Here is a 103,526-nt window from a genome sequence, read left to right on the forward strand (position 1 = left end):
AAAACTATTTCATTTTACATGGAGCAGGTTGCCTCATGGAGGCGGCCTTTTTGAAATCACATGCCCAGATAAATACGTCATGCGTTATCTCTGTAACCCCATGCTATTAGACAATTTCTGTCACAAAATAATCAGATTGTGACTGACTGTGCATTAATTTCTTAAATGACTGCTACATTCAGGCCACCGGGTGTCATCAAGTATAGGCCTCATTAAGTCCAAGACAAACACTCCACTGGCCAGCACAACAGCAACTAAAAAATAAATGAGAGTTTAAGCCAACTAGAAATATCAGATGGACTCAGTCACTGAATGTTTTTTAGTTGGAGAGATCTTATTTTTTTAGTAATGTAGGCCTACTTTATATGCACAGCCATGTATCATATGAGAGGTCATGCAATCCTGTGCACTTAAGGATAAACACTTTGACTGAGGTTCTTCTCCACAACAGTTGTGAATGGAGAGTAACAGTAAGCTGAGTTCAAACCACAAGATGGTGTTTACAGAATGAATGAATGAAACCCCCCAGTGTCTTGAGATGGCTATGTAAAGTAATACAGTGGGGTTTGTGCTGATGCCTCACTGCGTGTCTGAGAGAGTCTGATGCTGTGGGCTGACCTTCTCTCTCTCCTTGCTCTGCATTGGGCAGCACTTAGATTCATTGTACCTCTGCCAACTTGTTCTTCTTTGGAGCCGTCTGCCTGCCTGTCTCTGCCAACCCACTGACCACGAAAAAAAGGCTCTCCAGAGGGACAAAGTCTGACAGTGTTATCTGTCTGGCTCGACCTGCCAAGCCTGCTGACAATGGGATGGTGGTCCTTGCCTCATTCAGGGACTATATCAAATGATCTGAGAGAGGATTTTATGTTGGCCCTGAACCATTTGGATGGTTTAGACACGATATTATGTTGCTTCATGTTGGTACCATGGTGTAGTGGGTGCTTGCAACAATTAAGCATCATAAGCTCAAGCAGAAGCAGGTTCAAGACTGTCTTGCATCTAATCAAGATCCTACTTTTAATTAACAAAATGCACTTTTTAAATGTTACATTTTCATTTTTTCATTCAAATCATGATTAATGGCTGTGATGTAACCTTTGTAGCCCTTTAAAATGCCACACCCTAACCTCCTGTTTAAACAGGAAATAAATCCATGTTGGACAATATGATTAATATATAAATCATTATATAGTTATATATATTTTTTATGAAGTGTAAAACATACAGGTTGCAAAATGTCATATTTGGTTACATAATGCCTAAAATGTCACAGGTGAAATTTCACTCAGTCGCAGTTGCAACAGATTAACCTTTTTTAAAGGTACATATGGACATAAATAATACAATTGTTTAAAAAAAAAATGATTTAGAATCCACAAATTGATAATTAAATGGATGCTTCCTGTAATATCTATGAAATGTCTTTCCTGGCATCCACACACACACACACACACACACACACACACACACACACACAAAAGGCCTTTCTGATTAAGTAACCCAATACAATCCACCTCCATAGTGCACTGACATTTGTGGAAATGTGGTCCTTCATTTAGCATGCAAGACAAGGACTGCAATCATTCTGTCAGCTACCATTAATAATGCCTGGACACAATGCTTCCTGCTGGAATTTCATAAACTGGATACTGTACACCTCTAAGTGGATGAGACAGACAGAAAGAGAGTCTATGTGCTGTATGTGAAATCACATGTGTTTGTTCACTCTGTCAAGATGTGTTATCAAACTGACATCAGTGAAATGTTGTTTCGCAGAGTGTTGCTATGCAGTATCAAGTTTTGCGTCTGTTTAAACATTCTCCTCTGATTGACATTCACGTTGGGTGTAAGTGAAATCAAAGGTTTATGGGAAATCCCTCAGCATTATTTTATACATCAAGAACAAAGCGATGGTGGGTCCCGCTTATATGTATCATAATTTAATATATCCTGATATTGAAACATATTTAAATATTTTGTTTTATATTATTGATATTTCAATGCTACATTTTTGAAACTTAATGTCCAGTGAGAACTATTGCTGTACAGTATCTTCTAATTTTCATGCTAATTAAGGCTAAAAGAAGGAACAAGCCATTATGACAAACCCATGCCAGCTTGTAAGGTGCAATGAAAGTACAAAATCCTCCATCCACTGTAAGTTTCAGCTTTCAGCATTCCCAAATTCTTGCCCTTTATCAGATGAGTAGATGCTCAGTGAACCTGCGAACAGGGAAGCCTCTCCTGTAAATGAAGATGAGGCAGGGTTGGGGATGTTCTCCCCTCTTGCTGACACAGGGGATTGGGTGGGGTGCCTCTCTACCCGCTGCCTGGCACTGGGCATTTCCAGGAGCGCGTCTTTGCCAGGCCTCAATTACGGGGGAGTCATCCAGAACATATTGAAGCAATTACAGCTCCATATAAATCAATATGCTTCTGCTTAAGAAAGTGATCTGATCCCAGCAAGCTCTGGATCCAGTCTCCCTCAGGTCCATTTTGATTTCTCTCCCCTTTTCTCAAGGCAAGAGCATTATTTCACAGGAGTGATTTAGGTCACTCGCCCCAGCTCTGGTTGGGACTGACATTCAGTCAGTTTCACATTTTTGCATGTATGTAACCATTAACCTGAGCCTTATCAAGGCATGTTGGGGGTTAGTGGGGGCTATAAATATGAGTCAAGTTTATTGGCAAACAAGAATTGGTCTTAATTTCTTAATTATTTCTAAAACAAAAATGAAATGTTTAATTCTTATTTTGTTTTCACTTTTACAGTGCATGTTGGATTTTTTTTTTTTTTCTGAATTATATATAGGTCTATGTATGTATGTATATGTGTGCCTCCAGTGCATAAAAAAAGGATTGTAGTGATTCAGATCTCAGTGATTCAAATCCATTTCCCTTTACATCTTTTGTTATATTTCGCCATCTTGTGTGAAAAGGTGGTACTGAATTTTTCTTATTTCTATTCATTATATGTAACCTGTATTAAATTATTAAGAACACAACGAAAGCTTTATTATATTACAAAGAGAACAAAAAACAAAGAGAAACCACTATTACCAAAGTTGTTCGATACTAATAGTGTCTAAAGGAGAGCTAGGAAGACGAACAAACTTACTGTCTTTTTTTATTTAAGTGAGGGATGGCATATTAATTTACTAGTGGACATTTTCATGTTGTGTGTACAATGTGTTTGGAAGAGAGGTATGAATGAATTAATGATATCTAAAGTAAGTAGTTAATGATTTTTTTTTATTTGTTTAAACAGGTGTTCCACTCAATGACAGCAAATAAACATTTATTATAATTTTTTTTTTACTAAATTAAGTTATTAATATTATACATGAATGAAATAGTATCAGGTATATTAAGTAGAAGAATGAATGAATGAAGAAAGCAAACATGATACATTGTTTTATTAAATGTATTTATTTATGATATCACGTCACAAAATACTCAGTACACCATTAAAATACTTTGGCAATTAACAATACCTACAGTATATAACATTTTTTAAATCTATATTATTTGATTTATTTGTGCTTTTTTAACTGTTAAAATCTTATCCCTAGCGGCAAAGGTCTACAATAAATGACGGATCAGTTCAATCATACAAACATCTTTAAATAAATATACGGTGGATTTTAAGGTTCCCTTTGGGTGCAAAAAGGATCTTCATCAAATATATATCCTTTAGAGTTTGTGTGCTTGGAATGGAAGAATTAAAAAAATTATATGTTACTACTAATTATTATTATCAGCTAAGATTAAACATTACAACATTAACATTATTTTTTAGATGTTAAACAGTTAAACATTTAAAAAATTTAAATGTTATAACAGTAAAATCCAAAAATACAAAAGTTTTTAAAAATACTTTTTTTCCACAATAACATAGTACTTTAAATATCTATAAATGTCTTTCATAATTGAAAGAGCTTGTGCAATAATACAGTAATTGCATATTACTAACAGCATCAATAGTGAAGTACATTTATAGTTTCACTGAATGTTGAATCTCATTATACAGTGTGGAAATACCTCAAATGACACCAATATCTTGGTATATTAGTTTTAACAAAGCAGATGGCCACCAAGTCTGATTTGCTGGTTACTGATGATTCGAATAAATGTGGCTATGAGGAGGCATCTGAGTGGTTTGATATGCTAATGAACAACATATTATTGCTTGACTAGGTTTAAGTTAGCTTTTAAACTTTGTACAAAACAAAAAAAACATACATGAACGTGGCAAGTAATTATTCCATTTACCCACAAATAAAGCTTTTTTTTTGTACGATGTGCATGTTTTAAATGTCTTGGAAGAGTTTGTGTACATGAACATCAGTGAGGTTCCTTTAAATGATGCAAGACCAGTCACTGGGGGTCCGTCCATACTGCAAGAGAGCAAAAAGATTTTAAAAATATATTTTTTTGTTCTGATTGTTCTATTTGTCCAATGTGTGTTGGGAGGGAAAGGTGGAGGTTAAATGGTTTTTGTTCTTGTTGAAAAGTTGCCAGAATACAATTATTTTATTGTAACCACTCTACAACAAATAATATAAAAATTGAAAGACCAAAGATATCCTAATTCTTCAATTTCACCAGATGAGGTCGCAACAACCCAATTTTTAGGCCCCATTTTTTTGGTTTCCTTCACCACATAATTGAACAAGTATCTCTCTAATCTCACTTAAACAAGTGTTCCACCATGCCAACAAATAAAATAAATATGCAAATAATAATATAACAAAATGTTATATATTTTATGAAATAAAATTATATTAATTAAACATTAAAAGGTAGATTTAGCAGAATGAATGAATGAATGAAGAAACTGCAAACTACAGAAAAAAAAAACTAACCAAACTTTCCCATGACAGTAAAAATTCCTGAAACATATTTAAGACACAATTTCAAAACTAACAAAATTTGAATTAATTTGTTTGCCATTTAGCAAATTACTGAATGACACCCTGTCTATTTTGCTTTATTTATAATTTGCCAATTAAATTTTTCTAAGTGCATTTAAATGGACATTCAATGAAACCACTATTAGCGAAGTTAAAGAAAGCATTATCAACCAGCTCAAGACATTAACAGAAAAGAGTTTTGCATAAATTGTTTTAACAGCATCATGAAATATTAATTACATTCTAAAAACTTACAAATAACACTAACATACATTATACAGGGCTATAAAATATGTCATGCAGTGTGTGTATTGTCTTACCTGAATATCTGTGAGCTCCTTTAGCAGTCTGGAGGCAAGTGGAGGAAAGACTCCTTCACATGGAATATGCAGATTCTATAATGGCAGGAAATTAGTTTAAGAAAAACATTGTTACGCTGCAAAAATTGGCCAAGATGTTGACCCAGAGGTAGATCTCTGTTGGTTTGCCAGTATGTTTTGATACTGAATCAGTGTGCAATGCTCTAACCATCCCAAATAAACTAAACTCACCTCTCCCTTATACAAGATCCTGCCAACTGGACTAACAACACAGGCAGTTCCAGAACCAAACATCTCCCTCACTCGGTTTTCCTCCAGAGCGTGACGCAGGTCGGCCATGGTCAAATAGCGCTCTGATACTTTGAACTCACCCTGTTAGATAAAATGAAGCTTCGAATCAAAACCTACAAAAAAAAAGAAAAAAAAAAAAACTGGGGCAGTGTTCTACCTTATTTACCCCTAAGGTTCAAAGTAGTATCTTAAAGGGACAGTCCCCCAAAAAATGAAAATTCTGTAACAATTTACTCAGGTCACTCGAAATCTGTATGACCCTCTTTCTTCGGTGGAACACAAAAGAAGCTAATTTGAAGAATGTTAGTATCTAAACATTGTCAGTTCCAATTTGACTTGGAGACAAAGAATACAATGGAAGTCAATGGGACCTGAAGATGTTAAGAACATTCTTCGAAATATCTTCTACTGTGTTCCACAAAAGAAAGTCAGGTTTGGAGCAAAATCAGGGTTAAATTGACATGCTGTTGTACCTCAAAAGATAAATTTTAGCACTTTTTTTTTTCCTGACAGTAAGGTTTCGACCGGTTTTACCCATTTGCGAGCAAGTTCTAAGATGCTTTGCCGTGTAACGCCTGGCAGAATAATGCCATCTAGAGGTGGTGTTGCAAGCTCCTCCTCTGAAAAAACAAAACAAAACAAAAAACAGGTTTTTCATCTTAAACGTTTATTCAAATATTATGTCTATAATGAAGAAATTAGAATTAGTCATTTTCTTTTAGACCACTATAGAGGGCTTTAATAGAGAAGCTTAGGTACGCCATAGAATAAAAAAAAGAGATGATAATAAAAAGGTGACTGTGACTTTATATCTCAGGATTGTGATTTTTTTTCTTGCAATTAAGAATTGTGAGCTATAAACTTGGAACTGCGAGATATAAACTCAGAATTGTAATATAAATGTGTAACTGCAATATAGAAAATTGCATTTCTGACTTCTGAAAAAAAAAATCTGACTTTGTCGAAAAGTTTTTACATGAATTTTAACTCTCAGTTCTGAGTTGATATCTTATAATTCACAGAACTGTGAGATAAGAAATGTCACAATTACGTATATCTTTAGCAGAAATAAGCTTCCATGAGAATCAAAATCATTGCTTGTGGCTTTTTAAAGGTCCAGCATATTTACTTTGACCTCCATATACTTTGACTTCCACATACGCTGTATTTTCTGTTAAAGTAAATATACATAACCAAAATACTTTGTCTATCAAAACAGAGAGTGAAAGAGTAGTGTTTTACAAATGTGAACAGCCATCACCTTCTTTTTCATTGATCCAGAAGAGGAAAAGGTTCATGGTGCCGACCTCAGTGATCTGTTGGTCATCCCCGTACAGCCACAGAACCTGCTGACAGCCGTAATTCACTGCCTCATACTGAGCATAGATAGAGGCGCCATAGTTCCTAGAAAAAATTAGGTTTCATGTTCACAAACAAAGATCTGTCTGAGCCCTGAAAAGCCCTATTTTCTAGTGCCGTTATCACTCCTTCAGCAGTTGATAGTGTACATACAGCACTGGTTGCTTTGCTGAAATGCTCTGCACAGATTTAAAACATGGCTTATAGCATGCTGCACAAAATCCAAAGTCTACTATGTGGCTGTCATTAAACCAAGCGTGCACATATTTGGATCAGGAAGAATGTGCCAGTAAGCTTGCAAAAATGCTCCTTATTCACTTAGTGTTTTTATGTAGATATTCAGGCACAATGAAATCTCTCTCATTCACTCACCCTCCCATCTTGCAGTCACCTGTCCCTCCCCTCCAGGCTCTGATGTATTTGGAGTCGGCCCACAGAGACACTGGTTTAGCTCCCGTGCTGAAGTACGATCCCACAGGACTGAGGATGACGAACAGCAATGCCTTGGAGGGCTTCTTAACACCAAGGGTGGGCTGCTCACACAGGCATATGTAAAGAAAATATGGGTTACAAGAGTTCATGTCTTCATTTATATGCACAAATATGTGACCGTGGAACAAAAAAAACAATCTTAAGTCGCTGGGGTATATTTTTAGCAATAGCCAAAAAAAAAAAAAAAAAAAAAAAAAACATTGTACTGTATGTGTCAAAATTATCGATTTTTCTTTTATGCCAAAAATCATTAGGATATTAAGTAAAGATCATGTTCCATGAAGAGATTTTGTACATTTTCTACTGTAAATATATCAAAACTTTTACAAATTAATAACAAATTAAAAGGCCATTTTCTCAGGATTTAGATTTTTTTTTGTACCCTCAGATTCCAGATTTTCAAATAGTTGTATCTCAGCCAAATATTTGTCAGATCCTAATAAACCATACAACAAAGTAAAGCTCAATCATTCAGCTTTCAGTGTTAATCTCAATTTAAAAAAATGACACTTAAAACCGGTTTTGTGGTCCAGGGTCACATATGCTTTTGTGAATGGCAAGATATGGAAAGCTGAAAATAGTCCAAATGAGGGTTTTGTGTAGCTCTAACCTCTGTGCCCAGGAAGGTGGGACGGATGTACAAACTGGCAGAGTCTGAGTGAGGGACCCAATCCTGATCCACTTCCACCAACTTCCTGATGCACTCCGACAACTCTTCACCATCAAAACTCTACAGAATCAGACATGCAGTTTTGTATCTCTAACATGATTAAAACTGAATGTGGATGCAGTAGAGAGGGGAGGGAAGTTAATCTTACAGGCAGACAGGCCCTGTGGGCAGACTTCAGCATCCGCTTCATGTTTATCAAGGGTCTGAAGAGACGCACTTTGTTATCTGGACCCCGGTATGCCTTCATACCCTCAAAAAGCTGCATGCAATAAGTATTTACATTCAAACATTTATTTTTTATTTTTTTTTATTATAATTATTTGCTGTGACATGATTTTATATGATGTCTAGCCACTAGAACTCCAGATGGCCAGGACAGACCTGTACAGAGTAATGCAGGGCAGAGCAGCCTGGATGTATGGAGAGGTTCCCAAAAGGCTGGATGTGTGGCTTCTGCCAACCTTCCTCGAGAATCCACTCAATGGTCAGCATGTGGTCAGTGAAGACCGTCCCAAACACCAGGCCATTTGGGTCAGGTTTTGGCTTCTGGGTCTGTGCTAACTGTATCACTGTGTCTGCGGCCTAGACAAGAACGCAGCCAAAAATAAACAGCATCAGATGACATAATACACCAGCCAAGAGCTTTTTATAGACACAGAATCGGGTCAGTCTGTGAAATCCATCTCTCTATGGAGAACTCTCCCTGACAGAAATGCACTCAAACACTGAGATTACACACTGTCACAGATTACGTGTTCCTTCAAAAGCCCTCTGTAATCTCAGATTATGGTGGAAAGGTGAGCAACGCACTGCCTCAGCATTTATTAGCAAAGGTTTGTTTAACTGCAGCACAGGCATATATGTATATACACACATTTATGTATTTAACAGATGCTTTTATCCAAAACGATTTACAATGCATTCATGTTTTACCAGTATGTGTGTTCCCTGGGAATCAAACCCACAACATTTTGCGCTGCAAACACAACGTTCTACCCCTCAGTCACAGGAACACTTGTTCTAAAACTTTCTGCACAAAGTCTTCTAAAATTTTCTGCAGATATCATATTGTCCTACTGTACCTCAGCCCATCTGTCTAATTTATGGATTGTCAATTAAACCAATATCAGCTCTGAGACATTGTATTTGTTTTTTGTTTTTCAGACGCTCACTTATAAAGCAGCATGAATCTAAGGACTATGCTGTCTCATAGCTCAGTTCACAGGTTCTTTGTGAGTAACTGGCTATAAATATACTAGATCTAACAGAACTGCCTGTAATCTCTGTTTAGTCTCGAGAGCAATCGTGTTGGCAGATTTAGGGTGGTGTTCAATAGGACTGCTATTATTGTTGTTGATGATGGTGTATTCAGTTCTTTACTTAGCATGCTAATTAGTACTTTAACATAGTATAACGTATGATTAGACACAGAGCTTTCTTAGAAAGCTGTCATTTTGTTGAGGTTTCATTGCAATGAGAGGTGCTTTGTGGCCATCAAGTCATTGCCGTGTGTGACCTCCTACAGTTCCTTCAAGACGCTTAAATGTGATTATCCTCATCAATAGACAAACAATGCTCTGCACGCTGCCATGATGAACCCAAAAATAAACACCTATGCAAAAAGCCACGTTTGTGCCATCTGATATGAGATTTCATGTATGATGTTAGAATGTATGTTGGAAGTCCATTACCAGATTGAAGCTTTTTTTTTCTGTTTGATGATATGTCATGTTCACTGATACACTACTAATGCTAGTATGTGCTCTAAAAAACGATTTCTTAGAATATTTATGATAAGGAATTAAAACCTTTTCCTATGTTAGTGGTCCAGTCTTGTCTTTGCAAGTTGCATTGTATCTGTACTTTATGTGGATTATTGTGTGGATCTTTATTAAACTTCTTCGGCCATTTCTGCAATGAGTGTGACAAGCCCCAGAGAGGACATGGTGATAGAATAATATTTTGAGGGAATAAGGGACTGGAGCAAGGATGTAGTATCACACATTTAAACTAACAAACTAATTTAAAATCACATTTAAAATAACAAAGGCCTGATTTGTGAATGAATCTTTATTTTTATTGGAATAATTTCAATGAATCAGTTGATCAGAATTAAATAGTGTTTTATTTGTAGGTCTTTCTCTCATCAATACACTACTGTATATAAATGCTCTATTTTTGTAAGCAGCTAGCAACCTAAGGCATGATTGCTGATATCTGTCTATAATACTATGTTTAGTTTATGGCAATGGTGTGATTTAGCCTGTGTTGAAAAGAACTCAAGCTTAATCACTCCCTGAGTCAGAGAAAGGTAGAGAGAGACAGAGAGCATGCCCAAAGCCAAGCCAAGCTTGATTGACAGGGCTTACAGTGATCTGAGAGACTGGATTCTCTTTTCAGCACGGGATCTTGGAAGAGCTAGGACCTTTTCATAACTTCCAAAAAGACGGGTCCAAGGTCACATTTTGAAGCCATGGAGGGCAAAATATGCTATGGAACAAGGAGTCTACCATGAGTCACTAAGACTCAACTAAGACTGTATAGCCACTCAAAAAGCTCTTTCATTATGCTATGAACTTTACAAACAGTATCTGGACACAGAGACAGTCATAAGACCATAAGAAAAGTGGATTTATCAGAGAAAGAATCAAGTTTTGACTGAAGAGGAGAGTTTCCAATTGTCTGGTGTATCTATCAAACATCAAAATGATGCTATTGGACATTTCGCTAAAGGCAAGTGGTGTTTATTACACTAAACTGTAATATATGTATATGATATGCCTTACCTTAAAGCTAGAGGCATTGCCAGCCATAGCATTAATCAAAAGCTTCTAAAAAGGAAAAGAAAATACAACATATAATATGAGGATAAACATATTTGAAACTGGAATATGCAAACACATTTCATTTGATACATTTTCAAAGTACTTTGGCACTTTAAGTACCTTAAAATGTGAAGGAACGTTACTTCAGATTGCTGATGCCCTTCACTGATTTCAGTTAACATTCATTACTGCTTCTCTAAAAGAATAAGCAATCTTGGTCTTACATTTCCATGCTCTTAACAATGTCTTCACTTACAAAATATCTAGTATATTACTTAATTAACTGTAATAAAAAAAATTCAAGTAGCTGATCAAAAACATACATACTTGAGTGAAAGTAAAACCCTTTAGAAACCCACTGAAGAAATCCAAAGAAAAGAAAGTCCTGACTGTCTACAGAACAACCTCTATCCCGAAACTGAGAGAACTTTATATTTACAGTAGTTTATATGAGTGATCACCAACCAAGTGTCTGCATTTTCTTCTACAGCAACAGCTAGAATTATATATATATATATATATATATAAAAAATAAGGTCAAACAATGTGCTGTGGTGAACGATAAGGCGTTTCCTCACAAGGACGATTGAGTATAGTTTTATCTAAATAGAATTGAGTCAGACTCAAGTAAAGTCATGATGACCTTCGAAAGATAGACTTTGTACTTCGGAGGTCTAAAATGAAGGAGTTAAAAAGTATCGGTTTAGCCTTAGAAATTTAACTGAGTAAGAGTCTAAGCTTATTTCAATAACACTCAAGAAATGTGCAAAACTATCCAAAATAATGCTTAAAAGGAATTAGTATATGACAACCTTTTTTACTTTGGAGGTCTACAGAATTGTAATTTTCAATTGCTATAGACCCCTGCTCCAGTAAAAAATAAAAGAAAAAAAATAAAGAAAAAAATCTTATTAGGCCAAGTATAGCAAATAAGTAGGCTACTTTACACCCATGATGAACCCGCCCCTTTAAACATCATCATGCTCGATTACGCAATGGACTTGAAGTGGCTTGAAATATGAAATGATATGGGAGTGAGTTTTTAGTGACCAATCAGCTGGGTTGAATTAAAGGTGCACCTTTATGCAGTGACCTTCATAGCTCTTGCAATGTTTACAGAAGATTTGTTGCCTAATGGTCTGAAAACAAGGTTAAAAATAATAACCAAAGAACAATTAGTAATAAACGCCTTTTTTGTAGCTATTATATATTAAGCACAGTAAAAATTGTGGGAAAACCTTATCAGATTTTAAATTAAAGAATATTAATATATAAAACAATAATTAACAATAATATAAATACAAAATATGAACGGCGTATGGTAGTATTACACCACGTGCCTTTAACCTGGAAAGAATGTAAACATAAAATGTAACTTGAACTTTATTTTATCATTGAATAAGGAAAGAAAAAAAAAACTGACAGTGGACTTTGCCTCCTTATTTCATTAGTTTAGTGACGTATGTGTATCAATAACCTACATTCATGATGCGCGTAAACACAACGTCAGTCTGACGAACGCACAACGCGTACTTACATGAACTTTGGAGATACACGTTATATTACATCTAATTTAATACAATGTTGAGTTGTTGTCCATTTCAATTAAATAAAGAAAAATTAGTTACAAAAAAAAAATGAAAACCTTTGTATCACGAGTCAGAGATTTCGTTAGTCTCTGTTTTAACGCATGCAGACGACTGGCAATAGAGCGCGCACATGCCGACATACGCGGTTTTAGGACCAAATATGACTGGGTTTAACTACATTTATCAAACACATGAAGGTTGAAAACATAGAAATGTGTTTATATTTATGCGACGCGCGCCTTTACCTCTTTAGATGATGGTGCGTTCGTGGCTGATGCAACGCTCGTCATGATGAAATATGCGCTCTCTGTAAACCTCCTACAGATTACACCATATAAAAGCCAACGTGCTAAAACAAGCAAAGCATGTGTGGCGCGGGAAGTCGTTGGGGACTGAAAATGTTACGTCACGGGGGAGCGACTTACAATAATAAATATAACCAGACTACGCCACGATGGGAATTTCACCCAAAGATTTTAATCAAACCACCTTTTAAAAGGGCAAACAGGTTCGTATCACCAATTAAATACGAGTCAGAGACAGAGGTAACAATATAAAAATAATCTTTTTATTGACCGTTAAAACCAATATTAAAATAGGCAATGGAGCATTTGGTTATTCAGCCCAATGGGCCACCAAGAGAAATTTGATACAACGCCAAAAGGCAAGGGGCTGGAGCTTACCACAGGACAGCGGCTGACCAGACCACACCACCTATAAGTGAATCATGGTGTGCACACACACACACACACACACTTGAAGACGCTCCACGACACACGGTGAGAAATCACTGCACACTGTGACGGGGGTGCCACCACCTAAAATAAGCTGGTCCTCTGCCCTGGTGCCCAGACCCTGCAAAGACAAATATTTAGATTTATATGAAGAAACAAAACAATATAAACCTACCACAGAAATAAACAAATAAATGGAAACAGGAACAAATTCAACAAGATATAAGAATAAGACAGAAACGAGGTCAAGCAATTAGGACTTTGTCGTAAAACAATTCAAATATCAAAAATAATAGCAAAGAATGCAACTGATGCAGGTAGACAAAATCAATGAAAAACCAGAGCAACAATATTGAAAAAAACAAGAAAAAAAATAATATTTGAAAACAAGAAGATAATATTAGAAACCCGAAGGATTGTTTGGGGAAAAAAGGAAAATAATAATAAAAAATAGTTTCTGGAAACAGGACAGCAATGCAGCTGTAAAAGGACACGAGTGCCTCAAATGAAAAGCATCTACTGGCTTCTCCAAACCTATACACAAAAACGAGACTCTGTTAGATTGGTTCTCTCCCATCCCAATACGGGAACAGATCAAAAATATCTTACCAATCGTCAAGGAAATTTGAATAGCACACACGACAGGACTCTTACAACCAAGGCCAGGGTAGGAATTAACAAAATTACAGCGACTGCATTGGGTATCACAGCCGCGACAGGGGCAAGTTATCGTTCTCAACTTTCAGTTGCTATAATATGTGCGTCATGAATAAATACACAAAGCATTCTTCCTACCGTCGTTAAAGTCTACGCACGGCTTGTTTACATAGCCGCACGGCAGCAATCAATGAATCGAAACCGATGCTCCAAATTAATTGCAACCTATAAACACACATGAAAACTGTATTAACCAAATAACGGAGCCACAGCCAACACACTAGAAGCGCTTTCTGCTTACCTTGATGTTTGCTAGCGCCAGGGAATGACGGAAACGCGTTACCGACGCAACAATTCAACAGGTGACGTATCTCAGGTAGCACATCATTTACCTTTTTATAGCCTGTGAGCGCCCTCAATTGGCTAAACACAGCAGGTGACGTAACAACTGCCACACATGCTTGAGAGAACTATAACGGAAATGCACGTTTTTGTGCAATCATTAGAAATGCTTGATGATGTGAATGGAGAAAAAACCTTGGTACAGAAATGATGGGATGGACATCATTGGTAGGTAGTGATGGGATTTATGGCTCTTTGAGGGGATCCGGATCTTCGCGATCCGTTCCTTTCAAAGAGCCGTTCAAAAGAATGGCTCTTTTGGCTCTTTTTAAATATTTAGTCAGTTTTAAGAAGCCAGCTTGGGAGCATCTCAGTTTATCCTGGAAATAATCACTGGGAGGTATTATGAGGGGAGGTATTATTGTAGTCAAATAATTAAAGCTCAGATATCACACACCAATATCTGAGTTTGAATTATTCTGAAATATTGATTATTACCTCATTTCTCATGTGTCGACTATATTCCATAGGGTTGCACAAATCCCTCTGCTTAGACAGTGACATCATTATTTTGATTTACCTTTAGTAGCCTACAAAGTGTGTGTGTGTGTGTGTGTGTGTGTGTGTGTGTGTGTGTGTAAAACTACGTTGACTTATGTTATTCATACAATACCTACTCACAAATAAACATAAAAAACAAAGCCGGCTGCAATGAATTTCTGTGCAAAACAGCTTTTACTACAAACACTTCCACACAAGAACATTGTTATCACACAAGAACATTTTGATAGAAAACTAATTTTTTTTTTTAAGTAGATAAAATTAGAATAAATAAAATGGAAATGTCTACATACTACATACTATTACTACTGTAAACTTTGCAAATAGGACATCAGCCCCTTCAAGTCAATGAACAATAACAAAGTGGGCTGCAATGAATGTCTGTGGAAAACAGCTTTTAGTCAAACATTTCTATACAAGTACAGTATCACAAAAGAACATTTTTAATGATTTTAAAATAAGTTTTAAATGAACACAAAATGCAATGTAAATGCATGCACAGCTAATAACTAATATCATCACGCTATAAAGGGTTGGCCTGCGCTGGGTGCGCCCCTCCCCCTATAACTGTTCTGTCTCCTGGCGGAGCTCATTTGTATGAACACGCATAGGAAAAAAGAACGATAGAAAGAACGGCTCCTCTCCAGTCGCGACTCGGCTCCCATCGTTCATGTTTATGAGCCGTTCAAAAGAATCGGTTCGTTCGCGAACGTCACAACTCTATTGGTAGGCTTCTTGGCATGGAACATCATAGTATAAATATAAGGCATATGATAAGGTGCAGCTAAAGCCCCCCCGATAAAGGGCCCTTTTTGTTTTCTTTTCTCCCAAGACACTAAATTGCAACTACAGCAATTTCTATACATCTCTTTGTTACTATGCATAGCACTGGCAGTGAAGGGAATTGCAGAATGCTTGTTGAACTGCAATAAATAGGTTTCCATAGACCTTTATTTATTTATATAAAATATATGCACGTGGTCATAAAAGTTATTATTTAGTTCCTTATTTTTGCTCTTTATATAGCATATTTTAAATGTGCATATATACAGTATATATATATATATATATATTGAGCGAAAATATGAGGAATCAATAAATCATACAGTGGTGGATGAAGTAACTGAAATAATAGTATAGATATCTTACCAGAAAAATAATTTGGTAGAAGGAATATTAGACTATTACTTGAGGTAAAGTTTCATAGTAGGCTACTGTATGTGTTATTTATTGTACGAAAGTATGAACATCTCTTTTTTACGTTAAATATTAAACATACTTAAGTACTGAAAGTAAAATCCGGTATTAGTCAATTTAATTCTAACATAAGAAATAATTTCTGGAATCTGCATGTGAAATGGCATTTCGATATATTTACACAGTTTAATGTAGCTCAAAGGGGATATGGATGCATTTAACCTGCAGTCATAAATGCATAAATACTGCTTTGTTTTAAAAATAAATCTTTGACTGCTGATATTTGAAATTATTTAAAACATGAGATAAAAAAGAAAAAAAAAAGAAAAGTTGAAATGTGAAATTAAAACCGCCAGTAGGTGGAAGCAAGTCCATATTAAAGATTGAGTCTTTGAGATTCAATCGATTCATTTAAACTGCTGATTCATTCAAGAACGAAGCTTTTGACTGTGTTAATGAGTGAGTCACTGAATCATTCATTCAAGCGAGAAGCTGATTCATTCAATAAGGAAACACTTGTTGCACATGAGCAAAGGTATTTTTTTTAGCTGGAAGAGCCAGACCACTGGTTCGTCAAATATGCATTCTTGCAGTCACGTACTTCGGGGAAATATATCTGACACTGATTAACCCCCCTCCAAAATTCTTTAGTACTGTTACGAAGTATTATTAGTTACATTGCAGCACTGGAATCATTCTAGTTGGCCCTCTGTCAGTTGCAGTTCCATCAGTGGACGCACGGTGTCACTGCGCCACAGGTTTTAATACGGCCTTCGATCAGCTGTTTGGCGCTTCACACTCTGGTGTTTGTGAACAGACTGCAGTGGAAACATTTGAGCTAATTCAGGTGTGTTTGTTTTTCCCAACCTTGGAGTATCAATATTTGGTTGTCCCTTATAAATATTATCTAAAGATAACAGACACGCCACATGAAACTGAAGGGGGACGTTTTACGTCTGTCAGTTAGTGTTTATGTGTTTATTTTAAGTTTATGTTTGATTCGCCATTAGTCGGATTTTGACAGGTTGGTTTGCTTTTTTTCTTGTATGGTTGTATGTATATATGAGATGAGACTTTGAGAATATATTTATTCATATTAAAGGTGTGAGGTTTTCACTCTTACTTTTACACTATATGTAATTAAGCAAATAATACATTGACCGACCGTTTAAACGTGTAACTTTTGGGCTTTTATATTGCATAGCATGTTATCGGTTTTCTAATATTTTTTTAATAAGCATAATTCGATAGTGTAAAGCATATCAACTGTATCTAAACTATTTATTAATTATACGTTATATATATATATATATAAAATACATAGACTTCCGTTCAATAGTTTTGGGATCAGTAAGATTTGTAATGTATTTTATTTTATTTTAATCTTAATTTTATTATATAATCCTGAAAAAGAAGTATCACAATATATAAAAAAACAAACAAAAAAAACATCATATTAGAATAATTTCTGAAGGACCATATTACACTGAAGACTGGAGTAATGATGATGAAAAATCAGCTTTACATCACAGAAATAAATTCTATTTTAAAGTATATTAAAATAGAAAACCATTATTTTAAATGTTAATAATATTTTACAATATTACAGTGTTTTTTATGTCAAATACATGCAGCATAATGAACAGAAGATAACTATTTTCTTTAAATCTTTAATAATTTTAGGGTCATATGACCTGCCAATAAATATTCACTCTGTCTTAGATTTTAAATAAATTAATTCACATTTCTCCTGTAGATCGAGGCTTTACCTCTTTGTTCGCGCCATCATGGATGTCGGAGTGACCCCGAGACGGCACGGCCCAGTGGACAGCATCTGCCGCAAGCTTCAGACCATCCAGCGGCAAGATCAAGAGGTTAACTCGCCCTTTCAGATCCCAAAATTACACTCTAGCAGCTACGAGAGCCCTCACTCGGGTCTCCGCGTTAACCTGGAGACCATCCTGAAGAAGCATACTGTCTGTACTGACGAAGACGCTGAGCACAATTCCTCTGCGAGCATGTTGACCCCCACAGCTTCCCCAGGACCGGGGTCTGTCCCCAACACCCCTCGTGCTCCCATCACACCTGGCAATGTCACCTATACCATTACCAGCACGCAGGGCACGTTAGGGGAGAGGACAAATGCAACAACATACAGTCGGCCATTTCGGCATAACTGCTCCACTCCAGCAGCCCAGACTGGGGACAATTACTTTAACTTTACCCCACGCTGCTCCACACAAAACCTGCTGGAGCGGCCCGACACAGAGGTGAAGACCTCACAGATCCCAGCTCCTGGCTTGTTTTCGTATAACCTGAACTTCTCCTCCGATATTTCTAACATGGACAGTGAACTCACCTACCCGGCCCTCGTGGTCAAGAGACTTTCACTGGCCGAGGGTAATGAATCACTTCTTTTAAGTTATCTTTTTAGAAATGTTTTGCTAATACTAGTGACTATATGTTTTTGTTTTTCTTGCATTTTGAACAGGATCTCCGATTCCCTCCGAGCCCAAGAAGGAGAGCATGGCGGAGGTCAGTCTGATTTGTGAGGAAGACCTGTTAAATACTATTTTTCAGGCCTGTGACACACAGTGCAGAGGTACGTATGTCACTCCCTCACTGCTTGTATGTTTGTATGTTGTTCAGTAATAGTGCATTTAAAAAAAAAATTGTCTAACCCCACATGTAAAACTTGCTTATCTTAGTGATCACTCTGGACCATTTGTGATATAGATATGAATAAAAGTATGGTTTCATTTATTATTAGGTGAATTTCACAGCAAAATCGAGTCATTTCCACAGGAATTTGCATGATGGTGAATTTCGAAGATGAGAGATTTTCCTATGCAGATTTTGTTCTGGGTTCAAGTTGGTCACACAAATATGAAGCAGAAAAAGCTGCTTGGTTTGTTAGTGACTTCTGCCTGAACTGTGCTTTATACATTACAAAAGACAGTGGAAAACTATGATGCACACCTGCAGGACTGAAAAGACGGGGTTCTGGATTATTTATTTATTATTATTTTAAAATAATAGCTAAGTTTATTTTTTAAATGTTTTCTAGTATTACTCCACAAATTCCAACTTTAGGTTATTTACATATTATGTGAAATCAATAAAAACGTAAAATCATTTTGGAGTTAACTTTTTTTTTTTTCTTTAAAGGTTTATAAAGACAAGCCATTTTTTCTTTATAGAATAACATGTAATAATAAAGCAAAGCCAGTCACATTTACCTTTGTTGTGCCAATATTATTTTTATTTTTTTTACAGCTCTTTTCAGCCCATAAACTTTCACTAAAGAGACTGCACCTTAAAACCGGGAATATGCAATTGTGCAAAAAAAAAAAAAAGTTTTTTTTATACCTTGCAGAGTTGATCTGCTGCTTTCCCCCTAAAATCGCATGTTATTCCTCAGGAGGTTGGGAGGCTGACTGATATTACAATATTTGTGTTTTCGTTTGGTTACACTAAAGTAACCTCTAAGAGCATCTGAGAACATTGACTCATTCAGACCAAGCAGCAGAGATGCTTCAAACCTAGAGGCTTACAGGAGACAAAAGCTGCTATATATATCTATGCTCAGACACACAGTCACGGTGATTCAGAACAAGTAGGTGTTATTTTGCAAACTATCCGATAGAGTTTCTATGTGGGATGGGATCTGACAAGACCCAGGTCCTCTGTGAGTGTAGCCACTGTAGCCATTGTAACGTAGAGCCCTCTTTTGCAGGTAAAGTTTATGTATCGCACATTGTGGACTTTTTGAGACACACCGCTTGCCACAGTTCAGAGGACAGCGGCCTAGAGGAACTCTGCAATATGCTCGACCCAGAGCACAAGGACATCTCCATAGACCTGGACACTTACCAAGCCATCATGAAGGAGTGGATTGATGATTGCCGCAGCCAGGGGTATGAAGACACAAATAGAGTGCTTTAGAACAGTGATTGCCATTGATTTACTTTAATAAAGGCTTTACTTTAAAAAAAATTTAGATTGGAAAATATTGCACAGGACAAAAAAAACTGAAGACATCTCCTGGTTCATTTTGCTAAAGGCTATGGTCAGTTAATAGGAAGCAGTTGTTTTTGCGATCAACTCTGTGTGTAGTACATTATGTATTTGTTTCCAACCCAACCAAAGACACATTGCAGATTTTCATTAGTCTGCTATCAATCCACAATCAGTTTTGATCACAAGCCCTTTCTTTTCAAAGCTTCCCTCATGACAAGTTTTTTTGATTAATATCCATCTCCAATTTCCCGTTTTCCCTTAGGAAGGACTCCAAGAATGACACCCAACAGGAATCATTCAAACTATGGGAGAGTTTATCAGGTGAGATCTTCTTTGGAGTATGTCAGATTGCTCGAAAGCTCAATGATTTGTATATGTTGTTTATATTTTCCTTGTTGTTATAATTTTGTATCAATCCCCTCTTGTTTCCTTAAGAAAGAAGATCCGCTCTACTAAATATGACCTCCGGTAGTCTTGAAGCATTCGGAGGGGAAGCCTCCAAAGCTGACTTGTAAGTGTAGGAGTATGAGTTGTTTGTTTGCGATAGATAAAGAGCTATCCATTGTGCACATCTGGTTGATGAGATGGTGTCAACTGTTTCTATCTATCACAATTTTGGACACAGTTGACTCCCATTTCTTATGATCTTAAAAACCTTTTGATCTAAAGGTTTATGCTTGGAAGCTTTCTGAAAAGGTAATAATTTGTGCCATTGTATGAATTTTTAAGCATCTAAAAATAAAGAAAAGAACAAAAAAAAGTTGCAATTAATATATTACTGCAAAATATATATTATATGTAATATATACATTTTTGGTCAGTACATAATTCCCATTCCAGACATTTGAGATGCATTCAGATCAGTTATTTAATTTGTGTATGTGTCTGTACAGGGAGACGCCAGATCTGGTCTTCTGTGTGGCAGATCTGCGGCAAAATAACCAAAAGCTGCAGGAGGAAGTACGTAAACTGAAGCAGGCGGTGGAAAACATGGAAGAAACCAACCAGAAACTCATCGAGGAAAATGAAGCACAAGCTAAAATGTACAGACCTATTACTTTCTGTCTGACCTGTCGTCGTCTTAACCTCTGAAGCCTTAAATCCCTTAATCATCATTAATTCTCTCGTGCATAACATGCCTTAAGACTCCCTTCCCTCACCTGCAGGGGGCAGCAGTTATTACAGAAGGAGAAAATGCTTAAAGAGGAAGTTGAGGAGATGAAACTGAGCCTGAACTCCTCAGAAGAGAGTCGAGCTCAGGTTTCAGCTCAAAGAAAGCAGATGGTGAGGCACAACTTTTATTGATGGTTTTTCCGATGGTAATAAGCCATATTATGAGACTCCTAGGTGTCATAAACTAATGCAAACAGATAATATGCAGTATATTCATAATTAGATGGAAAGTGATATTATATAAACCAAGGATATGCAAACATCCAGAGTAAACAAATCTGGATGCTGGGTAAACACAAACACGCTGGTGTTTATTGACCACACATTGACGTTGAAGTATATTATTAGAACAAATAAGAACTGTTTTAGAACCTCTTTCTCTTGGTTCCTACAGGAACGAGAAAACCAGAGTCTCATATCCAAAATTGCAGCTCTACAAGAGGAGGTATGGCTCTACCCATTTTCAGATCCATTCACCTACAGTACGTGTCAGACTCGTAGTTCACTGAATGGTTCTCATTCATCACTTTTTCTATTTTCTTTATCCTCCTTCCTCCACATTTCTTCTTCATTATATATTAAGAACATGAAAGTCACAATGGAGGCAGATGAGCTTCAGAAAAAGATCAGTGACCTCTGTGACCTTAATGCTGATCTTCAGGTAGGCCTTCATTTAATTTACTCACTCATGATTAGTTTTCTATCCAAAATAATGATAATAATAATAATTTAACCTTGTCATTGGTGAATGTTTTCTTGCACACATTTAGGTCCAAGTTCATTCATTTGATGCCATCTTGGTTGACAAGGAGGCGCTAATTCAGGAGGTAAGTGCATCTTGCATATCACCAAGACAATGATTTGAAATGAAAACTTTAACAAATAAAGACAAGTTGTTTATAAAACTTTACAGAAGAATTGAGCTTTAGTCATTAATAAAATCATTGTGTTATCATTATTCATTTGGTAAGTTTATACAATCTGCAATAATGTTAAATTATATTTGTCCTGTATCATAACAGAACTGCCTTTTTTTTCCTCCAGAAAAATAAACAGATAGATGAACTGAAGGTGGCCATTGTGGAGTATTCCTCAGTTACAGAGGTGACCTCCAAATCTGTCATTAATACACAGCACAGTTTAAATCTACTTTTCTAAAACTGCTTGGCTATTAAGTAGTTCCAGGGTGACCTCATTTTATTTAGATATCATATGCCATGTTTGTCCAAATTGTTAGTTTCACATAAACGGATCTTAAAGAGCCATACAGCGTACTACAGATTAACTCAACAGGCCACTATGCATGATTTCATAGAAGTATAATCAATTTTTATTTAAAATCGTATTTATAATTCCTGTTTAAAATCCAATTTAAGTTTACAAGGCATAAAAATGGATGTAGTGTACTTGGTTAGTGAAATTAATACAGTATATTAGAATGATTTCTGAATAGTCATGTAACACTGAAAACTGGAGTAAAATATATTAAAATACTTTCAAGTCAGTAATTTTAAATTGCAATGATATTTCTCGATTTTACTGTTTGAAGCGTTGAAATTGTATAGTTTTAGGAAAACATTACAAAATTCTTACGACTCCAGACTTTTGCACAGTAGTGTGTATATATACGAATGAAATATGAATATGGTGACAGTCCATGAGAAAATACCATAGAAATGTGTAATAATGTGACAAATCATGTATTAGGTTGAGAGGCACAGTAGACACAGTTTTGCTCTCTCACTCACTCAGAACGCTAAATAAGTGGTGTAAGAAAGTAGTTCTACGTGCAAAGGTTTTAGAGACTAAAACCTAATAAAAATATTGTATATAAGCAAATTTGATAACCACTGAGTAAGTAAAATAGTTTACTACAGGGTTGAATTATTGTGACTATTAGTTTTGGATTATTGAGTTAATTTTGGACCCATGCTGTGCTTGCTTCAGCTGTTGAAAGCGGACAAGAACAAACTGGAGAGTCAAATGCAGGTGATGCAGCCTGATATGACAATGTAAGAGCTCTATGTAATGCATCTAACAAACAGCAATTAAAATATTAGCTGATTAATTGACCTTATTAATGGCAAGCATAATACTTTCACAAACATCATACATTTCTTAATGTTCTCCTAACTGTGTTTGCAGCCCAGGTCTCTCTCTTTCTATGGCCTACAGACTAAATCAGATGGGTTCAGGCTCTCTGCAGACAGAGTTGGCACTGGCACAGGTTTGCAGTGTGTTTTGTGGTTGAAATTCCTGTGTATGTCTCTGTCCCGGCCATGATTTGGAGTGTCTCTTAGTCTCCACTCCCACCAGCACTCGTGCTGTTTTCTGTTCGCCCACTCTCTCTCCCACTTCACTGCCATAGAGTGCACTTAGTAATCCACACCCTTTCTGTATTTTACACCAAACTTTAGGCATTACAATGAGTCTGACTACATGTGCTTTATTTAACTTTTTTTGCTGAGGGAGATTCCATTATTCTAGATAATTATTATAGCGTTTAGCCTATATATGTATATACTCACTGGACACTTAGGTATACCTTGCTAGTACTAGGTTGGACCAGCTTTTGCCTTCTAAACTGTCTTAATTCTTCATGGCATAGATTATGAAGTGAAGTGATATACAGCCAAGTATTGTGACCCATACTCAGAATCCGTGCTCTGCATTTAACCCATCCAAAGTGCACACACACACACAGCAGTGAACAAGTACACACCATGAACACACACCCAGAGCAGTGGGCAGCCATTTATGCTGCGGCACCCGGGGAGCAGTTGGGGGTTCGGTGCCTTGCTCAAGGGCACCTAAGTTATGGTATTGGTATATTATGGTATATATATATAATGTTACAATGTGTTATTTTGTTGTAGTAAAATATTGATAGAAGTTCATTTTACATTGCTTATATATTATTATAGATTGTCCATGTCGGTGTATTTTTAGGGTTTGGATCATCTATCCTCCTCTGTTTGTTTTGCTCCTTCTCTGGATGAGACTATAGACCGTGAGGTCCTTCTGCTCCTCCAAGGCCCGTCTCCAGAGCAGCTGTCTCTGGAGTATAAGACTCTGATCAGCAGACTGGTAACCAACTAACCAGCCATCACACTCACAGTTTTTTAAGCAAACTTCATCTGTACAGTTAGTCTGATTTTAATTTAGCTAGCTTTCCATCTTTAGACACCTGAATGCTGGTTTAGTATGATGCTGGTGTTTTGGAGTGTTCACAGTGTGTCAATCATGAATTGTTGCAGAAAAGGGAGTTTAAGGAAGACAGCATGACCTGTCTCCCTGCATTCAGAGGCCTTACGGAGCACACTGAAACTCAGGAGGTCAGCACTGAACTCAAGATACAGGTATGATGATTTCTTCATCTAAGTCAAATTGGAAAGTATCCAGAAAACAGTTATGCAAATTTTGGCACAAATGTAATTAAAGTAATCATGATAGCAGTAAATGGAGATACAGATGGGCATTTAAAAATTATACAAGAACACCTCTCCCCTTATCTGAACTTCTCTACCACATTGCATAACTGCCTGGCTGGACACGGTCACTTTATTGTGTGTGTTCAGTGGACCACAGTAGTACAGTATGTGTGGTCTTCTCCGATGGTCGACTTTACAGGCCAATGATGCACAGGGGCAGTGTGTCGGGTCAGAGGAACTCTTGGACTCTTCTTAAGATGCTCTTTGATTAAACTTTTTGATCTTATTACCGCATTCAGTAAGATTTAGCTGGTATTAATGATTGAGCGAACCTCATTGTTGATTTTGTGAACTCCTGCAGGCCCTTGAGGTGCAGCTCAAACAGAGGAGGAGTGACTGGACCCGCAGTCTGGAGCAGTTGGACCAGTACACAGACTCTCTGGAGAGGAAGCTTCTGAAGATGGCTAGCAACATGCAACGTTCTCATACTGAGATCCTGCACCTGTCTGTCAAGTGAGTGGACTGAGTTGGTAGCAGAGATCTTTTAGCTACTTTATTATAATGGAATATTTCCAATTTTGTGTGTTGCTTGCAAAACAATTTTTTTTTATTTCATCAGATTTTTGTATGCCTCTCAATGGAGATAAGATTCTTCTGGCCAGCTGGGTCTTGTGCCACTGGGATGAAACCTTGTGTTTTCATGATTATTTCTGTGATATTCGTTCATTCAGATACTTGTGGTATTCCATAGGTGACATTTAGACATAGTAACTTAATTTAGAGTCTGATCTTAGTAGTAGATATCAGTAATACACAAACATGGCCATGCAGTTAACTGAGACCATGGAAGCCTTGAGATTGCAAACTGCAATCATTTTAATGAATAGATAAGTGGACAGTATATTCATTTTGAAACATCACCCTTTTCATAGGAGTGGAAGGATTATGGGGCAAGGCCTTACCAATTTAGTCCATGTCTGTGTGAATGTCTTTTGAAGCTTTTGTCAAGGGGCTGTTCCGTTTGACCTACTCATGCTGTTTTTGGTTCACTGAAGAGGTGTTGCTAATCTGACATTACACGGTTTTCAAGGCTATGGTACTCCGTGTACTTTGGATAAAAGGCAAAGGCTTTTGAGAGAAGTCAGGGAAGTTAAGGAGTTGCTCTGTCCAGTGGTGCTCTAAGATTGGGGTTAAGGAGCAATGGGACATTGCTTGGGCCTGCGGATTGGGTATAGTATATCCTGCTTTTGTAGCATTTGTGAACAGTTCAGACCTCTGCTGAGGATGTATGAGGGACTATTTTTGTTAGAATGTGTTTTCTGGGTAACGAGAATCTTTAGGTTCCTCACTAATAGGTTTTGATTGAAGAATTCATGATTCTATTCTGTATGTATTTCAAATTTTGATAAAAAATTACAGGGACGTTGTCTCGCATGTAATGGGTTCAGGATTCATCAAAGAGATTTTCATTCACTTTTTTCAGGAGTTGTATTATAGTGAGCTTTCGCAAAAGGTTTAGTCAAAGCGAGATGGTCTTTTTGGAGTTTTGTGAATTCAGTGGGTTTTGTGTGAATTTTTAGGGTACAAGAGCAGGAGAATCAGAAGCAGCAGTTGCAAGAGGAACTTGACCGACTAAAGGCTCCGCTGGACAACAGAGAGGCCAGCAGCCAAACACCGGATCACCTACAGCAGGTATTGAACCTCACTGAACACGTGTTTTACTGCTTGCACATGCTTCAGCGTATGTGGGCTTTAAAACTCACGACCGATTTAGATTCTGCCCTGGGCAAAACAGAAATAAAGATTTTTGCGTGCTTCTGTAGATCACAGATGGATACTTCTACGGCCTCATTACAAGATTCTGAGAGCTGTGTGTGTAGGAGGCAAGTGTGGTTTGTGAGCCAGTTTGAAACTTGACTACTACCTCAACTCATCTCAAGAGATTAGACGCTGTTGACCGATTACCCCACATTGTTCTTATGTTCAGATTCTGGCTCATGTCTTAGTTTGATTCACTTTTATTATTTTCCATTTCAATTTATTTGTATATATTGCTATGCTTAGTCTTCCAAAATCTCTTAAAGCTTGCCAAGAGTCAGCTGGGGAAGCCCATATACTTTTAATATAGTGTTGTGTTTGTTGACGTGTGACTGGTGTGAATGTGTACTTTCAGGTTGTGGAAGAGCTGGATGGCCCCTCGCTTGAATGGGATGAGGAATATGTGTTGTCTCCACCTTTACAAGAGCTCAGGCCTGACCAGGAGATGCTTCAGGAGCTCTGCTGTGATGAGGAGGAACTACAGGCCCTGAAACAGGAGGAAGAGGAGGAGGTCGAACACTCAGAGACTGTGGAGAACAAGGGGAAGATCACGGAAAGGGCTGAGGTAGAAGGTGAACCAAGACAGGATTCTGGAGTAGAGACCGAGGAGCTACAGAGAGACTCCACTGTCTCTCAGACGCCTCTACCAGATGACACCCCTGATGGAGCATCACAAGGTAGAAAATGAATTGATTAGTAAGGCGTATTTTTCTGTAGTGGGATTCAGTTTAGATGGCAAACAAGATTCTGAAGAGGTTTAAAAGTTAGTATCAGAAATTGCAAAATGGAGAAGGTTTTATACTCAAATGGTGTGTTTTTCTTCTTTAATGATGAACCTTTTTGGATGTGAATGAATGTGTGATTTGAGATGAAGTTGTCTGGTGTACATGGTCACACCTAGTGGACAACCGGTCTGTGTCAGATTCCTCGGGCCATATAATCCCTTATAATTGCTCTTTAGTGGCACAGGGCAGGAAGCCATCCCTGGAGCTTAAACACAAGCTGGAAAAGCAGGGTCACTCTAGCTCCAGACCTTTTTTGGCTTTCCTTCTACCATTGTCCTGCCATTTTTGGTCAGTATGTAAAGTTAAACCTTTATTGTCTGTCACCCATCCTTGACCACATGAGTGCTGAATAACAGAAGCTTGTCACTTTATAATCCCCATTATGTGACCATAAAAACTAAACATGACATTAAAGCATTACAAAATTTAAAATGTGAAGTATAAATAGGCTGATTTTCATACCTCTAAAACGTTTTTTAAATAGCAATGTTTTGTTTTATAAATACTTCTAATCCAGTTGCTATTGTGCTGAAAAATGTTTATGTACTTTGTAATCTTTCCTGAAAATGTAACAATTATTTCTGCTTCTGAAATGTTTTGTTACCAATCCCTAGGCCAAGATATTAAGGCTTTTGTTTTAGATTTACAATTAACATATTGTTTATGGGACGCGCAGTTACCATATTGGTTATTGGCTGAAATGTAATTTAAAATCTCGAAATGAATAGCAGTTGTTTGTACTGTACATGTTAACATTGTGATGCCTAAATTTCATATGGAAAACAATTGATTTAAATTTGAATGTTTTATTTTTAATTTAATTTCTGAAGATATTTAATATTAGTTAAACCTTATGGATGAATCCCTTTCTTGTGCTCATTTAATATACTGCTTTGCTAGGAAATATGTCAAATGTAGATAAAATGTGTTATTATGAATGCCATTTCATTACTTTACCCTTTTTCAGAAACTCTCTTTGTGGGTGAGAGAGGAATGCAGAGGCCTTTCACATCTCTGAAGGTATATATGTTTCTCTCAACTTAATTTCCCATGAACCCTTTCTACAAACTATCATCAAACAAATCAATTAATAGTTGTGTAAATGTTATAATTTTTGTGGTCCGTCTTATGATGCATATCTTATTTTTGGACTTTTTAAATCTTTTACTCTCACCCGCTCAGTCAACTCCTCTTCATGAGAAACAGAACCAAAAACCAAATTTTGGTGGGGTTTTGAGGTTACTAAATGCTAAAAGTTACTAAAACCATTAGTAAACTGAGAATTAGGATAAAAACGGGAACACAGAACAGTGTTGTTAGACCGACATAAAGCGCCGTTGCGATTCAGCCACCCCGAGTTCGAGTCCCGTCTCACAGACTTTTGCCGATCCAGTCCCCCTCTCTTTTTCCCACTTCGTTTCCTGTCCACTTACTGTCCTATCATAATAAAGGCATAAAACACCAAAAATAAAATCGTTCCAAAAAAAAAAAAAAAAGTTGCTGCTGATGAGAACTTTGACAAATTGACAAATCCGGCATGGCCTGCAAAGTTCTTGCAAATGTGAGAACTTTGTCGGCGCTGAGAAAGGCAGCGCCTGAGCGCACACAGTGCTCACACTCTCTCTCTTATTTAATGTCGTTGTTGACAATTCCGTCTAACATGGATAGAAGTCTGTCTAATAATCAGATAGAACGGTTAAACAAATGAATTCAAATATATACAAGAAGTATTATAATGATTGATTTAACATTATTAGTAATAGAAAGACAGACATTTTACTATTTTCTTGTTTGCAGTCAGCATTAAGCAAATACGCATTTATATCATTTAAACAAATTTAGTTGTGAGATCCAGCTGTGAGATCTTGTGAAGGATGCATTTTTATCCAGCATGATCGCGTGTCCTCTGTGTGACGGTCAGTCCGTGTGAATTTCAAATTATGCTGTGCTTTATGCATTTGCCCTCTGTCATATTCATGTCATTTTCACTGTGTGCTGTGTGTGAAATGAGCATTCATGAGTATTGTGGAAATATGATATATATTGGGAAATATGATTCCCAATGAACACAAACTTCCCAGAATACTGATTGCCCTGTTGGTTACAGTGTTTACTTCCTTTTTAATTATATTTTTATTAAATATTTATTTATTTGTGAAAACACACCCAGAACAGTGGGCCGCCGTGTGCTCCAGCGACCGGGGAGCAACTGGGGGTTCGGTATCTTGCTCAAGGGCCTGTCGTCGTCATTATCTGGTTACAATTCTGACTCTCTAACCATTAGGCCACACCTGCCCTACTTCTAGTGGAGAAACAAAGGGGCAGTTGTGGTCTAATGGTTAGAGAGTCATCTGATATAAAAACAGTTAAAAGTTTATCAGTGAACACAACTAATATTAAAAATCAGAACTTGAAGTACCTGTTGATAAAAAAAAAAAAGATACGCATACCCTAAATGACAAATTATCTGGATGGCATTTTGCATGCATTACATACAAATGAGGGGGTAAGATGTTTCCAATAAAAACGATTTACCCCCAATAAGAGCCACCCCAATGATGCAGTGACACAAAAGCAACGGTTTTTTAATAATTAATATAGTTAAGTTTAAAGCATTTCATACCTTTTAAATACAAGCTTTCAGAGTGGCTGACACATTTTTTTGTGACCTTGTCATGTGTTAGGCATGTCAAACCACATTGTGTTTTTTTTTTTTTTTTGTTTTTTTTTTTTTTTTTGCTATGAAAGTTTAATGTTTGGCATGGTCGGTGGATTCGCTGCCTCTGGGTTGATAATTTTACTAGAGAATGCCACTTCCTGAATGCTAGCTGGAAATTGGATGAGAACTAGCGAACACACAAAAACACACTTTGAGAGGGTATTGCACATGACACCTTAATGAACTTGCCCCAATTTGCATTGCAAATGTCTGAAGTGTGAATTTGCACCCAGTCATCATTCAAAAGTAGCCAATATGTCATCTTTTGGGAGATGTCTTCAATGCAGGCCTTCTGATTCTTTTCCTGATCACTGCAGGAGGAAGACAGACTCCCAGAGTGCACTGGGCCTGAGGACGCCCACGAGCAGGCTGCTCCTCTGCCTCACACCCACAGTCAGTGTGCTGGTAAAAGCTCTTCCTCTCACAGTACTTCTCTGCTTAATGTTCTCTATCATTTTGATAACTTACAGTACTAGACCAAAATACATTCCATTTGTCATTTGAATGTTAAATAATTTTAATAACACAAAATTAAAGTGTTAATGTTCCTGTTATGACTATTTTTAATTCAATGTGAATTGATTTAATCTCTTTTTGTGTGTCATACCCATACACTTACTCACTCACTCTCCAGATGATACATTTGTGAGCTCTGAGACGCCCCAAGAACAAGTGACCTCAGTCCATGGCCTTATTTCTTCTACTGAACCTTCCTCCCTTCTTGTGACCTCTGAGATGGTGTCTCCTTTATTGGTCCAGCCTGAAGTTGGTGATTCTAATACAGCAGGGTACAATTTCCAACTATCAGCATTTGCTTGTGGATTTTCTCTTGTTCACTGATATAAAGTGCTAATTAATGATTCAACAAAAAGAAATTATGGTCTGCTTTCATTCGAAATGCCTACCACACACCCAAACATCACATTTGCTAGTCAAATGTGTGTCATCTCTTCCGATGCTGGGCTGTTTTGTGTAGACATATTAAGGAGTTATTATTACAGACAGAGCCTCGCTTTGCATGTTACCATGCACCTGTGTGGCCAGGCTCGGACAGGCGCCCCATCCATGCTCTCCTTGAGCACACAAACCATCATTGCACTTACAGAGAGCAGCTGCATCCTGAAAGATCGGAAAAAGAAACCGACGATATAGTGACAAACTTTCTCTTTCCTCCCGGGTCAGGACCCAGCAGCCCACTGCCATAAACCAAGGTTCTGAGGGAGAGCGTGCAGCCGCCACAGCCGACATGAGTGACTCGCAGGTCAGTTTGAGGAAGCTGAGGAAACCAAGGGGAAGCTTGTTGTGTTTGTAGCGCCACTTGCCATCTCTTCCTCTTCCCCTTTTGTGTTTCTGTTTCTTTCTAGTTTTGCCTTTCTCTCTTGTCATGTTCCTTTGCAAAAAAAACTTCCTGTTTGGTGGTCCGGTGTAGTTAGAGAGTAGCTACCTTTTCCGTTGTGCCATAAAGGGGAGCCTGCAGTTGGCCAATTGAGAGAGTTCTGGATGGCGGTAAGCAAGAATGGCTGCTCGTGAGAGGATGTGATGTGCCAGGGCTTTCGGTGTTGTTTAGAATGGCTTTGTGTGAGCTACTTTTCAAATTAATACAAGCATCTGACAACCTGGTTTCGTAACTTTAATTTGCCCATTTGTTTGTCCAGAATCAGATATCAACTATTTTATTGTAATCTGCAAAGTTAAGCATTATTCTGACATGTGAAGTGAGCGAATTGCCCCATTGCTGACTCTGTCAAGAACGTTGTTAATTTATAATGATAAGATGGGAGATATTCAGGTGAACTTGGAGTGCAACCAAAATAAACCGCACTTCATTTGAGGGCTTCTCTGTACTTCAGTTCATCGGGAGTGGGTAGTGTCAAACATCTATTAATACAGCATGCAGCATGTTACTAGAAATCAATGTAAGTAGGGGATAATTCAGCATGTATTGGTTTAAAAGAAATGCTTCATATTCGGGTCTAGCCTGAATGCATAAAAGCTAGTTTACGCTGACATTCAAAAGTTTTATATTTAAAAATAAATAATAATAATTAATTTTATTAAGCAAGGATGCATTCAGTTGAGTAAAAGTGGCAGTAAATGTATATATAATTATATTTATGATTTCTGTTTCAAAATGAATGTTGTTCATTTAAACTTATTCATCAAAGATATTTATATAAAATATTGAGATGCACAATGTTTTAATTATTGATAATAATCATAATAAATGTGTTTTGATCACCAAATCAGCATATTAAAATGATTTCTAGGATTATGTAACACTGAAGACTGGAGTAATGGCTGCTGAAAAGTCAACATTAATAAATACATTTTCAAATGTTCAAATAGAAAAAATGTCTAATTTTGATATTTCGTGATATTGCTGTTTGTGCTTTATTTTTGATCAAATAAATGTAGCTTTGGTGAGCGTTAAACGTGATTTGTTTCAAAAACGTGAAAAATCTTAACAAACCTTAACTGGTTTCTTAAACAGGTTTTGCTTTAGTACCCATATTTTGTATCGGGCATCAAGTGCAATAAATGTTGCAATCTGCCTAATTTGGCTAGCTTCTATCAAATGACAGATTGGGCCCTTAGCCTTTGACAAAATATGGGAAGCTTTTCATAAGCCTATTTACTTTGCTATCCTAACTTTGCAAAGTGTAACTAACCAATTAAGCTTGCATTTGTTTCTTCCCTGGTGACTGTGTCTCAATGGGAACAGACCTGCAACTGTTTTTTGGTGTTATAAGTTGGTTGTTTAATTGTTATAAAAATTCCCTGTGTTTTTCGAACTTGAGGATAAAATATGTTGCTAAGGCTGTGTGTGTGGTGTTTCACCAGTATGTTTGGAATAAGTATAGCACTTTTTTACTCCCACTTCAATGAACTCTGCCAGTACAAGTACTCTCCCCCTCCAGCCCTCCCCTTCTCTTTCTGTCACTCCCTCTCTCTCTCTTCCTGTCTTTACCATCCTCTCTCTCTCTCTGCCAGCTGTAGAGCTCTCACACACATTATGTAAGTATCTAGCACTTCTCGCTCTGTAAAGCAGAGTGTAGCTCTTCTATTTCATCTGCCATGTCATGGGACAGGTATGGAAATGCATGCATGTGTGATGTTTATTTGTGATGTTTAGTTTACACAAATGTGTATGCATTGTTGTTCAAAGTGTGTCACTGAGTCATAATGCCATTCTGTTGTCACCTATAGAGACTGAGTGAGGGACAGCTTTCTAAAGTGTCTGCAAAATCGGACAAGTGGGTATACTTTCCTGTGCAATTGATTATTTGAATATATTTAGTACACAGGGGCTGCTGGACTGAGTATGTTAGTGTTGTAATGTGTGCACCTTAAAGATTTGCTGTACATTTAATGTTAATAATTTGTTTAGGAGTCTCTTGCTGCCAGTAGCAGAGGAAGAGGAGGCCATGCTAGAGGCGGCAGAGGTGATGTCAGCTGGGGTGAACTCACCAGGTAGGATGAAAATCACCTGTGGATGTGTTCCCTGTTGACCTTTGAAATAGGGATGTCAAATGTACAGCTTCTGACGACTGCTTTTGCAGCAGTTGAATACACTTGTTGTTCAAAATGAGGTTGATTAATGGAAACACAGAGTTGCCAATGTCTATTTTTATGTTAAAATTGATCTGTGAACATTATTGACTAGAAAAAGAGAAAATCAGGAACTGTTGTTAATTTATTTGTTTTCATTTCTGACTGATTACTTTTAGTAACATAAGAAAACTAAAGCAACCTGTTCATAATTGACATACTTGAAGCCTGCATGCCATTGTTCTAATTTAATTTGTTCATATTTATATCCATGTTTTGCTTTTTAAATGGTTTTTAAATGAAAATTGGCTTTTGCTATGGTTTTTAAATTGATAGTGAGAATTAGAGATAAATATAAGATAAATGGAAAAAAAAACATACAAATGCATAATATACAAAAACGTTATAAAATTACTCAAATGTAAAATATACAAATAAAATATAACACTAGTAAGTTGCATTGCTATCTGCCACATACATGGAAAATCATAACTGATTCATAACACCACCTTTGGTGCTCAATTTGTGCATCATACCAGTATCAGTGCATGAGAGTTCAGTCAATTTGTTTATTAGCATGCTGCTAAAGATAACTGTGCAATGCTTCGAAAAATTCATACAAACACTGATATTAAGGGGAATCCATTTTAATTTATTATACAATACTATTTTTTTGTGAATAAAACAGTTTATCATTATTGAATTAAATCTATGTTAACATTACTTGGCTGCTCACTAGGTTATGGATCTGAGCTTCTCTTTAAGTGTCTCTTCTTTCTTTGTTTTTCTTATTAGACAAAGACAAGTCAGACAGCAAAAGGACAGAGGTCACATCTGATTCAAACTCAGCCGCCTCCGCTGACTCATTGAAGGATCCTCCTGAAAAAGCGAAGGACATGACCTTTGACCCCACAGTCAGTGAGAGTAGTCTTCCAACAGTCCCTGCTGTGCAAGGCTCCAAAAAAGACCCTCTGACTCTGGGGAACAAGCTCAAGAAGGTAAGAGAAGTTCTCAATAAAATCTATGAACTAAGCAAAATGCAACAAAAGCCTGAAGAATATGGTCCTACCTGCTTAGCCAAATATATTCATTGTAATTACACGCAATTGTGTTCTTAATAAATTTAACATGCCCCCTGATGCCCAGTGTTAACTATATTCTGTAGTCAACGTGCCTGGGTTGAAGATTTAAAATGAAATGGTCCTCTTACAGGATATTAGCAGTATGGAAGCCATAGAGAAGCAAAAAGCTCAGGACGGTGAGCCTTCAGTGGCCACAGAAAAAGAAGGTAGAGAAAAAGTCTCTCTCCATCTGCCTCTTTCTCGTATAGTTCTGCTTGTGTTTCTTCAATGTCAGTCTCCTCTACCTCCCTCAGGTGACAAATCTGTCATCTCTGAAAATGCCAGCGATTCCACCAAAGATGACAAGAACAGGTTATAATGCTTTGAGTACTGAATTTATATCCATCAATTTTAATCTGATTCACGGATGACTTCACATGATTCACTTGACATATTCATGTTCTCGTTAATCTGAAATGTGCATTTCTTCTGCAGCCCGTCGCCAAGTGACAAAGAGATAGAGGTGATTTTAGATTTTTTTTTTTTTTTATTCGGGTTCATTTTAATGTAGTGTGTATGTATGCTTTTTGTAACTATATTTTAAAATGTTAAAACTATACACATACATATATGCATATATATGTGTATAGATGTGTTATACAGACCTGAATTAGATTCTGAACAAGTGAATAAACTGAAATATATTTTGTCAGTGACATTTCTAAAGTGTTGACAATGTGCTCTACTGCCAGGCGGAGTTCCACCGACTCTCTCTAGGCTTCAAATGTGACATGTTCACCCTGGAGAAGAGGCTACGGCTGGAGGAACGCTCACGAGACCTTGCTGAGGAGAACGTCCAGAAGGAAGTGAACAGTTGTAAAGGTCTGCTGCAGGTCTGTGTCATTTTGGGCATTTGTTGCTGGTATGGAATCAGAAAAATGTTTGATCATGTATTGTCAATGCAAGTAGTACTTTGCTCTAGACAATGTTTTTTTATATTTATATTTGAGAAAATTCATTCTGAAAATTTCGTCGCAAAATCTGACCTGAATTCCTGCGAACAAGTAGCTTGAACATAACACTGTTTTGTTATATAGGCCCTGATTCCACGGTGTGAGGAAGATAACCAGTCCATGGAGATCATCGATCGTTTGCAGAAGAACCTGGAAGTCCTCATCCAATCCATGACCAGAGTGTCCAGCCGTTCAGAGATGCTCGGGGCCATTCATCAGGTTTGTGTGTTTACTCAGGCCCTTCAGAAATAGCCCTCTAAAGCCAAAGTTAACGAAGATGCTTGCTTGTTTACATCTACATTTCCTTGACTGTGTAGGAGACCAGAGTGGGTAAAACAGTGGAGGTGATGATTCAACATGTGGAGAACTTGAAGAGGATGTATACCAAGGAGCACGCAGAGCTGTTGGAGCTCAGGGAGAACCTCACGCCGAATGAGAGGTCCTTTGTATCCAACACTGAGAGGCGTAAGTTGATATTATTCTTATTAAAAACACTCTTGTAAAAAAAAAAAGAAGGTAATATCAGTCCCTTTTTTGTCGATATCACATGGGTTTCCTCTAGTTACTGGAGATAATTTCAGAAACAAGAAGCCGTCAACCGTAAACATTTTCAAAGTGAGTAAAGGCACAAAACACACCACTTCAAGATTGTGAATTGTGCTTGCAGAGTTAATTTTTACAGATTTTTATGTGTTCTGTCCTTAGACCACTAGCAAACGCATCAGTATAGCTATTCCCCGCATCAGTGGAGGAAAGCCCCATTTTGACATGGTGAGGAGTCCAGTTTCTTCTTACAGAGATGCTTTTGGTAGAAAAGAAGTGGAACATCTGTATAAACAGTGGTTTCTAATACACAGCCCAAAGACACGGCAGAAACCGAGTTAGAGAGACTCTCCCGCCGATCACCAAGGTAAGTGTTCTGATGCTGTTTTGAGATTGCATAATCCATAAAACACGACTGGATCCCTGCCTGTCAGCATCAGTCCACCAAAAAATGGGTTTGTGTGACCCAAAACGTATCAGAACAAGATTTATTCAGTAGGCTGACACTTTTATTCAAACAATTTCAAATTATAAACCTGTCAGTAGGTTCTCTGGAAATGGAATCCTTGACTTTGGCGTTGTTAGAGCCATGCTTTATTGGAGTCGCATGCCAGTTGGGTTTATAATACTATGTGCACGTCTTTGCACGAGAGAAAGGATGTCATGGTTATGTGTCGACCGCTTTACAGGAACATGGCAGTCAAGAGACCACCACTAAAGCGCTTCATTAGCACTTGTACTTGGGCCGACATAGATGTGCCCACTCTGATGAATAGGTAAGGTCTCGTGTGAAGATCTGTTGTGCACCTTTCGTCTTTCGCTCTGATTTCATGTCAAAACCATAACCCTCATGTGCCATCAAAAGGTCATGTCATGGTGATGGTGGACATTCAGTGCACTGTGAATTTGCACAGGTATGGATATGACACAGACTCTCACTCAGAGGAGGAGAAGAAAAAGGAACCAGAGAAAAGGAGGAGTAGCTTAACAGAACTAGGCATTAAAATCACCTCCTACATAATGCCAAATAAGACGTTAGTGTACCATACCTCCCGCCTCCATTATTCTCTGCTACAGCATTCAGCCATTTTCTACCACAAATTGAGGGCTTTCTGTCAAAAATGTCACTGCTTTTTGCTCCTCCAGCTAAGCTAAGAAAACCTTTAATTACGGACACCCACAAAGTTCATCAGCTTTGCTTTCTCTTCAGTGGAAAAATGAAACCAGTGCTACTGACACACTGCATGTCTCCTGCTTCGGGTTTACAGCAAATGAGCTAAGCAGCCCATCTATGGTTTCAGAGAGAAGACAAAGTTCTTAAATCTGTTTTTCCCCCACATTGGTGGACAGTTGTGGGCATTTGGAAATGTACTCTGATCCCAGAGTTGTGTGCTGTGCTGATGTTCCCTGTGGAATTTTCTTAAATGGGGGGAAATTGGTAGACCGATAAATAAAGAGCAGGACAGAGATATGTGGAGAGATATGTTTAAAAGTTTGGAGTCAAGCGAAGCAAAAATGACATTTAAATATTTAGAATGTTATTCACAATTTTCTTTTTATTTAAAGAATCCAAAAAATTGTTCCACAAAAAAATGAAAATAATAAATGTTGGATGAGCAAGTCAGCATATTAGAATGGTTCCTAGAGGATTTTGTAACACCGAAAACTGAAAATTCAGCTTTGTCATCACAGGAATAAATGACGTTTTAAATTTTTTAAAATAGAAATAACTGTATTTACAGTGTTTTGTTTTTATCAAATATATGTAGCATTGAAGAGCATAATTAAAAAAATAAAGTTAAAAATCTTACAGACTCAAAGCTTTTGAATGGTGGTGCGTTGTGTGTATATAATCAAAAATTGAAGGGCAGTTAAATTGGCAGACTGGCTACATCTGTTAATCAGCCAAACAAAATGTTCAAGTATTGGCCAACTACTCTGTCTGACCAATGTATATCAGTCTATCACAGAACTCCTGTTTGTCTTGAAACATCGAAACATTCCTGTTTGTCTTGGTCATCATGTACATGTGCTTTCAGCAACAGCTGTCTTCTTTCACATAGCTTTGAATGTTCAGTGTTTTCTCTTCAGGTCGCCTCAGCCGTCTCACCTATTCAGATAATATTCTAATAAAAATAGGGCCCGAAATATACTCTACACAAGTATGTGTATGCCAGTGCTTCTAGCTATGTAAAATTGATTTTGAAATTGTGTTATTGATTGCATGCTAAATATGTATAATGAAACCACACTGTTGTGTTTACCTGCTTGGACGGAGTATGTTTCTGGGCTAAGGATATATAAAGTGCTCATTACAATCACATTAACATTTTACTTGCTCCTTCCAGATTTAGCATAAGAGAAGCTGGTATGCCGTTGCACTTTCCTGTTTAAATGTTTCTTTCACTCTCCATCCCAGCCCCAGCCCAACAGATCAAGCTCCTCCCAGTCTGACAGAGGGCAGGCCTGCAGTGTCCAGAGGCACCAGGGGTATCTGGATTTGGGTGGCCATGCTTGTAGTTCTAGCTGTTCTACTGGCTCTGTTGGCGAGCCTGATATTACAGCCCGCAGTAGATGCAGCACCTGTGGGCACCGGCGACTCCTGGATGACCATCCAGCAGCTTCTGTGGCCCTATACTGGACTGAGACACAACGGCCAGCCCCCTGTGTGACACCAAGGGTTACAGCAAGGCTGTAGTGGCCGGTCCTGACATTCAGAAAAAACTCTTGCTACAAGAGCTGTGATGCAACACTGCTGCCAGTCTTTGTTAACAGAACACTTTGTGACCATTTCTTACCGAAGGTAAAAAGAAAAGTGGGTGTCTCGGGAGAGATGTGCTGAAAAATGCAGACGGCTTGGATGCTGTGTACACAAACTGTAGTGTTGGCAATCTATGTAATAAGCACTTTTATGGGACCGTCAGTGCCAGCCAGTCACAAGGTGGATATTTGAATTGGAGTGAGATGAACAGACTTCAACATTGTGAATGTCAGACATCATATATTGGCTGCCTTTTTAAACATTTTGAAATTGATCAGTGTATTTATTTGGGCAGTTTGAAAGAGTATTGAGATGACTTTTTTTTTTAAATATATTTTTTCTTTTAGTTAACTTATTATTTTACAGTTGTATGCAGTAGAGTTTTTTCAATATTATGAATTGTTACAAACACATGGTTTTTAATTATCATGAAGCTGTTGGTTTGGTGTTCATATACTTTTGTATGTTCCAAAGAGGGGAGAGGGAAACTTTGCACAATAAAAGAAACTGATCCATGTAATCTCACACTTTACTTTGCAAAACAAGATAAATTGTCCTTGAAGCTTCAGTCAGTTTGTGTGTTTAATACTCATGTTTGGGTGTGTTCTCATTTAAGTCATTCATCCAAAGCTGGTGGTATAAAATGAAGTTAAATGAATTATTTCCAAATTGCACCTAATTCAACATGAGTATAATAATCTATAAATCAAAGAGAATCTCACCAAACATGTCTGGGTTATATGGCAGCCCCCAAAATAATATATTATTTATAGAATATATATATTTTTTTTTTTTTAATGAGACACAAATGCCGGTTTCTGTAATAAGGAATAATTTTATAATGAAAGATCTATCTACTGTGTGTATACAGTATATACTGTGTATTTATTACTTATGTTATAAATCATTCAAGAGTAGCATTTGAGTCCACCTGCCTATAAAATGTGTTATTACATCCCAGCATATCAAGAGGTTGCAATGACGGTTCAAAACCGATATCCGATGCTTTAGATATTAGTGTGTGTGCATGTAGTCTGTCTGGATGCTTTCTTTTCTCAGGAATATGTGAGGACACGTGTTGCACACAGAAGCCTCTGTACGGTGTCTGTGTAGAGATAGTGAGACTGACGGACTCTGGCTTGGCCCTCGGTGCTCATGTCCTGTCTGAGCATGTGCAGAAAGGTGGAGTGGAACTCGCTGCCCTCGGTCAGCTCAGGAGAGAAGCTATCGTCATGCTCCTTCATCTTCAGATGCTGGTTCCTCTGAGCACCCAGCAGGTAAAGAGACCATTCCTCCTCGGCCACAGGCCCCGCCTCCAACTGTTCACATGCCTACAGAGTCAAAACATTAAAGGGGAAAGGTACTGCCTGCTTACAAAGAACGTCTGTACAGTAGCTTAATAGTGCTTCAGTCAGTCTGTCAGTGTATGACGTACCTGAAGAACAAGGTGCTCTTGTCCGCATTGTGTGTTCCAGCGGCTCCAGGAAAAAGCCACTGCTGAGGACATTAGTGCCATTTGTTCATACACTGTGTGCTCTATTAATGGGTCCTAGAAATGAAAAGAAACATGGCTAAAAATATATTTAGGTAAGCTCAGAGTTATGATGTCATGGGTTTCTATGACTGGTCCAATTAAAAAGGAATTAGTGACAGAAATCTAAACTCTGACAAAAGAAGGGTTCCACATCAATGCCATAGAAGAACCACTTTTTGCTTCATGTTAGAAGCATTTTAATAATCTAAAGAACCTTTTGAAGACCGCTTTGTGCAATACACTATTTCATAATACACGTTCTTCATGGAACCATCAATGCTGATACAGAAAATGTTTTTAAGACCGTAAGGCAATATACAGCCCTCTTGGTTACCTTCGGGTTGATGCTGACGTACTTGTCTGAATACTCATTCACAAATACATTGATTCCAGCTCTCTGCATGGCCTTCTGCAGTTCTGAGGGGCTCATCCACTTCCCTAGAAGATGATCTAGGTTCTTTGTTTCCTCCATGTGCAGCATACATTGCTTACCCTGAGAAACAAAAAGCTATCGATCAGTAGTGCTGATGCACACAGAGAGAAGCCTTCGGTATGTATCGAAAACAGCCTGGGCTTGAACTGATGGCATACTGTTGGTCTTAGATAAATTAAATGGCTCAATGACGGGATGCTGTTTTTGCATCCATTAATTTATTTAAAAATATATTAAAGATGTAATTCAAACATCTTTTCATACTTATTTGTCAATTAAGTGCATTTTTGTACAGGGCCTCTCTTGCCTTGACGGTGATGCTGACTTCAATAAGAGCTCCAGTGATTGTGAACAAAGCTGAGTCTTGGCCGAGAGGCCTCAGCTCCCATGACTGGAAAGGCATGTTAGCATATGATTCCTGCAGTAATGTGAAGGCAGAGAATGTGTTCATCTTAAAGGTGATGCTGTGGGTCTCTTCATCATAGGATGCCTCAGAAATGCAGTCTGCCCGCCAGTGCTGACCTGAACAAAACAATGGCCAATAACAGGCAAGAGGTAAAATACTAAGATGTGAATATAACAGGGAGGCTTTAAAGAAGAGACAGATGACAAAATCTGATGCTACATATATGTAGTGTTAACTGTTAACCGATTGGATCCCAATGTGCCACATGTGGATCCTCCAGAAACAATACGGAGTCAGGCAGAGCTACAGTGACCCCTACAGGCGATGAGGCAACAGTGCTACTGTTTTCATCCAGTTTCACTGAGGTAGAGCTCTGAACGCGGGTCTGCTCTGTGGGATAGGGGAAGATCTGGAGACCGGTTTCTAACAGCTATGATGAAGCACAACAGTAAATGACAATTAACGCACATTATTCGTTTTTTTTTTTTTTTTTCAGACTGTTCTAGATTACACCCAATGATGTACCTCTCTCATTTCCCAGCCCTTCACTATGTGAGACTGGGGCGGAAGATGGAAAACATCAAAGTAGAAGACTACACCAAGGGGTGTGAACTGCTGTAGATCCACTATATGTGCGTCAGCACTGTCAGTCACTGGTTCAGCTGGTGATGAGTCGGAACCATTTTGATCTAGAGACAATTTAATAAAGCAGTAGTTTACAAGAACTTAGCCATTACAGTGGTATTACTAGTGATGCACAATATATCACTTGATACTCATTATATTTTTTTATGTGTTGCCATTATTACCCAAAACTATTCAAACTCGTTTTCATTCATTCAAATAAAGCTGACAATATAAATATTTGATGAAAAGCTTAGGAAAAATAAATACATAAATCAAATAAAAATGTTGCCTTGGCAACTAACAGAAATTTAAGTTAAAGTAAAATTATTTTAGTAAAATGCAAATAAAATATTAATCTTTAGCAGATTTCTAAAATATATTTCATTCTTTCAGTTATAATGTAATGCCTAAATTCACTTGCAGTGTGTATTTTTTTTACATTCATAGTAGTATAGAATTTGATTATCCCTGATTTATTAATTATCAGCCTAAAATCAAAATTTTCATCTGAATTTTTTGATATATGTATATATGGTCATACAGTATATCATCATAGTTAACTATAGTGATGCAAAAAAAAGAAAATTCTGTACCGAAACTGAAATTCAGGATGTACTTGGCTAAAAGCACAAACATAAAATAATTATGTAAGACTTTTTTAAAGTAAATTATTTTAATGATAATAAATTTAAAAAATACAAGCCCAAAAAAATAATCATTAAGTAAAACATTCAAATTGGAAAATATATTACTATTAAACATCAATATATTATTTTTAGGGATGCACTGAAATTTTGTCTGCCGAAAATGTCTGCATTTTTGGGTTTTGGCCAAAAGGGAAAAACAGCCAAAAATAAGACAAAGAAATAAATAAATGTGGAAAATCAGGAAGTGAAATAGGAAAAGTCCAAACCAGCTTCTAATGCTGTTGTGATTTCCTCCATCTGACTTTCTCCTTCCTCTAACGGCTTGACTGAAGAGCTCTTCCTCCCCACTTTAGATGAGATCACACTTACAGCACTCTGACACATGGAAACACACTGATATTAACAGAAGCAACTAGAAAATAAGAACATACTGTACACATGATCAAAGCCTCACTCACCTGCTTTCTGCTCTCTGATCTGACCGAACGACTGTCTTCCTCCACTTGCTTTGAGCTTTCTCCCTCATCCCCTTCGCCCTCCATCTTTCTATCCTGCACCGCTGCAGTGTTTTCAGTTGGTGGAGTGAGAATGGCTTCCATCATGGATCTCCTTCTCTGGACCTGTTTTTGCTGGCTGTGGTGGGACAGGTGATCGTATCGTGTGTGAAGGATCCGAACAGCAATGTCATGCACAGCAAGTGGCTTTGGCAGCTCAAAGCCCAGACCCACCTCCTCAAAATGGAAACCTTTAAACCTGGAAACATGGATAGTCAAGTTTTTCCTTTATCCCATAATAGGCCCTTAAATTCATAATGGAGATCCACAAACCTTGGGTTTTTGTTGAGGTTCGCCCACAGACAAAGAGTGACATTTTCATCCTGGACTACAGTCTGCATGTTCCCGGTCTCAATGTCGGAATGAGAATTTGCAGACTGGATGGAGAGCAAAAGACACACATCTGATTTTTCTTGAAATAAAAGTAAGCTACACAGGAACATCTCGGTTTAGCTCTTACCTTCAGTAGCTCCTCAGTGGCCTGGTCGAGTTTGATGTGGATGAGACTCTGCAGACACAGGAGTGTTTCTCGATACTGCTGAGCAACACAGGGATTGGGACCCTCGCTCAAGAGAAAGTCCAGTTCGTTTGTCAACTGTCCATGAGAAATAGTTAAGGTCCATTCACACCAAGAACAATATTTGCATCCAAATCAATGGCCGATAAATTTCTTTTTATCATAGGCATATACTGCAGTTTTAGTTTAAATGCTCAAGCTCAAAGTCACTTGATTCTAATTGGCTGTCAATGTTTTTCAGCTGAAAACAAAAATTTAAAAAGTTTTTCCAAAAATATTGTTCCTCTTTGTCATTACATGTACCTAAAATTTAGAATGATTACTAAAATGTTACAAAAACAGCCTTAATTCAGTGACATTTTATACATGTTTATATCATTCATCAGACAGAGATAAAAATTTGGATCCTTAATAAAGAGCATAATTTGAGGTATGGACCTCAAATGGAGTTATGTGCCAATGTTTAATACTAAAAGTATTATGAGCAGCAATCATAGTGATCCTTGACTTATCTGGATCATCTCAGTAATCAATAACTGACTTGAATAAACCAAAAACAGCAGATCCAGAGTATTGGTCTTACCTGAAGAGCCAGAGCACAGTTCTCCAAGACCAGCTGAATCTGGGTTTCTGAGTCTTCTCTCCACAAACTGACGAAGGAGTTGATTTCCGGTTGCACCGATGGATCTGGACTGCCGTCGCAACGCATGTAACGCTCCCACTATAAAGACCACAGACTGATTTATCTTATAATGCACCCGAGATGTCTTTATAGAGCTAAATGTGTCTTGTACCTTAGCTTTGTCCCTGCATTCAGATTCCCACGCAGTGACTGCAGAGTGATTCTCATCAAGAATATGCCGCAGTTCATTCAGCTCGTCCTCTCTGCGCTCTCTGTCCTGTGGAATCATCACATTAAAACTTGTCACATGCAATCCATCAGTACAGAGAGTTGCATATGCACTAAGTACAGCAGCGATGTCTGCAACACAATTGTGAATGTTCAAATGGAAGTTCATCAGACTTTTAACTCGAGTAGTTCTTGTTTCTCTTGTTCTATTCGCTCCCTCTCCAGCCGTTCAATCTCCTCACGCTCAGCAATGACACGAGCTTCTTCTGCAGAAACACAGTATATAGGTTTATCAGCAATTTAAAAATTCATTTACAATTAGATGAATTAATATTGCAGGTGTACCTTCCTCTCTCCGTCTTTGTTCCTCTGCCTCTCTTTGCAGTCTCTCCCTCTCAGCCTTGCTGATGTTTCCCTCTTTCTTTTTTGCAGACTGGATGCAAAATGCAAATAAATTATATTGCGAAAACTAAGATAATAATAATCATAATTATGATTATTATTATTATTTTATGTCTTTTAAAGCTTGTTTTAAAGTTTGGAGATATTGTGAAAATATGCTACAAAATGTAATTGTTTGTGGAAAAATTAAGAGATGTTCTTTAAAACTTAATTTTACTGAAAAAAGAATTGAATTTATTTTTAAGTTCAAAGCTGACCTACAAACATTTATAATTTGAATACAATTAAAGGTCATTTTAAATTGAAAGCTGTTTGCAAACATATTTACTCCAAACAAACAACAAACCTTTCCATCCTTTGGTGGCTGTTAAATGAGACATAAAAAATAAACAAATTTAAAGAAAAAGTAAATAATAAATCAGACAAACATTGCAAACAAATACTAGGACAGTAACGTTAAACATGCATGACATTTTGGCTCGAGACTTTCGCTTTTGCAGCTCATGTTTAATTAAATATAAATACAGAAGTCATATGAAGAAAGATTAATTGCATATATACGCAGATATTTTGGTAATTTCACTGACATTTTTCTTTAAAACGTTATTAAAACTTGACTCACCATGTTTACGTGCTCTCAGGCAGTTTGCGTGCGTCCTGTAACTATGGCGACGACGCACGCGAAATAGAAAACAATCGGCTCCAAAGATGATCAGCTCTAAGCGGTTGAAGAAATAACAAGCAACCATTAAAATTGTACTCAACGGCTTGATACAGTAGTCCAGTGGAGTTTTGTTGAGTTTGTAAAATAGAAGCTTGTATTGTATTAAAGGTTAAATATTTCCTACTCTTGGTCACGCTTAATAACGCTTTTACTGTTGACGCAATATTGTGTTTTTACACAAGATGGCGCAAAAGATGAGTAGTCTTCGTCTTCTCAGCACGAAGTGCTTTTTTTTATCTTCACTCCAAATGCTTCACTGTTTGGGTTTAAAATGAGTTAAACTAAAACGCATTTATTCCGTGGTGAGTCAGCTAACGTTACCCTCATTCCAACCGCAAATTGGACGTGCAGAGTGAAATCATTTTGAAATGCAGTATATTTAGCTTCTTTTCTCATACTATTTCTGCTCGCATCACACTAGACTAGATTATTTATAAAAAGCATGACACATTCTAGTCATAATTAAGTTTTCAGAGTTATATATACTAATATTAACAGTTATTTCTGTGACTTTGTTAAAATAATATTGAACTGGATCTTCATTCTCTTCCCAGTGGCACCTCAAGGTGATCTCATGTTCTGCAACACCGCAGCAGTCTCCCTAAATTGTTGCTTATTATTCCTGGCCTTGCCCCATTGCAAAGTGAGTAAACCTTTGGGGGTGATTATGTTATTAAGAGGGTAAAGTCATTGCATTAAAATAAACTGCTGATCAAATGTGTGGGACAGTACTCGCCCATCTTAAAGTCTTAAAGAAGGCAGGCAGAAGCAGCACATCCAGCCTTTTGGGAACCTGTCCACACACCCAGACTGTTCTTCCCTTCATTACGCTGCACAGGTCTGTCCTCGCCATCTGGAGCGTCATCTGTGTGCTTTTACACACCACATGTCTATCCAGACACTGAAACGGGAGCGTGACATTGTCATGACAAATGCAGCCGCGTGTTACACAGACACACAATCACATCATTGATATTGTTTGATAATATGGTTATCTATCTATCTGTCTGTCTGTCTGTCTATACGTCTGTCTGCGTATTTAAGGCTTTATAATAATTCAGTTGTCCAGTATTTTTGAGCAAACTAACAAACATTAATATACTTTTTTGCTCTATACATTATACAGATCTTCTCTCCAGACTGCCAAAGCAGCTTGCAGATATTCAGGTGCAGCACAGGAGTTGTCACACGCTCATTGACACACAGCATGGAGTGTATAAAAGCACTAAATCAGGTAAGTGACTGGGGTATTTATAAAGCTAATCGAAAAAGGTGTTTTCTTTTCGAAACGAAAGAAAAAAAGAAAGAGCTGTTTACCATACGCTTCCTTGAACTTTAAGCTTGAGCTGAACAACAGCAAACCACATATTGCTGGTTTAGGCATGTGTGAGGCCAATCTTTCGCTTTATAGTTCTCTGGTAGAGTCACATCATTACAGAAGCCTTTATTTGCATCACTACTAACATTTAGCCTGGATGGATGACTTTTTCCTCTCTCATTCATACTCTTGTTTAGGGTCTGCTGTATTGCAGGCGGCCTACTGACAGGATCTAAACCTCAGTGTTTCACGCAGAAGCTGGATGCGATCGCCCTACATGATATCATATTCAGCATATGTGTGTGACCTGATCGGGGTCATCTGATCATACCATCTTTCTCAACGCCGTCATTTAGAGTGACAGTCCAGGGTTAATGTGGGATTAATGGTTATCCGGAGAGAGGCAGTGAGCAGATGAGGCCAGGCATTTCCCTTCAACTCTTTCATTATGCTCAGTTCGTAATTACACTAAACCTAATTATTGTCCCGGGCTTTTGTGATCTTCAAAGCCAAGATGTGACAAATAAAGCCGTTTGAGCGCAAGCAACGCAAAGAAAAAACGCATAATGAACAATAAAATCGACAAAATGCTCCAGAAAAAAGCGAGATTGGAGCCGATGTTGAATCTGTTGACATTTAATTTGCTGGCGAAACGGAAAACACGCTTCCCTCTAAAAGACAACATTTGGGCACAAACAAATGTGCCGGCTATGAGGAGAGGAGAAGGATGAAAGATGGGTTTACTAATGTGTCTCTTCGTCTCTCTTTCATGTTAATTAGAAATCACATCCCTTTGTTTCCTTTTGCAGGCACTTATTTATTTTCCTATTCCATCCATTAGAACAAATTTGCAACATGAGACACAAATAATTGGATTTGTCTTCATGGCCGTCGTGGACGCGGGATGTTTTGTTTTTGGTTGTTTTGGTTTTTTTCCTTTTCCTGTAGTTGAGTTTGCAGATTTGCCTTTGGACGTTTTGTCCTTTTGCAGTCATGAAGAGAACGCTGCAAGGTTTCTGATGACCTCTGAGTGACCTTATCCTCAGCTCAGTGACAACATTCCATCCCCCACTTTTCTCCATTTTATCATCTTGGGTTCAGATGGGTGGAATTTGTTTTATTGGGTTTGTTTTGAAGTGTAGAGAGACCTGAATTGTTTCTGTTGAAGTAGCGTTTCATCCGTTCAAAAGATTTGTATTTATTTGATCACATATACAGTAAAAAACAGTAGTATAGTAAGATGTTATTACAATCTGTAACGACTGTTTTCTATATTTTTAAATGACATTTATTCCTGTGCTGACAGGCAAAGCTGCATTTTCAGCAGCCATTACTCCTGTTTTCAGTGTCACATGATCCTTCAGAAATCATTCTAACATGCTGATTTGGTGCTGAAGCTGCTTTTATTATTATTATTATTATTATTATTATTATTATAATTATTATTATTATTATTATCAGTAATGAAAACAGTTGTGTTAGGTAATAATTTTCTGTGGTTAAAATTTCTTGTCAAAATTCTTCTATTAAACTAAAATATACCTCTAAAATGGTTTTGTTTTGCATTTTTGGACATTGCAGAGAAAAGAGCACCCTGGGACAATCTGCTCAACTTTAATTTTTCCTGTTCCAGGGAAGAAAGAAGTCCTACAGGCTTGGAACGACGTGTTGGGTGAGTATATGACGTCATTTGTGATTGAACTGTCCATTTATGTTTTGTGATGCTTCAGTTTCCAGCCTATAGCATTCTCAAACATCTTGTAGAGAATGTGCGTGTATGCTGAAGGTGGAGCGAGAGCACATAGGAATGAGGGAGAGGAGTGCTGGGACTGTGTATCGTGATGATATATGAGAGGGTTTGTTGGAGAGCGTCTCTTAGAGTTTAGAAGCTGCAGGGCTGAAGCTGAGCTCCGCTCGCTCACTTACTTCCTGCTCCGCTGTCCTATGAATACACTTTACACACATTCATCATTATAACATGCCCTACTTACTTTAGACATCATTAATTCATTCATGCCTCTCTTCTAAACACACGCACACACATACATGTGTAGGAACCAAGGAAGGAAGAGAAGCCCACCTTCTCTTTCTTAAATTTCCAGAGACAAAAGAGTTCTCTGGCATGCTCGAGGAGAGAACGTGAACTAGAATTGGTGTGAACAACCTGCTTTTGGACTCGTGTCAGGTGTGACTGAGTGACAGAGTGTCGGTATGCTCACCAGCGCAGGTGATGGAGTCGGTTGCCAGCTCACTGTGTGAGTGTGAAGCCACTGATGGCTCTGGAAACGAGTCAACCTCATCAGCATAATAGATCAGATTAAAGCTGCAAACGCCTGACAGCGCCAAACCAGCGGGCAGTCGCCGTCTAAACGTTCCTGTAAATCTCGGCTTAAACAATGTAACATGGAAAGCATCCAGAAACTTGGGTTTAGTTGTTGTCCTCACTCTTTTTGCAATGTATTCCAAATGTATTTGGTTACTTTAAGTCACCTTAACAAATAAACTATAATACTATAAATAAATAAAAAACTAAAATATGCACTGTGCACATCAGTGCATATTATAGTAAAATGAAAGAAATGGAGCTCAAATACAGTTTCTAAGGTTTCAAATGACAAAAAAAGAAAAAAAAAAAATATATATATATATATATATATATATATATATATATGTATGTGTGTGTGTGTGTGTGTGTGTGTTCAAAATGGCAACAAAAAGTATTTGGTTGTCAAACGTTAGTGGAAATTTCATAGTTAATCCATTTTCGCCTTTACTGTATTAAAAAACCTGGCATTTGTGAGTTTAAAATAAGAAATCAAGTCACATTCTGAGATATAAAGTCGAATTACAACATATAGAGAAATTATAAGAACAGAGGTATGTGAAAAAGTAATATATTATTAATGATGCAAGATATAAGTCACATTTTGAGATATAAAGTCATAGGTGTGATAAATTCACTTAATATAACATTGTGACATATAAAGTCAAAATTGGGAGATATAATCTTATAGAAATGTAACGTTACAGAAATGATTTCACAAATACTTTATACAATTTAATTTCTTTAACCAGAAATGGGCTTCCATCTGCCTTGACACGAGAAAAGCTCAGAATAGTTTCAGCATCCATTGGCTTGCAGATCCCTCTTGCTTTGATATTTTGCTATTTCATTTAATGACATTCTCCGTTTTTTAAATGCTCAAATACTTTCTGTAGTCTCTGTAATACAGATATTATATGTTTATGTGCTTATCTTGTGCTAAGGTCACTGGGAACTGTATTTTTTCTCTGCAAAGGTGCAACAGCGATAAGCATCGACTTGATGCCCCTTTGTTCTCATCCTGTCCAGTCGATGACCTCTGTTCTACTTTAAAGAGTTTGGATAAATCCGAAAGGGATCCTTCACTGGCTGTGCTTGGAAACCTTGGTCCCTGTAGGGTGGGGGTCTGGATCTTTGTGCCCTCACTGAGGCCAGGCTAGTTTGGCTTGATCTCTCTCAGTGCTGCAGCTGTCTACTGACTGACCTGGTATCCTGCCCGAACAACCTCTCTTTCTCTACTGTGTCCCACACACAGAGTCAAATCCATATCAAAGCAGTGTTGTGTTTTTGCCAGGAAATGTATATTTACATTAATGCATCCAGATTGCTTTAATCAAAAATGACTTATATGTGAGAATAATGAAAGCAGAAGCAATTCATCCAAAGTACAACACAATATAGCTAGTTGTGAGAAGTACATTGCTAAAGCAGAAGTCGACATGCAAAAAAGTGCTCCCAGAAAGAGGTTTTTAATGATTTTGGTTCCAGTACTAGTTTCAGTGATTCCATTATTGATTCTTTTAGAAGTTGAGAAAATATTTTTGGAGAAAATAAATTATTATTTTTAATAGTAAATTTAAAACAATTCTCGCAAAAGGTATGTTTACACAGACATTTCAATGACTTACTAATCTCTATATTTTAAGGTCCCATAAATTAACTAATATAAATATAAATAAATAAATATATATATATATATATATATATATATATATATATATATATATATATATATATATATATATATATATATATTAGTTAATTGTGTGTGTGTGTATAAATATGGCAACATTACATTGATTCATTTCTTTTTTTATAAAATATAACTACTGACAAAGATTCTATCTTTAAATGTTGTCATATGAACCAGCATTATTTTAGGTTAATTAGTGTTCTTTAATATTTAGCTTTTATTTTTTATATTTTTAGTTTTAGTAATTGTATGTGCTTTTGCCATTTGTATTTATTTTTATTTAGCTTCAATTGATATATTTATGTGCCCTCTAGAAGCTTGCGTTCTGCGAGTGAACGTCGCTTGATTGAAGAAGAAGCACAAAGTCACTTCTACGGACTTTTAAATTAAATGTTCCCTTCTGGTGGAATGACCTCCCCAACTCAATCCGAGCAGCTGAGTCCCCATACGAAAGGAAAATATATTTACCAATATATTTCTTAAAATATATTGTAATATATTATTTTCCCTTTTTATTTCCTAATTATTTTATATTTGAATACATTTAAAAATATATTAATGAAACATATATTATATAATATATTGCAAAATATACAAATGATTGCCACTTTCAATATATTGCAATATAATGAAAAAAATAAATATATATAAGAATATATGCCTAATATATTACATGATATTTTCCAATATACTGCAATATATTTTTGTTTCATAAGGGTCCTTAGCCATCTTCAAGAATCGGCTTAAAACACATCTCTTCCATCTTTATTTGACCCTCTAACTTTATCACTCACTATTCTAATTCTATTCTTTAAAAAAAATCAAACTACCTTTCTAATCTTTTTGTATTCTATTTTCTTTTAATGTATTATGCAATTGTGTGTGTGTGTGTGTGTGGGTGTGTGTGTAAAGACCTCTAACACTAGCTTACTCTATTCTTTTTTTATTCTATCTGTTTTATTTTTATTTATTCTATTATTTAAAAGCCCATGCTACGTGTACTGTGTTAACCTAACTGAGACTTGTTATAGCACTTATATATCATTGCTCTTTTTGATTGCTTCCACTGTCAATATTTGTAAGGCGCTTGTAGTAATTGTAGTAACTTTAGTACTTAAACTTATTTTGTTCCAGTTTCAGTACTTGCCAATGCACCATGGCTATTTTTTGTTTCTTAAATGAATGTTTTTTTTTTTATCTAATATTTACTGTATATTTATCAAGTTCAAGTTCAATTAACAAAAATATATTTTTAGTAGTTGTTGCAGCACTGATATGAACAACCAATCAGTAACTACACAGGTTTAAATCTCAGCTGTTAATGAACTGTTCATACATATAATGAACTGAGTCATTAGTTTGGCAATCAAACATCTTCATCATCTTGTGCTATTATCGAGGGCTGCTGAATATTAATACAGACAACACTGTAAGTGTATTTTAGGACAGTGTTACATCCACAGGCATTAATGAAACGATAGTTCTTTGTTTTACTCTTGATCCCAACCCTTTTGACTGATGGAAGATGTGCTTTGTGGAATTGGCTTGACTCAGCTAAACCTTTGAGATCGTCTTTCTCACTCTCTTTTTATTTACCCCACAGCATCTGATGTAGCACAGTCAATCTAGCCCTTCACATTCTCCCTCCTTTGCATTAAAGACACATTTTCAGCCCTCTCTCTTTCTTCACCGACCCTCCTGTTTCCTAAGTGCGTGTGTTACTCTGTCTTACCCACTGGTGCTGGGTCTGCGGACAGCCATCAACACTTTAACCCCTGATTCCATGGCCTGGGGCCAGATCAGACTGTGGCCTCTCACCTCGCTAGCTCCGGCCCCGTGGTGAACGGCTCTCCGCCAGCCTTGCCAGCATGTCTTGATTTGGAGTGCCTTAAGAGAATGTTTTAATTGTCACTTCTCATTTAGGGGGAGAGTGACATCTCAGGGCGGACATGCGGGAAAAAGGCGGTCCGCAGTAATCAGAGGCGATGAAGACATCTTGCATGCTGCAGTAATCGCGCACATACTTATACGCGCATTACACACACAGTCCCCAAGAAAGCTGTTTGCGATGAGCTGTTCCTGCTTTTAGCTCCAAGCACCGGGAGGTTCTCCGCTCTGCTAGGCCATGATCTGATTTGACAAGCACGCTGCTGTCATCTCAAGTTTGTCCGATTTGAAATTCGAATTAATGAACTAGCAGCCACTTTTGTGTTTTTTTTCCTTTTGCATTTGTCCCCAACCCCCCCATTTGCCCAAGTTGCTGTTTATTTGCTTTTGCAGAATTTGTCTTTTCCTTATCCTTTTAAGTCTCCTTTGTTCTCTTGACTAATTGACTCCTGGGCCCCATTGTGTTTGAGCATGTGACCGTTCCCTCCACATGGCTGATGTTATCAGGAACAGCAGAAAAGAGGGTTACACTTTTGTAATTAAACCTTGCATAAGCCAAAGCGTAGTGACTTGAGATAATTGAAGTTGACGGATTCGAAGCATCGAAGGTTTAACCATTTAATAATAGTACCCTCACTTCTTCAACACTTTGTGGCCTTATTTTGATTATTCGGGCAGTGCAAGAGCCTGTGTTTGGTTGTTCCTAATCCAGATGACCTTCTTTCTTCAATGGAGAACGAATTAGAATCTTCACACAGGCTTTCAGACAAAAAAGAAAAAGGTTTGGCTACAGTCAGAAAATCTTAAAACAGCACCATAAAAGCAATCCATTTGACAAATCTGCTATAAACTTTATTTTTAAAATAAGAGGTCATTTTAAATGTTGGATGTTTGAGGCTTCTGGTGTTAGCTCCCGGATGTTGCAATCTGACATTTTGTTGTCATATAATTTTAATTTATTATTATTATGATCATAAACACACTGGTTTGAGCACATAGTTCAACAATTTACTGTACTTTAATATTCTTCTATTTTTTTTTTTTTTTACTACTGAATAGCAGCTACTGAACTGGAAGTTCCACACCTTCACAGGAAATAGCTTACTTCCCAGTTGAAAAAACAAACAAACAGTTGATGTTGTTGTCACCACCAGCAGGTGGCGGTAGTTCTCTTACTGGCACTCTTCAGGTCACTTGTGCTCCATCTGTCACAGCACGCCACCTTCTTCATATTTCTGTCTCTGAGCTTTTTGGGTCTCTGCCAGTCAGAGTGAAAATGGATGTAGAACTAATCTATTTCCACGGACATCTTAATCCCCTAATACAGTGATGGAATCATTAAATCGCAAATCATCATCATCTCACGCCTCTCCCCTCCACTGTTCTGTTAAATGTTTAAATAACAGGGTTTGATGAAGAGTGGCTTTGGGCCCTTGATGCGTTTTTGTGCTGCATAGTTGTGACTTTAGATCTGCATTTATCCGCTCTTCTCGTATTATTTTAGCTCATTTTATTCACACTCAAAGGATTAACACAGCCTTGTGGTTATGTAGGAAAAGAATCATGCCTCACTCATTTTCCATAAACTCTTGTCAGGGACAGCAACGTCCCCTGTCACATTTAAGGATTTTCCTCCACCCTTTTCACTATTTTCCTCCGTCCATACACAAAATTACCTTGAATACTTTTTGGATTGCAGATCATAAATTGGTCTGAAAGCATCCGTCAGTGCTGCTTGGCTACTTGGAAGTGTTTACAAACATAAATTCACCATCGCAACTTGTTCCTTGGGTTTTCTAAACCATTTAAGCCACCCACTGGTACCATAATTACATATACGTCATTACACAAGGCTTTTTTCTTAAACGCACTGTATAGTGAATTTCCAACACCCTCCCTATGCTTCTTTTCTACTGGAAAGTAGTGTCTTGAAAAAGTAGGGCTTCTTATGGGGCATAGAGACCTCAATCTGTGACCCGCATGACTCTTTAATAATAGGCCTCGTTGCTCGATTGCTAACAGATGACTTGGTTGCGGCTCTGCATCCCTGGCCTTTCCTGAGAGTCTGGCGGTTTCACTGTCTTTCCAATCAACTCCATCAACAGGGGCCTTGTCTGAGCATGGGGGGCCCGATACGGTTCAGGAACAGAGGAGAGAAGAGGTGGGGCTCTGCCTGAGATCTGGCTGAATGAATGAGAGAGAAGTCTCACTGGTGAGTAAGTCTGTTCGGGGCTTTGGCGTAGCCATATTTGCTGCAGGTTAGCGTGTAAGCAGCAGGCGTGTGTGTTGGTCTCTCTTTTTTTGTGTGACTCAGATTGGCCGTCTCTGTGCCAGCTCAGCCATCCAGCAAACCATCGCTATGTCAGTCAAGGAGCCGTGGGGCATTTCAACCAACGGGCATTATCGTGCGCCAGGACATGCCAGCGCAGAAGCAAGATCCCATTCTCTCATTGTGCGGAAGAGCTAATGATCATTCTGCTCGCTAGTGCTAATAGTTAATGCTGAGCTCTAGAGCTGCACCATGACACTGAATAGTCACACTCTAAAATTAGATTTGAAAGAGAGTAGTTGTAGTTGAACAAATGCACATTGTCTATTGCGGTGAACCATTCAGACAGGTTTGTTTTTGGAGGGAAATGAGAGAATAAGAACCTCAGTTTCACATTACGGCGATTTTAGTGCCTACCAGTCACAGAGGGTGCCGTCAGTAGGTTTCTCTCTAGATTTTCAGTACAGTTCACCTGAGAAGAAACTGGCTTATACTGTAGCTAACAAAGTTAATGCTTCCAAAGTGCCAAATACACATAAAAATGGGCATTGGCGAGTCAATAAATCTTTTTCCCTAGTATGTGATGTACTAAATGAGGGACATCTGACCATTCAATGACATTGCATCCTAAATGGACAACAACATGGAGTTGTTCCCTCCTTTAGAGTTACAACAGCTTCCACTCTTCAGGGAAAAAGATTTCGGAGTGTTTTGAGATGAGACGTTCTGGCTCTCAATCTCCATTCTAGTTCATCCCAAAGGTCTTGGATGGGGTTGAAGTCAGGGTTCTGCATGGGCCAAGTTCTTCCACATCCAACCATGTCTTTATGCACCTTGCTTTTTGCATTGGGGCACAGTCATTCTGGAATAGAAAAGGGCCTTCCCCAAACTGTTCTCACAAAGGTGGAAGCATAGCATTGTTCAAAATGTCTTGGTATGCTGAAGCATTAAGCTTTTCCATCACTGGATGTAAGGGGCCTTGTCCAAGCCCTGAAAAACAGCCTCATACCACTTATCCCTCCTTCGCCAAACTTAATATTTGGCACAATGTAGTCAAACGGGGAACATTCTCCCTGCATACGCCAAACCCAGACTCACCCATCAGATTGCCAAACAGAGAAACATGTTTCAGCACTTCACAGAACATGTTTCCACTGCTCCAGAGTCCAGTGACGGCATGCTTTACACCACTCCATCCATATTTATCCCCCCTCTCATCCCTTCCAGCTGATCGGTCATGGAAGCCTATTCCATGAAGCTCTCATCATATAGTTTTTGTGCTTACAGTTTATTAATACCAGCAGATATTTGGAAATCTTCAGCAATAGAATCAGCAGAAGAGCACTGGTGACTTTAACCAAAGCCTATAAAATACCCAAGATGTGTCAATTGTACAGTTTTGAATGGGAAAAATGCAACGCTCTATTAAACGAAGATCCGCCTTCTGAGTTAAAGAGCCAATCACTAATCTTTAAAGTCAGTGCATCACTGCAGCTGCTGTTAGAAGTCCTGTTTTCTATAGAAACAGAATAGCCTATTTTTTATTTTCTCTATTGGTTTTGTTCCACAGACACAGAATTATGGGAAAAATTTCCAAAGCTGTCTTGCTCTTAGCAGAGAACATGATTTGATCAAGTCCACTGTTTCAAGTCTACCATAAATCAGACAGAAAAACAGAAAGAGATACTGGAAAAGTGAGAAAGTGATGTATTTCCCAGTTGAAAACACTATCAGCATATGTTGTGCTGTGGATGCTGGTGTACTTGTTTTCCCTTCAGGCTTTTAGACTAGCTTAACCAACAATATTTCCCTGCGCAGCCAGCTTCACCAGTTATGTTAAAGGGATAATTCATCCAAAAATAACAATTTCTTGTCATTTACTCATTTTTGTGTTGTTTCAAACCAAATGACTTTCATTCATCCGTACAACACAAAAGGAAATGTTTTGTTCACTTTTATTGCATCATTTATTCCCCATACAAAAGCAAATGGTGACTTAAGTTTTCAGAACATAATGTGTCCTGTGTGAATGGAGTCATGTTTGTTAGCCACTTGGTGTATGCATTAATTAATTTATGCAGAGGCAAAAAAAACTTAAGTTTGTTTTGAAATTTTTAGTTCTGGCTTTCTTCACAGTGCATTTTTACTTATAAAGGTTAGAGAGGGAGAAGCATAGAGGTCTGAGATTGGAGTCTCAGGTGCTCTGTGTGTGTGTGTGTGTGTGTGTGTGTGTGTGTGTGTGTGTGTTTGTGTGTGTGTGAGGTCTCTCATCCCCTCCATCAATTTTGCACAATGCCCCGAGGCAGCCATGGGACTTTGTGTTGCCTTCCTCCTCCTCTCCCTCGATCCCACCTTTTTTCTTCTCCCCTCTTCAATTTGCTCATCCACCATTCATTCTCCCTCTTGTTTCCATATTAAAGACTTCATCTCAAAACTTTTTCCACCCTCATTGCTTTGCCTTTTTTCTCTTTTTTTCAAAGAAAAATAACTCTTGTAGAGGAAAATGACTCCTTTCTTTCATAGGTTGAATTGAGTAATTGCCTGTTTATCCTGGTGCCAAAATATTTTGATTTGAAGTTTTTCAGTCGGACAATAGCAGCAGTTTCTAAAGAATCAGTATATGTGACTCTAATATATAGCGAATGCTTCTGTAATTGGCATTTCTTTAAAATGAATGAGACAAAAAAGCACTTAATTGCTTGAAGAATGACCCGCATAACCCTGTTTCAGAAAGCCTACGCTCATGCAGCCTGTGTTCCTGGGTCCTATTCATTTGGTAAAGAAGAGAATTGTGAAGCTGTCGTGCACATAGACAGTGAACACATAGGGGAACAGGTCAAGGTCACGGCTAGGACAGAGTTGTTTTTTTTTTTTTTTCAATCCCTAGACCCTGTCTGTATGATGCAGGGTTGCTTCACACATAGATCTGCCGCTTTTGTGAAATCCAGTGCGGACTCATTCAAGGATGTCAAGGGGATTCTTTTGGTGAATTTTGAAGCTCTTCCTTTTGAACATTTTCATTGTTGATCTTTGAGCATCTTCTGTTTAGTGCTGTTTTCAATGGCATATCACAAATCTGTTGTCCTTCCTACACCAACCATGAACAAGGTCTCTTCTCCATTAGCAACGTTAGTATATATATTTAATCAAAATACAAGACTAATTAAGGCTAATTATTACATTTGCTTATTTATTTGTTTAGTTTTTGCAAGAAACATGACCCTATCTATCTCAAATTTGGGATCTGTAACACTTATAATATTAAATAAATCCATCAGAATACATTTATATTTTTCTTTATGTATTTATTATTTAGCATTCAAACACATGAGGTTGGTAGGATTTATTAATGTTCCTGAAAGAAATCTCTCATGATCAAGGCAGAATTTATTTAATCAAAAATACAGTGAAAACCTTTATACTGTAAAATAGTGTTGCAATTTAAAACCTTTTCTATTTTAATAAAGTTTACATTTCATTTATTCTACCGTTTGCATAACTGCATTTTCAGCAGCCATTGCTCTAGTGTTCAGTGTTGCATGATTCTTTATCATTCACATGTGCTGATTACTTATGATCAATGTTGAAAAACGTTTTCGAATAACTTTCCAGTATTTTTAGAATAGTGTTGTTACAATATCTGCCAGCAGGGGCTAAAGTTATGTTCATTTTAAACCAATCAGTAAACGCTTGACCAGTCTCTCTTTAAGCTCGTGAGGGGCGTCTGTGTGTTTGTGAGTGGGTGGATATAGGTTTTAAACCCTCCCTAGTGTTCCCTGATGTTTAAATTAAGACTGCATACCTGTCTTCCACGACACTAAAACAACACCCTGTCATCATGGTTGGATTTATGAAAAGCAGGCTCGAATGAAAGAGACGGGGAAGTGAAGAAAGAGAAAAGGAGCTTGAGAAGGACATACACAAGCCATTGTGTGTCTGTGTTTTGCTAAACTGTAGCTGCCGGGTTAACGGTTTCGCTCTTTCTTTCTCTCCATCCCCCTCTCCATGTGTTAAGTTTGATTAGGTGACCACAGTTACATATTCCCCATAGGAGACAAAAAAGGGCAGCCGTTTCCTGTGAAAATAAAACGGGATACAAAGAGCTCTTTCAGGGCCTGGGCGGCCCACTGCAGAAGCTCTTCCATGCCCCCAACACCAGCCTGCCTGACTCACAGAGACCCAGCTAGAGACTGACACAGGCCAAAACACACAATATTTCCACATCCTCCCAGCTTCTTACGCTCACTGAAACCAACTTTTAATACACTGAGGCAAAATACATTGCTCATTCAGAACAGATGAGTGGCAAAACATAATATGCAACACAGGCATATAATTTGTCCCGTCCTGTTTCTGTGTTGCATGTGCTACCAATGTAGATGCTACATCAGAAACGGTGTAGTTTTGGGGCCTTTTTCTCAAATCAAACTATTTGGGCAGACCGTAAAATGAGCGGTGAAAGACCCAGATCCAAATCTAGGGACCAGAATACAATTGTGCTCACAAGTTTAAATGCTCCTTTCAGGTTTGTGTGATGCATTTGTAATATGTGTCTGTTTTCTTTCTTTCTTTTAATAAAAGAAAAAATATAAATAACTATAGTAGTAAACTATAGTTTTTTTTATTTAATATATTGATGCCCTGAAGAATCTGCATAACAGATCTTGTACAGAACTGTTCGCCCCATTTGTCTATAAACATCTTTATTCTCAGTCAGTCAATAACCACATCTTGTCTTTTTTTTATTTGTTTTGGTCAGAATTTCTTAGACCATGAATGCTAAGGCTTTTTTTTTTTTTTACTTAGACACAGTTGCAACCAACCAAGTTGAAGCCGTATAAATCTTTGTGAAGAGTTTCATCTCTTTAAACAAATGCTCAACACCATTCAGAGACTTCAGTTTAGAAATCTCAGTGTTTATGAGTAGAAAACCCAAGCAAATCATGCTTATTAGCTTGATTAAGTCTCTCCTTAATGAATCACACCCATTGTATGTTAATACTGAATTACTGTGACAGCAGCCAGCCATATTTAGTTCCCTGTGCTTGGCAGTTGTCCCAAAGGGAGAAGAAGGACGGTCTGCCTCATAAGAGCTCTCCCCCATTTAGACTAGAGGTATGAAAAACAAACCCGGTGGATGTTTACGCTAGGAAACGTCAGATGCAATACTATATATAGTCAAAGCTGAGTGACTCACGACTAATCAACAGATGTGGATGTTTTTGACCGATAAATATTCCGTTCTTTGTGTCCAATTAATCAACTGAATGGGTATGTTTCATCAGTGGATGGTGACTGTGGGGTAAAATGTTTCCCACATAAGGCCTTTGCCAGACTAACACATCTGATTCCTCTCATTAAGATTGCGCTCTTATCAAGAACAAACGGTCATCAATATGGCCACACTCGAGCGTCAGATCTCCTGCGCTGAGTATCAGTCGGTCTGGTGAGCCGATTCTGGGTTGGAGGAGTTTTAAAGGGACGAGGAACGTTTGAGTGGTGTATAAAAGCTCCCTCTCTCCCTTTCTTTCTCTCGCCTTGATCTCTTACTGTAACACACCATCTGCACATCTGTCGCACGACGCTAACACTGCTCACCAACACAGTCTGTTTGTCCTTTTATCTATCTCCTCTTCCATTCTTTAAAGGTTAATAGAAAAATGCTTGCCACAAAAGGTGCTGTTGTGTAGAACCGGACCCCACTGTGGGAATGAGTAAATATGTCTCCGGGCCTTTCGGGGTGGCTTTGGACAGGGGGGTTATTGCAGAAAATTCCTAGGCATTTGTTCGCGAGTGGATCTGCCGAACAACCGCATGTTGCAGCTAATGTGGGTGTGAAAGCTGCAATCTGCCAACAAAAACCAGCTTTTGTAAGTTAAAGCCTTTCGGAATTCGAGAACTCACTTTAGCGGTTAAAGGGTCTCGTTGGTGAGGAATGTTGCATTATTATGGGAGCAAATGTTGTTACATTTCTTTGAAAGGAATGATGAAAGTTTTCATATATAGCGAAAGAAAACATGAATCTAGAAGTGTCAACAGGCTGACCTTAACAGTGACATATACAAATACTATATGTAGGTCTATATAAAATGATGCTGGATGTTTTCATGTTTGTGTTTTTGTTTGCCTCTGTCTGATTGTGATCTAGGAGATTACATTGGTTTAGATGGGACTGTATTCATCAGCTCTATATTAAGGTTGTGGGACTGGGCCAATTTGGTGGAAAACACGCGTTCCCGAGGGAGCGACGTTACCATGAGATCCCACCTGGAACAATGTGATAGGCCACGGGGCTGCCGGGCTGCCTCTCCGCCCCCGTCCAACCCTAGGTATCAGCCGCAGGAAGTCCCACACAGCCACTTCCTGTTGAGCGCACAAACAATGGCCATTGTCGCTGGCTGATATGGTGTGACCTCAGCTCCGTCTGCCATGCCTAGCTTAACCATAAATCGTCCACCTTTAAACAGCTTGAATGGTGAAAGATTGACGAAACCGTGGCGCCGAGGAGCGCAAACAAAAACAGAACAGGACAAAAAGCCCAGCTCGCTCAGAGCGTGTCCAGGTCGTAAACAGAGTTGTTTACCCGGCGGTTTTCACTTTATCACGCGGGGTGGAAGTTATCAGATGTCTACAGAATCACAATGCGTTTCAGCTGTTCTATTGTCATGTGCAATTTCGTTTCAAAGCTTGGGTTTGGGGGATTTTACTTTGAGAGATGATAGACTCGATTGGGCCCGAAACATTTTGAATCACAGCATGTAAGTGAGAGGGTAACAGCGGTACGGTCCAGTACATTGTGTAGCAACTCTAGGGTCAAGGCAAGATCACATAACATACAGTAGGTTCTAAAATCCTGAAATCACATCGCAAATCGATTTTAACATTTAATCTAAACCTGGAAGCAGGAGGTTTCAGGATTTAGAAAAATGTACAATTTTCACAAGCATAAGAATAGCTGTAATAAAATAGCTTAAAATCATTCTTACTATTATTCACATTATTTGCAACAGGACTGGATGCTGGAGAAGAGTGTGTTTCTCTGTGACTGTGAACCCCCACCACCAAGTCCCTCTTTCTGTACACGGCAGCTGCTGCCTTGATGCTTATGGGGATTAGACACAACTCTCACACAGTCTGTCTCTCTGTCTCTGCTGCTCCCTAATGCAGCACACAGGGTTGTGCGGCTGCTGTTTTACCTGGAGAGGTGAGGTATCATTTTAGTGGTGGCATTCCCTTTTCACACAGCATTATTAGCTCATACCTAAGCCATTTCTGACAGTCGTGGCGAACTATCGGACACTGCATGAGAAAATGTGGGATTTTTGTGGCTCGGTTTGTGTGGGATCACCTTAAGTTTGCATACGCTTGTGTGTGTTGCATGTGTGCGTGAGTACTTTTATCTGAGGGAAGACGGTTTAGGTTGATTGAGTTTTATCCCACCGCTAGCAAGAATATGTCACATTTTGACTTCTTTGTTGTGAAGTCAGAGCAGTCTTGTCACTTGCCCCGTGCGTGTGCGTGTTTGCGTGAAAGCTCGTTTTTGCACTCGCTGTCGGCTTTGGTTATAAGTCATTCGCTCTATCAAGAGATGCTTTCTCCCCCCTCCAAATAATTCTTTAGTAATAAAGCTTTAATCAGACAACTGTAAGCCGGAGACCAAATACACCCATATATTAAACATCTCCCAGGCTGTTTGATATGGGCTGATGAGAGACTGTCTGCATTTGTATCCTCCTCTCTAAATCCCTTCAGCATTAATCACTGTGCCTATAACACAGATAGGCTATTTAGATATAGAAGGAAAGCAGACTGGAGGATTACCAAATTCCCATCTTATCCTCTGTGAAGACAAATAGGGGTCCCAAAACTCGCAAAACTTTATACCACAACAAATATTATGGATAATCCAATAATGAACCCCCAAAATGAACACTGCAGCAAGAGCATTTATAACAATGTGAGACAAATATTGTTTATTTCCTGAATTCACCTACTAGGAGAAACTGAAATGGCTGTCTTTGAGCTGGGATGGTTGTTTAATTTTAATAAAGCCATTCAGTTACACCATGAGCAGATTTATTATGAAAAAATATCATCAAATAGATACCGTAGTTGGAATTCCATGAACTGATCACCTACAATGTAACATTTTACTGTACAATGCTTACAAATAATTAAAAAAATTCTTGTTTATAATAAAAATTTACCAGAACTTCACACTTAAAAAATGTTCCAAGCATTATAGGGTGACATTTTGTTGTCTTTATGTTAATGTACCAACCTATTTGAGCTACTACTGTTATGTAACCACTAGTAATTAATTAGGCAATTCATAATTTTTACTCTCGAAATTTGAACAATATTTTACTGTACAAGTATACACAGTAGAGTTAACTTTTTTTGAGTAATGTTTGAAAATCTTTTATAAAAATTACTAATAATTTTGTATAAGGCTCACATTTATCACTTATTATATATTCATATCATATTTTATATATTCATATGGGCCTCACTCTCAGAAAAAAACAAAAGCTTTTTTTTTTACACTTTTGTACCCCATTTACATCTAAGGGTGCATATTAGTACCTTCTGAAAGGGTTCTTCCCTAGTGACAGCTTTTGCATCAGTTTTTATTTATTTTTCTGAAAGCAAGAACTTCGTTTGCATAAATAGACTTACACAAAACTGGAGAAGAAATATTGTTTTCTCTAAACATTTAAGATCATATTTTTATTATTCATATGGCTTTTATCTTAATTTGTTTTACGTATTTTCTAGTTTTTTTTTTTTTTTTTTTTTAATAACACCATACTTATTTTGTTTTATTTTATTTAGTTATTGTTTAAGTCAAGTCGGTCACATGAGAGAGTATAATGAATCCAAATAATTAATTGAGGGTGTCAGCGACTGTAAGAAATTGAAGGATTAGTTCTGGACAGTTTCTCGGATGGAAAGCGCTGATATGGTTCAGCTTGAACAGGACGCAGGATGCATAACTTTGCGTGTCTTTTAAAACTGCTTCCTTCATTCTTTTGCTTGGAATGGAACAGAAGGATCCGTGCTTCCGACGTGGCAATGAGCTATACATGACTGTGTGTGTGTGTGTGTGTGTGTGTGTGAGAGAGAGAGAGAGAGGCAGTCCTGCAGTTTGACCATCAATGAACAATTCTTTACCTGCCTGCATTAAAACATATCCACCGCTAGAGGTCAGTTATGACTATTTGTGAGTACTGGAGTTTGTGTAAAAATATCCTCCCAAGCCGCTCGATCTGATTTACATGCTGTACCTACATTTTAATATATGCAGTAGATTAGATTCAGACAAAATTCAAAATTATATAAATGACTACTTTATAGTAGTTTTTTTTTATTTAAATTTTGTATTATTCTACCATAATTTAACCTGTAAACGGTGAGCTTTTCCTTTTGACTTGTGCTGTTTTTAACTTAACTGCTCGTAACTGATTTGCCTAGAAGAAGGCTATCATCATTCTTGTTTTGTAAAGCGTAACGAAAATCCCCCAGTTATGTTTGCTCTCTTTTTTTAAACCTTGACTTTCCTGATCGTCTAACAACATGGGACAATAACATCAATGCTTTTTCATTTATTCTTAGGGTTCAAGTTCACTATTTAAAGAATTTGAGGGTCATTTGTTTTCAAAGAACACCTTTCAATTGGGCTACAGCAAACTACGTAAACTAAGCTACGTATGTATTATCAGTTAAATAAAAAGAGTTGTAATTGTCTGACAAATAGTAATTGACTGATATATTTACCTATATTATGTATTTATTGCTGAAAAGTCTATTCACACCTTTGCTGCTTTAGGACTGCGTCACACGATCGGTGGCACGCGCAGTGGAACCCCAAAACGCGTGCACGCGCACGTGAGCCAGCCAGACTTCGAATAAAATATGATAACGTACTTCAAACAGATTTGTAGGAGTCTAATTGACACACTCGTACAGGTAAGCAGTTAAAAGTCAGTCACAACGGGCGAAAATCCCATTGTTAATTCCTCAAATAAGAATATGAAGTAAAACACTTAATAAACCTGAGCAAAAGCTCCATGAAATGTGATGTTACACTCAAATAATAAATTGCATTAAACGCAGACCTTATTAAATAATCCACGGATGTTTGTTTGGATAGATGAAATCAAACCGGTAGCAAATTTCATTTTAGGAATCTAACGTGCAGATTTGTAATCAAATGCTTCTTTTGTTTTTATTGGCATGTGGCAAACTGTTTCATGATTCAAAAAATGTTATGAATACTTTAGCCTATTAAATCAATTAGTATCAGTAATTATAAATATAAATACCTGAATAAACCAATTTTAAGTACAGCTGAAAATATGAGCCTACGCAAGCCTGTAGCAGAGATGCTCGTAGGTGAATTCAAACAAACAGGGCGCGTGTGGGAAACTGGCACGAGCTCATTACGGTCGCGCGGTGAACACCTGTGCGCACCGGCACACAGGTATAAAACATTTCCCCATTTCCCGACAGTAATTTCAGCCAGTTTTATAGAGATTCACGGACAGGCAATTATGGCAAGCCACTGCCGCACGCGAGAGAATATGACATGACGGTTTTTGACGTTTTTAAAGCGCTCGCGCGGCACATGCGCCTTAATATAAAGCACTTGGAGGGGCTCGCTTTGATTAGACCCCCAGTAAAGAAGGGTTAAAGTGCCAAAACTGACCTACACTCTCACTCATACTTAGACATCCCAAATGCAGTTTTCGAGTGCGGGATATGACTTACAGTCTGTGTTTAGACGGAAATATCTGACATTACCTGAAAGAGAAACTCGATACGAGAATGATATTCGGAAAGCTCTTGAAGTAGCTACAAACGTCACGTCGCCTGTAGCTCGCGATGCGCCTCATGTAGCGCTTCAGCCAAGCACAGTGTTTTGGATTTAAATGGTCCAATTTTGACACACGTGCTTTGCTCAACCGAGTATCGGCGCTAAGGTAGCCACTCTTGGCTCAGAGCCTGTTGTTTAGAGCACGAAACAAATTGACTTCTCCTCCCCCAAGTCTTTGCCTTTTGTAATTTGCTCTGGCGTTGTTGTTTGTGTGTGACCAGCCCCATGATTTCACCTCGTCCTTGAGAGACCAGCGCAAGTCAACCCAAATAAAACATCCCGACCCTGTTCACCTCTCCCGGAGGGTCGTTTTCCTTCGAGACACGTGGACGAAGCCGTACACAGCATTAGGTGAGTGAATTGAGACCGCATTGAACTTTAAACTTGTGATATGTGCGTGTGTTTTGGTGGTCGGTGTGAGCGCGCTCGGAGACGCGGCTGTTGTTGAGCGACGTTAACGGGCAGGGACGATCTTTCTCCCTTTCCATAGTCCTAGTAATCCAGCTGGGATTAGAGCGCGTTTCTCTCTGTTCATCAGCAACTCGATCACTCCTGTCTCAAACCACTGCAGATCTCAATCCATAAGGAGTCATTTAAACCATTCTCATCAGCTCAGAATTGATTACTTTTAATTTAGGTACATTTGGCTATATGTGCACACGTGTATTTATTAAACTAATATACTAGATGCCTTTCCTCCAAATTCAGATTTGTCACTTTGAAGAGTTTATGAAATGTTTTCTGCAAGCCCAGGGGCTATTCATTATTTTGGAAACAATATAAAGTAGAACAAACACTCAGAATTAAGATAACATTATCTTACATTGTTGTAATTAAAAAATAAGTTATAGGATACAGTAAAAAACTTTATTGCTCTGTTGAAAAATTAAACTGCCTAATATGAACAGAAGGCAGATGTGCAATGGTGACTAGCACATATGATAAATTATGTATTCCCATAGTGTTAAACAAAGTGGATTTTATTTATTTGTAGTGAACTTACATTTTGAAAAATAAGTTGATGGTTATCCTGCTGATTAGAGGAAAGCTATTATATCAGCAAATGCATCTTTGAATTGTTGGATTGAAAATCACTTAATTTGGGGAAACGTAATTTGAATCTAAAAGGCTTTGTGACATTTAAATAAGACATGAATATTATTTGACTTATAAAATGAAACTTTATGGAAACTTTCGAAACAGGACTTTGTGATATGCATTTTCAAATTAAGTTACACCAATCATCATTTTATAATTTTAGACATGTACTGTATAATCTATCAATCTATGTACAGTTTTTTTTTTTTTTTTTGCACTTACAAATTTGACTTTCGCATAAAAGGTATGATTTAAAAAAATATTTGAATAGTTCTTAATGGTGTAAAACAGATCGCAGTGAACTCCATAAATTCTAGCTGCTGAGTTCCCACATAAATCTAATGAAAAATTAACGCTGTCTTGTGTTGAGGGGAGAGAAGTAATTTGCTCGAGTAAGTCATATATTACTGTGTTGGCTCTAATACGTTGATTGATTTCAGTGTCCACAAATTCATAAACGTTGTGATAAAGTAGTCAGATAATCAACTGGTGTGATTTTTATAATTTATTATAGGAATTAAATGTAATGTAATAGGAAGACAAGGGCTCAACAAGCAAAAGAGAAATAAAGTTCCTATGAATTCTAATGGAAATACACCATGATATTTGTTGTTTTGTCAATTAATCTAGCTTTTCTTTTTAATGGGGTCATGATGAATGCACCGAGGCTGTTCCTTTTTTGGCAAATGTTTATTAACACTGTACATGAAGTGAGTTTTGGCTATTACCCACAAAGCATTGCCTCATAATTCCATCATAATTTGCATAAAGACTCTCATTTTTTTTTTCTTTTTTCTCCTTTCTCAGGCACTTCTAAGAGTCTCTTTTAAGAGGGAATTTGTGTTTCTTGATTTAAAGCCCATTTACTTTGTTCTGAATGAATTCTTCTCTAAGTACATAACCAGACATTTGATCTTGGATGTTGCTGGTTTTAAAACCAGTACTCAAATAGAACTATTTGAAAAAAAAAAAAAAAAACCTTGAACATATCATGCTGTAATAGTTATTTTAAGCTGTGTTAGTCGCAGAGTTTCTCCATATCTCCATGCAGTATCAGGGATTGGTTTCCGATTGCAGGGAGGGAGAGAAAAATCACTGTGCATGCTCTCTCTCTCTCTCTCTCTCTCTCTCTCTCTCTCTCTCTCTCTCTCTCTCTCTCTCATTCACTCCTTTCATTCAGATGGATAAATTCACACTGGACTTCAGATTATCACTTAACTGGTTCTGTGAATACATCACTCAGACACAGCAGTATTATAGACCAGGTATGTTCCTTATCCCTAAGGCCACATCTGAACTGACACTCAAAACAAAAATCATGGCTGTTTAACTGAGTGTAACTCAATAATAAAAAGTAAAACAGACAGACCAAGAAAATTTTCTGAGTGCTTCCTAGGGGGAATTTCTAAGAGCCAGGACTTCATTTTCTGTTTTGTTTTTGCAATCACTCACCGTCATTTAGTTTCAAACCGCATGTGAATCTGAAAAAGAGAAGTTTTGAAGAACGTGCCAGCTGCTCTTTTCCATGCCATTATAATGGGCACTGAAAACTTGTTCGACTGCCATGTTTGCATCTTTTTCAGTTCCTCACAAACTCATGTCATTCTAAAAACACAGCCTTTAGGTTACAAAAGAAGTTAAACTCTTAGGAAAATCCTTTCATTTCTTTAGTTCCAGTGCCTCATGTCTTAAATAACCCATAAATGTGACTCGTATTCTGAAGTAATTTCATAGCATTGTTGAAAAATATTTCCTTTTTATGTCACATAGATAGAACAGAAGAATAGATCAGAATCATTTTCACCCGCCACATCCCTTCTGTTGTCCATTTGAACTGTGTGTTGATCACAGGACAGGAAACGGTAAACAAATTCTTCAACATGTGGCGGCCTGCTAGAGCATTCTTTTCCTTTTCCATTTCTCTCTCTCTCTCTCTCTCTCTCTCTCTCTTTAGCATGAGCGAAAAGCTTGCACTTCCTCCCACCTTTCTTACTTACTCTCTTTCCCTCTCTCTCCCACTCCAGTAAGCCAGCAGGAAGCAGATCCTGGACTACGCTGAATAGCATTTGCCAAGACATATGAATTATAAGGCTAATGGGCTTAAAAGGCTTGTCTTAACATTGTCTCTACTTAACCATGCAGAAGCTGGCTTATAGAACAGCAGAAATAGATTGGGAACCATAATACCCCAATTTTGAGGACCGGATTAGAACGGATGAAAGACACTAAGTTTCTTTACGAAACCATAAAATATTCAATTGTTGGCAAATTGAGAGATATCTCTACCCGTTGCTCTCCTCTGGCGAGCCGTCTGCCAAGTGCATTGTGATTGTGTTTTGACAAACAATTGATGTGATTCTTCTCATAACCACAGAATCTGGGACAGGTCGTCATTATCATGAGGGCTGAAAAAAAAAAAAAAAAGAGAACAAAGTAACTGAGTTTCTGGGCTGGGATTGTGCAGGCAGCCCGGCAGTGAATCACTGGCCATGTGTTCAGGCCGTCACTCTGGTGGCTTTGGGCCGGACGTCTGTACTGCTGCGTGTGACCCATGATGCTCTCACTCCCTGTCCCAGTTCAGGGCTTGTATGGGTCTCTGATTGGATACGCGTGCATCTGTGCTGTGTGCTTATTGGATTTAAGTGCTTGCTGAACTCTAGTGGGGTCCAGTGTTTGAGTTTAGTTGGATGGGATCTGAGGATAATTCCTGGCAGTTCCAGTTGTGTGGCAGGTCAGCTGCATGCCCCCCTCCCCTGCCCTCTCTCTGCACTTCTGAATAAATGAGCTATTCTGGGACATGCAAATATCCAGAAAGCTGGAGAAGTCTGTGGAATATGTTCACTGAAAGTTTTTTATTTTTTTTATGACGAGTTTGGGTCTCTTTTATTAACCTTGTGTGTGAATGGATTTGTTCATTAAGTTTGTGGAGATGTTTTAATGAATCACCAGTAAGTTTGCACTTTAATTTTTTTCTTCTTCTAAATTTAGGATAAACTTTGGTCCACAGTGTGTCAGTGGGTGTCATCCCGTCTGCAAAAGTGAAAATGTTGATGAATATACGCATGTATGTATTGAATTTTGACCAGAGGTCCAACTTTTCCAACTCATCCCTTTGACGCATCTCAATGTGGAGCATTTTTTTTCTCTGAAATAAAAAGTTTTTCTTTTTTTTTAGAACTCTTAGCCTAGAGGACAACTAACAAAGCTGTTAAAAGTAATATTAATAGAATAATAGAATGACAGACTCTTGGTCACCTTAGAAACATGAAAAGTGTTAAGTAACAAAATTGATGTACATTTTTTATTTATTTTTGCATGTATGCATGTTTTGAATAATAAAGAAAGTGTGAAAACCTTTTCTGCCCACATACTGTACAGTAAAAAACACACAATTATCAGTTATTAATGAATAACACCTACTCTCTCATAAACTGTTATGTTTTGTAATTTTTTAAGTATTTGAGGACATACGTCATTTTTACTATTTTTCTGGTGTGTTTATATTTGTGTATTCTATTTTGGATAACAATTTAAACTATTGCACACAAAACAAACTATGGTTAATTGCTTTACATGTCAGTCAGATGGTCTCATCCTGTCTAAGCGAATGCCCAGAATAAACAGGAATGTGGACCAGAATTTATGTACTTTAAAGGTACAATTTGTAAGATATTTGCAGTAAAATATTCAAAAACCACTAGGCTAGTGTTATATATTTTGTCCAGCTGATTACTAACAATCTCTAATGTTTTCAACTACTTGTAAATCATGAAAAAAATTCCCATTCTAAACAGTGACACGGGGCAGTGCAGTCACCTGTCAATGATGTTAGTTACCCTTTGTTACCGTCTTTACTGACACCGAAACCACATGACAACAGTGTCGTGGACAAATGCGGAAGTAGCTTCGCGACAAACTTAAACTAGAAAAAGAGATGCCGATCTCGCTTGTGTTTTACTGGACAGTTGAGTTGTTTTGATTCATATCTTTACAAAAAACGTATGCTATTAGAACAATCAACAAGATTAGTATTATGGGGCATACACGCCAAACGCTGGGCATCGCATCTCTAGACCTGCGCGAGGACGTGTCTGATCGCGTCTTTGCATTGACTTTGTATGTAATCTACTCGCGCATCTTTCCGTCTGATTGATGGCCGTCAGCAGTTGGGTAGAAGACAACAAATCCCATCATTTCACGCTCCTTCTTAGCATCATCAAACCACGTGATTGTTATTGTTTTGATAGTGCGCCCTCTCGTGACAGGTTCTACAACCTGTACCTTTAATCTGGCAATGTGAGACTGTTTATCACTTTATTGGGCATCAATAATAAACTCCAAGCTCTGTGTGAGTCTGTAGATGGTAGAGGATGAAAGCTAAATGTTTGCTATGGATAGTTTGGTGACAGTGCTCATCTATCACGCAGAAACACTTGACCGGTCCTCTGTTGAAAGTGAAAGTGTGTGAGGGCTGGGTTGCCTTGACACTTTTACCAATCAAGAATAAATGAGAGGGCATGCTTTTGTCACACTGAATAATAATGACGAGCATTTGTCGTTTGAAAGCAAGAAGAAAGTGTTCCTGAATGCACGTCAAGAGTTGATGCCCTTCATCACAAAGGCCAGGAACATTTGTAAAATTTCACAAAGACTTTGTTAACTTAATTGAGCTATTCGTTTATTTATTTCACCTGCATTCTGTGGTGTCAGATTTGCAATGCTCGAGCGTTCGCTCAAAAGAGTTAGCGGCACATCACATTGTGCCTTTTCAAAACCGTTTGTTCTTGTGGGATTTCAAGGTTTCTGCGATCCTCCTCTAATCTCTGTCCTCAACCAGTGCACTCAGAGTCATCTTGCTGCATAACTCGACTATTTCGTTTAGGGAATTTAGTACATTCAAGCCGACCCTGTCTTTCATCGTTTGCCGTGTTGCATATTTAAGTCTGTTCCTGGGCTTATCTTCCTAATTGGTTGCCTGTACTTGCTCAACACCGATTGCCTTTGATCATTTTAGATCATTACATTTACCTCATTAATTTGCTCAATCCAGTTTTTTTCCCCCTCCCCAGTTGAGCCAAATTTAAGGGCCCATGTAAAAACTGGATTAATAATACATTTTAAGAGCCGAGAGAAAAATCAGCTCCCTTTTGTGGTCTCTTTTCTTTCTTCTTCCTCGCTGATTGTGTTTCCCTATTGTCAAAGACACAAGCCAAACAATGCCTGATGAAAGGACACTATGCATTTGTTGCTGTTGACCTGAATCTAGTTTGAAAGGAAGCCACGGACAGGGCGGAGAGGAATGAAGATAGAGGGAGGAACGGTGTGACGCTGTTTGCTGCGAATGGTTGAGAATGTTGCTGATTAGATCCCTAGTGCTGGTGGCGTCCACCACTGTGATCATGGTTAACTGTGAGTGGGAAACACTTTGTGATCTGTCTGACCCTGGGCTTCAAACCCTCTCTCCAGCTCTGTGTGGATATCTGTCTTAAATGGATGTGTTGAGTTTATAGTCAACATCAAAACATTTGACACTATTTACTTCCACACATTCTAGGTCAAATTGTGCACAATTCGTGTGCACTTTATCCTGAAAGGTTCGAAGGCTACATTGATATCCGATTTCTAGCTGCTATTCCAAAGCAGTAAGTTATCTAAAAACAGGGGAAATCTAAAAATATCTAAATCCCCAAAAATAAGGGAAAAGGAGCATGCACAATTAAATATCCAAAACAATTTTGTTTTATGAATCTCTTATGCTCAGCAAGGCTGCATTTATTCAGTCAAAAACATGAATATTGTGAAATATTACAATTTAACACTTCTGTTTTTTTTTTTTTTAATCTAATTAATTTTTTTGATTGCAAAGCTGAATATTCCATAACAATTACTCCCGTCTTCAGTGTTACCTGATCCTCCAGAAATCATTGACAATAAAAAGAAATCTGTCTTGGCCACCAAATCAGCATTTTCAATGTTATAGAACAGCATTTATCTGAAATAATTATTTAATTTATAAATGCTTTGCTGTCAATGAGAAAAATGTATATTTTTGCATCTTTATGTTCCTTTTTTAAGTGTAGCTGACAGTCCCTTTATTTTCCAGTGCTCTTCTCCAAAAACCTTTGCGCCATCCTGTTTTATAATGCCAACTTTCTTGATGAATAAAATGAATTTTCACCCTTGTTGGAAATGCCATTTCATGAATTTAAACAAGCAGAGTTTGAAAAAAACGTTGTACCAATAAGTTTGATATTTCATCACTCTCTGTCTTTGTCTACCACCTCTTCATCTTTATCTCCTCTTATCCTCTTTTTTTTTTGTGTGTGTGTAGTCTCTTTCTTCATTTTAGTCTTCTATCCGTGTTCTCTTGTCTTGAAATGTGTGCATTTGCCTCCCACACTTCTACCTTAAAAAGCCTCGGGCCTAACACTTTTGACAAAGATACATGTAGACTTTAAAAGCAAAGAAATTCATCATATTTATTGTATGGCTGCCAAATAGGGCACAAATAATCCACTCCAATTAGGTGTTTGTTGCATGAAAATTGGATTTTCTCTCTCTTATGAAAACGCATATTCCAGAACACCATTGTTGATTTTGAATTCCAGCGATGACAAGAGAACAACATGCCAGGTTGATTTCACACAACCATCTGCATATAGAGGCCGTAGGTAAATATAGATTTGAATCTACAGTACACACTTTGTTTTTACTGTATCGAGGCGGTTATTCTCCTTCCCATGTGGCCATATATATATATATATATATCAATGTGACTGAATCTCACAATCCAAGAACTGATGTATCAGCCAGCGTACAAAGGAGAACGGCTGTCTTTGTTGAGAGGAGTTTATTGTCTTCCAACCCAGAACAAGCAAACAAAGTCGTGAGGCGTCTATTGAGCAGATTGCAGTGCACATGATTTAGTCTCAAGGCTTTGGGCTTTTATGTCCACATGATTGTGTGCATCTTCATATTATTTGGTTTCAGACATCTTCCATTATCATATAGATAACTGAACATTTTTACTTGGATGTGAGAAGCTGCAGCTAATGTAATGTCATCTCTTTGCGTGCAAGTCACTTTTTCCTCGCTTTTATGATCCTGTCTTTCTACTTTATGAGAAGATTGGAGACCAGAGAAGGGGGGGGGGTATACTATAGATTTTTGCACTCAATACATCAATGACCTACTTTGGTGTTTTGTGAAACCTTGCTTATTTTTCACATGCCCATGAGGGTCATTCTGTTTGTTTTGCTCTGTGTGTTTCTGTGAGTGTGAATGCCGTTCAGGTCTCAAGAGAGCGTTTCGGATCTATACTCATTGGCCTGTTGCTGCGGTCGAGCTGGAGTTCAGATCTGATAGCGAGTGTCTCCTGACCACTGATCTGAGACCATCGCTGCTGTTGATGTTAAATCATTTCCTTCAGGATTTAGACTTTGCACTGGTCTTAGGTCAGTGTAACAGGATGACCTATAGTTTACCCCGAAAGTTCTCCAAGTATGCAAAAGCACTCACTGTTCCCACTTTGCACAGTGTTTGGTAACCATTTTGCTCTCTGAACCCAGTGCATGCAAAAACAATAGCAAAGGGGTCAATGAGATGATGCTTTTCTCTTTGCATCAATTACTGGATCTGTTCATTTAAATTGTTAATTAAAAAAATACAACTGCAGAGCATACCTATGAATATTGTTTTCCTGAGTTTGATAGTCAATAATATCAAGATGATATAGTTGTCCTGAAGAAAACACCCTCATTAAAATAATAATGTCCTTTTTTTTATTTTTTTTTTACGTTTAATAATTTGACCTTTTACAGTTAAGGCTGTAAAATGGTGTGAATACTTTTTATTTTTTATGCAGTTTATTTTATATATATTTATTATAGAAAATAATTCATGAGCTTTTAAAAATACTTGGAAAGTAGATTTATATGATTATAAATATTACAAATATGTAAATATATTTATATTATTACAACTAATACATGTAATACTAATGAATAAATTGTTGTTATTAATGTATATTTATATTATTAAAATATACGAATAAATGTAAAATATATTATAATAAATGTAAAATTAGTAGAAAATATTTTGAAGTAGTTTTTTAACTACATAAAAATAAGTAAATAAATAATTTACTGTGGACACTATTTGTTATTGACCCAAAGACTTACTTTAAAACTGAGGAGTGTAAATTTTGTCCCACTTGCATCATTAAAAAAAATTTTTTAACTGGATTTTCCTATCTCTCCCCCCATCAGCGTTTACCAAACCTATACCAAACTCACACCATTAGTTTTACCATTGTTGCTGTTTTAGGATTGGTCAGGATGCTCACACAGAGAAATGCTATGATATCAACCTCCTCCTTTTTTTTCTCTTTTTTTTATTTATCTGCATATTAAGCTGCATATATTGGAGGATGTATTTTAATATTGCAAAAACAAATATTAATAGAATCAAGGCTTTGCTTCGTGGTACAGTAGAAAGGTGAAACCCCTTGTTTTATCTTGCACTGTTAGGGAATTATCAGCTTATGGAGCACATACTGTTCCATTCCATAGAGTTTGATCATACGTTCTTTTAACTGATACCATACATGTGTGTATTGTGCATGCTCTTCTTCCGTGGCTTTATAAAGCTGGTATGTGTGTGTGCACAAAAGCCCCTCTGCCTGAGAGCGTCCCTCTGATCTTCCCTGTGCGTTCTCTCACTTTCAACATCTTCCCTTTCTTATGGAAAAGAGCCAATTAGAGTTGTGTCTGTTTGTTTAAAAACAAAATGGCTTTTAATTAGTCTGATCAAAACCTCCCTTCTGTAGGCCCCGGGATCCACTTTGTAGTTCCCCTCTAGATTGCAGGTGGGTTTGATGCTGGCTGATAGGACAGGAAGACAATCTGATAGCTTTTAATGAATGCTCTTACTTTTGTCTGCTTGTACCTTTCTTTTTTTCCCTTTTTCTTTCTGGCTCTTTTGTTGTATTGTTCCCATAGCCCCCCCCCCACCAACCAAATCCCGCCCACCCTGCGTTCTGTCGTTTTCAGAAAGGCCCACTGCTCATCGCTCTCCCACTCGGTGTCCTGCTGCTGGGGATTATGGGTAAATGTGGATGTGACCTCATCCTCAGGTGATGCCTTTGGAGCCTGCTGCTCCTTACAGTCCTGCTCTTCTGTCCTCAAGAGACTTCATGCAGACATAATACAGGCTTTCATTTAAGGGCGGTTGGGCCAAGGGCGAATCTGCTTCTCTGAGGCTTCTGTCAAAGGAACCTTATCTATTATGAGTGAGTCTTTATCTTACGTATTTCTCTGGTGCCCTCTGTACTGTTTGAGTGGAACAAAAGAGCTCTTTGCCTAAGAAAGTGAATTTATTTCTGACATTGTGGTCACTGAACTCAGCCCTCTGTGAATTAAATTGCCCTGTTTGTGCTCGAGGGATCTTCTGAGTGTTAAATGTTGTCTCGTCACCAACTGGGATGTTAATTGTATTAAATTGTGTCTAGTGTACAAACCAGTACAAATTGGTCATTTTGATATCATCAAACAAATGCAGCAAATTCATACAAGCAAAGTGAAACTTTCAGTACTTTTGAAATAAATGCAATGTAGCCTATCAAATTAGATGACTAATAAAGTATACCAGAAGAAAAATAAGTTGTTCATCAATTGTACAACATATAACAATTTTGTTTGTTTCATTAATTTCTTATTTCATTTCATTTTGGGATAGTGCACACAAAATGTCCTAACTACCTGAAAGATTAGATTATGTGTAATGTAGAGTGTAATGGATAATTAACGATTTCTGTTTGTTCTATTATTTTCCGGACTAAATATTTGTTTTTGTGTGGTTGTTTTGTTTTGTGCTCACAAAATGTTCCATCTAAAACTCAAAGTAATGGAGATTGAACCATTAGTTAAAAAAAAAAAAATATATATATATATATATATATATATATATATATATATATATATATATATATATATATATATATATTGCAGTTTTGTATGTTTTTCATTAGCCGTCTTTTTTGTGTTTTGTTAAGGATAACAGAGGAAAAAAACTAAAAAAAAAAAAATATATATATATATATATATATATATATATATATATATATATATATATATATATATATATAATATACAGTGTATAGTATATTATCTATACTTATATACATACACACACACACACACACACACACACACACACACACACACACACATATATATATATATATATATATATATATATATATATATAATACAAAATGTAATTTGATTTATTTTTAATTAATTTAATTACATTTTACTTACTTTTTTTGCACATACAAAACGTCTCTACTACCTAAAATATATAACTTAAATGTGTGTCAGTTTGAGCATTCAGGTTTGCTGACTTCGATTTGGAGGCCAGGGGATTAAGAGAGTGTCTGCAGTTAAATTTAGCAAAACAGCTGAAAAAGTTTACAGCTATTATAACACTTATACATACAGTATATATCCTATCGACCACCACCATGTTCTCTAGGTATCAATATCAGCAAAACTGAATTACCCACAATGGTTGACCACTAGAACAAGCTACAGATTGTACTTGATGGATGTTGTTTGCTTAGGACAGGTGTGTTATCTCTTCAGAAGTAGGGTTTGGATCAAACTGACATTCAGGGTGCAAACATCAGGCATCTAATCAGTCTTCCTCAGATCGTACTGGGCTTCTAATTGGCATGCCGCACGTGTGTGTGTGTAAAGAATCCAAGACGGGGTACACTGACATCTGTCAGGTACGAAATCGGATGCGCAGTTCTTGTTACCTTGGAATGCAGACATATGTATGTGCAGCAGCTTTGCTTACCTACATCTCCACTCTTTCACTCACTACACTCTCCTGTCTCTCTGCAATTGGATGCAGTGGGATTTCTTTAGCAGTGAGAGACACTGAAGGAAGTTTGACATGCATTCCTTCAAAGCGAGACACTCTTTCCTTAGCACGAGTTTGGGCCTGAGGGTCTGGTACCCTTGAGCCGGACTTTCAGACTACTTCTGCTTCTGTTCATGCAACTTGTTCGTTTTCTCTTGTAGCTCACTAGGAGCATCTGTTAATGTTTTTTCGATCCCATTTGGTGTGTCAGTATTTGGTCTGACAGGCCGTTTTCAATCAGGCAAATTGAAATGGAGTCAGACTTTTACAGGCTGCTTTCATCCCGTCGTATGTGATTTATTTTACGAGTCTGACCTGACCCAGTGATCTTTTTTTATGCCCATGAGACCGAGACACGGAACAATCAGAATGTTTGATAGCACTCTTTTATACGCTTTATGAATATTTCATGCATTTTGGCCCTGCATGTGGATTTTGAAGTGAGACACAAAGAAAAACAGTGTGAAAAAGAGAACATCTCTTGTTCTATCTGTGTGTGTGTGTGTGTGTGTGTGTGTGTGTGTGAGAGAGAGTGAGAGATAGAGAGAAGGCGAACACATGCTCAATTCTGCAGTTCCTCAGTGCTTGTTTAAAATCACCTTTGCTTTTCCCCCTTCATGTTTTACAGCATGTTCAGTCACATCTATGGGCTCAGTGTTACACTATAGCTGTCGAATATGGTTGTCAGTCCTGCATTAGAGCACAAAGTAAATTTATATTAAAGGGGGGTGAAATGCTATTTCATGCATATGAGTTTTTTACACTGTTAACGAGTTGGATTCCCATGCTAAACATGGACAAAGTTTCAAAAATTAATTTGTACGTTTGAAGGAGTATTTTTGTTCCAAAAATACTCCTTCCGGTTTGTCACAAGTTTCGGAAAGTTTTTTTCGAGTATGGGTCTCTGTGACGTTAGATGGAGCAGAATTTCCTTATATGGGTCCTAAGGACACTTCTGCCGGAAGAGCGCACGCTCCCGTATAGCAGAATACTGAGAGCACAACAGACGTTCACTGATCAGAGCGAGAGCGTCGGGAAATGTCACAAAAGAAGTGTGTTTTTGGTTGCCAGGGCAAGACAACCCTCCACAGATTACCAAAAAAAAAAAACAGCATTAAGGGACCAGTGGATGGAGTTTATTTTTACAGAGAATCAACGGAGTTGTGCAAGTGTTTGTGTTTGTTCCCTGCATTTCGAAGATGCTTGTTTTACAAACAAGGCCCAGTTTGACGACGGATTTGCACATTGTTTATTTCTTAAGGATAATGCAGTCCCAACGAAAAAGGGTCACGATCGTGTGTTGGAACCGCAGGCGGTGAGTAAAACTGCTTCAAATATCTCTGTGTTGTTAACTTAGCTATCAGAGCGTGAGCACATCAAGTAAACAACATGCAATGTTGTCATCAAACTGCACTTTCCACATGTACAGCTTAAAAAAAAAAAAAGACGACATAAAGTGGAACTTAGTCATTTTCCAAAACCGCTAAGCAAATATATACAGTTTCAGTACATACCACATAGAGACGTCGTTGCTGATGCTGCTCTTGTTCAATTTCAGCCTCAGGATCTGATTCTGGATCATAAATAAACGGCTGTATCTGACTGTTAGCCATGGTTTGTTTTGGATGATGTTTTTTTTTTTCTCACGGTAATGTCACAGTTTCCACATGCCTACTGGCGCTCGTGATTCTTTAGCTCCGCCCACACGTCACGCCTTTAGCCGGTCGTGTTTTTCTGGGAAAAAAATGGTACAGACTATCTTTCTCTTATGAATATAATAAAACTAAAGACTTTTTGGAGTTATGAAGGATGCAGTACTACTCTATAGGTACTCAAGATTAACAGGATATTGAGTGAAAATGAGCATCCCCCCCCCCCCTTAAAGAGGGTGAGAAATAAGCCTAGAATCTGTTATAATCTATATACATGAAGATTATAAGTATTTTTTACAGTAACCATCTATATCACAATGTAGTTATTTTGCTTGAAATGCTACCCCATAAAGAGTTATGTTATGTAGTTAAGGAGTAATGTATTTTTTTTTTGTTTTCTGATATTCTATTGACTGTAATATGTTTTCAATGTTAAAACTAAGTATTTTTTTATATATAAAGTAAATACTTAAAATATCAAATACTTTTTTTTCAGTCGTGTGTGTGTGTGTATGTATGTGTGTGTGTGTATCTATATCATGCATTTTTTTTTTATATATTACAAATTATTTTTACTGGACTAAAACTACTATATTGTAGTTGTAATGTAAAAATTATAAGGACAGTTTCTTGTTCATGTTTTTGTTTGCCATCTCTCCTGCAGATTTCATTCTTTGTCATCGTACATCCCGGGTCAGTGAGCGTCTAACTGTGAGACACATTCTCTAGTACAGGGTCCCGTAAATGGGTGGCCAGCCAACATGTGTGCGATGAGTCTTGTGTGTCTGACCTGTGTTAATACGGGACACTTAATGCAGTCCTGCCGTTTGCCTTCATTTCCGCCTAATTTGATTTGGCCCTAAATGTCACTTCCATTGCATTGATTAAACCTCAGCCCTGCCACCGAGCCAGCCCAGGAAGGTTAAGGAAACAGGGTGGAAGCTGTCACAGGAGCACAGCTGACCCATCAATAGAGACACACATGCACACAAACACGTATGGCTAAACACTGATCCCAGCATGCTCTGGACAGTATTATTATCTCAGAGCAATACAGCAAATATGTCTGTCTTTCTGTTCGTCCTGTCTAGCAACTCCTACAGATGCCCACAGAGTCTATGTCCAAATACGTTTACAGTATACTGCGTTTCCTGTGGTGGCCAATGGTTTTTCCCAAACATTTTACTCAACAAGAGCAAAATTAGATTTAACATTGCCTATGAACCATACAGAGCCAACATTTAACACATTACCCTTCTATTAATTACCTATTGATGACTCATTCATGAGAAATCAATTACTCATTAAGGTAACCTCATTAAGGGTAACCAGCGCTGTCATCCACATTAGCTTTTGAGGGTGTGGGGGTGTGTTGTGTTTGTGTGTTATTTATTAGCGAGAGGGGACTGCAGCCAGTATTATATTGCTGACAGATGAAGCTGGTGTGAGCCAGCCACTTTGGCTGAGCCCCCCTCTGTTGCTCTTGCTAACCTGTGTGGTTTAGTGACAGAATCGGAGCAGTCTGACTTAGACTCCTGTTTTCCTGGATCACTGAAATTTTTCTTCTAATTTATGATTTGCTGTAACACAGCCGACGAGTTATAGGAGCAGCAGGCGAATCTGGCCTATATAAGGTGTTGAGTGTGTTTTCATGCGATTCATGAGCTGTACCAGAGCTTTGGATGAAACACATTGTCTTGCATATTATTCCTCTTGTATTGCTATAATATTTCTTTCTCTCCCTCTGTTTATCTCTTCCTTTTTCACAAACCAAATTTTCCTTCAGTGGACCAAATATCCATGCCCACCTGGCAAAGGCTGTACAGTGCAGAAATGTGAAGAATGTCAGTAATTTTATATGCAGTGAAATTCTAATTTAACAAAATGTTTAATTACAAATTCTATTATCAGCATAACCATTTGAGTTTCATAAAATTCATTTCAGGAGATCACACGACAAGTGTCACTAATTTACTTTTATTTGTGGTCTAGTGCATTATTTGAAATAGCATACATTTTCTTTAACATTATTATCATTATTATTTTCAACATGCTTTATGTTTTCTACAGGTTAGAGAAAACGGACTGTGCAAGCCATTACGGGTGTTTAACCCTAAAATAATATGAAAAATCTATTGTTTACTTTCCCTCACATCATTGTAAACATCTTCGATGGCAAACAAAATGAGATGTTCATGCAAGTTATTATACAGCAAATTCTGATGCTTTTGCTAATAGATTATGCAATATACTGTAGAACACAAATCATATGGACAAATTTCATGGTGTATTTATTATATTTTTTACCTTTTTGGAGGTTGACAGACACTGACTTTGTTATATCGAAAAGAGCAGTTTAAACATTCTTCTAATGTAACTCACGCAAACCTTGTTCTCACTATCATCTCTGCAGTTTAAAGGGATAGTTCAACCAATTCTGTCATCATTTACTCACCGTCATGTCATTCCAAACCTGTATGAGTTGCTTTGTTGAAAATAAAAGAAAATATTTTGAAGATCGCTGGTAATCAAATAGTTGGACGGTTCACGGTTCGCCACGCGCTAGGAACGCAGTTCAACTTAAATCTGACAAAGCATTTGTAATATGGTTTGCTATAAATAATATGTAAAACAGACCGTGTTTGGCTAATATATGTTTCTGTTGATTGATGCACATTCTGTCTTTCCGGACATTACAACAACAGCGATGAGAGGGAAAAAAAACAAAAAACATGGACAAACCATCCAATCATGTTCATTGCTGTATGCTAGAATATGAGCAGTCATTTATTCTGTTATCACCTGGGTGCTGAGGTGCAGTGAGAAGCTCTCTCTTAAATATTGTTTAAATGGACAATTTCACACAAAAAAATTATGTAAAAATGCCCGTCTTGGTAAGTATCCTATAGGAGACATAGCCGACTGAACGTACTGTATCAGTGCATTTTCTTAAAGCAACAATCTTAATATTAATCGAACGCAGGCGACGTCACTTCCTCAAGCCCCATTCACGGCATGATTTAAAAGATGACAACAGTTAAGTCTGACACAGAGGAAGGGACCAATGTGTGTGCTTCTAACATGTTTGGTTGGTGAAATAAATGTTGTAAATTCAAATCCGAGCATTTTCCATTAGAATGGATCTATTCTTGAGTTCTATAGGTAACAATAATATAATAAGCCATTTAATTTAACCCATCCGAAGTGCACACACACAGCAGAGAACACACACACACCTGGAGCAGTGGGCAGCCATTTATGCTGCGGCGCCCAGGGAGCAGTTTGGGGTTCGATGCCTTGCTCAAGGGCACCTAAGTCATGGTATTGAAGGTGGAGAGGGAACAACCCCCACCCACAATTCCTGCCGGCCCGAGACTCAAAATCACAACCTTTCGATTGCGAGTCCAAGTTGCTAACCGTCAGGCCACGACTTCCCCAAGATAACCTTGTTTGAAATTAGTTTGGATAATATAATTTTTTGATTGTCTATACTACTGAGTGGGTTAAATAGAATTGCATTACTAAAACGAGACTAAAATACACTTTTCATTTAGACTAAATGTCATCCGCTTAATTCTGACTAAAATAAAACTAAAATACTCAGACTTTTAGTTGACTGAAACTTGACTAGACTAAAAGAGTATGAACGTGACTAAAACAAATAAAAACATGACAGCTTCACGCAAAGACTGGACTAAAACTAAAATTAAAACAGGCCGCCAAAAACTACATAAGTGGTTCCCAATGACTTCCATAGTAGGAAAATAAATATTATGGAAGTCAATGGGAACCACCAACTGTTTGATTACCAGCAATCTTCAAAATATCTTTTATTTTCAACATAAGAAAGCAACTCATACAGGTTTGCAATGACATGAGGTTGAGTAAATGATGACAGAATTTCATCCCTTCAAGGTCTTATTGACACTACAATACGAATGTTACAAGCAGCTAGTTCACAGGACAAAGGCGGAGTTGTGCCTTTAACAGTGCACAGTTAAATATTTCATCTGCACTGCTTGGCTGTCGGAGCCAATTGCCTGCACCACTAAAGAGGCAAAGTAGCTGACAGCCGCAGTCAGTGTAATGTGCTTTAGAGATATGAGCAACAGCCTTTAAACATAAACACTGTCTCCAGTGCAGTCAGGAGACCTCCACGTTTCTGGAAGGTAAACACAAGGCCTGATGTCTAACCTGCCTCATGAGCAAACCCCTGCAATCACGGTACCCACCGCCCTCCCCCAAACGACAAATCAGTGTTTTTGAATATAGTCCTAAAGTTTCTAAAGTCCTCCGTTTGTGAAAGATTGACCGTATATTGTGAAACAAATTGTCTCTCTTAACTGAACATGTTAGTGTTTTGAGTCTCGTGTTTTGGCTCTTGATTTTTTTTACATTTAAGTTTTATTTATTTGATTGGCATATAACAGAGTTTTAATAAATGAATAAACTTAATGTGATTCATATTTGTCAGTCATCCATAAATTAAAACATGTAAGATTTCTGCATTAAAAAAGAAAAATGTCATAGTTCATCATCAGTTTGCATGGATTTGATCTTTTTAAATCATATTATAACTATACATTTATTTGAATTGTTCAGAATCATCATAAGTCTGTTCATTGTAAAAACCTGTTACATTTAGTTAAAAAAAATTAACATGGTTAGAGATTTTGATTGAAACAAATTTGAATAAAAATTTTATACACTATTCAATTGCAAATCTTTAATTTAGTCATAAATAATTTTTTGAAGGCGTTAAGCAAATGATTCAGGGACTTAAGTGACCAGTAAGCATGCAGACTCTCGTTGGTTGCCGCTAACTGGTGTAACCTGCAGAAATCAATCCGTGAACAAATCTGAGTGGGATAATTCCACACAAACTCCACATGCCCCCAATGATGGTGAGTCAATGGAAAAAAAAAATGTTAAGAGTGAAAAGGATGAGAATGAATAGAAGGAAAGTGAAAAATATAGGGGAGACTAAAGAAAGAGAGAGAAAGAAAACGAGCAGATTTCTTCCCCTCCCATCCTCTTGTTTGGTTCTCAGTGTGTGTAAATGGCCAGGGGGAAAATTGAGGGGGTAGAAACGCTCCTCTCTTGTTAAACTGCTGGCAGATGACAGAAAAATTAGAGGCATTTTGCCTCTTGACAGGTTGTTGTGTTTCTTTTCTGCTTCAAATGGTTTGTGTCAGTTTGTTTTCAGTCAAGCTGTCTCTCCCTCACAATGTGCGCGGTGTACAGGTTTTTGTTCCATTGGGGAAAAGGATCTGATACATCTAATGCCTTTCAGTTTGAAAAGAACAGTGGAGGGAAACACACTCACTGCTGTGTCTGCTAATTACAGTGGCAGACTTTGATTACTTGTTTGAAAACACTTTTCAAACATGCGTAATGATAACAATTAGTTACCGCTACATTTTCACAGCGTGCTCAGTATCTCTCTTTCTCTCTCTCTCTCTCTCTCTCCCTTTCTCCCTCTCTCTCCGTCTTGACAGCATATCTTTCTTCCAGAGTTTGTGCGATGCTGAAAGAACATTTGTCTGGATTCGGTCACATATGTCGATGTTAGCGCAGTCTGCTGGGCGAATGAGTTTATTTAAAAGTAAAATTCACTCCAGACCCATGTCACTCACTTACATCTGTTAAACCTAAAAGGAGAAGTTTTGTAGAACGTTCATGCTGCTCTTTTCCTTACAAGTAAAGTGGAAGGTGATCAGAAGCTGACGAAGCTGCAAAAAAATTCACCATAAAATCTTAATTCTGAAATCTCACTTTCATTCGCATTGTATAAAAGAAGAGCAGCCAAATAACTTATTTTCCACGGAAGAAAGAGTCATGTGAGTTTTGGAAAACATGAGGACCAATAAATGGTGACTGAAATTCATTAACTGGTTGAATTGTCCATTTTATTGCTAATGGGAGTGAGGTAATGAAGTCTGAGTGGAAAAATCTGCAGATGCGCTTCTGTACAAACAAACCGTTGAAGGTCTAAGATAACATTGTTGTCTTTTTCCTTGTGTTCTTCTGACCTGTTCCTGATGGTTTATGAATAATAACCTGATGCACAATGAATTGTTTTTACCATAATTCTGAGGAAACCGTACATCCTGATTGTGTTTTCTTTAAGTGAGTCAGGGATTATTTCCAGAGCCTCTCTCTCAAATCATGAAATCTGACAGGCTAACTTTGTGTGACAGGAAACTTTCCATTTGTGCCGGATAGGCCTTCTTCATGATTTGATTATTGCTGCCTGGCTTGTGCATTCCCTCACTCATCCGGGGACGGGCCTGACATGAGGCAGGAGGTCTTTATTTGATTACTTGAGCTTTGTTTGTTTTTCTGCTGAGGGGGGTGGAATTTAAAGAGGTTTGGTGGCATGTTCCTTAGTAGAAGAAAAAAATGTCTTACACTTTGTATTGTTTATTTGTGTGTCACTCTTAATATGGAAGACATTTATATTTGCAATCTTCTACCAGATAGTCAACAATGGACGGCTTTATGCTGACAGTTAACATCCATTTTTTTCATTCAGGCTCATTCCTGCCCTATTTTTCCTTAGTCAATATCTTGTTTTAATTAAACCCATTGGATTATAGAAGTGAAAAGGATTGTGAACACCATTTCACGTTGACTCTGACAGTGTGTAAGTTATCAGTGTAAGTAAACGCAGTTTTACAAAAAAAAAAAAATATTTTTACTATATTTTGGTCAAAAAATGCAGCCTTGGTGCGCATAAGAGACTTTTATCAAAAACATAAATATTACCAGTCCCAAACTTTTTACTTCATTGGGACTTTTTGTAAACTGATTAGATTGTGAACATACTTAAGACGTGTTATGGACCTGGCTCATGCACATGTTTGTACAAAATCACTCCTTGCATTATTTCACTCTTAGCTTTCAGCTAACTGCTGTAATTGATTTAGAGATGGACTTTCCCCTTTTGAAATGACAGAGCTTTGTGTAGCGCTTCACAACGATGAGAATGCGGATACCGAATCGACTGTGTGGCTGAACTCGGGAGACTTGCACTTGTTCTTGTAATGTCACAAACAGACACGTTTAGCCTGTGACAGTCGAGATAAGCAGCTGGCATTTGAAAAAATGGCCCTCTAACCTGAGGAACCGATCTCACAGGGGCCTACACTCACTTTTCCTCCCTGAGATTTTTCACACTATCTTCAGACACATATTAGAGAAAATAGCCCAGATGTGCCAGAACCGCCACCACATTAACAGTGCAACACCGTGCAAGCTGTGAGTCACAGCCTCTCATACACGCACGTCTAAAAGCAGTGTGTCAAGAGCAGCAACTGTCGTCCGACTTCTCATTTTATGGGTCAGTGTTGTTGTTGTCATCCTCCCAATGTCAATGAAGATAAAGAGGCTAAACCGACGCCAGCTGTTCCTAATACCACTGTGCATGTTCTCTCTCTCTCACACACTCCTCTACATGTTACACCTGGATTAGCTTTCTGTTTCCCAGGATCAAATGCACACCATCTATCCCTTTACATGATTATTTTCTCTTTCTTTCTCTCACTCGCTCTCTTTCATTATCTAATATGGAGCGTAATCCTCTTGTGGAATTAATCTGCTTTAACGAGTGTTTGTTACCATGCTGAGACGGAATTAAAATGGGTCTTGGGGAGGGGAGGGGTCGGTGGGATTCAGCACCACTGAAATGTTTCTACACTCGAGACACCTGCGCACAGCCTTGATCAAATAGAGCAGAGGTTGAGATTCAGCATGGAGAGCACAGGGAGCTTTGGGTGGTCATGTACACTAACTGAGAGGTCATAGGTTTGAACATCACCATTGTGCCCTTGATCAAGATAAATGTACTTTAACATAATCTTTGCAGTTGTCATTCACAAAGCTGTTTATTTGGAAAATATGAAATGATTTGATAATGATTATTAGCATATTTAATCAAATACATAATTCCGTTAAATCCCTAAATAGTTTATCTTTCCCTGCCTATAATTTTCCATGATTTTTTTAAATATGTATTTTTATTGTTATTCTAAAAACTTGATGCATACTCTCGACAATTTTTTTATTTTTATTTTTGTTATGCTGCATTTATTTGATAAAAAAAATATATAGTAAATCATTTTACAGTTTTTATTTTTATTTTCTATTGTTATAAAATTTTTTGGTAGGCCTATATATTAAAATGAAATGTATTCTTCTGATGGCAAAGCTGAATTTTCAGTAGCTGTAACTCCAGTCTTCAGTGTCACATGATCCTTCATAAATCATTCTAATATTTTAGTTGGTTCTCAAGACACATTTCATATTATTTGCCATGTTGAAAACAATTGTCGCTCTGTTTTTGTGGAAACTGAGACTTTTTTTCAGGATTCTTTGAAATAAAAATCTTTTATAACATATATAAAATGTCTTTACTGTCACTTTTTTTTCTATTCAATGCAACCTTGCTGAGTAAAAGTATTGATTTCTTAAAAAAAAGAGTAAATTACTGGGTCGACCATCACAATATATTTTGTTTAGTTTTTAAAGTTATAACCTACCAGAAATAATAAATTAAAAATCGGGCTGCGGATTTCTCACTGACATACTGCTTACGAAACTAAAAAGAGATAAATCCTTATACTTGTTCGGCTGTGTTGTGCGAAGATTTGAATCGGTCAAAGTAGCATTTTGGACTCTTTAAGGGTCACACATCCTTAAAAGAAAATAAATCCATAAACCAGACCAAAGAAGTGTATCAAGACATTGCTTTCATTCTCTAAAGCATTCTCCTCCACATAGCAAGTCAGTTACCTGAATCTATTGACGTCACCGTGTTTTTCAAAGAAAAAAAAAAAAGAGGAATATTCACCTCAAAAGGTTTTGATTTCAGCAACAAAGAGGAGGCGCTGGTATTGATCAGATTCGCTGTCTGTCTGTTCTTTTCTCTATCAGGGACTGAAGAGCCACAGCCTCTATAGAGGGACTCAGACAGGGTGGGAGGAGATCCCAGCAGGTAAAAAGACCCACCGCAGGTCACGACCACAAACAGCATATCAGCTCGCTATTTCTGAACAGGCTATTGTGCTTGATTTCTGTCCAGACACCACAGTAAAACTCCAAACACACACACATGCACGCTTAACACTGTTTAAAGGTGCTGTAGGGAACTTTTGTAAAAAAAAAATATTTTTTACACATTTATTACACCTGTCATTATGTCCTGACAGTAGAATATGAGACAGATAATCTGTGAAAAAAATCAAGCTCCCCTGGCTCCTCCCAGTGGTCCTATTGCCATTTGCAGAAACTCCATCGCTCCCGGTAAAAAAATAATATTTTAGATTGCTTTGGGGGTACCGCGGCGGAGTAACCCAGTACCTTTGTGATCCTTCATAGACATAAACAGAGAGAAGTAGTTCCGGCTACGATGTTCTTCCGCAAGACGCAAGCAGTTCTGTTTATTAACCGCTAGAGCGTCAAAAGTTACCTACCGCAGCTTTAAGGGCAATTGGAATTTAAATATAAAATCTTAACAATTCAAGAAGGTTTATGTGAGGGTTTTATTTAGGGTTAAGGTGTTGTTGTTATTGTTGTTGTTTTTTTATTCAAACTTTTTTTTTTTTTTAATGACCTGACCCTGGATAAAGGTCACTTCAGCTCACAGACCTCCCTGCAGATTCCCTGCGTGTGTGTTTGTGAATATGGGGCAGAGATGTACTTTCAACCTCTTGTTTTGTAAGGTCGGGAATGGTTTAAATTTTAATGTCTATTTCAATCATATTTAGCTTTTTATTCCTTCGAGAGAGTCATTTGGAAGCTTTTATCTCATTATGACATCAATAACAACATCTGCGTCTTAAACTCCGCACAATAAGCAGCATTGTAAAGCTTCCTGAAGAACTCCGAACACCACATTCCAGCCATGTTTGTGTTTGCCATCGTTGTTTTTCACGAGTTTCTGATCTTCTCATTCCTTTAACAGACCGTTGTTTGACTGCTTGTGTGTTGGGTTTACATCTCTTGGTTTAGCTTATGCTGTGGGGACAGAACTGTTCTCAGAAAAGAGCAGAATCTGACAAAACCTCCCTTTTGGGACGTCCTGATAGGTAAAAATGATTCATCATTGTGATTTAACACTCTTTACACCATTTTATATTTTTTATTTGAACCATTTTATGTAAAGTCCTAATCAAAGTGTTGTCATTAAGCATCTGTTCCATGTTTCCTGTTATTAGAATTGTGAAGAAATTGAACACCAAATCAGAAGATTAGAATAATTATTAGAATCATTTCCAATTAATCATGTGACACAGAATAGTGGAGTAATGGCTGCTGATAAGGCATCTTTATCACAGAAATAAATACAATTTTAAATTGTATCAAAAAGTTATAATTGCAATATTTTTACATTATTAGTAGTAGTAGTAGTAGTAGTAGGAGCAGTATTTTTTTTTTAAAAAGGGCAGCCTTAAGAGACTTTAAAATAAGACTTTTAGAATGAGGGAATACAACATAAAGTGTAATTATTTTAAAGAGACTTTTAAAATGAGGGAATAAAATATCATGCTTCTGCATCCCGACTACAATTCACAATTTTAAGTGGCTGTTAGCTCACGGAAACTCCTAAACATGAGCGCTGTACTCGCATCACACAGACAAAAGGGTGGAGAACGAGAAGAACATGTTTTCGTTACACAAAAGGAGGAAGAATGGAGATGGTGAGAAGATAAAGGAATGGAGAAAGGAAGGAGAAGTAGTGGTGAGGAGGAGGCCAGCGAAAAAATAAAGTAAGAAGAAAAGAGAAATGGCAGAGGAGGGGATGAGATTGATGGAAAAAGAGAATACTGTATACAAGAAGAGAAGCTTTCAGCAAAGGAAGTGAAAAATGCATCAAATAAAGATCTTGACAGAAAGATGAATGCAGGCATAAGGACGGTCGTGGCTTTGGTTTAATTGAGCTTGTCACACAGACACTATTTTTAAGTGTTGGAGTGTTCACACTGTCACTGAGCTTGACAGCTCGTATCCACATGTAGAAAAGGTGTACATCATCCCGTGCCAGTTTTGCTACTACTTGTTTCTCTTGTATTCTAACTATTTTCACTCGCTTGCCTCTGCCTCTACTTCTCCTTCCTTTCTCAAAAGTCAGATTTAAATCTTACAGTTGTCTTATGGACAATAAAACAGTCAAAACATATTCTATAATCTTGCATTGAAGGCGGAATCTTCAGACTATCATAAAGATTCGGGGGTGGAACTTAGACCACTAATCAACCACCCAGAATATCTTCGAAACCAGATCGCAACACCCTGAGTTGCATGGTCAAATCTAGAAGGATCGGTTGATCTTTAAGGAGAAGTTGTGGAGAATCTTGGGTGGTTTTTATCTTTCTAGGCCTGCTGGTCATTACTTACATCACTGACTAGAGCTGTTTACCAGGGTCAAGTTGCAAATGACTGGAGCACAAACATGCCAATAGGAAGTCAACAAGTGTCTGTCAAGTGTTTTGTAAGATTTTTGGTTGTTGTTCTTGCAGTTTAAGTGTGTGGTTGTGTAAGTACACAAATGTGTATAATGACGGGTTCTACAACATAAACATGGTTTGAGCACACTTCCTGTGTCCCCGACTCCCCATTTAAAAAAGGCTTTAAAAAAACATAAAAAAAAACTGTTTTATGAAATGCAAAAATTACCTGTAGTTTTCTGTAAGGGATAGGTTTAGGTGTATGGTGATAGAAAATACAGTATGTACAGTATAAAAAAACATTATGCCTATAGAGAGTTCCCTGTAAACCAGAAATGCAAGTATGTGTGTTGGTTTTGCAAATGGAAAGTATGTTTTATTAGCAAATAAATAGCAGTCTACTATAGAGTTATTTTGCAGTTTATGTGTATTTTTCTTATGATTTGATTCATATGGTGACATTAGTGACTGGTGGGTACTTATTACTATGTAGAAATGTTATCTTTGATTGAAATAATAAGTGGTTTTGCCCACCAGTTCTGCTTCATCTCACCCAGTAATGGCAGCAGGAATTAAACACCACCACACGACACATTAAACAGCAAGCACCTCCTTAGTATAGGTTTTAAAAACAACTGGTAATATAAGCATAGTCTGTATAGTGTAAAAACACCCTTATGGTATTAATAGTTTAGCCCACTTTAGTTGCTTGGACACTTAAAGAATGTCAGTTTTAGTGTTAAGATTCATCATTGATAATCAGCCACTGTTCGAGATGGCCAGGTTGTGATCAGACTGACCCCTCGCCAATCCTGCCCAAGACTAAACATCATCACCATGCAGGAAGGAACGGCCTGTTGGTAAATTACACGATCCGTCGTTTATATCCCAGCAGATAAATATTTACCCTTGTGCTGTTGCCCGCCTTGTGATTAGCCGCCTCCCCTCGCACAGTACCGGGACCACCTCTGTGAACAATGGCTCTTTCATAGGCACCGTGTCATTCCTTCTTCCTCTTCTGAGAACCCCGGGGAGTGGGACAGGAAGTCGCCTTCACAGCCTTAGCCCGGGCAAAAAAGGAAAGGGGTGGATATGCTCAGGTAATTGAACCCTAAAGGTCTGGGGAGCACTCCAGCCATCTAACTTTTTGGTCACCAGTGTGTGTATACGTACCTCAATCTTGGTTGATTGAAGTTCTTTTCTTTGCATAACCCACTTATATTTTCTGTGGTGAATTTTGAGTGAAACAGGATATTCAGTAATGATAAAGTGAAAAGCGGACGTACCATACCAGAATGGACTACCAGTATGGTTTAGTCAAAATCGACCAAATTTACTTTTAAATGTATATTTCTGGTCTCAATGACTTCTCAATGATTTATTGTAGCTTTTGAAAACTTCTAATTCTTTATATTGTAACAATCTTAAGAAAAAAAGGAACATTCTTAGGAAAAATGTTTTTAACTTTATTCTTAAGTTAGATAATAAGAAGAAAATAGCACCCCTGGTTTGTAATGGCAAATTAAAAAAATCCAGCTATTTTTGCTCAGATTTTTGCCATACATTTTTACATTTCTGGCCTACATTTTTGCATTTTGCTCAGAAATGTGCAAGATTACAGGCATAAAATGGTTTTGGTAAAGGTATTTTATGTTGACTTTTATCCAATAACCTGCATGGCCTACAGTAGGTGAGGTCATCGAAAAAATAGAGATTATGACATGTGACGGTAAAAGGATACTAATACATTGTTTTCTTTAGAATAAAAAACACTGATCGAAATGTGCAAAAATAAAACCAAAGATATTAAGGCAGTACATTTTGACAGGGTCAGAATTGTTATTATGTTGCAATTAAGCTTGAAAACCCTGAACAGGTTGGAACCAGCGGAGGGACAGATGTAGCCAAATCCGGCCATCTTGATTCCGTCGAGTTTCATTGCCAGATGTATTGCATTAGAGCTGAAATGAATAGGCAGATGTGTGTGTGCATTATTAGCAGAGCTGAATTGTGCTGGTCTTATGATCACAGTGATTATAGAGAGTCGAAGCGGAGCACAACCGCAGGCTGGCGGCTGGTAATCCTCTTCTTTCCCTAAATAAGCCCTCTGTCACCCGCTATGTCTGATACAAATGCTTTCACAATCCCTCATTCTACCCTTTAATTCACTCTCTCTCAATCTCAGTATGATGTTAGCCGGGCATTTTATCAGAGCCATTGTATTAATCTGATCCTATCAAACACTAGAGAAACAGAGGAGCTGCGCTTTCTGTCCATCTTGTCCCTGATCTCTGTCTGCGTGAGACAATAATGGCATTGTGATGTCCCGAAAGATCCTGCCCTGCCAAACAAATCTGTTTATTTGCGTAGCTGCGTATGCGTGCACATTACTGCTCACACTGACATTAAAATCTCTCTGACACCAAGGTAAAAATGGGACAGACAGCTTCCAGGTGTTTCTGCTGATGAACAGGTGTGTGTGCATGTGCCTGTGTATTCTGTCAAACACACGTACATGTTCATCCAGCATATCCCTTGCTGCCTCAGTCATCACTATTTAAAAAGCAAACCTCTAAATGCTCCTCTAAACCCTTAATCACAACGCGACCGCTAATTCAATAATACCCCGGTTGCTGTCTGGTGATGCCTGCATTGTTTTGGCTCTGACCAGGTGATGGTGGCTTCATTCAGGGAGCCTGGCATGGTCTCAGGGGCATGGTGCCCTGTTACGGGTGCCCATTGTGCATCTATTGTGCGCCTATTGTGGCAACCCTGAGAGAGCTAGAGGAAAACAAAAGCACCAGCGCTGCAGAGTGCCCAAACTGATTTAGCATGCACCTGGCATCGCCACAGACGCAGGACATTATTAATTGCTAATACATATTTATGTGGCACAAATTTGCCATTTGTTTATGCATAAAATTATCAGTAGACACAGGGTGCTTAGCCAGAGAAAATGGTGACCTTTTTAAACGGGAGTGAATGGAGCCCTGTTTGCTGGTTAAGACTTTGTGCGCTTTGTCTAGTGTACGTTTGCTTTGTGTGAATCGTGAAGAGAGCATCTTGTGTGCACATGCTTGATGTTGTTTGTCTGTCTGAGTCAAGTTTATGTGACAGCGAGATAAAGACAGGGAGACTGTGAAGGATTGTAGCGTGATAACCATGGAATTGTTGTGGATTTTTGGACATGCGCCATGGTGAATTTTTTTTTGTAGAGTGCCATGTAAATACCTTGAAATATGAATATGGTTATGGCTAGTTGACACCTATAATATATGGATTATTATGCAAGCAGTTTTATATGACCTTTTCTGTATGACCTTGTATGCACTGAGAGGCAATGGCGTAGATTTATACTTAATAAATAAATTTTCCACACCCACAGGGTCAATTAATATTAATAAAAATGATTAAATATAGAAAAAATAATTTATTTTTTAATTTATAAAAAAAAAATAGATTCATAATGTAAAATCTTGATAGTTCTATTGTCGATTGTCAGTAGTGTGGTGATGCATGAAGCTTTTTTTTGGTCAACATGGCAAACCAGTGTGACCAACTTGCACCCATTGGTCCAGCAAAATCTGTGTTGGCAAATCATTCCCTCACACAAAATTCCCAAATGTGTAGATTTTTACGCAGTGACTGGATTTGACCCATGAAAGTTCAAAAACGTTTGACCATGTTAAAGTCGGCACCATAATGGTAGGGTGTTTTGGGTGGTTGTCAAGTCTGATCAAAAGTAATAGCACACCTGTCCTCAAAGAACAATTTGAGGTATCATTTGTGTCCATGCCATGTAAAAAAAAAAAAAAAAAAAAAAAAAACTCCGCTACGAATGAGCAGTCATATTGGTGTTGCTTGCCTTAGCAGACACCAATAATTAATAGAAATATTCAATCTGAATGACCAAAATTGTGTGTTGGGTTACAAGCCGTATGTGACTGTGTGATTGCTACCAGTTGAGAGGCTCATAAGCATCACCCAGCTTCACTTGACCGGGTGGCAACACACACACCCTCAACTCAATAAGGAATACATTAGTCCCATTTCAAGTGACTCTTCCCCTTTCTCAGCAAACACATTTACTTTCTATTAAAGCCTGATCTACAGCGCCGGCAGCCAAGTAACCGCCAGAGTTTATTACCATGAAGATTAGAACCGCGCTCTTAATGTGCAAGTGAACACAAACACATGCACTCAACCCACCAAACATATATGTCCGTGTGTGTGTGTGTACTCATTTTGACTATACTTGTGAGGACCAAATGTCCTCATTTATTTTGTGAAATACTTTGACATCCTATTATTAAGGACATTTGACTTTTCCTCACTAGTTAAAAAGGCTATTAATATATATTGTAAAAATGGTCCATAATACTGTTCCATTCTATTTAAAGTAGTATGAAGTATTCAAAAAATAATAAAACTTAAGCTAAAACTTAAGTTGTGAAAATGCTTGGAAAAGAGCAGCTAGGACGTTCTTCAGAATTTTTCCTTTTGAGTTTCAGAAGAAAAGGTCATACAGGTTTTAAAAGAAAAGTTGAGTAAATTTAGAATTTTTCAGTTTCTGAGAACTATTTCTTTAGTGTCTTCCTCCTTTCTCTTTCTTTGTTCACCTCTCCTTTCCTCTGCTTCTCGTCCCCAGGGTTCTGCGAATCACCAATGGGTTTGTAGTCTGAAGACGAGCAGCACTCATCTCTTTCACATCCTTTGTAGGTCAGTTCCTATTTTTACTCTTTCTTCCGCCGTTTTTTTTTTTTTTTTTTTTGCAAGGACACCCCATTGTTGTCGGCCGACACAAGCAAAGACCGTCATATTAGTAAACAAATCAATTACTGCTTCACAATGGCTGTGATGTGCTCCTCAAAGACACATTATCGCTCTGTGCCGTATTGTTGTCATCATGACACTTCTAATCATGGTAATCATGGGCTAGTAGTTTCCATGGCTACACTATAACAGTCAGCCAATGAAGCGCCCCATCCCAGCCCGAGAGAACATCCATCAGCCAATTGTTGCACCCTAAGAGAAAACGAAGTGCCCAGTTCGGACTTGCTATAAGTTTTTCTAATTTCTCTGTCACTTATCTCAAGATTTTAAATGGGATTTTCACTTCCAAAAACTTCACAGTGTGTACATTCCCAGAGAATGAAGCAAGCTGGATGGTGTTTTTCCAGTGGGGTGGAGCGATGATACAGAGGGCAGAACGCAATTATCAGAAAAACTGAGAGCTAGAGACACAGAAAGAATGAGAGAGAGAGAGAGAGAGAGAAGACAGGGCCACAGGGAGGGGCACGGGGCCAGCTGGAGGGCCAGGCTGTGTGCTTTGTGTGTTTACAGCAACAATACAGGGCAGCTGAGAGTTGCCCCATGACTGTTTCTCTGAGGGCAGTCAGTACCGTCCACACACACACACACACACGGGTCACTGCAGAACTACTCAGCTGCCGATGCAGTCAACTGGAAACAAACAGCAACACTCCTAAAATCAGATTTGTTTTTTTTGTTTTGTTTTTTACTTTCCTGTCAAATACACTCAAGTGCATGCTTCGCAGACCTTCGTATTAAATGACATATGGGTTTGCTGTTGACACTGTCCAGGAAAGATAGCCAAGCTTGAGGCTCAGAGAGTGACAAGAATGTTTGTGCATCTTTAAAGGGGTCGTCATATAAATTATATTAGCATTTTATTATTTTTGTTTCCCTGTAGTCTGTTTATGTTTGAAAAGGTCTATGCTCTGAAAACAGTCATATTTTATATGTTATAGTTTTACATGACCATTTTCTATCTTTCACCCTTCTTCTGACCCCTAGAATTAAATGGCCTATGTTTTACAGACGTGCCTTTAATACTGTATAAATGGCTAAATAATAGTACTTTGTTAAACTCACTGGCTGCAGGTGTTAATTTTATTTTCAGATTTTATGTGAAAAAAGTTATTATTATTATTATTATTATTATTATTATTATTATTATATTATAAATTAACACAATTAATGCAGCATCTGTTTTTTCCTTTTCTGAAATAGCTATACTTGTGTCTTTCCCCCCACATTTAGTGTTAAAGTATATGATAGTGTTTTTGTATATACTGTATGTGCCTTACATTGATATTCATCAGAAGGATATTCAAAGTTTTAGTTGATGCATGCGTCCAGAATTAGTTCTTATTGTACTTCTTTTTTTATTACTTTATGATGACTGGCCATCAGTGAAATGTAAACTTGGGCAACCATATGTTTATATTTTGGATTTCTGACGTCGTCGTCGTCGTTCAGAAGATTGTTTCTGTTCCTGATGTTTTGGAAACTTCCTCATAACTTTGAACCTGTATTGTTTAGGTGACTCATTTGTGCATTGAACAATGTCCTGGCTGGACTGAAAGGTCACCAGCATCTTCACTAAGGTTTAGGTTTCTGTGACTATAGCTTCCTTTGTGCAGTACGAACAGTGAAATATTGTACAAATGTGTTCAAGCATTTGGACCGCAAGCTGTGTGTGGGGCACGGACGAGTGTGCTTGTGTGACCTCTGACCTGTTTTCCTCTCTCAGTACACAATCTAAAGGAAGTTCCGCCTGTGGTTAGCCAACACAGACAGGAAATCATGTAGTGCAGGGGGAAGTTGTAGGGCTGTAAAGTTGTTTTAGATGTTATGACCTCTTTGACCTCCACTCATGATGCAACGTCCTCCTTTCCTTTATTGGAAAGCACAGCTAAAAGTATGTGTGTGTGTGTGTGTGTGTTTATCTTTAAGGCAAAAGCCACTGTCTGAAGAATGCATAGGATGCATCCGTTTGTGTACATGTGCATCCCCTTAACTCTTAGACACCTGCATGCACTCTACAAACACGGGGACTCCTTGGTTTCCCCACAAGCCGACCACTACGGGGACACTTGTGTTCCTCTGTAAACTGATACAGGCATGTTAGAGGATGTGGCTGAGCCCGTGTTTGAGCTGAGAAGTATAACTGTGTGTGTGTGTGTGTGTGTGTGTGTGTGTGTGTGTGTACAGCACATCAGGCTTCTAGCACTCTCTAACAGAGCACCTGTTTATTCTTCCATAGTCTACAATGTAAATACACACAGAAAAATGGAAGCCAGTTGTGCTTGGCATTGTAAAAAGCACATGATGAATGGAGCTGGGGCTTTTAGACAGGCCTTGGCCTTCTCCATCTGGAGAGATGAACCTGGATTATTAGATAATTCGTTTTTGCCTGGCCACTTTTTTTTGTAGTTGTGTAGATAAATGTAAATGTAAATAATATGCACTGTTAGTGACTCAAAATACAGAATCAGTGGATGCTGATCACAATAGCTTGCATGTCTACACTGCGAGATCAATGTAAAGGTCACCATTTAATGTCCTAAAAACTGTTTTGTTCCACTCACTTTAGTGTCTTTCAGCCTCAAGAACAATATTTGATTTCTTTCAGGATGATTCACAGTGGGAATCAGTAGGGACCTAGTAATATGATACTATGTTGATATTTTGGTCATAATAATATCATGTTGTGATTTATGGAGTAATGGCTGCTGGTAATTCAACTGTGCCATCACAGGAATAAAACCGAGGTCCCACTTTATATTAAGTGGCCTTAACTACTATGTACTTAAATTTAAATAAATAATTTGGTACATTGCACTTATTGTGTACATGTTTTTGCATTGTACTTATATTTAAAAAATACCTGCATGTAAATACATCAGTAATTAATTTCTGTAATTTTATAAATACACTCTTGACCTCATCCCTTACCCCTTAACCCACCCTTAAACCTTACCCATACCTCCAAACCTGTCCCTTGCCTTACCAATATTCCACCTCAATAGCAGCAAAAGTGTTTTGCAATACAATATGAACACAAAAAGTAAATTGTACTTATTTTTTGATGTAAGTACATAGTAGTTAAAGCCACTTAATATAAAGTGGGACCAAACATTTTATTTCAAATTACTTCAAAACCCTGATATTGCAGTCTTTTTGCTCTTTATTTCTCATTTGCATCAGTGCTTTACACAGTTTTACAAGTTTGGGTTTTGATTAGAAATAATTGTTTGTTGAATTAATGTCACGGTCTGTTGCCCCTTTTCAGAGACTTTTAGAAAATAGAGGTCCCTTTTTCCAAAAATATGAATGAAAATAATAAAAATTAATGTTCAAATGAATATATTGATTCTTGCTTTGGGAATATTGCAACTGTTATGATGTTTTGGCTTATACTGTGTGTGAACACAGTAAATTAACTCGGCACATCCCAGATGGCCTTTGGATTCACTTTTTCACATTCATGTTCAAATATACTATATTGGTAATTGCTAATTATATGCAAATCTAATAAATATATAAAATAAATATATAAAAATGCATGTTCATAATATATAATTAATCTTATTAAATTATTCGTCCTGCTTTCACCATATAACACCATCAAGGTCAGGAGTCAACCAGTTAACACTGAGCTAATAGAGTAGTCGGTGCCACCCCTACTGGATATCGGTGCATGTAAAAAAAAAAAAAAATAATCTCTGAGCAAATTATTCAGTGAATCACATCATCTGTCATCAGGCGACAGATTGTTCCACACTTCTCTCCTGAATTCCCTCCTGAGCATCTCTCTCAATATGCCCAGAGCCACCGTATTCCCTGCGTCTCCCTCCCAGTAGACCTGCCCCACTCCAGCTTTCCTCAGTACCTGAACTTCCTCACCCGGGCGGCCATCGGCGCTAATTGTGGCAAACGCGTCTGTCAATGTATACGCAGTCATTACTGCTCACAGTGTATGGAAACCGCAGAGGCCACATAAAAACACACTCATTATGAAAAATGAGGCTCTTGAGTGAATTACAGCGATGCGTCTGTGGCTTGTAGGTTGCAGCGTCCCCTGCGTGGTGGTGCGATGAAGGGTGTGGGAAGGGATGGTGCTCCCTAATCAACACGGCAATCCCATTTCCATATAAACAACCAAAAGCTTGTCTACATACATTCCAGTTCCATATGATGTGGGCTTGCCGTCAGGGCTTGTAATTGCTTCAGTTCACTGAGTGTTAGAACAGGGCAGAAGAGGACGAGAGAGGCCTCTGGAGAAATGGAGGAATAATCCAAGCAAGAGATTTTTCAATGACCTGAGCTCTTCAGCGATCTAGTATCCGAGTACACTAAATCAATGCTCAGTCATACAGCAATAACAAGCCTCCTTTTATTTACACCAGTAATGGCTATGAATAACGTAACAACAACATTTAATGTGGCTTGAACATATTTTTACTCATCTAATGCTTTTTGTTAAATATTACAATTGTGGAATATTGCAGTTTAAAACAACTATTTTTATTTGAATATATTTTGAAATATATTATTAGAGTAATTCGTTCTTGTAATGACCATGCATTTCAACTTCAGTTTCACATGATGCTTTAGAAATCATTTTAATACACTGATTTGGTTAAGAAGTACGTTTTATTAATATCAGCGTTTAAAGCAGCGGTTTAATATTTTTGTGGAAAACGTTATGCATTTTATTCAGGATTGTCTGATGAATAGAAAGTTCAAAAGAACAGCATTTTTGTAGTATTATGCATTCTCTTTACTGTCACTTTTGATCAGTTTAATGCATCCTTGTGTCATGGTGCTTTTGCATATGTTTTAAGCTTAAAAGCTTCTTTTTTGAAACCTAAAAACATCAGTTCCAATTTATTATTCATTTATTGATAAGAGCAGCATGGACGCTCCTCAAAATATTTTATTTTGTATTCCAAAGAACAAAGAGATTCATACAGGCTTGGAGTGGCATTAAAGAATATTCATTTTTGGGTGATCTGTCTCTTTAAGATCAATCTCCAGGAACCTGCCTCATTCCACAGATCGATTGGTCTTCAGGGGCTTCCTACTGCATATCAGGCAGACCATGTGATCTTCTTCATCAGTGCAAGAGCTTTAAAGAATCATACATAAACATCACCTGCTCTATTCATCTCAGGTGAGAGAAAACCGCTCTCTCTTTCATTCTCATTTTCTTGCCCGCTTTGGGATTCCTGTCTTTCTGTGGGTTGAAGTAATGTCTGGTCCTTTGGGTTTTCTTCTCCTTGGGATGAACAGAAGAAGAGGAGGAGAACAGGTAGTAGCATTATTCTCGGCTTTTCACCGGTAATGCTGAACCCCCGACCAATTAAGTGGACTAAAACCAACAAAACGCCTCCATTAGTGGGAGGTATTGTTACATGCTTGCTGATCATTTAGAAGTAGACTCCTGAGTGCCTCCTGGAATTCTCCCCTGGAATCTGTTTCCCTTTCATCTTGCAGGTCTTGTGTTCTCAGCAACGCAACCAGAACTCGTGTTGGCACCTTGCTCTTTTTAAAAATGCAGATTATAGCTGTGCAATTAAATCTTTAATAGCTTCTAGTTGAGACTTAAATGCGGTAAAGCTGGATGTGAATCTGTTTACATGGCAGAACAACAACATAGGTTTCTGAAGTCATGGACTGTTGTTGAACTTCAGTCAATGAGTTCAACAAGAAGTGAGCCAAACAAGAAGTGCCATATGCTATTTGTACTTTCTCATGGAGGACTTGAGCATTATACACTACCGTTCAAACATTTGGGGACAGTTTGTGAAACTGGTATAAGTAGTCTTATATGCTCACCAAGGCTGCATTTAAAATAAACTTTTTCTATTGTAATATATTTTTAAATGTAGTTTATTCCTGTGATGGTAAAGCTGAATTTTCAGCAGCCATTTCTCCAGTTTTCAGTGTGACACAGCCTTCCATATATCATTCTAAATACTGATTTGGTGCTCAAGAAACTTTTTTTTTTTTATTATTATTATCGGTTTACATCACAACCCAGTGCATGATTTGCAATATTATAGTAATTTACAGGTTGCATTGGGTGCAGGACATTCTCATTCTAGACAGTATTTGATTGGACAAAAGTTTGATGAGTTAAAAAAAAATAGGATACATTTTTTTTTAACTGTTTCCCCAGAAAAGTGAATTTGTCAACTTTTAGGAGTGCACCAGCATGCCTCAATCCCAACAGACATTTTATAGTGACACCTAAAAAAAAATCCCAACATCTAGGTCTCTTCTTCTTAAGCATATCATTGATAATTACATGGGTGTTTTGTATCTGGGAACGTTTGCTTTTAATTTAGTTGTTTTAGTTGTGTCAGTCAATGACTCTTTTCACTTTCACTTCCGAAACAGAACATATTGAGAGCTCTCATCAACAACTGAATAGCTGAAAAGGAATTAACCTCTAAGTAGTACTCCGAACATTTGCAGAGTGTGTGTTCCCATATCAAAGAGCATATTTAATAGAGCGCTGTGGTGTGGAGAGCTCCAGCGGAGTGTTAAATAGGCTGCGAGCTGGAAGTGAAGGGCAGAGGTGATATCCTCTCTAAAGGTCTCTAACAGCCAGAGCAAACCATCCACACACGCACGCGCACACACACACACTCTAAAGAGACGTATAAATGTCCAGCATCCGCGGTTCTGATCGTCACATGTTAACACAATGGGTGCGGGAAGTTTGTTCATACCCAGGAGACCTAGGGTGAGAGATATGGAATGCATGTGCGTGTGTACGTGAGTGTGTGCGTCCCTGGGGTTGGGGAGCCGTGCTGTAATGATACAGATGGGACAACATATGACATGTGAGGGTGTGGGGACACTGAGGCTCTCTCCGTCCATCTGGACTCCCCTCTGATCCGCCCTGCCTCCCTCTGCCGTGTGTTTGTTTGTTTGTGTGTGTGTGTGTGTGTGTGTGTGTGTGTGTGTGTGTGTGTGTGTGTGTGTTTGTTTGTGTGTGTGTGTGTGTGTGTGTGTGTGTGTGTGTGTTTGTTTGTGTATCTGTAAGTAAGGGCTAGCCTTTCTCTCCTGCATGGCTGTTTGTTTTGTGCAATGAGTGCTAAGAAGCTTAGTATTTCCTCATATTTATTAGTTCTTGCTAAAACAGACATCACTTTTGCTCATAAAGTTTTTGAACAAACATTTAAGTAGGAAACTTTGGTGCACAATGGCACGTAAAAGACATCTTAAATCATGTGGCTAAAGAAGTGAGCTATGAAGTTTTCCAAGCTTTCTAAGCTTAAATTTACAATTTTGCCTGGGGGCGTAAAATTACCATTGATTTACATGAAACTTGAAACATTTTAGGGGATCAGACTATAATAGAGACCTTACTGTGGGCATTTTTAGCAGGAGGTAGTAAGTAACCAGTAACACTTTAGATTAGGGAACAAAGATTCGTATTAGCCTTGCATATTACTAGCTTATTGGTTGTTTATTTAATTATAAAGCACATATTAATGCCTTTTTCTGCATGACCATATTTTAGATCATTTAATCCTGCCCTACCTAAACTTAACAATTACTTTATTAACTATTATTTAGCAGCAAATTCTGAGTTAAAGGTAAAAGTCATAGTTATTAGTGAATGTGTTCCCTAATCTAAAGTGTTACCAAGTAACCACTTATAACACCAAATCAGTCACATAGTAATGTCCTAGAAACT

At 37.8% G+C, this 103,526-nt stretch overlaps 4 protein-coding genes across 16 annotated transcripts in view; 2 read left to right on the plus strand and 2 right to left on the minus strand.

The window, feature by feature from the left end:
- Positions 1–3,410: 3,410 nt before the first annotated feature.
- LOC127974905 (branched-chain-amino-acid aminotransferase, cytosolic) lies at positions 3,411–12,855 on the minus strand. The gene is made up of 11 exons (XM_052578484.1): positions 12,705–12,855; positions 10,832–10,876; positions 8,427–8,627; positions 8,194–8,304; positions 7,986–8,105; positions 7,256–7,416; positions 6,786–6,928; positions 6,059–6,144; positions 5,465–5,605; positions 5,234–5,308; positions 3,411–4,397 (listed from the first exon to the last, which is right to left on the minus strand). The coding sequence occupies exons 1-11, from the start codon at positions 12,747–12,749 to the stop codon at positions 4,359–4,361; spliced, it is 1,167 nt and encodes a 388-aa protein (XP_052434444.1). The 5' UTR covers positions 12,750–12,855; the 3' UTR covers positions 3,411–4,358.
- Positions 12,856–16,428: 3,573 nt separating this feature from the next.
- LOC127974912 (inositol 1,4,5-triphosphate receptor associated 2) lies at positions 16,429–39,343 on the plus strand. Of its 3 annotated transcripts, none has more exons than XM_052578496.1 (38): positions 16,610–16,797; positions 17,707–18,350; positions 18,442–18,552; positions 19,687–19,867; positions 20,233–20,291; positions 20,406–20,481; positions 20,864–21,013; positions 21,137–21,254; positions 21,538–21,588; positions 21,727–21,804; positions 21,914–21,970; positions 22,188–22,247; positions 23,091–23,155; positions 23,289–23,370; positions 24,093–24,230; positions 24,401–24,502; positions 24,936–25,087; positions 26,155–26,266; positions 26,748–27,069; positions 28,145–28,197; positions 30,214–30,301; positions 30,531–30,684; positions 31,079–31,157; positions 33,104–33,150; positions 33,285–33,367; positions 34,241–34,443; positions 34,658–34,733; positions 34,821–34,878; positions 35,002–35,029; positions 35,259–35,399; positions 35,604–35,738; positions 35,837–35,984; positions 36,082–36,134; positions 36,225–36,290; positions 36,377–36,429; positions 36,752–36,838; positions 36,977–37,096; positions 38,482–39,343. In XM_052578496.1, the coding sequence occupies exons 2-38, from the start codon at positions 17,738–17,740 to the stop codon at positions 38,732–38,734; spliced, it is 4,452 nt and encodes a 1,483-aa protein (XP_052434456.1). In that variant the 5' UTR covers positions 16,610–16,797; positions 17,707–17,737; the 3' UTR covers positions 38,735–39,343. The 3 variants fall into 3 exon arrangements, with proteins under 3 accessions (XP_052434474.1, XP_052434456.1, XP_052434465.1); XM_052578505.1 differs by lacking the exon at positions 16,610–16,797 and adding an exon at positions 16,842–16,974; XM_052578514.1 differs by lacking the exons at positions 36,752–36,838; positions 36,977–37,096 and having other exon boundaries at positions 16,429–16,797.
- Positions 39,344–39,630: 287 nt separating this feature from the next.
- Positions 39,631–45,611, minus strand: dnai7 (dynein axonemal intermediate chain 7). The gene is made up of 16 exons (XM_052578522.1): positions 45,416–45,611; positions 45,140–45,157; positions 44,737–44,824; positions 44,566–44,657; positions 44,336–44,440; positions 44,125–44,262; positions 43,485–43,619; positions 43,298–43,401; positions 42,929–43,223; positions 42,737–42,845; positions 41,722–41,885; positions 41,440–41,626; positions 41,098–41,312; positions 40,692–40,850; positions 40,259–40,372; positions 39,631–40,154 (listed from the first exon to the last, which is right to left on the minus strand). Exons 1-16 carry the CDS (start codon positions 45,416–45,418, stop codon positions 39,879–39,881), a joined length of 2,202 nt encoding a protein of 733 aa, XP_052434482.1. The 5' UTR covers positions 45,419–45,611; the 3' UTR covers positions 39,631–39,878.
- A 19,770-nt stretch (positions 45,612–65,381) lies between these two features.
- LOC127974934 (transcription factor SOX-5) overlaps positions 65,382–103,526 on the plus strand; it is a 188,515-nt gene continuing 150,370 nt past the window's right edge. Inside the window, exons 1-5 of one of the 11 annotated variants that reach the window (XM_052578589.1) lie at positions 65,524–65,989; positions 66,105–66,234; positions 88,494–88,554; positions 95,655–95,725; positions 100,841–100,988. The gene's annotated coding sequence lies outside the window, so the exon portion shown is untranslated. Of the gene's footprint in view, positions 65,990–66,104; positions 66,235–88,493; positions 88,555–95,654; positions 95,726–100,840; positions 100,989–103,526 lie in introns of all 11 variants that reach the window. The other 10 variants (XM_052578635.1, XM_052578562.1, XM_052578598.1 and 7 more) reach the window with 10 other exon arrangements.

The sequence above is a fragment of the Carassius gibelio genome, chromosome A4, assembly GCF_023724105.1.
Source record: "Carassius gibelio isolate Cgi1373 ecotype wild population from Czech Republic chromosome A4, carGib1.2-hapl.c, whole genome shotgun sequence".
In the NCBI taxonomy this organism is placed as follows: domain Eukaryota; kingdom Metazoa; phylum Chordata; class Actinopteri; order Cypriniformes; family Cyprinidae; genus Carassius; species Carassius gibelio.

What these genes read in the sequence shown, in the direction of transcription:
- dnai7 (XM_052578522.1), bottom strand. An exon ending in AATGCAGGGACAAAGCTAAG is followed by an intron (nt 44,263 to 44,335) that starts GTACAAGACACA and finishes TGGTCTTTATAG; the next exon opens with TGGGAGCGTTACATGCGTTG. An exon ending in AAGTCAGCATCACCGTCAAG is followed by an intron (nt 40,851 to 41,097) that starts GCAAGAGAGGCC and finishes TTTGTTTCTCAG; the next exon opens with GGTAAGCAATGTATGCTGCA.
- LOC127974912 (XM_052578496.1), top strand. Translation starts at nt 17,738, where the DNA reads ATGGATGTCGGAGTGACCCCGAGACGGCACGGCCCAGTGGACAGCATC. An exon ending in GAGACTTTCACTGGCCGAGG is followed by an intron (nt 18,351 to 18,441) that starts GTAATGAATCAC and finishes CATTTTGAACAG; the next exon opens with GATCTCCGATTCCCTCCGAG. An exon ending in ATCCTGCACCTGTCTGTCAA is followed by an intron (nt 25,088 to 26,154) that starts GTGAGTGGACTG and finishes GTGAATTTTTAG; the next exon opens with GGTACAAGAGCAGGAGAATC.
- LOC127974905 (XM_052578484.1), bottom strand. Translation starts at nt 12,749, where the DNA reads ATGACGAGCGTTGCATCAGCCACGAACGCACCATCATCTAAAGAG. An exon ending in CCCTGCATTACTCTGTACAG is followed by an intron (nt 8,305 to 8,426) that starts GTCTGTCCTGGC and finishes TATTGCATGCAG; the next exon opens with CTTTTTGAGGGTATGAAGGC. An exon ending in GGTGACTGCAAGATGGGAGG is followed by an intron (nt 6,929 to 7,255) that starts GTGAGTGAATGA and finishes AATTTTTTCTAG; the next exon opens with GAACTATGGCGCCTCTATCT.